Below are 144,179 nucleotides of genomic sequence, written 5' to 3' on the forward strand. Positions count from 1 at the left end.
ATCTCCTTTTATAAGGACTATATGTATAGGTTTATCTCTGTGTGTGTATATATATATATATATTCCTATAAATATGAAGACCACACCATATATAAAATATGCACATACACACAAATATTAATATGTATATATGTATAGGTGTATACATAGATTTATAGATAAAAATGTATATATATACTTATTGCCACAATTTATCCATTCATCCATTGAGGGTCTCTGTTTTATTTTGAAATCCATTCTGCAACTACTGGATTAACCAGGTATACACTATGAGTACCAAAAAAAACCACATATCCAAGGATAAACATTAATGCTTAAATACAAATTAAAACACAGAAAGGGGGGAAAATGCTCTTCTAACCAGTTCATTGTTTGCAAGGCTTTCATAAGCACATACAAGATAGTTTGGGTGATTCACTCTTCCCTCTGCCCCTGTGAATAGAGCATACTTTCCTGGGCTATTGATGTTGAGCTTGGTCATGTGATTTGCTTTGGCCCATGGACTATTAGTGGGCATGATGCAAGAAGGGGCCTTAAGGGTGCTTGTCCACTTTGCCTTGGTTTTCCAGTGACCCTGTGCTATGAGCAGCAGATGCCCAGGGAGCTACAGTCCCTTCAGCCTGGCTTCCCTGAACAAGTATATATGGAACAGATCTAAACCCAAAGTACATTCTGGAACCAAGCCCAGCCCAGCCAACCCATGAAGCAGAGCCGTCCCAAAAAGTGCAGCCTAAATGAGCTGAACTTGTTGCCTTGCTGACTTGTGCGTATGAGAAGAAGTGGTTGTTGTCAGCCAGCCTTGGGGCAGTTTGTTCACCATGTTTCTGGTCTTGCTCTGCTTTGTGCACATTTTTAGTTTGCAATCACATTCACAGAAATGAGTGTCATTGGGGTGTTGCGTGGTAGTGTGCACAGAGCCTGTCTGTTCTGAACAAAGAAATGCTTCTTGGACAGAATGAATTTTGCAGCAAACATGAAAGAGAAATGAATGGGTGCTCAAGTTCTCCTACAAGAGAGAAGCAGAATGAAGAGAGTCCACCTAGAAGATCCTGTCCGTACCACCAGGCTCCCCGGAGATGGATCAACCCTTGTCATTTATCTGAACACCCACCCCCTTGGCCCTGGTCATTCGTTGCTAGCATTTACTAAGTTTTCAGGACACGAATGAATGGCCCTGCGCCTGCAGCCATCTTAATATGATGCTATTTGTATTTGCAGAAACCAAAGGTTTCCTCAATTAGACAGGACAAATCATATTGTTGTAGTTATTAAAGGCAAAAAAAAAAAAAAGTCTGAACACGTGACAGCCACATGCAGTGGCTAGCAGTGCATGCCCTGAGTCGGCCTTGAGACCGAGCCTGGGCTCTGGCACGGCCCCTCTGTGTGCCCTGGGACAGCCTCCTTGGCCTTGCTGGGCCTTAGTTCCTCATCTATAGCCATGAAAGTCTACATCTTACAGGTTTGCTGTGAGAATTAAATACGATAATGCGCAGAAATCACTTAGCATAGTCCCCGCACGTAGTAAACATGAAATGAATGTTAGTTTTCATTACCAGTGAGATGACTGCTTTGATTATTACTGTGTTATGAAAGGAAAATGGGCTTTATAGCCAAAGACATTTGGACGTACAGCTCTTATCCACAAGCCCGACGAAGGAGAAAATATCAGAATCCATGAAGAATATGGAAATGCTGTAAAATGTCACTGGCTGATATTGCACTGTCTTGGGAATCATCATGCCAACGCGAACCTCCCTCGCTCAAGGCCACAGGGAATCCATTTAATCACAGCCAATGCGTACTGAGCTGCCGTGGCAAGGAAGCACTCAAAGTGACAGCGAGGACTCAGACAGCAGCTCCCCAAGGCCAAGTGCAGGCCGGCAGTGAGTGAGGAGAAAGGAGCCAATAAATAAAGGAAATGATTTGCTTAATTTTCTCTTCTGTCCAATTGCCTTTTGTGGAAGGTGTTGGGGAACTCATTTTTAAATTATAAAAAAAATTATAAAGCATTGAGGGATGCTGGGAATAACAATGAAAAATAACGAGCTCTTAACAACAGGCCCGGCAGTGCATTGCTTAATTGAATTCGTGCAAGAATCACAAAACAAATGTGGAATACATAATATTATTGTCCTTATTTTGTATATTAAAGCATGGAGATACTGAGAGAGGCCTTGCTTTGTTCAAGGTTCCACTGTAGGTAGTACGGCTGAGATTTTAACCTGGCAGTTTCTAGAACCCAACCTATGCTTTATGTTATTAAGATGCAAAAAGCAACATCACATTTTAGAAGATGTTTATCACATGGAAATGAGTATTGTGTATATTTTACACTACCTATTCTTTTCTGCTTTTTGAAATAATCACAAAATAGTTTTTTGTTAATTAAACATCTACAACATATTATGCACCTAATTATATATTGTCACAATGATGATATCATTCCTGAAAACAAGATGTTCTATTTCTATTTTTGAGCTATCCTTCAAATGAAGTGTTTTTACACAGGTGAAAAGGGAGAAAAGTTAAATCACTTGTCCAAGGTCACACAGCAAAGGCAGGATTTTAAAAACTGGCTTTTCTGACCTCAATTTATCACAATTACACTTTTTAGCTTGACTTTTTTTTTTTTTTTTGACAGGCAGAGTGGATAGTGAGAGAGAGAGAGACAGAGAGAAAGGTCTTCCTTTTTGCCGTTGGTTCACCCTCCAATGGCCGCTACGGCCGGCGCATCTCACTGATCCAAAGCCAGGAGCCAGGTGCTTCTCCTGGTTTCCCATGTGGGTGCAGGGCCCAAGGACTTGGGCCATCCTCCACTGCCTTCTGGGGCCATAGCAGAGAGCTGGCCTGGAAGAGGGGCAACCAGGATAGAATCCGGCGCCCAGACCAGGACTAGAACCCGGTATGCCGGCGCTGCAAGGCGGAGGATTAGCCTGTTAAGCCACGGCGCCGGCCTAGCTTGACTTCTAAATTTTGAAAACTGATGCCTTAGTAGGCAATTGCATATTTCTAGGAACATCTAGATAGACTTTACACTGCTTCTTTAGTTCAAATTTTGGGAACGCCAATAAATTTGAAAGTCAAAGTTGGAAATCTCAATAAACTTAAAACCCAGAGAAGCAGTTGTCCTTGTACTCATCACTCCTTGATCTCTATAGAAATGAAGCAAAGCCCTAGGGGTGCAACAGACCAAAGAGTAGCTCAGGCACCCCATGGACCAGGAATCAGCACCACAGGAGCTCACACATAGCCCACATCCAGGGCTGCAAAAACATTCTGAGAACCAGAGCACTGACTCCAGGACCACGTATTGCACTGAGCCATTTAAATACCTGTCTTGATGCTACTGTGCCTTCCTATTTGTTAACTTCTTAAAATATATTCTTCAGCATATTGGTCAGTGGTGTGTGGGTGAGCTTACAAAGGACTCCCTGGTGTTGCACACTTATTGCTGGAAAAGCTGGCTTTTGCATATCCTCCTTGTAGGACTTCTCGGAGGGTCCTTTAGGGTGATGGTGCCTTCCCCAGTGTCCTCCCCATCAGAATCCCTCCTTCCTGCAGCCTCTTCCTGGATTAGTATTCGCTCAACTCATGTGGGAAGGCATTATCTTCCTCCAAACAATCTCCAGTGAACAATTCCCCAGCTTGATTCTGCCTCTCTCGGAAGCCAGCCTTATGAATACCACTTGCCTGATGATTTCTGAGAGCTACGGCTCATGCCTGTACCTTGCCTCGGTAGAAAGCAGGGTGTCAAGTGCAATCTAGGGGGCGGGCGTAGCACAAAGCAGAGTTCATCAGCAGTGGTGCGAGGAGCTGGAACTGAGATTCATGAAGGCAGACAGCACAGACGAGGGAGGAAGAAGGGACACGTGGGTCCTGTATGCCCCTAGGAGAGTGGCCATAGTGGAGGAGATCCGCAGGTGCTGCTTGTCCCAGCGTTATTACCACATCACCATGTCCTTTGATGGTTATCGTATCCCGTCACCGGAGCACAGATGTGGCTTGCCTTCTGTGCAGGCTGATGGTATTGCACTTGCTAAACTGTTTTGTTCCCGCCACAAACATTATGTCTCAGGACTGGCAAGAGACGATTTACTTTTCTATTTAATTCCCCACACTTGAGAGAGGCACTGGGGAGGATTCTGGAAAAAGTGCTGCTCCTAAGTTAAAAGCGAAGCGGGGAAGCACCTGCTGTTCCTCGTGCAGACCTCGCCATGTCTGTGTGGAGTGCCTGGGCCTTTGATGGCCACTGGATCCTCCCCATACACGGCACCTATTTCTTAGAGCTCCTCAAATCCATAAGCTTCAGGCCCCATAAAACCTGCATCTGCCTCCTGCTCATCTCCCTGGTCTATGTCATGGAGGCTACAAATCTCTCCTGAACAGCGTTCAAGTCCACACATTACTCCATCTCCCATGTCACCACTGTGGGCCACACTGCTGTCTCCTCTCTCATCACTGTTGCCACAGAGTCCGCCCTGGTGTCCTTTATGCTGTGATGCTTCTAGGTGGTGCACCTTATCACGTCCCTCTTTTCTTCTTGAAAACCTACTGCACTTGGGATAAGACTAAATAAAATGCTGAACTTGACCACAAGGCCCAGAGAATTTGACTATAACTGGTCAGTAGAATTTCATGTCACCTCACTGTTCCATTTCCTCCCTGGGTGGCCAAGTGGCCAGCTTCGGTCATTCTAACAACCCATTAGAGTTCTTCACCCTTCAGAGTTCAGTTTATAAATCCCTTCCTTCTAAGAAGCCTTGCTGACCATCATGCAGATTAATCCTTATCTGATCTGTGCACCTAAGGAGTGTCTGATCACAAAGGTGACCACATACATAATTGTCTCCATGGCTACATTGAAAGCTCCACTGGCCTCTCCCATGTTAGCTGCTGTGTCCCCCAAGATAAGCAGTGTCTTGTAGGAGGTGGACTCTCAGTACGTACTCACAGCATGTGGTTTATCTGCAGAGTTTGGGAAATTAGGTACCCCAAAGCCGAGTTCACCCTTCCCTAGCAACCAGGGCTGCGGCACGGACACCGGCTCTCAACCACTAATTCCAGAGTCGTGCTCACATGGGTTTTGATTCTGACTCTGACTTTTCTTCTGGGCGGCAAAGGAGGAATGATTCCTCCTGCCTAAATCTCAGTTTCTTCATTCGTAAAATGGGAAAAGGCATTATTAATATCTCATAAGGTTGGTTATTTGCTTATTTGACACCTGCTCTGTTTAGGCACAGGCCATTAATAGAGTAATGCTACATGGACATTGCCTCTGCCCTGTGGGCTCTGGTTTTATTCATCTTTGTATCCCCAGCCCTAGCACAATGTCTGCTATATAACAATTGTTTAACATGAGAGTACATAAAAAATTCATAGGAGAGGCGAGCACCATGGCTCACTTGGCTAATCCTCTGCCTGCGGCGCTGGCATCCCATATGGGCGCCAGGTTCTAGTCCTGGCTGCTCCTCTTCCAGTCCAGCTGTCTGCTGTGGCCCGGGAAGGCAGTGGAGGATGGCCCAAGTGCTTGGGCCCTGCACCCGTATGGGAGACCAGGAGGAAGCACCTGGCTCCTGGCTTTGGATCTGTGTAGCTCCGGCCCTAGTGGCCATTTTGGGGGTGAACCAACGAAAGGAAGACCTTTCTCTCTGTCTCTCTCTCTCACTGTCTAACTCTATCTGTCAAAGAAAAAAAAATTCATAGGAGAGCTGGAATTAAAAGACAGGTTTAGTTTAGTGCAAAAAGTTTTTAAAATCCAAGCATACAAGGGGTCTTCAAAAGCTCATGGAAATGCAGATTATGAAAAAGTCATATGTGAATTTCAAAAAATTTTTACAGCAAAGTAGTTACTATTTCCATGAACTCTTTGAAGTACCTATATGTGTTTATTGAATTAACTAGTGCAGTCCTTCAATTCCTCACTGATTCAATGTGCAGAGATGAAAATACCAATGAGTAAAAGAAGAATCATCGCCCGCGGTCAGAGGATTCACTGGGAGGCAGGCGGAACGCAGAGCTCAGTGTGAGGATTGTGTGTCTTAATCCTCATTCAATGTTGTAGTCCTGCTGATTACTACTGAAACATCACTCATTACTTGACAGCAAGGGGACAGTGGCACAAACAGCTGAAGTCACTTGGGCAAGGCCACAGGGCGGACACACAGGCACAAGTGACTTCACGACACTGGTGGTGTCCCAGAGTTGTACCAGACTCCAGCTGAGAATCCAGAGGCCCAGGGAGAGGGGAAATGAGGAGAGAAGTTCTCAACTCAGGAAGAGAAATGTCATCAGAAAAGCAGCAGGGATATCTCTCGCCCTCTGGCTGCTTTCTTCCAGCTGCTTAGTGCTCTATGAAGACTGCACACGCCCGTCCCCCTCCTGTTTTCTTAATCTAAATCGGGTAATAACAGACCTAACCTTGTCAGACTGTAGAGGTTCACTCACCTCTGCAGTCAATGTCATCAGCTGCGGCACACTCTTGAACGCTGCAGAAGTCCGTGTACGTGGATAAGGAACAGCTCCTACAACACAGATGGAGTCTACTGGTCATCACTCACACTGGTTTCACCATAGCCCAATGAAATAACACATGAAAGGTGGACAGAGAAAGAAGCCATGTGTTGGCCGGCACCGTGGCTTAACAGGCTAATCCTCCGCCTTGCAGCGCCAGCACACCGGGTTCTAGTCCTGGTCGGGGAACCGGATTCTATCCTGGTTGCCCCTCTTCCAGGCCAGCTCTCTGCTATGGCCCAGGAAGGCAGTGGAGGATGGCCCAAGTCCTTGGGCCCTGCACCCACATGGGAGACCAGGAGAAGCACCTGGCTCCTGGCTTCGGATCAGCGAGATGCGCTGGCTGCAGCGGTCATTGGAGGGTGAACCAATGGCAAAAAGGAAGACCTTTCTCTCTGTCTCTCTCACTATCCACTCTGCCTGTCCAAAAAAAAAAAGAAGAAGAAGCCATGTGTTGGAGGTATGATGGACAGGAAGTCAGAGATGGGCGTGTGAGACGGAAGAGCAGGCGTGTGACACGGTAAAGCACACAGCCTCCCTGGGAGATGGGGAGCCACACTCACACGTTGGTGTGCATAGGAGCAAGAGCATTCCAGAGATGTTTTGAAGCTTCATTTTTTTTTTTTTTTTTACTTCTCTTGGTCAATGATTTGTGTGACTATCATTGAGAATAATTGTGTTTGTTAAAAACAACTAACTGGGCTGGAGTTTAGGGGATAAAAGTGCCGCCTGCAATGCCCATCCCATATGGGCGCTGGGTCCTGTTCTGGCTGCTCCACTTCTGATCCAGCTCTCTGCTGTGGCCTGGGAAAGCAGTGGAAGGTGGCCCAAGTGTTTGGGCCCCTGCACCTACGTGTGAGACCCAAGAGAGGAAAAAACCAAAAGGCCCTATAGCACTGTAGTTTTTAAGTACAACTTCGAAGGAAAAAAACTTGACAATCAGATTGGCATTCAGTTACCAGGTGGGGCCAAAACCCATCAAAAGACCTGATTTCTAATTCTGCAGCCTGTCTGGCCTGCTTGTGATTAAACAAAAAACCATCCAGAAGGGTGGGTAGATAACTTGTTTTCACAGTAAGCTGTGTGCTATTCTCATGGTAAATTTGGAGATTCCGAAGGAAGGAGGGCGGCCTGTTTGTTCTTGCTAGAGAGAACATTTTTTGGGAGAGCAAGCAAATATTTTACACCCTAGATTCTATTGGGACCACCCTGATTACCTCTTAACCCATCTGATTCCTCATTAACTGGGCTAGGCCCGCCCTGACCATGGCAGGCATTTGAGAACTGAACCAACAGATGAAAGATCTCCACCACCACCCCTCTGTCTCTGTCTCTGCTGCTACCTCTGCCATTCTGCCTCTGGTCCCACCTCTGGTCCCCCTTCCACATGAGTGGAAGTCAAACTTATCTTTTTATTCCATTTTTCTACAAAGTTTTTGAAGTAGCCTTGTTATTGTGGATATTCATTTTAGATACTCCGCAAAAACCCAACAACTAATTTCTGAAAATACACAATGTAGAATCTGTAACCATACTTATCAAATATTTACTCCCCAAATTAAAATGGTCTGATCCATTTTGAACTTTGGATAAAGGTTTTACCCACCCAAAATTTTCTAACACTGTATGTCCTATTCGGACAATTGATTCACGGAGTTACACAGATGTTCCAAATGCTGATACATTCCATCATACAATATTTTCAAAAAGCACATAAGTTAATAGCATCATCAATTTTATAAGGAGACTTTAATTATGTTTTTTAATTTTATTAATATAAAGAAAACAGATTTCATTTATTTCATGCTTCATACTTGTGCACATGAAGATCCAATTTTCCCAGCACTGTTTGTTGAAGAGACTTTCCTTTCTCCAGGGATTGATTTTAGCTCCTTTGTCAGAGATTAGTTGGTTGTAGGTATAAGAATTGATTTCTGGAGTCTCTATTCTGTTTCTTTGATCCATATGTCTATTTTTGTGCCAGTACCAAGCTGTTTTGATTACAACCACCCTGTAGTATGCCTTGATGTATTGTGATGTCTCAGGCAATGTTTTTGCTGTTTAATATTACTTTAATTATACAGGGTTTCTTGTGTTTCCATATGAATTTAAGCTTTGTTTTTTTTCTAGATCGGAGATGAATACCATTAGTATTTTGATTGAGATCCCATTGAATCTATAAATTGTTTTGGATAGTATCAACATTTTGATTAAAATTTTTTTCCAATCCATGAACATGGAAGATTTTTTCATTTTTAGTATCTTCTATTTATTTCTTCAATGTTTTATAATTTTTATTGTTGAGACCTTTCAAGTCCCTGGCTACATTTATTCCAAGGTATTTAAAAATTTTTATAGCTATTGTGAATGGTGCTGATCTTACAAGTTCTTTCTAAAATATGGCATTGTTTGTATATACAGACTATTGATTTTTGTGTGTTGATTTTATATCCTGTAAGTTTACCAAACTCTCTTATAAGTTCCAATAGTTTGTAAGTGAAGTCTTTTGGTTCCCCTATATGTAGGTTCATGTCATCTGCAAACAGGGATAATATGACTTCCTCCTTTCCAATTTGTATCCCTTTGATTTCTTTTTCTTGCCTAACGTTTCTGGCTAAAGCTTCTAAAACTATATCGAATAGCAATGGTGAAAGCAGGCATCCTTGTCTGTTTCTGGATCTTAGTGGAAATGCTTCCAACTTCTCCCCAGTCAATATTACACTGGTTATGGGTTTGTCATAAATTGCCTTGATTGTGTTGAGGAATGTTCCTTCTATATGCAATTTGCTTAAGGTTTTTATCATGAAAGGATGTTCTATTTTATCAAATGTTTTCTCTGCATCTGTTGAGATAGTCATATGGTTTTCATTTTTCAGTTTGTTAATGTGATATATCACATCTATTGATTTGCTTATGTTGAACCATCCCTGCATATCAAGGATAAATCCCACTTGGTCAGGTATCAGTCAGAGGCAGGTGTTTGGCCTAGTGGTTAATACACCAGTCAAGATGCCTCCACATGGTTGTGCCTGGATTCAATCCCCAGCTCTGGCTTCCAATTCCAGCTTTGTGACAATGCAGAGCCTGGGAGGCAGCAATTACAGATGAAGTGGTTTCCTGTCACCCAAGGGGTGGGTGAATTGATTCCCAGCTCCTAGCTCAAGCCCTGGCCTAGCCCCAGCAGTGGCAAGCACTTGGGGAGTGAATCTGCAGTTGGGAGCCCTCTGTCTCTGTCTCTCACAAATAAGAAGCTGTCAAACTCGTGGTGGTTGGTCAAAGTTTTCCTAACTTTTAATTTCACTTGAAAGTTCAAAATTTATCACTGGTAGTAGTCGTTTTCCTTGAGGTGACAGAGGCTCATTTTGTTCACTTTCAAGAAAATTGGTGCTAACTATCCAGGTCAAAATAACCACAGTTCATCTACAAATCCTTTTCTCAAGTAAAAATGATGTGCCATAGAGCAGCAAGTTCAGTTTGCAACTCAAATGATTGTATAGATGCTTTTCTTGAAGACAACCATGATAATTTGGCGTGCAGTAAACTTTCCATTTTCTCATAAAGTTAAAAGGGTCAATTTTGGGTTTTCCTGCTCTGTCAAGAGTATTCTGAAGTGTATCTGGCTGTCCCTCTTTATATTTTTAACCATAAGAATATGAAGGGGAGTCATACAAACTCCTACCACAGTTTGGTACCACTGCCTGATTCATTCAAGTCACCACCACAGCTTTTGCATTATCAGTGCCAAGGTCAACTAAGGCAGGAGGTAAATCATGTCAGAACTGTTATGAAAACACCTTTCACCTTGCAGACACCTCTAAAGGATGTTGAGACCTCCACAGGTGTATAGACTGCATTTTGAGAACTTCTGGATTAGAGAATTTTCAGTATTTATCAATGTTTTCCTTTAGATAAGCTCATGTGATATAGATTGAAACCAAGGGAAGATAAGTTGAAACAAAAATGGTCCTATGCAAACCCCATGATGTACAGCATTCAGGACAGGCTGGAGTGTGCTTGACTTGGGCCACCATGAGGAGGCTAGCTCAGATTCAAGACGTTCCCTAATGTGAGTACACCCCTGATTCTTAGCAAACACGTCCTAAAGGCTCAACTGATGAGAAGAACTGAACTCCTGCTAAAAAATCAAACGTGTAAGCACTACAATATGTTGTGCAGGACAGAGAATATTTCTTTAAAAATAAGTTCAGTGCAAATAAAGACACAGCAAATCCTACCTTACTGTGCTCCTCCTGTTCACTTCCAATCCTTTCATTCTGGGGCACTGACCTCTGGGGTGGAGCCCACGGTAGTAGCTCGCTGGGTCCTATAAGACTTCTTTGTTTCCTTTCAATGATTCAGCTTAGTCTGTTGATCTGTCTCTATGGACCACGGCAGCTCCACTCCCACCGAGCCATGCACTGTGAGTTACAGGAATTGCAAAATTATCTCCCGCATCAAAGTGATAGGTAATTGTATAAGGGTTTTAAGATCATATCATAGGTAATTCATGAAAATTTAATTTCTAAAACATTCATACTTTATCAACATTATGGTTGCTCCAGCTGCTTTCTCATGCTACCACATTAAGTCATTGCAAATGAAGGACGTGGGACATCTCTTCTTCAGTATGAATGGACTTGTTCAATGCTTGCTTCAAATGCCTCATTCTCACTCACTAAAAGAAAAAAAAGAAGCATAAATAAATATCAAATGATTTTAGATGGGAGATGAAATTAAAACTCGTTAGCATTGTAATGCAATACCTGTTTTGCTTCTTGTCCACCATACTTGCCAGATTTTTCTGACTTCTCAAATTGTATGAGGGAGTGGTGAAACAGATGTAGTTTATAGTAAGAACATTCAAAGGCTGGCACTTTGGTATAGCGGGTAAAACCACCACCTGCTGTGCCAGCATCCCATATGGACACTGGTTCAAGTCCCGGCTGCTCCACTTCCAAACCAGCTCTCTGCTATGGCCTAGGAAAGCAGTGGAAGATGGCCCAAGTCCTTGAGCCCCTGAATCCACATGGGAGACCTGGAAGAAGCTCCTGGCTCTTGGCTTCAGATTGGTGCAGCTTCAGTCTTTGTGGCCAATTGGAGAGTGAACCAGCAGATGGAAGACCTCTCTCTCTCTCTCTCTCTCTCTCTCTCTCTCCTCCCTCTGCCTCTCCTTCTCTCTCTTTCAAATAAATAAATCTATAAAAACTTCATTGATCTCACGAGCACATGGAAGTTTCTAATATTTGATCCTGGAATCCCACTCTGAGAAAATATCCCTAAAGAAACTGAAATCCTGGTGAAACTGGAGAGTCTAATTGACAAACAATACTCTGGTTTCTCTTCAAATCATATAAATCTTTCACCTTCTACTAATTGACAAAAGCATGAATGCATTATTGGTACACTTGTGAAGTGGAATATGAAGTCATTAAAATGAAACAGGCAATTTAATAACACAAGACACTCCTCATTAGAATACACCATAAAGTTAAGAAGCAGAATATAAATTGATAAACACAGTATCTATCGTCTTTTTTTTTTTTTTTTGTCTTTTGGTGAGATAAAGACCCTTAAGCTTTATCCTCTTAGCACATTTCAAGTACACAATACAGTAGTGCTAGCTGCAGTCACCATGTCACACATTAGATTTGAGAACTTTCCAGAATTAATTCTTCTTGCATAATTGAAACTTTGCCGCCTTGACCAACATCTGCCACCTAACTCTTCCCTCTTCCCAGCACTTGGAAATCACCAGTCTATGTCCTCTGCTTTCATGAGTTTCACTATTTCAGATTCCACATGTGAGATCATTTGTATTTGTCTGTGGTTGACTTATTTTACTCAGCCTAATGTTCTTCAGGTCCATCCATGTTGTCACAGATGACAGGACTTCATTCTTTTTTAAGGCCAAGTAATAGTCCCTTGTCTGTATACATCACATATATTCTTTATCCATTCATTAGTTGGTAGACATTTAGGTTGTGCCCTTATCTTCATTAGTATGAATATGAGGGTACTTAAAAATGTTTGTGAAAAGCTAGAATTATAAGATAAGATTGGGGATGGCTGGCACAATGGCATAGTGGATTAAGCCACCATCTGCAGCACCAGCATCCCATATGGGTGACTGTTCCAGTTCCAGCTGCTCCACTTCTGACCCAGCACCCTGCGAATGCACCTGGGAAGACAGCAGAGGATGGCCCAAGTGCTTGGGCCCCTGTACCCATGTGGGAGATCAAGAAGCAGCTCCGGGCTTGTGGCTTTGGATTGGCCCAGCTCCAGCCATTGCAGCCATCTGAGGAGTGGACCAGTGGATGGAGGACTCCTCCCTCTCTGCCTCTGCCTCTACCTCTCTGTAACTCTGCCTTTCAAATAAAGAAGTAAATCTTAAAAAAGATAAGATTAGGAGCTGATATCGTGGTACGCTGGGTAAAGCCACTTGTGACACCAGCATCCCCTATCAGAGTGCCAGCTGGAGCCCTGACTGCTGTTTTGGATCCAGCTTCCTGTTAACGCACCTGGTAAAGCAGCAGAGGATGGCCCAAGTGCTTGGGTCTCTGTGCCCAAGTGGGAGACCTGGATGGAGTTCAGGGTTCTTTGGCTCAGCCTGGCCCCACCATGGTGCATAGCATGATACCATGTTGTAAATTAAGGTGGAAAAATTGCACACATATCATAAAAATAGGACCAAAGTTAGCATATTAACCAGAGATAGTAGAAGGTAATGGTTTTAAGAGATGTAGCACTCAGGTTCTCTAGGGAGCTGAACCATTTAGGGAGAGGGGGTTGAGAAAGAGAGATTTTCTTGTTTTTTTTTTAAGATTTTATTTTATTTATTTGAAAGAGTTACAGAGAGAGGTAGAGACAGAGAAAGAGGTCTTCCATATGCAGGTTCATTCCCCAGATGGCCGCATCGGCCAGAGTTGCGCTGATCCGAAGCCAGGAGCCAGGAGCCTCCTCCTGGCTTTAACCTGCTGTGCCACAGCACCGGCCCTGAGAGATTTTCATAAATTGGCTTATGGGATTTGGGCTGGCTGACAACCCAAATCCATGAATCAGGCTACAGGGTTAGAAACTCTGGTAGGCACATGTGTTGTAACTCAGAAGTTACAGCTCTTCTGTAGGAATCCCCACTTTCTGCTTCTATGGCCTTCACCTGTTTCGATGAGGCTCGCAGACATTCTCCAGGTGCATCGACCTGCTTGTTGTGACTTTAGCTAAAATACCTAGGAGGAGCTGCTTGGGAAAGGAAAGGTTTATTTGGGCTCTCAGTTTGAAGTCAGACGACCCCATAAGTATGTGGATGAGGCTGGTTAATGGCGAGAACAGAGGGATGGTTATCTTGTGAGGCAGGAAGCAGAGAGAGAATGCCTGGGCTGAACACAGGTTCAAACGGTCAAACTTCTCTCGAGAACCACCCTTCAAGGACACACCCCCAATGGCTCAAAGACCTTCCACCAGCTGCACATGTCAGATTGCACCACTAGATCAATTTTCCACCCTTAATTAATCGACCATCAACACAAAGGCACTAGAGTTAGAACAACTGTAAGAGTTTGGGAAAGACAAATCCTACTCAAGCCATAATACCAGGGTGATCTCCACTCAAAGCCGTTCACTGTAACCATGTTTCCAAAATACCTTCATAGCAACACCTAGGCTATATTTTACCATCAGTGGATGTTATAGCCCTGTCAGGTTGATAAGCCATCATTACAGGAACTTGTCCTTTTTTGCTGGTTTGCATGTCTCGTATTCCTTTAAAGAACCTCTATTTTATTATCCCACTCCTAAGAGTAATGGCGGGATGGGGCCGATGCTGTGGTGCAGTGGGTAAAGCTGCCACCTGCTGCGCTGTCATCCCATATAGGGGCCGGTTCAAGTCCTGGCTGCTCTACTTCTGATTCAGCTCCCTGCTCATGTGCCTGGGAAGACAGCAGAGGACGGCGCAGGTGTTTGGGCCCCTGCACTCATGTGGGAACCCTGGATGAAGCTGCTGGCTCCTGGCTTCAGATGGGCCCAGCTCTGGCCCTTGCTGCCATTTGGATAGTGAGGCAGAGGATGAAATCTCTTTCTCTTGCCTTTTCTTTTCAAATAAACAAAAATCTTTACAAAAACAGGAAATGCATATGCATAGTAAAAAAAATGAACACATAAAAGAGAAAAGAATGAGTTATCCCAGATGATCTGGAGAAATTTTTTCTCTCTTCATACTATTTTATAAATGCTGTTTTTTTAAAAAAATGATTTATTTATTTATTTGAAAGGCAGATTTACAGAGAGAGAGGGAGGCAGAGAGACAGAGAGAGAGAGATCTTTCTGCTGGTTCATTCCCCAATTGGCTGCAACAGCCAGAGCTGGGTCGATCTGAAGCCAGGAGCCAGGAGCTTCTTCCAGATCTCCCACACAGGTGCAGGGGCCCAAGCACTTGGGCCATCTTCCACTGTTTTCCCAGGCCATAGCAGAGAGCTAGATTGGAAGCACACTAGCTAGGACTCGAACTGGTGCCCATATGGGATGCAGCATTGCAGGTGGTGGCTTTACCTGCTACACCACAGTGCTAGCCCCAGCTTTTATAAACTCATAAGAATGTTCAAGAGTTGTACAACTATGGGGAAGTTGAGGGACAAAAATTCCTGTCATTAAGCAAGAAACAAGCTTCCATATAAGACCCTTAAAAAATTCTATCAGATTCTTTTATCATGGGGTCTCTTTGACTCTTCCATGCCTAACACCTTTCCTATCTGCTGTAGCTGAGGTCAAGCTGCCTCTTCTTTTGCATTATTCTGGTCAGGACTCTTAGCTGTCAACCACAGGGTAATTTCTAACTAATTTGAGCAAAACAGGATTGATTGACTATTTGAAGAACTTTGTGAAAATCTCAAGGAGAGCCAGAGAACGACACTTAAATCATTAGGCAAACAGGAATTAAGTTGTTTGCGGCCTCCACCGGTGGGGCAACGTATTAATGCAAACATCCGGCTGCCACAGTCCACTGCCTACAAAAGCCTGATCCCACCTGGGACAGGTGCCGCGTGCTGCCACTGTGACCCTGGGAGGACAAGGACCTCTCTGTCACCATGCTTGTAACATCCTAGCCTTGCTCCCTTTCTCACCCATATTTGGTAGGGAGAGGCCAAGTGGGGATACTGAGGTGATATGCTTGTGCCCGCAGCAGCAAGTTCTCATGCAGTTTTTGCATCAGATTTTCACAAGATAGGACTCAAGACGTGGAAAAGCGTCAGGACAGGAGAGCGGTTTTCAAAAGGCATTGAACAGCCACAGGTACCTACTGTGCCTGTCACACACGAATTACCCAGATTGACATACACAGTGGACCGCGAAAAAGGGTCTCTGTGTGCTCTCCCATCTGACCTTGGGCATGAATGTGGAAATCAAAAGTCTCTCTGTCCAGGAGGTTTTCTTTTTTTTTTTTCTTTCTTTTTTTTCATTTGACAGGCAGAGTTAGACAGTGAGAGAGAGAGACAGAGAGAAAGGTCTTCCTTCCGCTGGTTCACTCCCCAAATGGCCGCCAAGGCAGGGGCACTGCACCGATCCGAAGCCAGGAGCCAGGTGCTTCTCCTGGTCTCCCATGCGGGTGCAGGGCCCAAGCACTTGGGCCATCCTCCACTGCACTCCCGGGCCACAGCAGAGAGCTGGACTGGAAGAGGAGCAACCGGGACTAGAACCGGGCGCCCATATGGGGTGCCGGCACCGCAGGCGGAGGATTAGTCAAGAGCCACGGCACTGGCCCTAGGGAGGTTTTCTATTACACCTGTTTTATGTCAAAAGTTTCAGGATGGAACACATATCCATGAGTCCCTAAAGGCTTTTTTTTTCCTGGATTTTTTTCCCCTGAGACTTGCTTGTTTTCTCAAAATGCCTCTGCGTTGTATAGTCCTAGATAGTTCTTAGTGTTTTCCCACTTGTTCCATCAGCAAAAATTACATGAAGAAAGGGGAAAACATTTTGTATCCAAAAAGCCTGAATCTGCACTGGAAAACATATGGCTGAGACTGACACTGCTTTGGTGCTATGGAAACTCATTTTTTCTGTACCAAGTGTATTTGCACAGCTGGCATTGTCCAATTCTGAGTGGCATCAAACAGGTTTTCTACATAAGGTGCCTGATCTTAATATTTTTATACATGTTTTACAGCACCTCCACATGCTAAGCAGAACAGCCAATCCTGCTGTTCATACTTAGAGAGCAGGCAAAACATCAACCCCTGCAGCAAAAGCCACCTGTTCAGGAAGATAGCACAAGAGGCCAAAGTTCTCTGTGTAGATTGAGACTTCTCGGCCAGGCTTCTTCCTACCACTCACATAGTTGGAAAAACAATCTATTGAGGTCGAGGTCCTTCCTCCCATGACTCACAGCACAACAAGGCTTCTCATTATTCCAGCAACCCAGATTGTATCTGCAGAACTTCTATCACATGTTCCTGTCCAGTACCCCAGCCTCACAGGTGACAAAACTGCTCTTGGTGCCCTTGGACCCTCAAAATTCCATGCATGGATGAGAAGGAATCATGAGGGAGTCACTTTTATCCCCTGTGAAAAGATACCCAGGGCTGCAATGCTTGATATGAAGTGATTTTTCCCAAGGTCCTACACCTTAGTGACAATAACAACAAAACTGGTTGTCCATGAAAAAGACAAATAAGTTCATTCTCTGTGGAATACTTTTGGCAAAAGCAGAGAAGATTAAGTTGATCTACAGGCATCAGAAAATTCTATTGCATTTGTCTCTCTATTTTGGCAAAGAAAAATAACCCATTGTCACAGGACCTAAGCTATTTCTTGTCCTATCCTGCCCTGCACACAAAGAGGCTATTATCCATTATAAACAGCCCCTTGGTGCCCTCTGCCATCTTGTTCCCAGCTCACAAGTAGAAATGATCCTGAAGCCTTAATTGCTTTTCATAGGTCATCCTCACTGTCATCCAGGGCTCTTTGAGGAAGAAAATACAAAAGACATGTAATGTAATCAGCCATCAGTGCACTCAGTATTTCCTTGTAAGACATTCCTGCCTGCCAAACGGAGAGAAAAAAATTAGAGCAGAAACACATGCAGGTCTGACTTGAAGCAGGTGCTAAGGATTCTTTCCTGAGAAAGAAAGCAAAGAAAATGGATGATCCACTCAAAAGAGAGAGGGGCGTCTGTTCTAATTAGCAATTTCCTTTCCTAGCTGAGCCTGGCATTCATGCCAAGTAAACTCCAAACAAATGCCAAAGCCCTGAGGGAGGAATGGCTACAGCATAGTGTGGGAGCAAGGGGAAGGACACAGCCCTGAGCTAGAGAGGGGTTTGGTCCTGGTGAGTGACTGGAAATAATCATGAGCTTACAGACAGTGTCAGCGAGCGGCTCTCTTGTTCCCTTAACATCGGGCAGAGTCACAGATTTCAGGATATTTGTAAAGCTCTGTTTCATGGGGTTAAATATAAACTGTTAAAGGAGACATCCAAGAGCTGGTCTCCCCTAAGAGGATTCAGAAAATGAATTCTTTATTCTGCATGGGTGTGCTCCCTTCAGTGTGCATTGGAGGTTCTCTCTTCATTGTGCATTGATCATGGCTCAGGCTGGGGGTATCCATAAAACAAGGGAACAGCATCACTGGAGGTGAAGGAATAAGAGAGTAGTTCCCAAGGCAAAATCTCAGGAAAGCTGAAATCTGGCAGTTGTCAGGAAGTTGTGAGGGGGCCCTCAACAAGGATTATTGCTTTTGGAGAGACAGGGACGCTTTTTTAATTTTAGAAAGATCACTCACTTTAAACTTTTTTTGAAAATTTATTTGAAAGGCAGACACACACACATATACACACACACTGAAACACAGACACACAGACAGACAGAGAGATCTTCCATTTGCTGGTATGCTCCCCAAATGCCTGAATAGTCAGGGTTGGAACAAGTCAAAGCAGGGAGCCCAGACCTCAGTCCAGGTCTTCCACATGAGTGTCATGGACCTAACTACTTGAGCTACTATCTGCTGCCTCCTTGGGTATGCATTACCAGGAATTGGGATTGGAAGCAGAGCTGGGACTCAAACCCAGGGACTCCAAAATGGGATGTGGGCATCCCAAGTAGCATCTTGATTGCTGTACCAGATGCATGCCCTCAGGAATGGCACTGGTTGTAAATAGCCAGGGCCTCTTGCCTACTCCTGAACCCTGGCATCAGAGTTGCTCATTCTCTGCCCAAGACCACGGTCTCCACATTTGTACCCAGTGTAGCAGTCCCTGCTGGGTCTCTCTATGAGTATTCAGTTGGTTCTTTTGATCAGTGGGGTTCATCTTCCCAAAGCCTGCCTCCTGTAAGTTCACTGCTTCCGAGGACAACCATCACAGTACCCATTGGCCAGAAGAGCCAACTCTGGCCAAGGTCTGGTCAAATTTTGAAGTTCATGGTGGCAACATATATTGTCAAATTCATAGGCAAATAAAAAAAAAAGGCTTGAGGAACAATTGGAATTCAAGACAAGTTATATCAAGGGAGCGCTGAAGAAGCCATCTGATGTAGCAGCCAGATGGACCTGGGTTCCAATCTTTACCATTCCATTTACCTATGGGAAAACTGGTTCAGCTCTCTAAGCCTCCATTTTGCCCATCTCCAATATAAGGGTAATTGGTGCTGCATAGAATTTATAGGAGGCAACAAGCGCAAAGCATTTCTGCACAATGTTGTTGCTTAATTCATGCTGGCTTTATAAAGAAACAGCTTAGGATTCAAAATGAATGCATACAAATGCACAGTATTCATCTCCTCCTCCATAGAAAGGAGGTGGACGGCTGCATCTCCAGGTGAGTCTCTGAGGAAGAGCACCAGCACTCAGTAGTGGAGTAAGGGGAACCTAACAGAACAGGGAGACCAAGGAAGGCAGCATACAGAAAAGAACAAAGTCAACCGGCAACTGAATCCCTGGCCCCACAGCCCAGGAATGGGGTGTATTGGGTAGGGGGCTGGGAAAGTGGAATTCCCTGTTGCAGGGGAAAGGGAGAGCGGAGAGCTTCAATGGAGCCTCTCTGTACAGACATCTTACAAAGGCAGTCCTCCCCAGAGAGGAAACCATTCAATGCAGATCAGCTGCTCAGTGAGGAGAGGTCTTTGGGGAGGTCACAGCTGCTTTACTTCGGAGAAAGTACTCACATTGCTCCCTCTCCCCAACCCTCAGTGCTCAGGCTGTGGCACCTTGAGAAAGGAGTCACTGTCGGAAGCCATATGATGATAGGAGATGGAAGCACTTGCATATCTTCTTCCCAGGGACCCCAGGGACATTTCTGCAGCTTTGCAAGGAAGACTAAGCCTAACAGGTCCAACTGGGATCAGTAAGAAAGGGTGACCCCAACACCCTAGCCCACCCAGTGCTCTGTACACAGGGGATATGTGGAGCGCAGTGGCAGGGAGATCCAAATTCCAGGACCCTAGAAATAAAGGAAGTGCCCTCTAATACTTGGAGATTATCCTTCCTCCAACTCACTCTGCCCTCACCAGTCACTAGGGGCACTGATAGTTGCTTCTGGGACTAGTACACACTGAGATTCCTGGTCAGGGATCTAGTGGCCCTGTGTATTTTGTACACAGCTGCTGAGAACTATACATGTGCTAGGGACTGTGTACATACTTGGGGCTATGTACCAGGTCCCTTCTCAATGCCAGTGCTGCTCCTGCAGTGTTAGAACCATAGACCAGACTCCAGCACTCCTCAAGGCTCAGGGAAAGTGGCCCATGTTTCTACCCTACCCATGTTAGCACCAGCACTATGCTTGCAACCCCAGCCCCTCCTACAGAAAGCAGCCTGTGGTATACGTGTCCTGCCCCACTCCAAAGCCAAGCCCACTCCCAAGGCTCCATCCTTTCCCTCAGGCACAATGGGGTGGGGGTAGAGGTACCCACACCCACATGGCCCAGCAACTGTGCTGCTCTTGGAGCTTTGAAGTCGAGTAGTGACTGGAGGGTTCTGTGAGTTCAGCCTGCTACTGGCACCAGCCCAGTCTTCCTTCAGCATCTATACCACTCTCTCAGCTCTAGCTCCAGACTTGGGTGGGGCTGGGATCTGTAGCCTACTCATAGCACCAGCTGGGCTTCTAGCAGCACAAGCACAGATGCTGACCCCACCTGTACCACAGAAAATTGGTGGAATACGTGACAGGTATCCAGATAATCCCAATGAGTCCCTAGAGCACACCGGACTCCTGCTATTGCTACGTTTAACTATAGAAAAAGAAGAAGGAGAAGGAGAAGGAGAAGGAGAAGGAGAAGGAGAAGGAGAAGGAGAAGGAGAAGGAGAAGGAGAAGGAGAAGGAGAAGGAGAAGGAGAAGGAGAAGGAGAAGGAGAAGAAGAAGAAGAAGAAGAAGAAGAAGAAGAAGAAGAAGAAGAAGACACTATGGTGTCTAACTGGAACTAAAGCCAGTGACACCCAAAGATGCAGTTTCAGAAACAACCTTTGAACCCATGAAAGCCACCCTTTGAAAGTAACAGAAATAACTTATCCCCTAGATGCACAAAATCAATGCAGGGATACAAGAAATATGAAAAAGTAAGGCAATATGACACCACAAAGGGAACACAGTAACACCTGCATATCAGACAATAAAGAAAAGAAAATTGAAAAAAAATGCTCCATAAATAATTCAGGAAAATAATTACAAGGATACTTATCAGATATAGAAGAGAATACACATCAGCAGTTAAACAAAATTAGAAATCAATGCATGACATGGATGAGAAATTGAGCAAAGAGGTAGAGGTCTTGAACCAAAATTAAAGATTAGAAATGAAGAATCTCTAGTAAGTCAAATAAAAGTATATTTGAAAGCCTCAACAACAGAGTAGATCAAGCCAAAAAAAGAATATCTGAACTTTAAGATGAGTCTTTTGAAATATGTCATTCTTACAAAAAGTTAAGGAGAAAAATCTCTATCATCTCTGAGACACCATGTAACGGACCAATATTTGAGTTCTGGGAGTCCATTAAAGATTGGAAGAGGAGGGGCCTAGAAACCTTATTCACTAAAACCATAGACGAAGATTTTCCCAATCTGGAGAAAGAGATAGTTACCCAGATTCAGGAAACTCATAGGATTCCAAATAAACATGCCCAGAAAACCTGCTGACATATTATAGTCAAACTCAAAATACGGTACAAAGAGGGAATTCTAAAATTTGCTGTAGATAAGTGTGAGGTCTTTTAAAGAAAGCCCTAATAGGTTGATGGCAGAGGTTTCAACAAAAGCCTAATAGGTCAGGAGGAAAATGGAATGATATATTATGAATTCTGAAAGGAAAAGTTGCTAAGACAAAGTATTTTTCCTGGTGAAGCTATTTTTTTTTTTTTGACAGGCAGAGTGACAGTGAGAGAGAGAGAGAGAGAGAGAGAGACAGAGAGAAAGGTCTTCCTTCCATTGGTTCACCCCACAAATGGCCACCACAGCCGGCGCTGAGCCGATCCGAACAGGAGCCAGGTGCTTCCTCCTGGTCTCCCATGAAGGTACAGGCACCCAGGCACTTGGGCCATCCTCCACTGCCTTCCTGGGCCACAGCAGAGAGCTGGACGTGGAAGAGGAGCAACCGAGACAGAACCTGGTGCCCCAACTGGGACTAGAACCCCAGGGTGTTGGTGCTGCAGGTGGAGGATTAGCCTAGTGAGCCATGGCACCGGCCCAACGATATTCTTATCAGACAAAACAGACTTTAAGACAAAAGTGACAAAAACATTCTGTATATCATAATCAAGAGATCAATTCAACAAGAAAACATAATGATTTTAAATGTAGATGCACCTAATGTCCAAGTATCTACCTTTTAAAAATTTTATTTATTTATTTGAGAGGTAGAGTTACCTACAGAAGGAGAAACAGAGAGAAAGGTCTTCCACACCTATTTTTATCAAGTAAACATTTTCAGATCTAAGAGGAGACCTAAGTGCCAATACAATAATATAAGGGAACTTCAACATCCCACTTTCATCAATGCATGGATCATGCAGATAAAAAAAAAACAACAAAGAAATGAGAGTTAAACTATACTATAGAGCAAACGGACTTAATTGTCATTCACAGAAGATTTCATCCAACAATTAAAAAACATACTTTCTTTTCATCAGCACATGGTCTCTCTCCAGGAGAGACCACATACCACAAAGCAAGTCTCAAAACATTTAGAAGAATCAAAATCATATCATGCTTCTTTTCTGATCAAAATGCAGTAGCAGCAGAAACCAAAAACAGAAAAAAAAAAAGAAACTCTAGAAATTATACAAATTCATGGATACTGCCAACATGCTTCTGGATGAACAACGGGTCATTGAAGAAATAAAGAGGGAAATTTAAAAATTCCTTAAAACTAATGAAAATGGAAACACAACATAAGAAAAACTTATAGGATACAGCAAAAGCACTAAGAGGAAACTTTATACAATAAGCACCCATATTAAAAATGAAATAATATCAAATACATAACCTAATAATGCATCCCATGGATCTAGGAAAACAAGAACAAACAAACTCAAAGCTAGTAGAAGGAAAGAAATAACAAAAATCAGAGCAGAAATAAATGAAATAGAAATTAAAAAAATAATATGATAAAAGATTAGAGAAATGAAGAGTTGGTTCTTTGAAAAGGTAAACAAAATTGATAAACCTTTAGCTAGGCTAAGAAAAAATAGAGAAGACTCAAATCAATAAAATAATATGAAAAAGGAGTTATTACAGTTAATACCACAGAAATAGGGTCACTATGAGCACCTATATTACAAAAAACTGGAAAATCTAGCAGAAATGTATAAATTCCTCTATAGATGTAATTACAGAGATTGAATCATAAAGACAGAAAATCTAAGCAGACCAATGACTAATGAGATTGAATTAATAAGTGTCTTCCAACAAAGAAAAGTCCAAGACCAGATGACTTTACTGTTCAATTCTACCAAACATTTAAGGAAGAACTAACATCAATTCTTCCTAAACAAAACCAAAAAGCTGGAAGAGAGGAAATCTTTCCAAACTCATTCTAAAAGGTTAGCATTACCTAGATTTCAACACCAGACAAGGACAACACAAAAAAGAAAATTATAGAACAATATCTCTGAAGACCATGGAAACAAAATTCTTAACAAAATACTAGCAAATTGAACCCAAAAACACATCAGAAGGATCATTCACCCTGACCGAGTGGAATTTATTGTAAGGATAAAGAGATGGTTCAGAATATGCAGATCAATACATATTACACATCACATAAAAAGAATGAAAGATTATTATCTCATTATTATCTCAGTAGGTGCCAAACCATTTCATAAAATACAGTATCTACTTATGATGAAAACCTTGAACAAACTAGGTACTCTGGGAACATATCCACAACATCTTACTAAATGGGGAAAAGCTGAGAGCATTTCTACTAAGATCTGTAACCAGAAAAAGATGGCTACAGTCACTGCTCTGATTCAGCATAATACTGGAAGTTTTAGAGCAAATAGGCAAAAGAAAGAAAGAAAATGCATATAAAGAGGAAAGGAGGAAATCAAATTATCACTGGTTGCAGATGACATGATTACATGGAGCAACCAAACTATTAGAACCAATAAATTAATTCAATGAAGTTACAGGTGCAAAATCAACACAACAGAAATTAATAACATTTTTATACATCAACAATGAACTTGCTGGAAAGAACTTACAAGAGTAATCTTCATAACTGCTACAAAAGATAAAATTATGGGATAAATTAGATCAAGGATGTAAAAGATCTTTATTTTTTAAAAAAAGATTTCTTTTATTTATTTGAAAGAGTTACAGAGAGAGGTAGAGACAAAGAAAGAGGTCTCCCAGCTGCTGGCTCACTCCCCAGATGGTTGCAACAGCTGGAGCTGGGCCAATCCGAAGCCAGGAGCCAGGAGCCAGGAGCTTCTTTTGGGTCTCTCACACAGGTGCAGGGGCCCAAGGACTTGGGCCATCTTCCACTGCTTTCCCAGGCCATAGCAGAGAGCTCGATCGGAAGAAGAGCAGCCAGGACTAGAACCAGTGCCCATATGGGATGCCGGCACTTCAGGCCAGGGCTTTAACCCACTGTGCCACAGATGTCGGCCCCGTAAAAGATCTTTAAAGTAAAAATCACAAAACACTAATGAAAGAAGTTGAAGAAGATCAAACAATGGAAAAACTGGATTGCCATGTGCAAGAAGTTTGAAATAAGATCCCTATTTCTCAAACTTTACAAAAGTCAACTCAAAGTCCATCACTGATCTAAATGTAATATGTGAAACTATTAAGAGAAAACATGTTAAGAAACTGTTAAGGGAAAACACTTCAAGAAATTGGCACATGCTTTTTTGGGTAAGCCCTCCCTGCCAACACACAGACAAAAGCAAAACTAGACAATGGTACTATATCAAACTATGAAATGTCTTCACAGCAAAGGAAACCATCAACAGAGTGAAGAGACAACCAGCAGAATGGAAGATAATATTTGCAAACTATGCATTTGACTAAGAATTAATATCTAGACTATATAAGAAACTCAAGAGAAACCAACAATGAAACAAACAATCCAGCTAAGAAATGGGAGAAGGATCTAAGCGGACACTTTTCTAAAGAAATGCAAGGACCAATTAACACGTGAAAAAATGTTCAGTATCCCTAGCCATCAGGGCAACACCAATAAAAATCACAAAAAAGTATGACGTTACTCCAATTAGAAAGCCTATTGTCAAAAAGAGAAAAGGTTAGAAATGCTGGTGAGGATGTGGAGAAAAGGGAAGCTGTTTATACTGTTGCTGGGAATGCAAATTAATACAAGCATTGTAGTGAGCAGTATGGATATTCCTCAGAAAACTAAAAATAGATGTACTGTTTTACCCAGCTTTCCCACTATGTACCTAAAGGAAATGAAGTCTTCATAGGAAAGATACCTGGCCTCCTTGTTCATTGCAGTACTATTCACAACAGCCAAGATACAGAACAATCCTAGGTTTCCATAGATGAATACATGAATAGAAAATATATAGTATAAGTATGCAATTTAGAATATTATTCAACCATAAAAAAAGAATGAAATCCTGACATTTGCAGGAAAACAGATGGAAGTAGACATAATTATGTTAAGTGAAATAAGCTAGACATAGAAAGACAAGTATGACATGTTTTCTACCATACGTGGATGTTAAATAATATATATGTATATATAGATATTTGATAGACATATATTTGATATAAATATAAAATAGTGATTAATAGAAGCTAGAAATGATGGGGGAATGGAGAGAGACTGGGTAATTGGTATCAAACCACAGCAGCCTCGTCAAGGTATTAGGTTCTGGTGTTCCACAGAACAGTAGGATAGCTATAGTTTTTGATAAAGAAAATGGAAGGGATAATTGCTTGATATGATTGGTATATGCTGTGTAAAGCTGTTAAACTTGTGCTGAAATCCATAAAATATATAAATATTTCTTGTTAATCTAATTTTTAAAAAAGAGACAAAGTTTAGTAATAGATATAAACTTGCTTGTTAAAAAGGAAACAAGGACAATTGATTGGAAGAGAAATCAGTAAATAAGATAGAGGAGTTTATATCAATAACAAATGCATGTGGGTATACTGCTTTACTATTTCAATATAAATTGACTTTTGGTTCTATATAGGTCAGACATCCTGTTGTGTTTGCCTTTGGCTTTTTTAAAATCCAATGTTCAGCCTACAGACTTTTAAAAATATTTATTTATTTGAGAAATAGAGTAATGAGAGAGAGAGAGAGAGAAGGAGAGAGAGAGAGAGAGAGAGAGAGAGATCCTCTGGTTCTCTACCCTAATGGCTACAATGGCTGCAATGGCCATGGCTGACCTAGGCTGAAGACAGGAACCAGAAATTCCATCTGGGCCTCCCATGTGGGTAGCAGGGGTCCAAATACTTGGGCCATCTTCTTACTGCTTCCCTAGGTGCATCAGCAGGCAGCTGGGTCAGAAGCAGAACAGCTGGGACTCCAACCAGCATATAGATACCAGTGTTGCAAGCAGTGGCTTAAAGTACTAAGCCACAATGCCAAGCTGTGGGACTCTTTTAAGTATTAGTATAGTCAGGTCATCTTAGGCTCCTGATCAAAATCCTCTTTTCATGCTTTGAGCCAAAAGGTGTTTATTGAGCACCTACTCTGTGCTAGATGCTATGATGGGTGATGAGAACCCAACCCACAGGATAGCTCTTCCCTTCCTGTCACCTTACTTCGAAGAGTGAGAGACTCAGAGCCTCCTGTGGGAAGGTAATGAAAGGGAAGTGCTATTGTACACCTTGAGAGTCCGGTCACCGTATGGAATATATCATTGGCAGTGCATAATTCAGGAAGAAGGAAGGAAGAATGGGAGAGAGGGCAGGAGGCGTGCAATCCAGAACTAAAGTCAGCAGGGATCAGTGAGGTCTCCATCCCACATCTCATTGACACGGACAGCCATTCAAGTAGAGCTTCCCTCGCCCGCAGGCTGCCACGGGATCAGCACAAGAGCTGCGGGAGGTGCGGAGTTTATCCATCAGCCTTGGTAATGATGGCCTTCCTGGAAACTTTGCCAAAGCCTCCGAGCTTTTGTTTTTGTTTCCTTCGGAGCAGTCATGCTTTATCAGCTTTCTACATAGCGACCTATGGAAATGAGCCAACCACGAACAAATGGCTGCATTTACTTAGCTACAGATAGCCTGGTGAACGCAGTGAGCTAATGGAAAACCAGCACATGCTGGCCCAGGTCAACAGCTGTAACTGTGGCCTGGAAGACACAGGTGCATTTCACAGCCGTCAGGTAGACTGCCATCTGCCCATCACATGCTCAGCGCTGCCTTCAAACAGGACAGAGATACCAGGAATTGGGTGTGTGTGTGTGTGTGTGTGTGTATGTGTTACGGACGTCCCCTTGGCTTCTTTTAGGTCCGCATGGTTGGGGAGCCCTTTAATTTGAGTTACATTGGGAAGGGGTGGATTTCTTTCTTTCTTTCTTTTTTTTTTTTTTATTTGACAGGTAGAGTTATAGATAGTAAGAGAGAGAGAGAGAAAGGTCTTCCTTCCGTTGGTTCACTCCCCAAATGGCCGCTATGGCCGGAGTTATGCCAACCCAAAGCCAGGAACCAGGTGCTTCTTCCTGGTCTCCCACGTGGGTACAGGGACCCAAGCACTTGGGCCATCCTCTACTGCCCTCCCGGACCACAGCAGAGAGCTGGACTGGAAGAGGAGCAACCAGGACTAGAACCCATATGGGATGCCAGCACCTCAGGTGGAGAATTAACCAAGTGAGCCATGGCGCCGGCCCTGGGTGGATTTCTTTCTTTCTTTCTTTTCTTTCTTTCTTTTTTTTTTTTGGCAGGCAGAGTGGACAGTGAGAGAGAGAGACAGAGAGAAAGGTCTTCCTTTTACCGTTGGTTCACCCCACAATGGCCGCTGTGGCCTGTGCACCACGCTGATCAAAGCCAGGAGCCAGGAGCCAGGTGCTTCTCCCGGTCTCCCATGTAGGTGCAGGGCCCAAGCACTTGGGCCATCCTCCACTGCATTCCCGGGCCACAGCAGAGAGCTGGACAGGAAGATGAGCAACCGGGACAGAATCCGGTGCCCCGACCGGGACTAGAACCCGGTGTGCCAGCAGGCAGAGGATTAGCCTTGTGAGCCGCAGTACCGGCCCCTGGGTGGATTTCTAAGACAGCACCTCCAGCTTACTCTTAGTTCTCCTTTGGTGAAAACAGGAGCGACATGGGCCACCTTCTGCAATTTTACTTGCAGATTTCTTTAAATGTACTTTCCTAATTCCATCACATCTACTCTCTCTCAAGTAATAGTCGCACCTCGTAGTTGGAGCTGTCAGGCTGGGCACTTGCAATCCAAACTCTTCACCATATCCCTACCTTGAGGATGGGGAGGGCAGGGAAATAGCAACAGAGCTGTGGCCTCCTAGGCCTACCCTTGACCGGGAATCAGTGCTGCCGTCCCGATGCCTTTCAGTATTCTGTGGAGATAGGTCAAAGGCCGCTGGGGTGTGGAGAGAATCAGGCAGAGCCTGCAGGGGTGTTTGGCAGCTCCATGTTGCTCTTGACCTGTCATTGCCCGTTATCTGCAGTTTGGAGACTTTAGCTGAAATTGCCAGAAAATAAGAACAATTCCATTCAATACCTGTATTATGCATGTTCACTGAGGTTTCGTGTATGCTGTTGTGGATCTCATGCTCACAAATACCAGGCAGTCTCTTTCAGTCGCTGCTTTATCCCCCAAACCTCCAACAAAGATTCTGGTCCTGGTTCTACTGCTGCCTAACATAGTATGATCTGGGGCAAGTCAGCAAGTCAAGTACCTTCCCTGGGTCCATGTTTCCCTGCGTACTATTTATTAGATTATTTATATTCAATAAACCAGGAAAGATATGCAATTCCATGTCAAAAGAGAATGGAGATCATATTTAGCCATTTGGATCCTCTTTCATTTAGTCTGAACTGAAAAATGACACTGCCATTTTGTAAGTCAAAAATAGCTGAATAGTAGAAATCTCACGATTTAACCTAATTTGTTACATAAATTTTACTGAGCACCTACTATGTGCAAAGAATTGTCAGATGTTAGGGATACAATAGTGAGCAAAAAAAAGTCATGAAATCTTGTTTTCATTGATCTCGCATTCTAATTGGAGAAGACAAAGACTAAACAAATCAGCAGATGAAAATATAATTTGTCATGCAGTGAAGAGAGCTTAGAACGAAAATAAAATGGGATAAAGAGAGAAAGAGTCGAAGGGCCCGAGCAGCATACTGAAAATAAGATGGAGTGAAATTCACCTCCTGAGTGTTAAGATTTTAGCCTTCTTTCCCTGCTTGGTTCCCAGGTTTCTGGCAGACTTTTTTTTTTTTAAGATTTATTTATTTATTTGAAAGTCAGAGTTACATGGAGAGGGGAGAGGCAGAGAGAGAGAGAGAGAGAGAGAGAGAGAGAGAGAGAGAGAGGTCTTCCATCCACTGGTTCACTGCCCAATTGGCCACAACGGCTGGAGCTGTGCCAATCCGAAGCCAGGAGCCAGGAGCTTCTTCCAGGTCTCTCACACAGGTACAGGGGCCCAAGGACTTGGGCCATCTTCCACTGCTTTCCCAGGCCATATTAGAGAGCTGAATTGGAAGTTGAGCAGCCGGGTCTCAAACTGGTGCCCATATGGGAAGCTGGCACCTCAGGCCAGGGCATTAACCCGCTGTGCTATAGCGTCAGCCCCTGGCAGTCGTTTTAAGACATCCAAAAGGAGAGTAAGGGATCATCTTCAAAAGAATATGATCACCTCAGAAAGGCAGATCTACAGGTAATAACACTGGGTGTTCACTAACAAAAGCCGCAGTCAGATTACGTTAGAATGAAGCCTGCGACACAACTTCCAAAAGAGTTTGTAAAATGTGCCCTACACTTACAGATAAGAAGGAGCTGAGGATGGCCAGGTATCAGGAAAACTCCTAATCTGAAGGTTAGGTGACACAACCAGCAAGCAAAGACACTTAGAAGAAAAAGACTTCTCACAAGGGAAAAAAAGTATCATCAGAGATAGAAAAAAATTTATACTTAGAAGTGTTTTACAACAAATTTAGGGGCCAGTGCCGTAGCGCACTAGGTTAATCCTCTGCCTATGGCACCGGCATCCCATATGGGCGCTGGGTTCTGTCCCGGTTGCTCCTCTTCCAGTCCAGCTTTCTGCTGTGGCCCGGGAGTGCAGTGGAGGATGGCCCAAGTGCTTGGGCCCTGCACCTGCATGGGAGACCAGGAGGAAGCACCTGGCTCCTGGCTTCAGATTGGCACAGCGCCGGGCGTGGTGGCCATTTCAGGGGTGAACCAACGGAAGAAAGACCTTTCTCTCTGTCTCTTTCTCTCACTGTCTGTAACTTTACCTGTCAAATAAATAAATAAAATCTTTAAAAAAATTTAAAACAAATTTAGAGAATAAGGCAGTTCCAAGAAATAAAGCATATCATGGAAAATCTTTGTAAAAAACTCAATAGGAAGGTTACATGATGACCTTCTGGGGAATAAGTAAAAGATATGAAAATACAGACAAGTAGCAACACTTGAAAAATCAGAATTAGCAGAATATAAATAGGTAAAAAGAAAATAGGTCAACACTCAAATAATTTGAGAAGAGAATATTGGTGACAAAGGAGATTAAATCATCAATTAAATACTCAAGGATTTATAGATAACTGTGAAATTCCAGAAGTTTAACCACAAAGAAAATAACACTTTCAAAAGGGGGGAAAACAGTTTTCACACAACAGCAACATTGAACTTTAGGGGAACAACAGAGAAATATGTTCTGAATACCAACAGAAATTCTTCTCAGCTTAAAACTTCATATCTGGCCAGTTAAGCATGTAGGTAAAATGAAATTGTTTTTAGATGTGCAAGCTTCCCCAAAAAATCACTTCATAAACTATCTCAGAAAAGCAATAGAATAGATTATCAATATAAGGAAGATCAATATAAGGAAGTAAATCAAGAAACAAAACACAGGATCCAGGAAGGAGAGCTTGTGGCAAGGGAAGACAAAACCCCAGGGAGATGGAGCCGGCTCTGCAGCAGGCTCAGAGAACAGCCCATGCCCGTGGGACTGGGGCAGACCCCTGAGAGGAAGAACTGACTGAGCCTGGCATTTGTACACAGGGCAGTGAGTCAGAGAGCAAGTCTACAGAAACTTCAGCAATTCAAAAGAAAAATAAAAAGACCGTTAGTCAAGCCAAGGGAAGAAAAAGAAAGGAAATTAAAATTAAAGAACATGGCATAGTGCAGATGTGAATATAATTACATCTTTAGCCTATAAAAACATTGAAAATATAAATAATATGAAAATATTACCAATGTCTCCAAATCACATTATATGCGGATGTAGCGTACAACAGAGAAGAGAGTATAAAAGCTCACTAGACTTTCAACCTTCTTCTTCTAACGTGGGAAGTCAATATGGGTTCCCTGAATTCAAGAATCAAATATGTGTGTGTGTGTGTGTGCTGAGAGGCGGGCCCTGTGGGTGTGTATGCATGGCCTGAGTAGCCTGAAGAATAGAGACTCAATTTCCAGAGCTGTGGAAGACCACAAGAAAAGCTAATGTATGACTTAGGGTTCCCCAGTAGAACAGAGGCAGGAGAGGTATAGCTGTAGACACTGAAGATGGAGAGATAGGTAAGAGCAGTTGGGTCACAGGACCAGGCTCATGCATTTATGTGGGCCAACAAGCGCCACAATGTTCTGCTTGCAGACAGAAGAACCAAGAGGGGCCAGCGCTGTGGCATAGTGTACCCACCTGAAGTGCCAGCATCCCATATGAGTGCTGATTTGAGACCCAGCGGCTCCACTTCTGATCCAGCTCTGTGCTATGGCCTGGGAAAGCAGTGGAAGATGGCCCAAGTCCTTGGGCCCCTGTACCCTCATGGGAGACCTGGAAGAAGCTCCTGGCTCCTGGCTTCGGATCGGTGCAGATCCAGCCATTGCAGCCAACTGGGGAGTGAACCAGTGGATGAAAGACCTCTCTCTCTCTCTCTCTCTCCTTCTCTCTCTGTGTAACTCTGACTTTCAAATAAATAAATAAATGAAGGAGAAGGAGGGGGAGGGGGAGCAGGGGGAGAGAGAAGAAGAGGAGGGGGCGGAGAGGACAGAGAGGAAGAGGAGGAGGAGGAGGAGGAGGAGGTGGAGGAGAACCAAGAAAGTCAGCAATGTGACAGTCCGAGTCCAAAGGCAGGAGAGAGCAGGAGGCTGGGGAAGGGCACTGGTGTCAGTCTGAGAGCCGGAAGGCCTGAGAGCCAGGATTTCTGATGTCCAAGGGCAGGAGAAGACGGATGTCCCAGCTCCACTAAGGACATCAAACTCTTTCCCCACCACTTTGTTCAAGGAAGCCCCCTACAGATCGGCTAATGCCCACTTATACTGGTGAGGGCAGAACTTTTCTTACTCCAACTACAGATAAAAATGTTAATTCCTTCTGTCGATACCTCATGAACACAGCAAGAAATGATGTTTTGCCATGTGTCTATGCATCCTGACCCTTGTCAAGCTGACACATCAAATGTACCACTGCAGCATTCCGAAAGAGGGAAGATGAGCAATGCAACTGGATCACATAAGTTTAGATGCTTTTGGACATCAAAGTAGAAGTGATTAGCAGACAAATTGTATGCCCAAGTCTAGAATTCAGTCCTAGCTAAGCTCAGGATAAAGCTAGGGTTGGGTTTTTCACTTCCCTACCTCCTCCTTCTAAACCTCTTTCACTTGCTTTTATAGACAGCAATAAACTAAGATTTGGTTTTTGTTTATGCACTTGTTCAAAGTCTTTAAGCACTGACTTTTTATTGGTAGGTATTTGCAAGTTTTGCTTCCCCTTAGTATTGGGAGAAAATGCGTAACCACATCAAGAAAAACCTAAGCACTCCCTACCTAGGCTTTGGCAGAATTAATTCTATCCCGGGAATTGTATTCAAAGGATGTTATAACCTCTGTTGATGGAATACATGAAGCCAAAGCTAAAGCCAGATCTCCTACTGCACTGAACCATGGGTATTAAGTTTCTCAAGTAAAACAATTAAACAAACCCTCAGAACCTTCTAGAAATAGTTTTTGGGTACATTGCTAGTCCATTACATTATGCCCAATTTCTCAGGGCCCCTTATACAAATACACACACACACACACACACCAAAGCAATTAAGGATAAACAAAATGCAATGAATCAGATGAAGCAGCTCCTGCTTGCTTTCTTCAAAGTAACACTAAAGAAGATCGCTGATTTTATCCCCTCATCAGACTTCTTAATTCACACAACTCGGAGCTCTTTGAAAAACACTCCAAAAGACACAACGAAAGCCCTTTCTTTCTAACCAAGAAAACATATATCAACATGATGAAGCCTTGTGTAGAAGGCTCCTCATGAACTTCTTTCTGCGTCCTGCCAGTCTGTGGCCATCACACAATGCTCACTTCATGGGTAATGGCTGCATCAGATGGATTGGGTGAATACAATATCCCACATGTCCGGTTGGTCCTCAAAGAAGTGACTGGCAGGGTGGGGTGCAGACTCACAGGCTAATTCCAGATGTGATGTAATGAAAACACCCACCCAACAGTTGTATTGGTCTCTGAGATAAGAGGCATGTATGTGTTCACTCCACCTTGATCATTTCTGATCCATTTCTTTGGACATTTATTGTTGTGGACATTCAATGCTGCTACCCCCTTCTCTACCCTGGAAGCACTTAACCCAAAATATTTGATCACTTTTATGGCAGTGTAGAGTGAAGCATAAAAGAAAAAGTATGTTGTGTCCACCAATTTCTACTGACCATTTGCAGACCACTTTCTGCCATTTTTTTTGTATACCCAGTACTACCAATGCCACACGTTTCTTTATTTCAAAAATGACTTCAAATATATAATGCAGGTGTGCAGTAGACACAGACATCCATTACCAGGCAAGATAGGTTGCTTATACTATGGTAGCAAACAACCCCAATACTCAACGTCCTAAAGCAATATCTCCCGCTCATACATTTCTCTCAAGTGCCAGCTGAGGGCTCTGTTTAAATGTCCTTGGTCCTCATCCAGGGACCTAGCCTGAGAGAGCAGCCACTATCTCAATCATCTGTTGCTAAGGCTGAGGGTAGAGACAGTACAGTTAAGGAAAAAAAAAAAAAAGAAAGAAATGCACTAGGTTTTCAAATTCCACCTGGAAGGGACATGAATGGCATTGCCATAGCAAGTCACATTGCCAAACCTAACTTCAAAAAGTCCGATGAGTCAGATATATATTATTTTGCATGTAGATCAGTGAATATTAGCAAATAATTACACATTCTCCTATGAATACTCTACTACAGAGCTAAAATGCATCTGCTTTAATATTGAAATCCCTGGTAATAGAAGACATTTCTGTTCATTTTGCCGAGTGTTGTTGAGAAAAGCATCTACATTCTGAGCTCCAAAGTCTCTGAGGCATTGTCTCAACTCCACTCTGTGTGTTTGGTTAATGGCTAATGGTGTCACATTTTGTAGATAAATAAAGGTCATCATCTCATTAAATGAATATGTTTCAGACCACAGGAAAATGTGTGACATGGTTACCAAGGTTATTCACTGATAATGAAGGTCTGAAAATGTTACCAGGGGAAACCAAGAGCCAATTTCAGGCTGGAAGAATCCATTCCAGTCATGATGGTGCAATGGTAATTATGCCATTGTTTTCCAGTCCTCTTCCTCAGTGTATGGATGTCAGGAATCATGCTGTCCCTTTCCACACAAATTCTACATGGCTCGGGGGGCTACCAGAGAGAACATGGGAAAATGAAGTTGTAGTGGAAATAGTGAAAAACCAGGAGGCCAGGAACTATGGCCTTTTAGTACTTGGCAGATCAAGCTGTTTAGTCAGTTGCCAATCAAACCTGTGCTGTATGTCCAGTTTGCTCCAGCACCATCTTCCCTTCTATTCCTGGTCCTTTTTGTAGAGAATTGTATCATTTCTCACCTGGACTTTAGCGCTGGCTTCTTAATTTTCTTCTTGTTTCCAATCTCTCTCCACTACAACTTCCACTGAGCAGTTACAATTATCTTTCTAAAGCCCAGTCGCAATGGCAAAAGTTCTACCTCTGGAAAGGAGCTTACTGCCTCTGTATGGTGTATACGATGAAGTCCAGTCCCCAAGCACACCCTTCCCTCACCAACCTGAGGTCAAACTACTCTTCAGCCTTTTTTTCCAATGCACTGCCTCAGATTTGATGGAGTTTGTAACTGACAAGAATGAAAATACCTCAGCTGCAAACATGCTCTTATCTTAAAGGTAAGGTTAGATCTATTCTTTCTCTGTAAGTTTTTTGTGTTTCTCTGCCTCCAAATGATCTTTGACAGACTCATGATAATGGTTAGGGCTCCTGATAGAAATGAATGACAAAAAAATGTCCCAGAGGAAGAGATTCTTAACATTGCATTCAAAAACAAAGAGTTTATCTCCTAAAAGTTACAGCAGAAGTCATGTCAGAGTGAGGTTAAGGAAAGAGGAGGAAGTCTTGTCTATTTATAATCACAGCAAAATGGTGAAGTACATACAGTAACGCCCAAACATAAGCCTGTCCTTGAAAGCAATACCTCAGTATTGACCCGAGCAACCAGTCAACTTCTATTCTAGTAAACATTCATTTTAAACCAAGTTTGCAAATCATCCCAATGGACTTGACTTGTATAAGAAGACTTTTATATTGAATGATTAGAAAAAAAAAGGAGCTCTTCATTGGTATAAAAAATTTAAAAAGGAGACCAGGAAATGATCACAGCAGGGTATTTTTTTGTGGAATTTTCCTTTTTTTTTCCTCCTCCCTGACCTAATCCCTGCACCAATCCTTGCACGCAGTGCTTCATTTTACTCTCCAGAAATCCCAGCTGTAGGACAAACAATTCTGCATTCTCAGATTCACCTTCCCTGTGCTTTCTGCTCATAACTAACTATACCTAACTTTCCCTGTGGTTACTTTATTACAGCACAGTTCCTCATTTCTCAAGTCCTGCAGGTTCCAGACTAATCTTTTCCTACCCTCTGTAGAGCCTGGGCCTGCTTGGTCTCAGCCTCTGCAAATCCCACTGCTCTCCACCCTCTTGACCATGCTGTAACTTGGCCATCTTCTGCCCACTGCTTGACCCTCCTTTCAGATATTGTCCTGAAACCTCAAACTGCTTCCATTCTCCAAGACATAAACTCTTAGCAAGTGACCTTGCCTATCTCTTACTTGGGGAAAATAAGCCATGAGCCTGGAACACTGTACAACCTGAATTCCCACCACTGACTCCCCAGGTGATTCCTTTCTATTTCCGTCTTTTTCAAAGTGCACATTTCCCCTTATTGAAAGCTGTCCCTCCAACTGAGCTCAGATTCTTCTTCGGAGTCAAGCCCTGAAGAAGCTGTTTCCTCCCCCTGTTTCTCCCCACCCCCTTTTTCTCTCTCTCTCCCCCCTATTTTGCTCACATTTGCCTTCAGCCACGTGCATGCCTCTCTTATCTTAGGCATGAAACAAACAGAAAGCATAATAATCCCATAGTTCATTGCACCCATCATCCTGTTCTTTATTTGGCTTGGTTTTCTTCCCTCCCATTCTTAGACTGAAGAGTGGCTTCTGAGCCTGCTGTCCCACTGTTATTGCTCTTGCCAGGTCACCACTGACCTCTGTGACTCTACATCCAATGAATATATTTGCATTCTCAGCTTATTTAGTGACTCAGCACCTGTCAATTCAGGGGAATAATCCCTTTTCCTAAAATACTCAACCCCTTTGCTGTCTTCTTTCTTAGCAACCCCTTCTCTGTTAACCACTCAATATCTGGACCTTGTGAGAGAGCTCTGAGTGCTTGACTCTTTTGATGCCACCCTCTGTCTGCATCACCCATTGTAGTAGATGCTTAGTGGTCCCTGCAGGTCCCATGAAATCACCTTTGCTAGTTTGTGTGCCTCTCACTGGTTTTCATCTGCTTTTGCTCCCAGTGACTCTTCAGAGGGTTTCCTATGGGGCTTTGGAGCTTGTCCCATTGCATTGCTTGGATGATTCTTAGGAACTTGAGAACTGGTAGGCTGGGGAGTGGCTTCAAGGAGGTGTGGATGCCAGAACAGTCTCATCAGAATTCTAAGGGAGAGATCTAAAGGGCAGGCTTGCTAAAGTGATTCCATCTCATACCTAAGAACCCATCCAGTGATAGAGGGAAAAGGCCAGGCTCAGTTTCCAGATAGACAAGCTTGCTATGCTGGGACAAAGTAGAAATAGACTGCTACTGCACTATACACCCATTATAGGGTCCCAGCTTCAAAGAGCCAACACGCCTGGTCACCCACATTATATGAAAAGAAGATCGGCTTGAAGTAAGGGTGCATGGCCTCCTGCCTAGTTAGAATGGCACATTTGACATTGGACTGGAAGAATAGAAATAAAGAGCTGTGTGGCTGGAACAGGTGCATGGACCTAGCAGCATGGGCATACAGGGATGAGCACATGTCAGTGTCCACTGAGGAAGACACACTACACAGCTGGAGGGCACGGTGACTCAACAGGTCAATGTCAAGCAGCCTTGGTCACAACAGGACTGATGTGCTGGGTCTCTCCAAGGAGCAGGCATTAAGATTCAAAGGAGGCTCTGTGTGAGCCCAGTGACAGGCCTCCTTCCCCCAATGCTGATGCAGTTACACCACTTCTAAGCTGTTAGAAGTAAAGACACCAGGGCCCACCATGCCTCCATCTCTCAAGAAAACAAGTGATTTAGTTGCAAATCATTTCCTTTCTACCTGAAAAGAACAGTGATTTGTTGTGTCCAGGAAGGGCACCTATGCTGGGTATAGACTTCTCTTTATGTCCACAGTGCCTCAGCCAGGACCCACTATCCAAAGACTCACAGGGTACCTGACTTGTTGGCATGGGACCATGGATAGTATTGCTTCAGACCAACTTCATGAAAAAGGGGATCACCCAATGGCTATGTGACCATGGAATCCACTGGCTCTGCTGTCCTGATGGAGACTGGAGCAGGATCTTAAGGTACAGCTTAGGTGCCAGTTGGAGAGGATACCCAATGGCTTGGGATGTGGCAGGAGGATATGGCATATCCTTTATGCCAATGCTGTCATGTGGTGATAAATCCAAGGGTACAATATATGAGTCCAGGAGACAAGGAACAGGATTAGAAAGGGTTCAATCACCTCATTCTCAGTGACCCACTTGTCACTTGGGAAATTTGTGCTTCTGGGCAACCAGCCTTAAGATAGCTTTTAATTATAGTTATGATAAAAAATACCAAATCTACCATGTGACCAATGAATTTCTTATGAGCTATAAATCTGAATATCTAGCAATTTACATTATATTCAAGTTAGAGACCTCACAGGCATCTGAAATCTAATATGTCCAAGGCTGCACTTACCATCCCTCCCTCCCTGCAGCCATCACAAGCAAGTAGTACCACTGTCTGTTCAGGACCTCAACCCTGGAGTTTGCAGCCTTCTTTAAAACTCTCATGCTTTTGTCCACCATGTCCAATGAACTATTGTGTTTTACCAATTCTATTCTAAACAGCACTCCTGATTAGATTAAGATGGCAGAGTAGGGAGGGAACTCTCTAGTCTAGGAGAAGATAGTTTTAACAAAGTGGAGAGAGTGCAGTCTCAGGGAAAAGTTAGGGAGAAAATGGCAGAGGAAACTCCATGCAAATTAGAGGGAAATAGTGGACCTATGTGGAGGGTGTGGACACACATAAATCAGGACCCCAGCAGCCAAGAGCCTCCACATCAGCTTTGGAGAGAGGTGAGACCAGATTGCAGCAGCCCAAGCCACTGGCGATAAAGCTACAGGAAAAGCCTGGAGGGAGTCTGGCTTGGAGCTCTGTGGGGATGGTATACCTGCCAAACTAGAGGAGTAAAAAAAAGTTGGGGGGTGGGGGGAGGCATGTTTCTCCCTGATCAACCTGCAGTGGCGTCCTGCAACAGGTCAATAGAGAGCAGGTGCCATTTTGAACATACATAACAGCTGTGCCAGCTCATGTCCATGTCCATGTCCAGCAACCAGCTGAGTGGAGATGCCTGAGTCTGGTGAGGAGAACTGACAGGAGGCTGGGTGCTCATGACTGTGGGAGGCTTGCATGCCAGGACTGTGAAAACACTGAGACTGCAGGGTTTTGAAAACACTAAGGCTGTGTGGGAAGGCTCAGGGTGTGGCTGGGACTTTGGGCAGTCACCATGGAAGGTGTCACATGATTTTTGCTCCCTGGTTCTCTGGTGAGGAACACTACTGGGGAATCTGCTTACAACAAGGACCGCACAAATCCTTTGTGTGGTCCTTGTGGAAGTGCAGACGAATATTATACCCATTGGGACTAGCACCCAGACACTGGTCTCCTTTGAGGAAAGAAAATGAGCTGAGTCTACACCAAGAACAGAACCACCCCCTCTGATTTAAAGAAATTTAAAAAAAGAGGCAATTTACTATGCCCAACCTGGGTATCACCTCACCTTAACACTCCCTTCACCCTGGAGCACTGAACAGAGCTCCCTGGCCACACTTACCACTTGTCTCTAGGTATTCCCTGAAAGCAGACACTCCACCAATCTACACAGACATAGTCCCAAAGAAAAGCTGCCACAGGAAACAAAAAAGAAAGAAAGAAAAAGAAAAAGAAAACAACAAGTATCTCCACAAATGCCGAATAATAAACACACCAATTCAAGCAAAAAAAAAAAAAAAAAGGATCATAACATGATGCCCTCCAAAATAATACAACACTTCAATACTAGATTGTGAAGATGAAGAGTTTGAAGAAATGCCAGAAATGGAGTTCAAAAAATTAATCATAGGATTACTTAGAAGTATCAGAAGCAAATGCACAAAGTAATGAAATCTGTACATGACATGAAAGAAAATTTCTCCCAGGAAATTGAGATCTTAAAAAGAAAGCAAAATGAAATCTTGGGAATGAAGAATTCAATAGAACAAATTAAAAAATGCAGTGGAAAGCCTTAACAACAGAAGCAGTGAAGCATAAGAAAGAATATCTGACTTAGAAGACAAAACATAGGAAATTACACAGTAAGACAAAAAACAAGCAGAGGAAATTAGAAAAATAAAAAACACTGTTGGGAATCTACAGGATACTATCAAATGAACCAACATATGGGTCCTAGGAATTCTTGAAGACGTGGAGAGGGAGAAAGGATTAGAAGGCCTTTTTAGTGAAATAATAAGGGAAAAATTCCCCAATTTAGAGAAAGGGACATTCAAGTATGAGACACACATAGAACTTCTAATACACATGACCAGAAAAGATCTTCACCACGACACAGTGTAATCAAAGTCTGCACAGTAAAACATAAAGAAAATATTAGAAAATGTGCACAAGCGAAATGCTAGATTACTCTCAGAGGATCTCTAATTAGACTCCCAGCAGACGTCTCATCAGAAACCCTGCAGGCTAGGAGAGAATGGCGAGATATAGCCCAAGTACTAAGAGGAAAAAACTGTCTAAATACTGATGTAGTTTGTGTGATTCAAAAGGCTTCCATAGCCTAGGAAGCTCATGTCAAGAGCCTCGGGTGATCACTGATGTCATACATAATAGTGTTAATTGTTAAATTAACAATAAGTGTCACTGTGCACTAACTTCCCACATAGGACCTCTGTCCTCAAAGAGTTGTGTTACCACTATATCTAAGTGCTCACAAAAGATGTATCATTCTTGGGTGCTCCTTTAAAGTTAATTAAGCTTCAAAAAAAAAAAAAAGAAGTGAAATTAACTTCAAGATGCATTGACTTTGAACAGCCCTTGTCTCAACTGTTGAGGAAGTTTTTTTGCTTTGTTTTGACTTGGTTTTTGGTTTTTTATCTGTGCAAATCATTGAACTCTTTACTTAGCATAGACTTGATCTTCTGTGTATAAAGTTAATTGAAAATGGATCTTAGTGGAAAATGGGATTGGGAGTGGGAGAGGGAGAAGGTGGAGGGGTGGAAGAGAGGGTGGAAGGGTGAGTATGGTGGGAAGAATCACTATATTCCTAAAGTTGTAATTAGGAAATGCATGAAGTCTGTATTCCTTAAATAAAAGGTTTCTTTGGGAGAAAAAATTTAAAAAAAGCACTCCTGTTTTACAGTAGGAGGCCTATTGTCACTTCTGTATACTCCTATTACCACCTCCCAAGTTCAAATTCCATCATTTCTCAGCTGGGCCAATTGTAATAGTCGCCATGGTGTCCTCTAAAATGGCCCCCAGTGGTCCCCCCCTCTGTCTGGTATTAACACTGTTGGATAATCTCTCCTTATAAACAGAACACAGCAAAAATGACAGATGTCTCTTCTAAGATGGATAACAAAAGGTCTCTGGTCTTTCTCTTGGTCTCACTCTCTCACACTGTTTTGCCAGAACTGGGGCCAGGGAGGGACAGGAATGAGGGGAAGTCTCCAGCAACAGCCAGCAATGACCTGAAGTCCTCCTTCCAACAGCCCACAAGGACCCAAATCCTGCCAGAAACCATACCAGTGAGCATGCATGTGGGGCCTCCTGCCACTGAACCTCAGACGTGGTAGCAGCTCTGGCTGACACTTTGCAGCCTCCTGCGGCTGAGCCAGTGGCACCAGCGGAGTGGACGCCTGTCCCTCACACACTGCGAGATCATGTTTGCCGTATGTAAGCTGCTAGCTTTGAGGGTGCTTCATCACACAGAAGTCACTCTGAGTACAGCCTTCTCGCTGGTCTCCATCTGCACACCATTCTCACCTTCCCCTCCAACCTCCTCACAGAAGCGAGCACAGTCTACTTGTACACCTTTCCCCTTAACCTGCTCTAACCGCACATGTCTGCACCCAGGTTTGGGGTGGCTGTCATTTGCTTTCAATGTGCTGTGTTCCTTCATCCCTTGCACCTGCTGTTTCCCCTACCTGGAATGTGCATCCCCTTCCTCTCCATCTGGCTCATGGCTACACTTTTGAGCTCTCCCCTAAGATGTCACCAGCCCTTGTAGGCCTTGCTGATCCAGTGATCCCACTCTCCCAAAACACATCACAGTCACATGACATGGGACACCTGTCATTACTTGTTTTTCTCACTTCCTGCAAAGCTGTGAACTCCCTGAGGATAAGGATCAGAGCTCTCTTGTTCACATCTTTATCACCAGGGCTATCACTGTGTCTGGCACATGAGAAGAGTTTTATAAATATTTCATGAAGAAAAAGAAGAATTGGATGCAATGAATGACAAAAACAGCCCTTTATACTGCATTATGGAATATGACCGATTATCCCAAGTCACGTAAAGGAAGCACACCAAGGGGCACCCAGTGTTTCATGTGCACATGTAGGAGATTGGTTGTTCACAAGAAAGCCTTTCCAACCTAGGACATAACAACTGTGTGAACTACACGAGAGTTCACATTCAAGTTTGTTCAGTGTTCTTTCTCCCAAGTATTTATTGAGTGCTGATTTGTGATAAGGAATTTCTCAGGCCCCGAACACTGAGGTTAGCAATGAGGTTTTTGTCCTAAACAGCAGTGGGCTATGGTACTGCTGAGAGGGATGGGAAAACCAGGGAAAGACAGGCTAATGACTAAACACCTTTAGTCAATTAAAAGCATTATAAAAACACATATTGTTGGTTTAGAATTGTTCTTATTATTTCTATTTTTGGACCAACATCATTATTTACAAAAAGGTAAAGAAATTAAGGTTAAAGTCCTAGAGGCAATGCCATATCCAAGGAACAGCGAGCTGGCGGTGGCTCCTCAGCTACACAACCTTGAGCAAATTCCTTTCTTCCTCTTGGCCTCACATCACTCATTTATAAAATAAGGTCTAAAGGTCGTTTTAGGTCTCTTCTGGCTTCCAAGTTCTGTTTTCAAGAGCATTCCCTGAGTGCAGGAATCCAGACAGATCCTACATTCAATTTCCATGAGTTTGGAAGGTTGTGAAAAGAATGACTGAGCAGTCGCAAATGCAGAGAACCTATGACCTACCAATGCCACTCCTAGGTATTTATCCAAGAGAAACGAAAAACATATGTGCAAAGAAAAACCTGCATATAGAGTAGCTTTATTCATGATCACCACAAACCGGAACAAAGTCAAATGCCCTTCAGTTGGCAACTGGATAAACAGACTGTGTCATAGGCACATAATGGGATACTTACCAGCCACGTGAGAATATCAGCAACAAATTATCAGTACATGCAACGACAGGAAGGAGTCTCAATTGCATGATGCTAAGTGAAGGAATCCAAATTCCCAAGGTTACATAAGGCATAGTCCCATTTCTATAGTGTTCCAGAAAGAAAAGCCGTGGGGACAGTGGACAGCTCAGTGGTTTCAGGGGGTTGACTACAAGGGTGTCGCGTAAAGAAACACCTTGAGACAATGCCTGTCACGGTCTTACACAGCTCCATTCATTTGTCAAAATTCACGATGTTTGCCAAAAGGAATGATTTGTGTTCTATTCGCAATTTTTTTAATTATGGAAAGCATAATCATAGCATGCACAGGCACTGAGATGGGAACAGCAAATGAAATGGCAAACAGACGGCACTCATAAAGGACCCCAATGCTAAGACGAAAGGCCTGGATCAGCCCAGAATCAGCAGCAATTCCACTAACTCCACAACCCCTATTCCTGCCAGATTCACATCAGTAAATCAATAGATTTGCCCAGGAAATCACCCAGTGCATTTATTAAGCAAGCATATGTTGAGGACCCTGTGGGTTAGGAAGCTCTTTTGTGGAGAGAAAAATGAGTGTGAATCTGAGGTCACTGAAGCTCGCTGAAGCCATTAGGGCCAGGGAGATTTGGAAAGACTTACTGTTAGCTACCATCCCCCACGGCAATGGCAGACTGATTACATCTAAAAGGGAGATCGCAAAATTCTGAACTGGAAAAGAAAGCAATTTGCAAAGCACAAATTGAATTTCACTCCCCTCTCTCCCTGCTCATGCACATGACACAGGGAGCCAGCATCAACGCACTCACAGGGAGGCGGGCCCTCAACCAAGCCTTGTGTGTCGAAATGCTGACCCCTTGTGTCTATCAGATGTGAAATCTGCGCTCCTTCTCTTGATCTGGTTTCTCAGCTTTAGTGGTGGAAGTGATCATCAAAGCACCGACACAGACACGTTTCAAACGCAATTCTGCCTGGAAAACTGAGCTTGGCACCGAGACTACGAATCAGACCTGTTTCCACTCACCTCTGCCTCCCCAAATCCACCTTCTAGGTATTAGTCACTTGCTCCGTTTTTCCCACAAAGAAACACAATCATTAGAAGCAAATTAAGGGGCCAGCGCCGTGGCTCAATAGGCTAATCCTCCGCCTAGCAGCGCCGGCACACCGGGTTCTAGTCCCGGTCGGGGCACCCGATTCTGTCCCGGTTGCCCCTCTTCCAGGCCAGCTCTCTGCTGTGGCCAGGGAGTGCAGTGGAGGATGACCCAAGTGCTTGGGTGCTTGGGCCCTGCACCCCATGGGAGACCAGGAGAAGCACCTGGCTCCTGCCATCAGATCAGCGCAGTGCGCCGGACGCAGCGTGCCAGCCGCAGCGACCATTGGAGGGTGAACTAACGGCAAAGGAAGACCTTTCTCTCTGTCTCTCTCTCTCTCACTGTCCACTCTGCCTGTCAAAAATTAAAAAAAAAAAAAAAAGAAGCAAATTAAGCCAGCAGATCACCACAAACCCTAGTGAAAATAAATCAGGACACAGAAGGAAAATAAGGGATGTGTAATTCCTTGCTAGGCCCCAGTCCAGTTAGAATTGTTAACTCAGTCTGCGACCCCATCCTCATTAACTCAAATCTGAATTCTTCGGTTAGCCTATGAGCTACTCCTTGTTTTCATGGTTAAGTTAATCCATGAATTCACTTCTCACATCACTTGATTTGGTATCTTGTTTGGCCTCACAGAGCTAATGAGATAACACTCAAAAAACACAACTGTTAGCTCATGAGAAAAAACTCATGGGGTAAATTGCTAAATGTTGTGTTTGTTCACTCGGTTGCCTGATGTGTTTAAGTATTGCCAATATATCTGGTCAGAAGAGAGTACTCATAGAACAAGTGTTTAGGGCCGGCGCTGTGGCGCAGTGGGTTAATGCCCTGGCTTGAAGCGCCGGCATCCCATATGGGCACCGGTTTGAGACCCAGCTGCTCCTCTTCTGATCCAGCTTCTGGCCTGGGAAAGCAGTAGAAGATGGCCCAGGTTCTTGGGCCCCTGCACCCACACGGGAGACCCAGAAGAAGCTCCTGGCTTTGGATCAGTGCAGCTCTGGCAGTTGCAGCCATCTGGGGAGTGAACCAGTAGATGGAAGACCTCTCTCTCTGTCTCTACCTCTCTCTGTAACTCTGTCTTTCAAATAAATAAAAATAAATCTTTTTTTTTTTTAAAAGAACAAGTGTTTGGCACAACAGTTAAGACAGTGCTTTGTTCACCTGCGTCCCTTACTGAAAGACCTGGGTTTGAGTGCTGGCTCTGCTCCTGACGCCAGCTTCCTGCTAATGTGCACCCTGGAAGCAACAGGTCATAGCTCAACTGGTTGGGGCCCAGCCACCCATGAAGAAGATCTGGACTCCTGGTTCCAGCCTAGCCCTATCCAGGCTTTTGCAGACATCTGGGGAGGGTGAACCAGTGAATGGGAGATCTCTGTCTGTCTCTCAGTCTCTTTGTCCTTCAAAAATAAATAAAATGTAATCAATTTAATTGAAACCACCCTTGCATCCAATGAAAAATGCAAACATGCTTAAAAATTGAATTTTTTTTTTTAAAGAGAACAGTCTTGTATTCCTTCTCACTTCAATACCTGCTGCCTGCCCTATGCACTAACTCACCCCACAAAGTGTCATGGTGACTCTTGGCTGCTTGAGAAATTGCCCTACTGGTCTTTCACATTGTCCTCTGGCCTGTGTTCCCCACCTGAGATGTGAACTTGCCCTATAGCTGTCACCCTGACCAAAGCAGGACCACAAGGGTAGACGGTAGGAGTCCCAACCTAAGTCTCTGTGTTATCAATTCATTCAGTGAACATGTATTGAGCATTGGTTTATCCAGGTGTTTGGGTGCATAAACAAAGATTCCTGGCTTTATGGAGCTCACAGCTGGGAGTGACTGATAATAAACTTGGAGCAAATTAGAAGTTATATGGTACAGGGGCTGACATTGTGGTGTAGTGGGTAAAGATGCCACCTGCAATGATGGCATTCTATATGGACACAGATTCAAGTCCCATATGCTCAATTTCCAATCCCCCTTGCTAATGGCCTGAAGGAACATGGCCCCTGCCACTCATGTGGAAGACCTAGATGAAGCTCCTGGCTCCTGGCTTTGGCCTGGTCCAGCTCTGGCCACTGTGACCACCATCTGGTAAGTGAAAGAGCAGATGGAAGAGCTCTCTTTCTCTGTCTCTCCCTCTCTCTGTAACACTGACTTTCAAATAAATAGATCTTTTTAAAAAAAGAAGTTATATGGTACAATGCTCATATGTATGCATTTCAAAATTCTTTGCACTAAAATAAATTTGTCATTTAATTCCACTTTCCCACGCTTTTTGAAGTTCCTTTGTAGGATAAGATAGAGTAAAACAACAGGAAGAGTTTCAATTTTAAATGCAGTGTTTGATCAGATCTAAGGCATCAATATTTATAAATCATGTCATTATTCTTTAGACAACTAAGAAAAATATTGCTGATTAAATTGTGCTACACTGCCTAAGATGATGGTCTGGTAGCTCTGAGGGATTTTTTTTTTTTTTTTAAGATTTATTTATTTGAGAGGCAGAGCTACAGATAGGGATAGGGATAGGGATAGGGATAGGGATAGGGATAGGGATAGGGATAGGGAGAGGGGCCGGCGCTGTGGTGCAGCGGGTTAACGCCTTGGCCTGAAGCACCAGCATCCCTTCATGGGTGCCGGTTCTAGTCCCGGCTGCTCCACTTCCAATCCAGCTCTCTGCTATGATGGCCCAAGTCCTTGGGCCTCTGCATTCGCTTGGGATACCCGGAAGAAACTCCTGGCTCCTGGCTTCGGATAGGTGCTGTTGCAGCCAATTGGGGAGTGAACCAGCGGATGGAAGGTCTCTCTCTCTCTCTCTCTCTCTCTCTGCCTCTACTCTCTATGTAACTCTGACTTTCAAATAAATAAATAAATCTTTAAAAAAAAGAGAGAGAGAGATAAGAGAGATGAGAGAGAGAGAGAGAGAGAGAGAGAGAGAGAGAGAAAGGGGTCTTCCTTCTGCTGGTTCCCCTATCTCAATGGCCGCAACAGCTGGAGCTGCGTTGACCGGAAGCCAGGAGCTTCTGAGTCCCCCGCGTGGGTGCAAGGACCCATGCACTTGGACCCTCTTCCTGCTTTCCTAGGCCATTAGCAGAGAGCTGGATCAGAAAAGGAGCAGCCAGGACACAAACCAGCACCCAGATGGGATGCCAGTGCTGCAGGCAGGGGCTTAACCTACTATGCCACAGTGCCAGCTGGGATGTTGCATGTACTCGCAGGGATGGGAGTTCTTCTGCTTACAACTACTGTTCAGCAAGTGTGTCTCCCAGCAGCAAATGGATCTCAGCCACAGCTGTTCCTAGGTGGCTGCCTTGCATACGCCCGGGAAAGCATTTGGCTGTTTTTTATTAATTCTGTTTTTACATAAATATTTTTGATAAACATTGGTTTATGATACGATTCACCTTTTTTGTTTTTAATTATCTTTATATACAGAAAATCAACTTAGTATATACTAAGTAAAGATTTCAACAGTTAGCACCCACACAGACACACAGAGTATAAAGAACTATTTGAAGACTATTTTTACCATTAATTCTCATAGTGGCTGTTGTTTTTTAAAGGAAATGTAGGTGACTGGTGTTACATGTTAAGCTATCACTTGTCACACGGGCATCCCATACTGGAGCGCTGGGTTGAGTCTCAGCTGCTCCACTTCCAATCCAGCTTCCTGTGAATGCACCTAGGAAGGCAGCATTGATGGTCCAAGTGCTTAGGCCCCTGCCACCTACATGGGAGACCTGGATGGAGTCCCTGGCTCCTCGCCACCATTTAGGGAGTAAACCAGTGGATAGAAGATCACTTTCTCTATCTTTCCATCTCCCTTTGCCACTCTGTCTTTCAAATAAATAATCTTATTTTTTCTTAAAAAAAGGAAATGTGGCAAAGGAATAAAAAAGTCTGTTCTGTATCAACATCATTATTTTGAAACCGAGTGATGTTTTAACACACCCCCACCACCTACAAGAAAAAGTACAAAGGATCTAATTTGAGACTACAGGATAGAATTTTATTTTTTTAAAAAAGATTCATTTATTTATTTAAAAGGCAGTGTTGCAGAGACAGAAGGAGAGAGAGAGAGAGAGAGAGAGAGAGAGAGAGAGAGAGAGAGAGAAACGATCTTCTCTCCACTTGTTCACTCTGCAAAAGGCTGCAATGGCCAGGCCTGGGCTGGGCTGAAGTCAGGAACCAGGAGCTGCATTTGAATGTCCCATGTGGATGGCAGGGGCCCAATAACTTGGGCCATAATGTATTGCTTCCCAGGCACCGTAGAGGGAGCTGGGTCAGAAATGGAGCAGTGGTATTTGAATTGGCATTCACATGGGATGCCAGCATTGCAGGCAGTGGCTTAACCCCACCGTGCCACAATGCCAGCTCCTGGGATAGAACATTAAAGTGATACATTTAGCATCATTTTGTTTTTACAAATCAGTACTTTTGCCATGGATGATTAAAGAATTTATTTTGGTCAGGTGCTAGCATTGACATCCATTTGGGGAGTTGTAGTCGCGAGCTGAGGTGTTCCAACTGCTCACTTGTGGGTTCCCTGAAAGAATTTTGTTAAATCTATGCATGCCTTATTTTTAAGTGGTGTGAAAATTTTTCGTTGTCATTTCAATAAGTACAAACAATGTATGGGTATATTATAAGCGTGGCTATTTTCAAATCAAACTGTTAGGACTCCTTTTCAAAATGTGGAATTATAACCATTCTAGCAACAAAATACTTGCTTCAACGCCAAATGGAAGCCCCGTTGCCCTCTTCCCACGCCTTTCTTCACACACAATAACTTTTTGTCCCAATGCTCAATCACAGCCTCATAACTTTAAAGACATTTTAAATGGCAATGAAATCAACTCATGCGGGACTAAGAATGTGCATAACTCAGTGAAGCAATGATAATTGGAACAACCACGTCTGGGCTCCTGCACGCTGAGGGCATTTGCAATATGATCAACAGTGACTCAGCCAGGTCCTGTTTTCATGGATGTGAAGATGTGGGAAATACACAGTTCGGAATGAAGAGGGCATGGTTGAAGGACCTCAGTGAGCACAAAATGTATGGACAGAATGAAGAAGATCCCATCCACTCTGGCAAGGAAGGGAAAGAGACAAAGACAGAGAGAATTCCATCTAACCTTGATAGCATGCTTCCAAAAGTCCATGGAAAAGCCAAATGAAGAGATAAGTTTGGGGCAAGTGTTTGGCTCAGCAGCTGAAGCCATGGCTTGGGTTAATTGGACCCCACATCAGAGTCCTTGGTTCAACTCCTGGCTACTCTGCTTCAGGTCCAACTTCCTGCTCATGCTCACGTAGGGAGGCAGTAGGTGATGGATCAATACTTGGGTCCCTGCCACCCACCTTAGAGACCAGATGGAGTTCCAGGCTCCTGCCTTCAGCCTGGTCCAGCTCTGGCTATTGCTGGCATTTGGGGGGTTGAACCAACAGATGAAAGATTCTCTCTCTCTCTCTCTGTGTCTTTTGAGTAAAATGGAAAAAAAGATAAATTTATTTTGGTGCAAAACTTTTTGAAATCCATGCATTGTCTTTTCATAATATGCATTTTCCATGACCTCTATTGAAGACCCTACAAAAGCATGAATTCCAATATATTTTTGCATCAAAATAATCTTTGAACTCCATGTTCATAAGATTTTTTTAAAAAGATTTATTTATTTATTTGAAAGGCAGAGTTACAGAGAGGCAGAGAGAAATAGAGAAAAAGGTCTTCCATCCTCTGGTTCACTCCCCAAATGGCTGCAACGGCTGGTGCTTTGCCAATCTGAATCCAGGAGCCAGAGCTTCTTCCAGGTCTCCCACATGGGTGCAGGGGCACAAGGACTTGGCTTTCCCAGGCCACAGCAGAGAGCTGGATCAGAAGTGGAGCAGCTGGGACTGGAACTGGCGCCTGTATGGGATGCTGGCACTGCAGGTGACAGCTTTACCCACTATACCACAGCGCTGGGCCACAAAAGCTTTTTGAAGTGCCCTTGTATTTATGGGAGTAGCTGCCTTTCCACTTTAGCCTGGCCCTTGTGGAGCCTCCCCACAGAGCTGAAACATGAGCCTGACATAAAGGCAGGCAGGCGGTCGAGGCTGGGCTGAGTTTCCATGATTGGCGGATCAGCACCTCTGTCTCACTGGGGCACTTATTCGAAATACAGATTCTCAGGCGCCAACCCCGACCCACTGAATCAGAGAATTTGGGTGAATCCAGCACTCAGTGTTTAATAAGCCCTCTGGACCATTTCGGTGCATGGTAAAGTTTGAGAGCCATTGCCTTAGGAGAGTCCTGGCCACAGACGACAGCAGCAGCAATGAAGTGATTCTGCCGGTTTCCCTTTGCTGCCCTGGCTGTTTGTGAAGTCGTGCCTAAATCTGCAGCTTCTTCGCGGGGGTCCCCAGAGGAAGCAAGGAAGGAGGCCTATGCTGGTGCCTGAGCCAGAGGTCAGGAGCACACTGCTTGAGGCCAGCGTGGTGGCCGGGCAGCAGTAGCCGCTGGACCCCAGAGGAGGGCACAGCCTGGGAAACAGACGGGGTGGTCTCACTGGAGGGCACTGGCACTCCCCGGGGGATCAAACAAGCAGATCGGAGTCGGCTTCAGGGAGACCTTGCTCCCTTGGGTGAAGACAATTTGGGGTTGGAAGAAGGCGGTCCTGCTACTAAGTCATTTTGTGAGAAAGCTCTTCCAGTCCCCATGTCCCCAGATGTCTCGTTTATACCTACAGAAAGTCGCCATTTAGTGTGTTTAATGCATCGTTCATACTTAACAAAAAGCTGAAAGAGAGATGAAGCGAAACTTCAGGCTCAGGGCCGTGATAGGCTCAAGTTTCTAGCCAGCAGTCGATAACATTTTCTGGTTTTCACCATTATTTCTTCTCGTGGTTGCCATCTCTTCTAGCAGGAGATCCTGGTTTTCCACTTGAAGTCATCATCTAAAGGTCCCTTTCAAGAAAGCTCGCTTAAGTGACAGATGCACCGTGTGAAAGAAAAGCATTCAGAAAGCTATAGCAGGGGTGCTCTGAGGATATGGTGTGCAAATGGGATTCACTATATTTAAGGCAGACCGTGGGCTGTTACCCTGGCACTCACACTAATGAGATTTCACATCCAAAGACAAAATTGTTATTTTTAATTCAGCCATCAGGCTGACTTTCAGAACACACATACATGGTACCTTAAGTCCTATTCAATCATTATAAGCACTAACTTTAAAAAACCAAAACAGCAAAGCAAAGAAAGAGGAAGGAGAGAGGAGAGAGAGAGAGAGAGAGAGAGAGAGAGAGAGAGAGAGAAATATGAGCGAGAACACAGGGCAAAGGAGAAAGTCATTAGGACTTTTAGGACAAAAACTTGAATTAAATTTATGGCAAATGATCTTTTCAAATAACAAAATGACCAGGATGACACAACTCTTTTTTTCCATTACCAGTAGCAATTAAAATGCAACTAATTTTCACTGAGCATTGTGACTTGTATATGCTATGCCCAAATTATCCTTTTGCATATAATCTTACAAATATTTGGATTTAAAAGTATAATTTTATTAGTCCTAGGGCAAGAATTCTTCTATTAAACTATTACTGTTAATTTTCCTTCTATTTTTTAAAAAAGATTTGTTTACTTTTTTGAAAGAGTTTACTTTTTTGAAAGAAATGGCTAGAGGAAGACTCACAAACACAGAGAGAGAGAGAATCTTCCATCTACTGGTTTACTCCCCAAAATGGCTGCATCAGCCAGGGTTAGGTCAGGACAAACCCAGGAGCCTGGAACTCCATCTGGATCTCCCAAGTGACTAGCAGGGACCCAAATACTTGAACCATCCTCCATTGCTTTTCCTGGCACATTAGCAGGGAGCTGGATCAGAAGTGGGGTGACCAAGACTTGAATCAGCATCCATATGGGATGCCAGCATTGCAGGTGGTGGCTTAACCTGCTGTGTCATGGCACCAGCCTCAATTTTTCTTTATCATTTCAAATACATCTATCTCAAGTATATTCACCAAGGCTCCCCTGGGCATAGATAGCAATGGTAGATTTTGGATATAAATGATGGGACTATTCAGTTAATTTCCAGCATCACTCATCTAGTCATGAACATCATCAGTCCAATATATTGATTGATGGCTGTGGCTTAAGTTCATTTGAACATGGTTACAGCATATACCTCATAGAACTTGGAGCAAATCTTCCAGGCTTATTGGTTTTGTTCACTGGCATGAAAGACATGACAATTTCTTGTAAACCCAAGTAAGTGATGACAAAAGGAGAGAGGAATGTCAGCTGGGGCATGAAACCCATGGCTCTCAAGACAACCAAAGTGGCTTTGGCTGGATTCCTCCCCATTGGCCACTTCTCCCCCTGGGAGCCCACGGTCACAGCGTGAATGTCACCAGACGTCAGAGTCTATTAGGAGCCATCAAGCTGACTCAATCCTTCCTAACAAGCCACAGTTCCTGAGATTCAGAGCCAGGATCATTGAGTTACTCACTCATTAAAAATTAACAGAAATAAAAATTGAACAGAACAAAGATGAAAAACATGTTACCCCTGAAGGCGGGGGCTCAGGGGAGTGAGGGCTGCTGCTTTTAGCATCCAGCTCCTTCTACAAAAGGACCTGAGCTGATGGAACTATTTGCCAGAGGCTCCCGGAGATAAAGGTAGACTCCAGCAGAAAATGTTCCTGATCCTGGGAAGACAGCACCACAAATTAGATAATACTGTGTCCATGTTTAATTGTTGCCATTATGTGTTGCAAAATATAACCTTGAGGCAAACAGCAAAGACACAGCTTGGCTGCATTTGCTTCTTTCTCTTAAGACTGCATAAAAAAATCCTGCCCCATCATCTTTTTCTGTTTCATAACCGACCATACCATCTTTCTGTGATGATGCCCAGTTTACGTGTTCTGTTTATTTTTGTTCTGTTTGAAAGGCAAAGAGACAGAACGAGACACAGAGACAGAGAGATCTCCCATCCATTTTGGTTCATGTCCAAATGCTCCCAAGAGGCAGGTCTTGGCCAGGCTGAAGTCAGGAGCCTAGAACTCAATCTGGGTCTCCCAAGTGGGTGTCAGGGACCCAGGTACTTGAGCCAGCATTGCTGCCTTCCAGGGTGCCCATTCGCAGGAAGCTGGAATGGGAACCAGGACTCAAACCCAGGTACTCCTGTATGGGATGCAGGTGTCCCAAAGTGGTATCTACAGCCCTGTGCCAACTGCCTGTCCTGCTTTCTGGCTTAAAAATGAGGATGACATTCCACAGATCCTGCGGCACGTTGTCCCTTTCCACCCACTGCCTGTCTCCCTGAATCCACCAGGAACCTGGGGGTGGGGGACTGCCAGAGGGTCACCCCCTGGGAGATGGCCACCCTCAATTCACTGTGTTCTCCGCAGTGGTGGGCCCAAAGGGTTTCATCTTCTGGGTTGCATCTTCAAGTCGAACAGAAGAGCTGCTGTCGTGCCCAGGAGCCCCCTTCCCCCCAGCTCCCCTCCAAGGACAGGCCAGGGTTGGGTCTGCCTGCATTACGCAAGGGTAACCCAAGTGTTTGCCTGCAGGCTGTGACTTCAAGTTCTGTGTTAAGTGCCCTTGACACTCACCCTTGGAGGCCCTTGCCCGGAAATGGCTGTGTCTGCTCAAGCAAATCCAGGTCTCTCTCTCCCCTCTGTGGGTTGGTTCTCCCCAGTTTCCTGTGGGGTCTTAGCTTTAGCACTGAATTCCCCTACTTATTCATGTCTCAGTGAGATGGGCAATGTTATGCCCCATAATTAGGGAATCATGGTACCCTGAACTTACAAAAGGCCCTTCCTCCAGGAAGCTGACAACATTGCAGGAGGGCTGGTTGCTTCCCTTCATGAACCCCCAGGGAGGAATGTTTGGCCAGCCACAGTGCTCTCACATCTGGGTTCTATTTTGTAGATAACAAGGCACTAAGAGGTTTAAGTCATTTCCCTGGGGTCCTAGGTTACTGTGTTAGCAAAAGCCTCTGACTGCTGCTCCAGCCCAGGCCACTCCAAAGTACAGAGTTGAAGCACCTGGCAGTGGTAATCCAACAGGAGCCAATGCCTTTAACCAACACTATGAAAGCTGGAGGCCTGGCTCTCTCTATTTTAGCAAGTATCAGGAAAGAAAGATGTTTGATTACTTTCCTCTTCAAATAGCAGCTTTTTTTTTTCCAAAGTCAAGGGCAGGTGCTGTTCCTGTTAATGCAGTTTAGCAATGGCCACTGACACTCTGAACAACCCCCATTGCCCCAACACACAGAGCCCAACCAACCACTCCAAAAACAGAATCACACCTGGATCAAGACAGAAACATGAGAGGTGGCCTTGCCAAGGTCCAAAGGTCTGAGCGGGAACACAGGGAGCCAAGTCCAAGCACAGACAAGCAGGCAGAAGGCCTGCTAGGCACAGGATGTTCTGCTACACTCCCAACAGCCTGGCCTCCCCGCGGGCGGGAAAGAACAGCAAGACCAGCCACCAAATCCCACCCCACATAGGAAAGATTCAATCTCTTCAGGCTGTATCTCAGAGCTGTTGTGCTGGGGGTAGTACTGACGCGATCCAGACACATTTCTCCTTATCTTGAATATACTTGTGGGGCCCTGGGAGCACACCCAGTGAAATCTGTAAGTTGCCTTAATACAATAAATAAAGTTGGCAAGGGACGAAGGGGATAATAAATGAAGCAAAACTGGAAGAAAGCAGATGTCTAACAGCCTGAAGTGCCACCCAGCACAAGGTCATAAATCAAAAACCTACATACATAGCAGCAGCAGAGCCTCACCTCCACAACATCGGAAACTGCAGCTGGAATGTGCAAATGAGTCTGAGACATGAGAGAGAATGGAAACCAGATCCTTTTTCTCTCCCTGTTCTTTCTTTTCCTGGAGTTTCAGCCTAAGACTTCAATGCTGGGAGTTTCTTTGTTTTCAGTTTATTTACTTATTTGAGAGCCAGGTAGGCAGAGAAAGAGAGCTCTCCTCCCTTGGGTCACTTCCCAAATGCCCACAGTGGCTGCAGCTGGGAACTCAACACAGGCCTCCCGCGAGGGGAGCAGGAACACGATTACTAGATCCATCACCTGCTGCTGCTTAGGGTCTGCATTAGCCAGAAGCCAGAGTCAGAAGCTAGAGCTGGGACAGTCTGATATCAATGCAGGCATCTTAACTGCTAGGCTAAATGACCACTCCCACTGAGAATTCCTCAATGATTGTGCTCCAACAACTATGGTGCCCTAACTTGCAGGTTAAAAACATGACTGCTGTCAGTGAAGTCTATTCACTCTTTTCATTTCTGAATTACCTCCTAGCTATGCCTCCAGCAAGGAATTCTAAGTAGGCTAAATATGTGTGTGTGTGTGTGTGTATTAAAGTTTCCTTAGCAAGGGGAGCACAAGAAGGAAAATTTCACATAATGATGTCTTGCATGTATTCAAAATGTTTTGTACACTCTCTTTAGGTGAACTTCTCTGATAATATCCAGAGGACTTTGTAAAGAAACAGAGAGCAAAATGAGAGAGAGAGAGAGAGAGTATGATGGATTACCAACCGAAAGCATGTCCAAAGGTATCTAGATCTTAACAGAGAAAGGTTCAAACTATCCAGGTGGTTGTTTTCCCAGCATTGAACTTGGCTGTGCCTTTCCTTTAAGGAGGCAGATGATAAAAAAGGTCACTCAGGTAACCCCAGAGAGTGAGCTTGTTAAGCCCACAGCACAGAGATGCAGCTCTCTGACTCTCAGCAGGTGAACCAGTGCCCCAAGCCCTCAGAGCAGGGATGGAGTCCCAGGAAGACAGACATCTGGTCTCTCAGCCTCTGTGCCCCAGGTTCTGTGGCATCTTTCCTCCCACAACAATTGGCATCCCAACGATTCTTCCCTTTCTCATACCAGGGACTTCTCAGTAAGACAATAAAGTCTACAAGATATAATTTTACTTATTATCAGTCAGTGTTACACAGACATGCAAAGATCACTATGCGAATGTCTTTCTTTTCCTTCTCTCAGTTAAACATCGGAGAGGGAAAATCTAGATACACAGTGTTTCCATCAAGGTTTCATGGCAAATGCAAGTGTGTGTGTATAGGGAAGAGCACGGTTCACTTCTGTTCTCGCACCAGACAGAGCAGACCCTTGGGAACCCCAGCGTTCAGTTTTACTTTGGCTTTTAGCTCAGTTCCATTTTCAGATTCTCATGCTCCCAGGATTAAATTCATCCCTTTAAACTGCAACCCCAAATGTCTTCCTGGAGTTTTTCTTCCCAAATACGTTTTATGTAACTTCATAAAGATCAAAAGTAAACTCAGGACTTGTGCACAACAGCTCTTAACCCAGTGTCTTGCCCTCATCCTTAGTGTATAATAAATGTGGACTAAGTTCACGAAATTCTTTCCACTTTTACTTCCCAAGTATACTGTCTTATGACTCAGTGTGACGGTGGGGTCTTCCACTTCTTATCTAACAGGCAAGAGATCCAAGTTCTCAGGCGTTAACCAGCATGTGGGGCAAACAGCACAACCGCAGAAGCGTGTGCTCCAATCACCTCCCAGAAGCTGCGCATTGGGTGCGTTCCTCCCCACAGAGGCCTCTAGAGGGCAGTGCGCTCCTCATAACAGGCCAGTTCTCCTGGCTTTAGCGGAACTGCCCAGAATGAAAAACCTGAACACGTTGGACACCCTTATTAGCCAACTTAGATCCAACAGTACACAAAAGCCCCAGGCCCAGCACCCTTTTGGCTGCCCTGGGGCAGAAAGCGACTGAAACGGGACCTGTTGTGGACCTATCCTTGTGTTCCCTCCTGCCTCAAGCACACAGGCACAACTATTTCATCCAAACTGAACTCGAAATGTCCTGGGTGTCACCGACCTGCAGTCAGAACATATTAGCATTAGCGGAAGACGCAGCGGAGTAGGGAGAGAGGAGAGAATGTGGGTTGAGTTGCTGGAGTGCAAATGAGGGGCACAGGGACAGAGCCAAGGCCAAAGGCAAGAGACAGTCAGAGTGGAAACAGGTGGTAGAACCTCCCCCAAGGAGGCTCAGAGGGGTTGGGGTCGGGCCTGCCTTGTGTTTCCCGGGCTCCATGTAGGCAGCACTGCGGGGAGCCAAACACAGCACAGTGAGTCTGGAGGCTTTTGTGTCAGGACAGGGGTGGGGCCAGAAGTGGAGCATTGGATGGATTTGGAAGCACAGAGGACAAGGGTCCACCAGGATCCAGTGATGAGCAAGAGAGAAAGTCAAGGCTGACCTTTCCCAACTTTGGTTGCCAGGAAAGGAGCAGGCAACCTCCTATCAAACGCAGAGCTCAAGGTTGGAGGGAGGGAGGTGCTACGGGCGGTTTTTGAGGAATCGCATCTGAACTAGCTGTTCTCCAGGGAGGAGGCCTAGCAGGTGCAGGAGTGGGTGAGTCTGAAGTCTGGAGACAAAGATTGCCTGGAGATCACCCTGAGAGTCGTTAGCACCCAGGTGGAAGACGGGATCCTGAGTGTGTATCAGTTCTCCCAAAAAAGCATCAGTAATGAAAAAAGCAGTGGGCTGCAGACACCCCAGCTGGGTGTCACCCCAGCTGTAACGGGGTCTAGGGGAGAGGAGACAACAGTTGAGAAGGAACAGAAACATGACGCCAGGGCCCGTGCACTGGGTTAAGCTGCCTCCTGTGGTCCCCGCATCCCATATGAGTGCTAGTTCAAGTCCTGCTGCTTCACTTCCAGGCCAGCTCCCTGCTACTGCACCTGGGAAAGCAGCACAAGATGGCCCACGTGCTTGGGCCCCTGCACCCATGTAGGAGTCCTGGATGGAGTTCCAGGATCCTAGCATTGGCCTGGCCCAGTTCCAGACATTGCAGACATTCGGGGAACAAACCAGTAGATAAGATAGAAGATTCTCTCTCTCTCTCTCTCTCTCTCTCTCTCTCTCTCTCTCTCTCTCTTTCTCTCTCGCCTTCTCTCTCCTTCTCTCTCTCTGCAACTCTGTTTCAAGTAAATAAATAAATCTTGAAAAAAAGAAATGAGGTCAATCAAGGGCTATCGCTATAGGGGCAGTGGTGCACATAACCAACTTGGCCACATCTTGGAAATACACAGCAAAACATTTAACCATGAGCTGTGCCATTTCTTGTGCCTGTGTGTTGTATGGAAAATTCACCTCACTTTCCTTGACAACGGAGGTATCACGTTTGCTCCCAGTGACAGGTGTATGCAATGGGTGCTGACTGGGGATGTGAGATTCATGGATGTGAGATTCAGCACAATTCTAAAGGACAGGCTCTTTATACCCCTGAGACCACAGGACGGTGGTGCAGCAGTCCTCATCTAGAGGCTCAGCTGTACCCCTTCTCATGTCGCTGATGCATGAGAATACATAAAAAATCAGAGAGGCTAGGACTGTGCCTGAAGCCACACAGCTTACCAGAGCTTCAGCCCATTCGCTGTTGTGCTGCCTGAGTTAAAACAGCCACCCTTCCAGGCAGCCCACCGGGGATCACATGGCTGCTGCACATGCCCTGCCCCTCCACATGGGGGCTGCCTGGAGTTCAGGTCTCCCCGGAAAAGCCTGGCCCAGTCCAGCTCCCCACCCCCAGCTGGCTCTGGCAACAGGATGAACGCATCTCAGCTTTGGAGTTGAACCCTGGCCCACCTGACACCAGGAGGCTGCTCGTGCCAGAACTGGGCAGATGCTGGTCTCAGCATCACCGGGCAGGAGGTGGGGAGAGCAGAATCCAAGAACTGAGAAGGTTCTGGTTCCTTTCCATCCCTTCACTTGCACAGAGGGAAACTGAGGCCTCCCAGCAGGTCCTGGCCTTGCCCAGCCCCAGGGAGCATCCTTGTGTGCAGTGCAAGGCAGCTCATCCTGCTGTTTCTCCTTCCAGAACACACAGCTCCTCATCTGGGCAGAAAACAGCTCAAGGCCTCTGTATCAAACGCCACCAGAACACACAGTGCAGGTCACTCTATCATAGGCACACACTGAATCCTGGGAGTGCAGACAGGCAGAGGCGCCGGGGCTCCTGGCCCTGCTTCCCCAGGCCACTGCCTTAGGCTGAGAAGGGGGGAGGGTGAAGCAAAACATGCATGGAGCTAATGGGATATCGATGGAATCAGGGAATGTCAAGGAGAGAAGCTATAAACAGGCTAGGGCTTCCCCCTACAGAACCGGCATCCTGAGCCCCAGGTCCTTCGGGAGAGAAAGCAAACAAGGACGCGACAGAAGCTGAAATCAGTAAGCTGACCTGGAGCCCGAGGGACAGATGGTGCCTCAGCCAGGACACCAAGCTATGAGGGCCAGGAGGAAAGAGGGCTGGGCAGAAGCAGGACGGGCAGCTCAGACACCTGTGCAGCCAACTCAAGCTTCCATGGGGGAGGCCGTGGGGACAGCGAGGAGCCAGCTGCTCAGGAGTCGAAACGCTGTCCCCAGCTTGCAGTGTGGGTCAGCCAGTTTTCTTCATTGTCCTCTCCTTGATTCAGTGACAGGCCCAACCTGTCACGTGGCATCCCTCGATGTCCACGCTGTTGCTCTGTCCCCAAGCCTGGATCCATGCCTCCATTTTCTGGGGTGTCCCCAGCAGGAGAGCTCCCCGGAGGGCGTGCATCCTCTATGAGAAATGCTGTGTGAGGTACACAGTCATTTTTTATAGTACTAGTTACATCTTTATCACCTCCCTCTACTTATAATAAGCAATTCTAGCTGTCTGGTTTTGATTTTGAAAATTTACTCCTGTTAAAAAATAGTAAGTCTGAGTCAATTTAGAGAACGCTCTGCTGGCAAGATTAATGAGGGTGTTACACAGCAGCCATCAATCTGGGAAGCTGCGCCCAGAATACTTGCAAACAAACAGCAGAGTCAGCTGCAGAGCCAGCTCTATCTCCCCGTGAGTGTGAAGCAAAAATACAAGGTTAAATGCAGTGTTACACTGCATGGCGTGAATTCTCCTACCTTGTCTGGGTGCCCAAGAGGGTTGTTTGTGTTTGATTTGCTGGGGGATGGGAGGGTGCTTTTGTAGCACAGCAGGTTACGCCACGGCTTGGGACACCTGCATCCCATATGGGAGCACCGAGTCAGGGCTCAGCTGCGCTGCTGGCCAGCTCCCTGCTAATCCGCCTGGGAAAGCAGCAAAAGACGCTGCAAGTGCACGGGCCCTGCTACCCACGTGGGTGACCCCAGACCTAGTCGTTGCGGGCATCTGGGGAGTGGATCAGTGCTCGGAAGATCTCCCTCTCTGTGTGTGTATATGCAATTTTTTTTTTTGTATGTATACTGGATTTCAACAAAATGTTTTAAAACATTATTCTTGGGAAAAATAATCAAGTAACTCTTGCTTTTACATTAGAATAATATTTTAGGCATGCAAGTGTGAATCTGTTATCTTATGAATGCAAAATATTCAGAAATTACTACTGGGCTGATACGGCAAATGTAACTGAAGTTCTATATTGGCTATAAAGATAATCACAATAAATTGAATTAAATAAGTAAAAAAAAAAAAAAGGATCTCCCTCTCTCTGTCCCTTTGTCTTTCAGATAATTTTTTTTAAAAAAGAACTTTCCAGAAGGACATATTTTATTTTCCCACTTTTCAGCTGGGGGACTCAGGTCTGCTTTTCCCACTCATGTGCACGGCCTGGGATTAGAGGAGCCATGCAGGCTCCTGGCTAACAAAAGCCTCTCATAAACAGACCAAGTGTCAGGAGTGACAGCTCCAACTGCTGCCAGTGCCCCTCTGACCACACATCACACCAGCTGGGGCCCGAGAACCATCACAGGGCCATCTTCCTCTTCATCTGCCCATCCTGATAGGCAGAGAAGGCCAAACCAGTTAAACAAGGCATTAGTCCATGGTAATCCCTGTAGTGAAAAGCCTTCCAAATCAGTGACATTTCTGACTATGAACCCACCAGGCAGGGACAGATACTTGGTTCAGTGCCAGGGTCCAGTGGAGATTCAATAAATATTTGATGTTGTCGATGAACTAGTTTCCTTAAACTCTGACCTTTGATTCAATAGGCTTCTTGCAGAAAACGAGTAGGACCAAGAAGAGGTAGGCTTGTTCTGGGCACGGGAGCGTGTAGAAACAAGGGCTACAGCTGCCTGCGGTAAAGCCTGAGTCGATCGATCGAATGGGAACTCGTGAGGGGTCTGGTATTTTGTTTAAAGGAACTGAAATTTTATTTATGTGCATTGACCAGTTCACGCATGCTGTGGGTGTACTCTGTCCTGTGTCGCTGGCTGCATAGTTTAGCAGTGGGGGACCCCCCATAACTGCCCCTCTGTCAGCTGCTCCTGCATCCCTCACTGCGATTTTGTGGGGTTTGGCCTGGTGGGAGGAGGATGAGAATGAGGTCTGTAACCTGACACTCAAGGAAAGACAGCACTGGAGGTGGAGTCAGTGGGGCTGGGTTTAAGTCCAGCTTCAGTTTACTTTGGAAGGCTTTCGGATCTGGGGCCAATCACTCCATCTTCCTGGTCCTCAGCCTCTCCATGCACACAAACTAAGGTGGTGGCACCCTGAGTCCTGCTTCCTTTCCCTGGAGTCATAGCCGCTGGGAGGGCTCCCGCCAACTCCCCAAACTGCATACAAATGTAAGGAACAGATAATGTCACTTTCCCGGGTCTGCTGTTTTGACACCAGGATAGATGTCATCTCATTTGCCTTGGCTGCAGTTGCACAGGAGATCCCTGCAGGAACTATCAAGGGAAGCTTAAGGGCAAGGAAGCCACGGGCAGGTCACCAGAGACTTCTGAAAAGCACAATTTTGCTTGCCCTGGAAAGAAACACAGCAAACGCCCTGAGCCCTACCTGGAAAGGCAACAAGACAGGGCCATTGACATTCTCCACATGGCACATCAGTCCATACAGTTAAGCCCCCAGTGGCATCCTCCTGTGTCTCTCGGGTAAGTCAGAGTGACAAACCTGCAGTCAAGTCACCCCATGCCCTCGTTGCTGCAGAAACAGGGGAAACTGAGGCAGCACCCCCCTTTTGCCCATGACTTCAAGCCCAGCTGACTCTCACCAGACAAAAGATAGAAGTTGTCTTGGGCTGAGCCATATAAAACTGCTTTGTATAAGAAAGGTGATCAAGTATCAGCAGTTTTGTGTGGTTCAACACAGGATACGCAGTGCCCCAAAGCAGGACGTTCTAACCACCTTTGGCAGCGCTGCTGTGTTCCTGATTCATTGTCCTTTGGCAGAAGTAACCAAGATTCTGGAGCAAAAGACAAGGGGTGGACGGGTAAATCATCGTGAAATCAAGCTGGCCCATCCTTAATGATTAAAATAATGTCTTCAAGTGACAAAAATGTCTGCATTCCAAGACACCTTTTAAGCCCATCCAGAAAATAAAGTCATGTTTCTTACAGAATTCAGTTTAACAAATCTCTGTCCAGAGCCTCATTTGCTAAAACCCAGGGAAGGTTGCAAGGTTTTTTGAGATAATGTCTTAGGAGGGGAGAAATCCTTCAATAGCTGGGGAACAGCTAAGACCACAGGAATTATTCCCTAACAAAGAAGTCATTTGGGTCATCAGCCAGTTAGATTTTTTTTTTTAAAAATTAATTAATAATTTGAAAGAAGAGTGACAGATAGAGAGGGAGAGACATCTTCCTTTTACTGATTCCCTCTCCAAATGGCTGCAACAGCCAGGTCTGGGTCAGGCCAAAGCCAGAAGCCAAGAACTCCACCCTAATCCCCTACTTGTGTGGCGAACAGCAGAGGCCTGGATCAGAAGTGGAGTAGCCAGGACTCGAACTGGTACTCTGATACAGAATGCTGGCTTCGCAAGCGTTATCTTAACCCACTGCACCTCAACAGTGGCCCCTGAAATTGTCCGATCTTGACAGCTGCGTGAGGAGCAGACAGCGGCAGGGGCATGACGTAGAGGCTCTGAGTCACTGGGTTAGTGTTACTGGACACTGGGCCTCCCCACGAAAGCGGCAAGACGGTAAAGCCAGGCTCCGGCTTTGGTATTGCTGGCTGCAGCTCTCCAGGGCATGGAACCTGCATCTCGGGGACTTACCAGTAAAATCTGCAGTCTCTGTTGACAGGAGCAGGGCTCTTGGCAGTTGACATTCCAAGCGAGGCCCATTTGTTTGTTCAGCTTTTTCCTGAAGGATCTAGAAGGGAACTGCTTCAGTTTCATAGCAGTTGAAGTCCCCTGTAAGAGAAAGCTTTGTGATTGAGCTAAAACATTAAAACAAGTAATTTTTGCTGACTTTTTAAAGTTTAGCAATTTAAAAATAATACACAGATTGCCATATTCTTTTCTGAGCGTTTCTCCTCCTACGGCAATAACGATGCTGGTCGCATACCCGCACACAGATGTGTAGGCTCAGGGAGGAGCCACTGTCTCCATGGAACCTCAGTTATTATCAACAAATCTGAAAGTAACAGCTATAATAGTATCATAGTTGATGGTAGACAGAGTAATAATAGACTTGTAATAATAACAGTAAGTCTAGCTAAAATTCTGTACCAAAAAAAGAAGTGATTCTCACCATATGTGTTAGAAAAAAAAAAAGAATTCATAAAACTTTTTAAGTTGCCAAATAGGCATTTGGCCTAGCAGTTGAATAAACGCTGATAAAGACATCCACGTTCATACCAGAGTATCTGCTTTCCATTCCAGCCTCCTGCAAATGCAGACTGGTGGGCAGTGCTGATAGCTCAGGTAGGTGTGTCCCTGCCACCCACCTGGGAGACCTGCACTGAGCTCCGGGCTCCTTGCTTCAGCCTGGCCCAGCGCTGGCCATAATGGGCGTATCATGAGTGAATCAGCAGGTGGGAGTCCTGTCTGTCTCTTAACCTCGCAAATAAATAGTTGCCAAATAACAGAGAGACAGGGCAGCTGTAGTTCCAAAGTGGATAATGTGAACGTTAAATAGCACCGCCGATGAGAAAGGGGATGTTCGGCAGAAGCTGGAGGAGTCTAGACAGTGTTGAGGAGGTGGAGCTTTAATTGATAGCTTCTTTTGTTTCATTTTTCCTGGATGAGCAAGGGCGGGTAGGGCTGCCAAGCGGACAGCCAGGATAAAGAAAGCAGGAAAGGGCACGTTTGGGTTCGGGAGTTTGTGAGTACTGAACCCTGCGGCTGGAAACGAAGGGTCAGATGCCTTTTGGGAGAGCTGAGACCTGGCTCAAGTCTTAAGCCAGAGGGTCAGAAATGCTGTTGCAGGTCATTGCAGTGAGTTAGTGAGAAGTAGTGATGATTTGGTAACTTTTTGTTCTGTTAAAATACTTGGCATGGACTCTGCCTTGATTCTGTAGCCATGAAACAAAAGGGTGCACATCTACCCGGAAGGCAGAGCTGATGGCAAAGGGAGACTCCACTTGAAAGCACATATTCCCCAGAAGAGGGAGGGGGGAGGGGGAGGGGAGGGGGCAGAGAGAGGGAGAGAGGGAAGGAAAGAAGGGAGGGAGGGAGGCAGGGAGGGAGGGAAGAAAACATCTCTGTGAAGACAAATCAGAAGCCAACACCATGCAGAGAATGGAAATACTCCTCTAGGCTCCTGGGAACTTCCCTGTGGTCTCAGAGCTCAGTAAATTGGATTGATGGATGCGTGGAGTTTTTGACATTTTTTTCAGAAGGGCAGTTAGAAGGAGCAACCAGAGTCACATGAATAAACCTTTAATAGTCCGAGGAAAGCCCAGCAGCAAGAGAATGCAAGAGAAAAAGAATAAACTCAGTTGGCAATTGTAACTGAGGCCACTTATTTCCTCACTTTTTAAACAATTTGTAATTAAAAAAAATATGATTGAAAGGCAGAGAGAGAGAGGTGCCAATCTTCCGTGCTGGTACTCCCCAAATGCCCACAATAGCCAGGGCTGGGCCAAACCAAAGCCAGGAGCTGTGAACTTCATCTGGGTCTTCCACATGGTGGCCAGGACCCAGCTACGTGATCCATCACCTGCTGCCTTCCGGAGTACATGTGAGTAGGAAGGTGGGATTGCGGGCAGAGCCTACACTCAAGCCTTGGCCCTGTGATATGGAAGGTAGACATCCCAAGTGGCATCCTAATTGCTGCGCTAGACACCTGCCCCCAACTCCTCATTTCTGAACCAGTTGAGCATCTATTAGAGACGTGGGCTCAGGGGGATCATTGGATGGAGAAGGCAGGATGACAGCAGAACAATGTCTGTATAATAACCAAGATCTGTATAGTATTGTATGTGTTGCAAAGCACTTTCAAAGAGGTGATGCGATTCAAAGCCCTCAAGAACAGGTGAGATCAACAGGACGAGTCTTGTCTTCATTTTAGTAATGTGAAGTGCTCAGTGCCTGAGTGACTGCCCTGAATTATCCCCAGAGGAAGCTGTTGAACAAATTTCTAACATTTAGTCCAATAGTTTTTCAACCACAAAATATTTTCCTCTCCTTTCAAAATACAACACAATGAAAAGATCCCTATAAAGAAAAGCTTCTCATTTATTTTGTGCTAATTCAAGATGTTCCTAAACTGCATTTATGATTTTAAAAAATACATTTACAGATCACTGTCCCACTGAGTTTAGACCAGAGTATGGAAGACACTCTACTTTTTCTTGAAGAGAGAGAATTAGTGTCCTATGGCATCTTTTGCATATAAGGAATTAGCATCTCTCCTGTGTATAGAATGGCACCAGTTGGCTACCATTTTTGGAGAACTGAGACAACAGTTACTCAAACAATTTTCTGTGCAATAAAAGTAATGCTACTAACAACTATAACTTACTGAGAAATTGCTAGGTTCCAAGGAGCATAGTAAGTCCTTGACACACATACAAATTCACTCCTCAAAACAAATTTGAGAGAATGGTGTTATTATCATAATCATTTTATAGATGACAAATTTGAGACTCAGAAAAGTCAATTAACCTTGTCCAAAGTCACACACGGAATAAGGAACAGAAGTACAATTTAAACTGACATCAGATTTGCTCCCAAACCATCCCTTCACCCAATAAGTACATTGTTCCACAACTCTCAACCATTTTTATTGCTGTGTGAGTTGACTGTTCCTCTTCCATACCACCCTCACCTGTTTTAGATAAAGAGTAGTGATCAGACTCATAAAAATAATGGTCAGGGGGAAAAAATGGCTCTGGACATCTGAAAGAGCATAAAATCTAAACCACAGAAGTATGGAACTTGAAGGAATCTTAAGACATCATGGATTTCGCCATGGAGTTAACAGTCACCGGGAACCTACTGTGTGCCAGATGTTGAAGATGAGAAACAGGTGAATCATACTCACCCCCTTTGAGGAGCTCACCTGCTTAAAGGAAATGAAGGCGCGAAGGAGGACAGACAATGCCACCAACAAGTGTGACGATGAGGTGTGCAGAAAACAGAGAATGAATGATCGACTCAGGAGTCCCAGCAAGGCTTTCCAGAAAGGATGCCTGAGCCAGGTCTTAGAGCATGAGTAGGGGTTTCACAGATGGAACTATGCTGAGTGACACCAAGCTGAGAGGCAAGCATTCAGAGGCGTGGGATGCAAAGTCACACGGAGGGTTTGGAGACTTGGGGATTGTTCAGCAAGGCTGAAGCGCCGGATGAGAGAAAGGGCAGGGGAGATAAGGGGCTAGTGAGGCTGGTTATGGGGGGTTTCGTGAGCCATTCAGTGGGAGATGAGGTCCCAGAGAAGGCAGAAAAGAGCTGGTGGCTTTGACTGGGAAAGAGGATGAGGAAGTGGGCTGAAGCAGCACTGGATGAAATGGGACAAAGAGGAAAGGGAACAAGGGAACCAGAGCATCAGAACCACACAGCAGATCAGTGGACAGCATCTACTGTCAGAGAGGAGGAGGAGCCACAGGGTGATCTCTTCCTGTTTGGGTTGGGGGAGTGAAGGAGCAAGTGAGGTGCTAAGATACGGAGCTCAGCTGGGAAGAGTTTGAGACAGTCGTGTCTGCAGAACACCTCTGAGGAATGTTCTGTGGGCACTCGGGCACACGGACAGACTCAACCATGTTCATCGGCAGATCGGGGCATTGTACCACCAGCCAAATCAGAAATCTGGCCATTGGTGGCAGCCAGGTGAATTTAAAAAATGTATTTTATTTATTTGCAAGGCACAGTGACAGAGTATAGGAAAGACACACACACACACACACAGAGAGAGAGAGAGAGAGAGAGAGAGAGAGATCTTTCATCTGATGGTTCACTCCCCATACAATGGCTGGGGCTGGATCAGGTTGAAGTCATGAGCCTGGAACTCCATCTCCCATGTGGGTGGCATGGGCCCACATGTTTGAGCCATCATCTGCTGCCTTCCAAGGCTCATTAGCCAGGAGTTGGATTGGCAGCTGAGCAGCCAGAACCAGTGCTCCAATCTGGGATGCTGGCATTGCAGGCAGAGGCTCACCTGCCAGTCCCCAGGTGACCATTTTTTCTCACTGTGAAAGATGCTGGCATTTTGGATTTATGTTGCTCCTTTCTTTATAACAAATTGGAGTTGATTTTCCCCAAATGGTGAATAAACACACAGAGCAATTCTGTAGCCTCCACTCTGTCCCTTTTCAGAACAGAGTTTCCAGACTTCTGCTCTAGTTTCCTACCAGTCAACCATCTCTGATACAAACATGCAAAGGACTGTAGGAAGCATCTTGTAGTCATGTCACTTCATGAAAGGTAAGTGAGCATGCAGGGAAAAAAAAAAAACACAAATTCTCAAATACCACATTAGGAAGCTATCTTTGCATATGAAACCTTGCCTTAACATTTTGTGTTTAAATGTTTAATTGGTTCTCAAGGTCTTCAAGTGCATGTTTATAGAAAAAAACCTTGAAGAATGAAAATACATTCATGGGGTTGGCACTGTGTCACAGTGGGTTAAAGCTGCTGCCTGCAGTGCCAGCATCCCATATGGGAGTCGGTTAGAGTCCCAGCTGCTCCACTTCTGATCCAGCTCTCTGCTATGTCCTGGGAAAGCAGTAGAAGATGGCCCAAGTCCTTGGGCCCTGCACACACATGCGAGACCCAGAAGAAGCTCTTGGCTCCTGGCTCCTGGCTTTGGATCAGCTCAGCTCTGGCCATTGTGGACATTTGGGGAATGAACCAGCAGGTGGAAAACCTCTCTCTCTTTCTCTCTGGCTCTACCTCTCTCTGTAACTCATTCAAATAAATAAAATAAATCTTTTCTAAAAATGCATTCACTTATGCCTTGAATGGCAAAGGAAGGAGCATGAGTAGATGACATGAAGGGGAAACTTCTTCTATTTTAAAGATTAAAGCATGGGGCCAGCGCTATGGTGCAGTGGGTTAACGCCCTGGCCTGAAGCGCTGGCATCCCATATGGGCACTGGTTCAAGTCCCGGCTGCTCCACTTCTGATCCAGCTCTCTTCTATGGCCTGGGAAAGCAGCAGAAGATGGCCCAAGTCCTTGGGCCCCTGCACCCATGTGGGAGACCCAGAAGAAGCTCCTGACTCCTGGCTTTGGATCGGCACAGTTCTGGCTGTTGCGGCCAATTGGGGAGTGAACCAGCAGATGGAAGATCTCTCTCTGTGTCTGCCTCTCCTCTCTCTGTAACTCTTTCAAATAAATAAATAAATCTTTTTGTAAAAAAAGATTAAAGCATGAAGGTAGCATGGACAGGAACTTGTAAGTCTGCAGCGTATCTGGGTAAGCAGGAAAGGCTCAGCGAGAACTGATTAAGGGCATTCCACTTGCAATTCGGATAAAGTCCAGGTCCAGGTTCGCTAAGTTCCTAGTGATATTAGCCTGAGTGATGGAAACACGAAGTTAGCATAGCAAGACCAGAGGAGTCTCTTGTGACCATTAGACTGATTTCCTCAGTGAGTCAGACTTAGAATGTCAGAGAGATCAATTTATGTGATTACAATTAATAAGGTAATTAAGAAATAGAGACAGCTCAAGAGGATATTGTCTGATAATTAATAACCAGCTGGAAAGCGGGAGAGACCTAGGAAACAGGGAATTACAGAAAGATCAGCTTGGAGACTTTCCATCGATAAGGTATGGGCTGCTATTCCTTAAGGCAGGGTTAGGGCCTGAAAGCCATGTGCTCAAAAGTAAAACCCAAATTAAACAGGGTTTGTGGAATGCTGTGTGCTGTACATTTTAGGGAGCCCAAAGAAAGGGGGTCAGAAATAGTCAGGGAGAGGAGAAGGGAAGAGAACTGGTGGCCTGCAGTGAGGATCCTGGCTCCACTTCCATCTCTGTTTGAGCTGAGTTGCATGAACTGGATCCAGGCACTTTACTGATTGGCCTTAGCGTCCCCATCTGTAAAATTGGTTGATTGAACTCCAGGGCCTGTGTGGTTCCTTGCAGCTGGGCAATTTCTTTTTTTCAAATACAGTGCTTTCTGCCGGCACCGCGACTCAATAGGCTAATCCTCCACCTTGCGGTGCCGGCACACCGGGTTCTAGTCCCAGTCAGGGTGCCAGATTCTGTCCCGGTTGCCCCTCTTCCAGGCCAGCTCTCTGCTGTGGCCCAGGAGTGCAGTGGAGGATGGCCCAAGTGCTTGGGCCCTGCACCCCATGGGAGACCAGGAGAAGCAGCTGGCTCCTGGCTTCAGATCAGCGCGGTGTGCCAGCTACGGCGGCCATTGGAGGGTGAACCAATGGCAAAGGAAGACCTTTCTCTCTGTCTCTCTCTCTCACTATCCATTCTGCCTGTCAAAACAAACAAACAAACAAAACAAATACAGTGCTTTCACAAGGACAAGCCCACAAAGCTAAAAATGAACACGGGGAGTGGTCTTCATCACCTGCCCAGGAGTTGAAACCCTAGATTTTAAGGAAAAGCAGACAAAAACTAAAAAGAAACTGTAAAAGGGATCATACTATTTCCTGAAATCATGTGCCTGAAAATAAAATGGGAAATGAAGTGAGGGACTGTGGTTTGTTTTTTGTTGAGGCTCCTGGTACCTATAAAAAGATCATTCACTGCTACAAGGGGTCCAGCTACAACTATGGAAAAAAATCCTTTGTTATTTAAAAAAAATGAAAACATAAAACAGTCACCTCTGAGTTGAGTCTCTTCCTTGGCACTGTTCTCTGCAAAACACAGCTTGCAAACCCCTGGCGCTTACTAAACTACAAAGTGTTGATGCTCATCAGACACTCGTTGGTGCCTGAAACTCAGAGAGACACCAAATGCAGAGGGGCTTCAACAAGTCCATGGGCAAATGGAAGTAAGTGATACATTTCTTTTGGTGCAAAAAAAAATTAAATCCATGCATACAAGGGATGTTCAAAAAGTTTGTGGGAAATGTGCATTATGTAAAAACTATGCATGGACTTCAAATATTTTGCACCAGAATAGACTTTTCCTAATTCACTTTTTTTCCATAAGTTTTTGAGGCCCCTTGTATTTTAGAGATACAGAGGGAGGCAAGTGAGAAAAAAAGCAGGCAGCTGCCTTCCAGGGCCTTAGTTTACTGCTTACTTCTTGCAAATGCTCCAAAAAAATTTGGGGGTACTCTATTTGGACTGAAGAATTGGAGCCTGAGACCAAAAATCAAGATCAAGTAAGAAGGGGATTGCAATCCTTAAACACTGGGCGCACACCTGGAACAACAGAGAAACAGGAAGTGGGAAGGGTAGTGGAAAAACAGATTGAGGGTCGCATTCCACCAGGGGAGCACAAAGCCAGGGGACCATGGCTTCTAACACCATCAGTGCCAGAGCAGAGCTAGGACAAAGTCCACATTCTACAGCATTGGTGACTTTTGGCGGGGAGAGAGGAGCTGTTGATGTAGCAAGAGGGTTTTTAGAACTAGGATGTAAAGATATGAGAAGCAGCAGCAGCAAACCAGCTGGTGAGAAACAGAAAAAGAGTTCAACAGAGGAGCCTGAGTGAATTCCTTCTGGCTGTGTCCTCAAAGCACAGCCCCTGCCCCTCATTCTGGGGGCCCAAGGCTGCTGCACATCTGGGGAGATCTGGGATGGCCTGGGCTGTCTGATACTGGACCCTCTTTGAGGGGTTCATTTGGGTGTCCTCTCTCCCAGTGTGTGCAAGTCCAAGGCACCCGTAAAACTGACTAAGAAGGAATAGCAGGGCCAGTTTTCAAAAGGCAAACAAGTTACCCAGTGAGAAGCAGCTTGCAAAGCAGGTGCAAATAGACAAGTGCTTGAGCCCTGGCCACAGGAGATGGAAAGCAGCCTGAGAAGAGGGAGGGGAGGCTGATGGTTGGTGTCCCTGCAAACACGCACCGGAGCTTTTGGCCAAGGCTGTCTCTCCTCACCTTCCTGCACGGCTCACCTGTGCATTCTTGGGACCGACCAGAAGCTTCCCAAAATGTGCCTGAGAGACCACTGTTCCCAACCCTGAGACCCCACTTGCTTCTTGTTTCCCAGGTAAAGCATTGGCGGTACACCTGGAGCAGCAATGTAAGTTCCAAGAGGAGACCACCAAATAAAATAGGGCACAGAGCTCCCCTCGGGCCCCCTGCTATGGAGCCTGCGCCTTAAAGAGAGTCTCTTCTCTCAGAACTCCAAGCAGCGGACAGATTATCTTGGCAGTTGGTGGTTTGAAGGATTGCAGTTTGTGATGAATTATTTAAAATCTGTGAGTTCAGCATAAGGCATCTGGAGAGGTAATCATTAAATAAAGCGTTCGTTGGGTTTTGTTTTTGTTTTAACAAGCCTGTTTATTTGGAGAAGGGAGATAGCATCATTGTGACAGTTCACAGAAATGATTGCAATGGGCCCGAAGTCACCTAGAATGTAGGTTAATACAGTCACCAAGACAACTGTGTGTTGTGCCTCAACCTCTTTTTACAGCTCAAGGGTTTGTGGCAGTGGAAGGAGTCAGAGCTAGGGATCTGAATCCAGGGTCTAGTTCAAGGTCTGCTACTAGCCAGCTACATGGCCTTGGGCAATTCTCTTCCTTGGAACTCAATTTTCCCATCTGTAAATTGAGGATACTGGTGCCTTGTAAAATGCCTTTCAGGGTCAATTAGTGTTCCAGTAACCTTGGGCTGAGATTGTAGGAGTCCCAGCCTGGGCAGGGATTTCAAGACAATCCCAGGGCCCAGGTCATCTTTGCTGATTATTCATGAGTGTGGCACTTGGAGTGTAACAGGGGACAAGTGCTCCTATGTCAGAACACACAACACTGCTTTGTCAGCTTGCAGTCTCCTGGGCAGTGTTTATCTGCTGCAGAGCACTGCCCAGCCCTGCCCAGGAGACATTGGTCAACATCTGCAATGGCTGGAGTCATGGGGTTGGGGGCATGTGGGGTTGAGGGGTAGAGCAATGTGGCACCCGGTGGGTAGAGGCCAGGGCTGCTGCTGCACATCCTACGGTGCACAAGACAGCTCCACACAATGATCTGGCCCCAAAGGCCACTGGTGCTTTAGAAATGTAATGGCCAGGCAGGAAGCTGAGTGATAAGCCAGGCAGGTGGCCTGGCGAGGCTGTGGCCATGTAGGATGAGCACCTACTGCCACGTCCCCCAGCCTTCAAGAGAAATTGTCCAAAGGAAATACAGCCACTTGAGCTATGGTGCAATTCTATAAGATTTGTTTAACTGCAGTCATGCGGGGGGAGGGAGGAGGAGCGGGGGTCAGGGCAGGAGCCTGCCCAGTTGCACAACGGGGAGAACTATGCAGTGAGGGATGGAGATCAGCCAGTGAAATGCCTTTTTCTTTCTTGATCTTGAACTTGGCCTATATTCTGGTATTAGTTTGTCTTAATGCGAATTTGATGTTCTTTCCCTTTAATCTGCTTGAATTCGGAAGCCTCAAGTGGGCTCAGAGGCAGCAGAGCAAGCATCAACCCCAGCCTGGCCACACCCTCAGGGAGCTACCCGTGGCCTCATCTCCTTGAATGCTGTGACTTTCTTGGGAGGAGCCATAATTGCTGAACTTTCTGGCTCCACCAGGGCATGGAACCTGGATAGAGAAGAAGGGTACTGGCCCCTCTCCATACCAACTGGGCTCCTCCTTGTGGTCATAAATTACAAACCACCATGCTGTTGGAAACTTCACCTGCCCATGAGTCACCAGTACGGCACTTTGAGCATAAAAGGTTAGCCTTCTCCAAGCCTCAGACATCTGACTGACGCAACAGATACTTTTTATTTTTTTTTAAAAAAGGACTTACTTATTTAGTTGAAAGGCAGAGTGACACACAGAGAAGGACAGAGATAGACAGACAGACAGACAGACAAATCTCCCATCCCAGGGACCATGAACTCTATCTGGATCTCCACATGGGTGGCAGGAACTCAAATACTTGGGCCATCATCTATCACCTCCCAGGCACGTGAACAGGAAGCTGGCTCAGAAGTGTGGCGTGTCCAGGACATGAACTAGACATTCTGCTATGGGATGCAGATATCCCAAGAGGTGGCTTTACCTTCTGCACTACAGTGCCCACCCTAAACATCAGATACTTGCAGACTTTGGAGCAATTGGCATTGATTTTCCCAAGTTATTTATACTGATGCAATGAATGATTGCTTTTTTGACCACCTAATATCAACTGGAAAGTTCTGGAACTCCAAAGTGCTGGCTGTTTAGCAATAACATTGCAAGGAAGTTAATACAGTGTGGGTCTAGAGTACTTTAAGCTCTTCTCACATGATGCACGGGACACCCCTGTGAAGTCGGTAGGAGTATTCTTACGCACTTTTGTAGATCGTATAGCTAATCTACATAGCAACCAACTGGGCTGTGGTATCTGTATGGTACAGATGCTGGAGCCAGGGTCCCTAGGTTCCAATCTTGGCATTGTTTCTTCTCAGTTCTTCAAGCTTGAACAAATTATTTTATTTCTCTCTGTGCCAGTCTCATCATCTGCAAAATGAGAAGAATAGTAACTGCTTCACGGGGCTGCCCTGAGAATTAAATGAGTGACGATATTTGCAAATTGCCTGGCACAAGGTCTGCACTGCAGTGCTTGCTACTAACAGGATCACTTTTCCAGATAAGGAGACCAAAGGACTGAGTAATCCAGGCAGCCTGATTACAGGGCACAGCCTCTGAATCATCGTACCGTCGTCTGGTGAAGAAAGCATTGAGTGGCATGTCAGTCACCTGTCATGCAAGAGGGAGATGGAGAATTTGAAATCTAAGTGTCTTGATTCTAGATACAGTGTCCTACCAACCAATCAGGTGGCCTTGGGTACCATAGCATGTCTGAGGAAGCAAGCAATGGAGATCAAAAGAGGGATGCAACACAGCAACTGGTCGTATCTTTGAACTTAACCATGAATGTCTTTCTGAAATGCTGAGGTACATGAAAAGGGTTGGTCCTTTGAAACCAACAGAAGTAGGAAAGACAGAGTCAATTCAATCCAAAACACAGTTCCTGAAAGCATTGAGGTATCTTTGATGTGTGTGTAGCCCTCATTCCCTATAGAAAGCCACGTTCAGCCAACCCTATTGAGTTGAGCTTGAAGTCAAAATAATTGCCCACTCTTGCTCTGGAGAGTTCAAATACACAGCAATTTGCTCCGTGTCCAGAAATTGATCACTTCATCATCCAAACAGCCAGCCAGGGGAGCAGTCGCTCCGGCAGGAAGGTTAACAGGCAAGAAAATGAATCAGCATCTTATGGATACAAATATGTTTTTGCTGCTCTGACTACAAATTGCTGTGATTTTTTTTTTAAAGTTCAGATGCCTAGATATTTTAACTGCTAAAAATGTCAAGCCACTGAGCTATTGCTGTAATAACTGACCACGCTACGATAGCATTTTATGGCTGATTTTCTCTTGTTATGTGGTCAGCATTATGGATTCTGAATAAATTTGAGATCTCCTTTCTAGCATGCGGCATTATTGGCTCCAAAGGAAGGCTTAGCTTTGTAGGCTGTGAATGTATCTGAACGGTAATACCAGGGTACAAATATTACCAACCATTTATATGTGCACTTTGTTTCCTAATAAGATACTTATGAGGTTCTCCAAGGGGCCCACCTCAGCTCACCCAGGAATTCACTCAGCCTATTAAGTTAATACAAGTCAGGGCTTCTCGGAGGCTCCTTTCAATGGGCTGTGATGGTTTTTAGAAGTGGCTTGTTTAAAAGCTTTGTACTTCATTGGAAGAAGTAATTATCATAATCATCATACATATTCATTAGATAAAATTATTTTTCAAACATACACAGAATAGGCTAGGTTTTCATTCTGAAACAGAGGGATGCCTTTCTAATGCAGGTGTGTCTTGTTTTACATAAGCCAGTGGTTTATCAAAAGTGTTGAATGAGTGAGAAAGGGTTACCTGGCAGTGGCCAAGCTGGGCGAGGCTTTCCTTGGTTGGGTGTATGCTATCTAACAAGTCTCTATTATTCAGGATCCTTGCTGACTCAACCTTGGGTACCAGGAACACAACTAGATAATCTTTTGAGATCACCCAGGTTTGAGTACTTCTCAACCAATAATATCAACCCAGAGATCTTGGGTATAATATTTCAGAAAACAAAAGAGCCTATTTGAGAAGAAGCAAAGCAAAACTAGAAACAGATTTACCTGACAATTAAGCCAGATAAATATCAGTAATTACAGCACATTCAACCCAGGTGTGGTCTCATTTACTCCCTCTCAGTAGAGTGTTTCAGCCCTGGGTGGCTTGGGTCAAAGTTTCAGAGCCCTATTGCATCATCCCCTTTGGGATTCCCAACTGCACTGCCCATGGGGGGTTGTCAGATTCCCATCGCATTCTCTCAGCATCACCCTGCGGTACAGAAAGCTTCTTTGTTCGAGCAGGTGCAGCTGTTGGTGGTGTTTGTAGTCCTGACTTGTGCTCCCCACTGCACACTAACAGTTTTGCTGTGTGCTCCCCTGGTGACTTCCTCTGCATCTACTCCAGGTCTGCACATTGTCTTGTGGCTGACCCGCCTCATAGGTCAGGTGTCAGGCATATCTTCCCATCATGCGCAGCTGGGCTACAGACCATCTTGCCCCAGGGGAATTTGAGACAAGAGAAGTTCTGAGACAATGAAACGGCTGGAGTCCTAGCTATCTTCAGCTGGGGAAGCCCAGCTTTGAATTCAGTTACTACAGCATTCTGGGTAAGATCTCATTCCGGCTTTGAGCTCAATTACTACAGTGTTCTAGGTAAAATCTCATTCTGAGCACAATTTCCTTGGCAGATCAACAAGAGAATTGAGAAGTCTGAACACTCAAAAGGTCAAAACCGCTTTTTTGGCCGGCGCCATGGCTCACTAGGCTAATCCTCCACCTGCGGCGTCAGCACTCTGGGTTCTAGTCCCGGTTGGGGTGCCGGTTCTGTCCTGGTTGCTCCTCTTACAGTCCAGCTCTCTGTTGTGGCCTGGGAAGGCAGTGGAGGATGGCCCAAGTGCTTGGGCCCTGCACCTGCATGGGAGACCAGGAGGAAGCTCCTGGCTCCTGGCTTCGGATCGGCGCAGCGCTGGCTGTAGTGGCCATTGGGGGGTGAACCAACAGAAGGAAGACCTTTCTCTCTGTCTCTGTCTCTCTGCTTGTAAAAAAAAAAACACCACTTTTTTCTTAAATCATTAAGATCAGGAAAATTACTCTTTATATTCCCTGCCTTGGTTTTCCATAACTATGCATGGATTTCAATTGTTTTTGCAGCAAAATAAGCATCTTTTAAAATTTCATTTTCCATAAACTTTTTGAAGAACTCTCCTATTTCTGTGATACAAAACTGTCCCAAACCTGGCAGCTTAAAAAAACAATATTTTTATTCTATCTCCATGGATCAGAATTGCAGACAAGGCTCAGCTGGGTGGTTCTTTTGCTCCATGTGGTATTGAGGAAGTTCACTTGGCAGATCGGATGAGTTCACAACAGTTTCACTACTGTGTTGTTCAGCTGGATCTATGCCCTCAAGTGCCTGTCCAGAGCCCCTCGATAACGGCAGTCTTGGATCTCTTATAGGGAGGGTTGGGTCCCCTAAAGAGTGCTCCAAGAGACAAGAAGTGGGAATGGTGAGGCTCTTCAGACCTGGGCTCAGAACCTGGCACAGTGTTTGTTTGCTAATAGTCTATTGATCAAAGCCACTATGGAGCACACCCATGTTCAAAGGGAAGCTGCCTACCTGTCCTCTCAGTGGGAAGAGCACCAAATACTCCGTGACCATCTTTACTCTGCCACTGTTAGAGACCTGTGAACAGTGGTATCCTGACCCCGTGGTCAGGGACTTCGTGGCTTTACGTCTTTGTGATCTCAGTTCCCTTTCTAGCCTTGCCCTCTACCCTGGCTAAGGTGAGTGGATTCCAGCCGGGGAGGGCAGGATAATAGCTTCTTCATGTCCATTGCATATTTTTAAGCTGACTCCCAAGAGCGCTGTCTGTATCCCAGTTAGTCCCTCTGCTGTGCCTGGTGAAGAAATTCCATTTTGGCTATGGATGTCAGATAAAATACAGTTAAATTTGAATTTTGTATAAACAACAAACTTTGTTTTAGAGTGAGTATGTCTCATATTTCTTGAACATACTCATACTAAACAAACTTAATATTGTGCTAGCTTGGCTAAAGCCATTGTTTACATATCATAGTCCAACCATACCAGTAAGAGTCACAGAGTTGTGGGTTTTGTTTTTTTTTTTTTTTTTTTTTTTGGGCAGGCAGAGTGGACAGTGAGAGAGAGAGAGACAGAGAGAGAAGTCTTCCTTTTCTGTTGGTTCACCCTCCAATGACCACTGCGGCTGGCGCGCTGCAGCTGGCGCGCTGTGCCCATCAGAAGCCAGCAGCCAGGTGCAGGAGCCTGGTCTCCCATGCGGGTACAGGGCCCAAGCACTTGGGTCATCCTCCACTGCACTCCTGGGCCACAACAGAGAGCTGGACTGGAAGAGGAGCAACTGGGACAGAATCCAGCACCCCGACCAGGACTAGAACCCGGGGTGCTGGTGCCACACGCGGAGGATTAGCCTATTGAACCGCAGCGCCGGCCACAGAGTTGTTTTAATGCTTTGACCTTTCTTTCCTCTTCTATGAGGTTTATAACTACAGAACCCAGCTCTATCTGAGATCAACCAAATCTTATGATCACCACTTTGCCAGAACTATGCAAGGGAAGAACTTCACAAAGTTCATGGAAAATGGAATTAAAAGTATGAGCTTATTTTGCTACCAAAATAACTTTGAAATCAGTGCACATACACATACATATTTTCCATTTGCTGTGAAAAACATTTTTTGTACCAGAACAATGTTTGCAGCAAAACAAAAGTTTCCATTTCTCTGTGAACAGTTTGATGCATTCTTGTATATGAATGACTTTGACTAAACAAACATTTCTGTTTCACAAATGCTTCTATCATTCTCTTCTAAGTTGAGGAAAATTTCTGTATTTAAATACACTATCGTGCAAATCCAGAGAGTCAGTCAAAACTACTGATTGAGTGTGCACTCTGTGTTACATCCCAAATGCTCAGCCTGTGGTTCTGGCCTGGTAGGAGTCCCCCGTCCAAGGAGGATGCAAGATGCCCACAGATCATCACCAGGCAGGGCGAGGAGACTTCAAATGCAGTGAGAGCAGAGTTCAGGGGCCGAGGGCATTTGGCATCACTGTAGGTGACATTTGATCTGATCTTGCAGGACAAGTAAGAGTTTCCCAGGCAGAAAAGGAGGACAAGGCATTCTCAGCGGGAAGAAAAGCAAACAAATAAACGTGTGCAAAGAACAGAGGCGTGAATTCCACGGCCATGTTGTGTAGCGGAGAAGGTTCTGGTCTAATCACAGCTGGAGAAGAGGCGCCGGAGCCCCACCTGCTACCACACTCTTAGCACAGCTACAGAGAGAGGACAGGGAGTGCCTCCATGTAAGGCAAAAGTTAGTAACAGCAAGAGAAAGAGTGACAGACACCAGTGATCCACAGGCCCAAGGAGTCATCAAAGTGACAGCATGCAGAGAGACTCCCAGCTCCGCCAAGCAGGAAAAGATCCCATGGAAGCTGCAGCTCCAGCGGCTTTATTCCCCTCTCCTTGTGGCAAGAGCCAGTTTTCTGTGCGAAGCTGGCTTGGAGGACTGCAGGAAACAGTTGGCTACTCTTCAGTCTTAGAGAGGATGAGCAGAAATATTTCCCTGGTAGGCAGTTCCCTCACGTACTGAGAAAAGTGGGCAAAGGCCGTACAGGGTGGGCATTTGACCTAGCAGGTAAGATGCCAGTTGAGATATTCCACCTGGCAAAGTGCCTGCGTTCCAGCTCCTGACTCCAGCTTCCTGCTCATGCACATCTTAGGCTCAAGCCCTTGCCACTCACGTGGAGACACCGATTGAGGGTGTGGCTCCTGGCTCCAACCTCAGCCCAGTCCCAGCCCTTGTGGGCATTTAGAAAGTGAACCAGCAGTAGAAGCTCTTTCTCTCTGACTCTCAAGTAAACTAAAACAAAAATTCTGTGACAGGAAAGTCCCAAGCTGGTAATAAATCACCTTCCATTGCCCGCTGAAGCCATGTAGCTTGGGTACTGTACACCCCAGCCCAGTGGTCACAAGACAACACGGTGAAGATCAAGGGTCCAATGCAACAAAACATCAGAAAATGTCTCCTGGAGATGACTGCTTTTATACACTGAACTCTTCTGAACTCTTTTTTTTTTTTTTTGACAGGCAGAGTGGATAATGAGAGAGAGAGACAGAGAGAAAGGTCTTCCTTTTTGCCGTTGGTTCACCCTGCAATGGCCGCTGCGGCTGGCTCATCGCGCTGATCCAAAGCCAGGAGCCAGGTGCTTCTCCTGGTCTCCCATGCGGGTGCAGGGCCCAAGGACTTGGGCCATCCTCCACTGCCTTTCCAGGCCACAGCAGAGAGCTGGCCTGGAAGAGGGGCAAGCAGGATAGAATCCGGCGCCCCAACTGGGACTAGAACCCGGTGTGCTGGCGCCGCAAGGCGGAGGGTTAGCCTGTTAAGCCTCGGGGCCGGCCTATATACTGAACTCTTAATATTTGAAAGACATAATGAAATACTATAGCACACCTACTAAGTGGCCCAATTATTAAAGAAATTTGACAATGGTAAGTGCTAAAGAGGACACAACACAGGTCCTATTGATGGGGGCAATTCTACCTTGGCAAAAGTTGAGCAGTTTCTTATAAACTTATATATCCTGCTAATGAGCCTGGGAAAGCAGTGGAAGATGGTCCAAGAACCTGGGCCCCTGCTTCCCACAAGGAATACCTGAATGAAGTTCCTGGCTCCTGGCTTTGCCCTGACCCACACCTGGCCATCATGGCCATTTGGGGTGTGAGCCAGTGGATAGATGTCTTTTTCTCTGTCTCTCCCCCTCTCTCTGTAACTCTGCCTTTCAAATACATAAATACATATATACACAAAATGTATAAATATATATTATATGTAAGTTTGAATACATATTCATATTATATAAATATAAATAATATATATTTAAGCCTATATCAATACAAAAACCTGAATACCAATGGTTACTACGACTTTAAATGTACAAAGCTGGAAATGAATTAAAATTTATAAACTGGTGAATTGATAAATTGTTTTATACATGCAGCAAAGGAGGGAATTACAGATACACACAACAGGATGGATGGATTTCAAAAGCATTATACTAAGAGAAAGAAGCCAGACTCCAAGGAATACATGCTGAATGGTTCAATTTGTGTATTTGGAAAAGAAGAAAAGACCGTAGGACTGGCACTGTGGTGCAGTGCATTAAGCTGCTGCCTGCCATGCTGGCACCCCATGTCAGAGACCCATCTCCAACCCAGCTCCCTGTTAATGCACCTGGGAAAGCAGCAGAAGATGGCCCAATTACTTGGGCCCTTGTGACCCACCTTGGAATTCTGGGCCCCTGGATTCCACCTGGATCAGCCCTGGCTGTTGTGGCTGTTTGGGGAATGAAGCAGTGAATGGAAGACTCCCCTCCCTCTCTATCACTTTGTTTTTCAAATAGATAAATTTATCTTAAAAAATCAATAGAGAGAGGAATCAGGTCAGTGGTTGCCAGGGACTGGCGGTGAAGGAAGGGAGTTAATTAGAAACAGTATAAGGAAATAGTCTATAGCTTGCTTTTGGTATAATTTGTGAAAATCGTATAACTTTGTTCAAATTTATCAAACTCTATAATTTGCAAAGTGTATAAATTATACTTCAATAAAGACAATAACTTGCATATGTACAAGAGAAAAAATTTAAGTTGAAGGAGGCATTATCTTGAATTTTCATTTGAATATTGACTTTGCTATTTTCAGCTCAAGGCTTTTGTAGACCATAGGGTATATCATGGAAGTCAGATCCAGTAGCTGACTTGAATGTCTACCAGCTTATTGAGAGGGTTAAACCCTAATGACTATGATGCCCATCATACGTAATGAACCAATGCCTCTTTTCTGCAGCTAAAGAGACCCCCTCTTACGCACCATCTTTGAAAGAACTGAAAAAATAGCCACTTATATCATATTCTGTTGCTAAGGTTTACATGAGGAACTCCCATTGAATCTACAGCTGACACAGATCAAGGTAAGCGAGAAAGAGACCACTGGGGCACATTAGCGCAACATGACCAAGTCAGCTATGTTCTGGAGCGCTTTGTCACTTCACAAAGTCATTCCAAACACCGCTGAGAGAAAGCGTGGGCAGATTTCTTTGGCTAGTTTCTGTCTGCACCTGCCCTTTGCTTTGTTACTGAGAACATCAACAAGGGTGGCCTCAAACCACAAAACCAGTAAGAATTCATCAGGACAGCCAGCCTTTGCCCTCGAAAACGGGTTTTTGCCCTTTCTTGTTTCAACAGCCCTGGTGTTGGGAAGGAAAATTCCCGATGCGTTCCCTAAAAAGACAAGGCAGGGGTGCTTTATGAGTCACCAGCTGGAGTCAATAAAATGCTTGGCAAAGGGAAGGGGGCAATAGTCCAGTAGGTCTTGAGAAAGACAGCAGAGTAACCCCGAGACCCACTTCTCACAGAGACATCCCAGGCAATGCAGGTCCCAAGTGGACAACCAAGCACGTGTTGGGTTTGAAGACCAGGAGAGGAGAGGACCCTTAAAGCCCATGCAACACTGAAATCACAAAGCCCAACTGAAGTTGGGCAATTCTTTGATCAAAACACATGCTACGAATGTATGTGCCAGTGAATTGCTGGCGACAAAAACAGTTTCCTATGAGGTCTTGTTCCCAGTGCTTCTTGTAGCAGTGCTTTTTTGAAATGAGCATGGCCCAACAAAGCAGAGTAATGTGAAGCAGGGACCAGAATCACGCTCAGATGGGGGCTAGGGAGTTGGGGCAGGCATGAAATGCAAGTCTACTAAACAAAAGTTCTTGCAGGCCGCGGCTAAGTGCCTTTATTAAAAGTTTAGTCTGACTGGCGCCGCGGCTCACTAGGCTAATCCTCTGCCTGCAGCGCCGGCACTCTGGGTTCTAGTCCCGGTTGGGGTGCCAGTTCTGTCCTGGTTGCTCCTCTTCCAGTCCAGCTCTCTGTTGTGGCCCGGGAGTGCAGTGGAGGATGTCTCAAGTGCTTGGGATCTGCACCCGCGTGGGAGACCAGGGGGAAGCACCCGGCTCCTGGCTTCAGACCAGTGCAGTGCGCCAGCCATAGTGGCCATTTTGGGGGTGAACCAACGGAAGGAAGACCTTTCACTCTGTCTCTCTCTCTCACTGTCTAACTCTGCCTGTCCAAAAAAAAAAAAAAAAAAAAGGTTTAGTCTTTCCCAATGCCTTCTTTCTTGGTGCCTTGTCGACTTTTGATCTCAGTGAATCAATTAACAAATTAATAAGTTTTTCCAGAAATAGAGAATTCCTCTGTTCTGCCTTCAATTTTTAACACACACACACATACACACCTAGCACAGGATCCAGAGAGCTTTCCATTTTTCATAAATCTTTTTCCTGATTCAAACTGTTTAAAGTAGCTAATATCTGAACACCTTATTCATATGTGAGGGGGCTTAAAATATTTGTGGAAAAATGGCATGAAAAAGCATGTCTATTTTTGGTTCAAAGAAAATTTGAAATCTGTGTATAAATTTTTCATAACACACATTTTTCATGAACATTTTGAAGACCCATTTGTATGCATGGATTTCAAAATTTTTTGATCCAACATTAATTAATCTTTTCATTTCATTTTCCACCCATACTTTGAAGTGCCCTCATATTTGGCTTTATAACTATTATTTTAGTTTTTAATTTATTAGGAAGGCAGAGAGACCAAGACAGAAACAGACAGACAGAAAGATATCTTTCATCCACTGGTTCATTCCCCAAGTGCCTGCAACAGCCAGAGCTAGAACAAATCCAATCCAGGGGTCTACAACTCAATCCTGGTCTCCCACTGCATGGCAGGGACCCAAGTACTTGTGCCCCTACCTGCTGCCTCTCAGGCTGTGCAGTAGCAGGGAGCTGGAGTCGCAGCAGAGCTGGGACTTAAACCTAAGCACTCTGATACAGGATGAAGGCATCCCAAGCGCTGCCTGAACCACTGTGCCAAACACCCACCCCTGCTATTTATTTTAGCTCCAATTTAAAAGTTTCTGCACATTTTCTTACAGACTGAACCCTCCCATCATTCAGTCCCCACTCAGTGGTTTCCAGAAGGCTGTGTATTTACCAGGTGTGCTGTGGACTTTTCCTGAGACACTGGAAAATGACATTAATATTCCCAAATTACAGAATGAATAATAATAGCTGAATTTAAGCATTTTGCTTACAGTAACTTCTGCATACTTCCCAGCAATCCTCAGAAGGAGTTACAATTCCTTTACTATGAGAAATAAAGTCACACATCCTTCCTGCATGCACAACTCTGACCCTGCCACCAGTGACACTTAGCTAGTAGCAAACAGTGATTGCCAAAGGACAACTGAAAGCAAAGACTTATTTACTGGGTTCTCAGCAAGGGGGATTTGTATCACCCAGGTATGAGGCAGTCTTAGCGAGCAGCAACTGAAAGGACTAGATAGACTAAACGAGGAGAAAGGCAGTATTCAGAGACCAGGTTTCTAGATCAATCCGTCCCTCCTTTACACAGGGTGACTTTCAGCTTTTATGTCAAGGACACAGGGAAGCCTGTTTCCCAAACACATCCAGGATGGGTTGTGGAGGGTTCTTTTGGGCCTGTGTCATTAGCAGCAGGTGCACGCATGTGCTTAGCATTGAGTAAGATTTCTATTTGGCCTCAAGCAGTCCCACATGCTGGTCAGTTTTTGTGTTGGGCTGCAACTGGAATTTGGCTGGGTAATATGGGTACAAAGCCCTGTTCTCTGAGTGTAGAGGCACACTCACCATGGAAGGGATCCTTGGCCACAAGCTTTGGGAGTTTCTGCTTTGTTTACAAGCATACTATTTGGATGCTACTCTGCATGCAATGTCTTCAAGACCCACAAGTGGGGAAGAGCTTCCTTGATTCTAGTAAGATTGAAAAATTGGAAATTAGTGCTGGTGCCGTGGCTCACTAGGTTAATCCTCCGCCTGAAGCTTTCACATCCCATATGGGCGCCAGGTTCTAATCCCAGTTGCTCCTCTTCCAGTCCAGCTCTCTGCCGTGGCCCAGGAAGGCCACAAGTCCTTGGACGGCTGCACCCACATGGGAGACCAGGAGGAGGTACCTGGCTCCTGGCTTCGGATCATCACAGCGCCAGCCATAGCTTTGGGGGGTGAACCAACAGAAGGAAGACCTTTCTCTCTGTCTCTGTCTCTCACTGTCTATCTGTCAAATAAAAAAAGGAAAAAAGAAAACTTGGAAGTCAGCATGGCTATATCAGAGAAAACAGAATAAAACAAAACCAAAAAGAGCTGTCATGGCTCTTCTGTCACCAGCAAAGGCCACATTTTTCATTTCCATTCACTTAAGGCATCATCCTGCTTGGTTTCTAGCAGGACGTGGAGATAGTGTGAGAAGTCTGTTGCTGAGTGATGTCGCTGCTACAAAATCCCAAGCCCCAGTGTTCCAAATCTGACTTCTGGGTTGGCATGAGGGCCACAATGGCATCATTGCTGTCCTCCTCTCACCCCCAGCACAAGGCCACAGCAACAGCAAAACCACCAGACTGAGCACAAGGGCATCTGACTGGCTGTGGAGGAAAACCTTGCTCAGAGGAGAAATAGGAATTTGTTGAGTAAGTGATTTCCTTCCCTACCCCCAAATTTTCCACTCAGATGATTATTTTGTACAAAGTAGCTATTCACAAAACTCATTCTGAATTTCCCCTTCCAAAACAAATACTCCTGGGAAGCATATGCACCCAGTCATATACTAATTCCTTGTTCTAGAACTTTCCAGCTGATCCTGACCCTGGTTCAAATGTGGCATGTCAGTGAATAAAGGGCTTATTGGAAAAGAAAGCTGCCTTAATCCATAAAACAAAACTAACTTCTACCTTGTGCATTAAAATCTTTCAAAGAGAATGTAAATGATTGTTCACACTGAAAATATTCTTGAATTCACAACTCTGGTGCTTTTAGAACTGACACAAGAGAACATGAAAATAATTCAGAATGACTCAAACCCAATTAATTACCTGGCACTGTCTAATGTAGCAGAGCAACAGAAAAGCATCGGTTAAGACCTCAGAGGGTGGTTGGCAAGCATGACGAAATCAGAAGTTGGGCCACTTCCTAGGGTTCCTGCCTCAAACAACCAGTCCACAACGTAAAATGAGGAACAGGTAGGCAAGACACATTTTCCTCCAAACGGACACTATTACATTAGTTCTGCTGAAACAAACGCAGATGAACGGACATCAGCAGAGAGTTACTTCAACCAGCCACCAAGAGTCAGAGTTTATTCAAATATCTCTGTTCAGTTTTAGTCCCAGGTTTCCCAGCTTGCCTGGCAATATCTATTTTCAACTACACAATTAGTGTAGATTCATTCTTCAGGTTGTTTTGCAAGAAATAAAATTAATGAAGACCTAGAGAATTTATCCCATAGACAGAGGAGGATGCTTCAATAGAAATTAAATTGCAAATATTTATAAAATAACAATAATCTTAAAGAATATCTTAGAAATTCAATACACAAAAGCAGAAGACTTACATGAAGAAGCAATCAAATGAGAATAGGTTTATTTAGAAAAGATACCAGGAAGAAAGATTTTTTTTTTTTTATTAAACTTTTATTTAATGAATATAAATTTCCAAAGTATAGCTTATGGGTTACAATGGCTTCCCCCCTCCCATAACTTCCCTCCCGCCCGCAACCCTCCCCCCTCCCGCTCCCTTTCCCCTTCCATTCGTGTAAAGATTCATTTTCAATTCTTTTTGTACACAGAAGATCAGTTTAGTATATATTAGGTAAAGATTTCAACATTTTGCCCATATAGCAACATCAAGTGAAAAAACTACCATTGGATTACTAATTATAGCATAAAATAGCAATGTACAGCACATTAAAGACAGAGATCCTACATAATTTTTTTTTTTCAAAATAATTAATTTTCTATGCCTTTTCCATTTTAACACCAGGTTGTTTGTTTTTTTTTTTTTTTTCATTTCCAATTCTCTTTATACACAGAAGATCACTTCAGTATATAATTAGCAAAGACCTCATCAGTCTGCGCCCACACAGAAACGCACAGTATAAAAATACTGTTTCAGTACCAGTCGTAGCATCACTTGGCTTTAGACGACACATTGGGGACAGATCCCGCATGGGGTGTAAGTACACAGTGACTCCTGTTGCTGACTTAACAATTTGACACTCCTGTTCATGGCGTCAGTAATCTCCCTGGGCTCTAGTCATGAGTTGCAAGGGCTATGGAAGCCTTTAGGGTTCGCTGACTTTGATCTTATTCCGATAGGGTCATAGTCAAAGTGGATGTTCTCTCCTCCCTTCGGAGAAGGGTACCTCCTTCTTTGATGGCCCCGTTCTTTCCACTGGGATCTCACTCACAGAGATCATTCACTTAGGTCTTTTTTTTTTTTTTCCCATGGTATCTTGGCTTTCCATGCCTGCTATACTCTCATGGGCTCTTCAGCCAGATCTGAATGCCCTGAGGGCTGATTCTGAGGCCGGAGTGTTGTTTAGGACATCTGCCATCCTATGAGTCTGCTGTGTATCCCACTTCCCATGTTGGATCTTTCCCTCCCTTTTTGATTCTATCAGTATTAGCAGATACCTATCTTGTTTGTGTGATCTCTTTGACTCCCAGACCTATCAGAGCTATCAATTGTGAGCTGAAGAAAGATGGTTTTATAATACATTTTAGAAAGAGTATGGAGAGCAATCTTCGGAGAGAAGAGTGGAAACTACCAGCAAGGGCAACAATATGATATTGTTTCCGGTCAGAAGCCTATGATGTAAAGAAGTAAGAGTTAACCAAACCTGAAAATGTAGTAAACCCTGTTGAAGAAAATGTAGCAGGAAATGTAGAGTCTGCAGTCCAATTAGAGTTTTGCATTTGAGTCAGTTTTCTACCTGAAACAGCATGAATATAGCTCCTCTTAAGTAGGAGGAAATAGTATAGAAAATACTTGTGTAAAACTATTTTTTCTAATTGCAAAAGTAGCAACTGATAATGGTAGAAATTTAAAAATATCATAAGGAAGAGATTTTAAATCTTCCCTAGTACCACTATTGACACATAACCACTGTTTTTATACTTAGGGTCTTTCAATCATTTTACTGTGTGTGTGTGCGTGTGTGTGTGTGTTTCCGTGTGCATCCATAAGGTGCTTTATTGTATAGCAGATGGGGTATGTTGCTGCAATACAGTTTTGTGTATGGTTTTTGGCTTTTAATGTTGGAAATTTAGCATTCTGTTTTCTGTTCCTTTCTTATAGAACTTTTTTTTCTGTTGTTCTTATCTCGTGGATACTTAATTTTTTTCAATCTTCACTATGTTTGGCAAGTAGGAGCAATCGCAAATAAAAGCCCGTTATGTTGTGCAAAGGAAATAATTTCTAGCCAAACAAAATCTCTCAGCCTCATATTAGCATAGTTTGGTTTCCTAGACAAAAATATTCAGAGATGAATAAGTTATAAGGATTTGACTCACCCTGATTCTGTCAGGCAATAAGGTCCAATCCCTCACTAGTTGTTCCAAGTTTTTTCTTGGCTTTTAGAGTGTGTTCCTGTTTTCAGTGGGGAAGCCAGGTGTTTGTCCTCAGATTACTAAGGAGACACTTTTCTTTCCCATTGTCAATGTCATTATCAACTCCCAATTATGAACTAAATGGCATAAAGTTCCCATTGAGTCCATTGGCTCAAAATATTGCATTATGCTACTCTTTCAGAGCCCCCTAAGTAGTGTGACATGGGCCAAGGTCAAGCATGTCCCCTTCCCAAATCAGCTTATCCTTCTCAGCCACAAAAGCAGTCCTTTGTTCTCACTACCTCTCCATGGGGGTCACTGAGTTCAAAAGAGAGATTTTTTTAAAAAGCATTATTCTGTTAAATACAGCTCTTTAAGATGACAGTTCTTTTTCTTCGCCAGGAGGGGAAAGTTATACCTTATTGTGCATTTGCATCTCTGGTTGGAAATTTCTGTCTAGTTTGCTTGCTTCGGTGTTCTCCATAGTAACACACCCAGGGCAGCATCTTTTCCCATTGCAGTGAGTGTTCCACAAATAACCCTAACGTTGGGGAATGTTGCCCTATCAACCAATGGGGATCTCCTCTGGAGACACTCACGTGCCCAGCAGTCCTGGCAAGGAGACACAAATAGACAACTGTGGCATGCCTTGCTTTCCCTCTGTTTTTGAAAACCTACAAAGATGTCACAGGGAAGAGACATTTCGCTGCTGGATGGAAACAAGCTCCAGGCATGAGAGCATCTACCCTGGCAATCGCACACAACTGTTTTCCTTCCTCTACTGTGTACAGTACCGTCAATCTTCCAAAGCCTGGTGGCTAACATGGTCAAGGAAAAGCTGGCAGTCTTGGCTAATGACTTAGTTTTTTTGAGATGACAAAAATGAGTCTAAACATATTGCTTAGGTTTGGCCATTTGAAATATGGACAGGATAAAATATTTTCAGAACCTACATAAACACTTGTAGATTATTCTCTTACAATCAGGAAGGGGAAATTTCCAGAGACTGGCTGTTTCCTTGTCTGCGTGGCAACATATGTTCCTTCTATGCAGATAGGAAACAACAAATAAATTTCCCAGGCGTTACAATAAGAACTGGTTCTTCCAAACCCATGCTTGTCAAAGCAAAGCAGTCATTTACACACTGTGCTACAGGGTTCAGAGAACTCCGGGAGAAAACCTAAAATGATCTCTGAGGTGAGCTATGCTGAGGACGCATAGAGCGAAACTTAAGAGTGAGAACAAGAGGATAGTTTTCTCCTCCATGTTACCTTCCAACCACATGACATGAAGAGGGTGAGTGCACAAAGGAGGGAGACACAGGGATGAAGTACACACAAAGGCAGTGGGAAGGACTCAACCGAAGTCAATGTGTGGAGACATAGCAAGAATTCTGCAACTTTCTTTTTTGGCATTGCAACTCATTGAACATTGCACAGAGCAACACATGCAGTGAGACATGAGCTGACACAGTAAAATGAATATTTTAATGCAGTAAAAATAATCTGACATTTATTTAAATTGCATAAATTGTGCATCAATGTATGATGATGCAGCCTGTGCTTAAGCAAGACACATGCTCTAAGTGCTATTTTAGCATAGCCAAATTAAGGGCTCCTAGTGTCTTCAGAAAGAAGAAGAAAAAACTGGAAGCCCTGAAAATCATTGAATCTACAACACAAAGGAATCTAGTGAGCCAGATCTGCTCCCCTCTAGAAAATGGGACTCCATGGTCTAAACATTCAAAAGCCAAGAGCCATGGATTCTTATCCCAGGATCCCCTTCCTTCAGGGCCACCATGATACATACCTCTGGGGGGGCAGCATAATTCATATCATAGACCATGAGAATAGAGGCCACAGGATTGGACCACATGCAGAGATGTCTTCTGACCAGAGAAAAACATCAGGAAGGGTTGACTACTGTTAACTCTCCCATGTCCCACCCATACTTCACATTTTCATCCAAGCATTTATTCAACAACCACCTGTGAAGAACTGCATCAGTTTGTAGTGTCAGAAAACCCAACTCAAACTGGCTCCACCAAAGAAGGATTGGTTCACATCGGAGTCTGGCAGTACCCAGGCTTGGAGCAAAGACCTAGGGTCATCAACTCCTGCCTGCCTTTATGCCACAACTCCACTTCCTCTCTGTCCACTCTATTCTCTAATAGTACTTCATAAAAGACACATCTCCCAGTTAGTAATTATCCTCTTCTCTTACCTTTACTGTTGGTTCCAGACTCAATACAATCACCTTGAGAGAACATTAACCTATTAGTCAATAGTAGGAATGGAAGTGGCCATATCCTTCAATGAAGCTCAGGCGATTCACCCAAATTGTTGGGTGGGCCTTGGACACCTACATTTTTTACAGTCCTCTAGGTGATCCATATGCGTGAGACCACTGGCATGCACAGACAACAAATTGTTCTCAGAGCTGGCTCATTTACATGGTTGAAATGCTTAAAGTTATTGATAGGTATGATTATATTAAAATACAGATAACCTATACCATTATAAAGCATTTGATTGGGGGGATCCTAAGAATGGATGTTATAAATTTTCCAAAATACCACAGAGTCCCTAAGCTTTCTATCAACGTCACTCCAAATGCCTGCTCACCATTTTAGTTAACGTCTATGATTTTAGAACAAAACTAGGTTAAATCTTGAAGCCTCTTTTTGAATTGTCACAAGTGTTTGGGGATAATATTTCTGAGATATTAACGTGTGTTTCTTTTTTCCTCCCAGATTTTCCCTCTCTCATTCCTCTCATTCAAACAGAGAGGCTGCCTACAGAGAGAGGAGAAGCAAGATAGCAAGCAGAAAAGTCTAGGTCTTTCTGGAATTCATTATCAAATGCCCAAGAACCTAAATATCTGGGGTGGGGACAAAATATTTGGAAGAAACAGGAAAGGATGATTCTACATCTCCCTTCGTCACACCTTCTTTCCCTGCCCCCTTCCCCCAAACACACATGAGGGTTAGGTCCCCTAGTTGGTGAAACATCAGACACTTCAGAAGGTTCTACAGGGAGGACCGTATAGGGCTATGACTCCTGAAGAGAAGGCTGCACGGTAGTAGAACCCACTTGGGAGTCGCAGATTGAGTTTCTGGCTCCTGGTTTTGGCCCTGCCAAGTTCCAGCTGTTCCAAGCAGTTGGGAAGTGAACTAGCTGATAGGAGGCCTCCCTCTCCCTCTCCCCTTCTCCCTCTCCCTTTTCCTCTCCCTCTTCTAATCTCTCCCACTCCCCCTCCTTCCCCTATGCCCTCTTGCTCTGCCTTTCAAATAAATAAACTTTTTTTTTTTTTTCAAAAAAAAGCAGAACACAGATAGCCAAGTCTCCCACCATGCTCCCTTCCCCCAAAGTGTGGCACAGAGATTGGAAAAATGTTCCTGAGCTCCACCCACCTCCACCAAGATCAGCATAGAGTCCAAGCGGGAGCTGAAGGAACTAAGTGAGCGCTGTGCATGCAAACAGGAGAGACTAAGACTCTCTGCTACTCAACATGTGCCAGTGTTTCTGCTGGGACAAGATGGACTTGGGAAAGATGGACTGTCATTTGGAGTCTGCAGAACCAGCCATTCCATTCCCCAAAGATAATCTGTACACACTTCAGAGTGACGGGGCAAAGTAGAGGATTGCTGACACATCCTTTGCATCCGTTCATCCAAATTTTTAGATGCTTGTGCAGTAGTGATGAGTGGTTACAGAACAAATTATTTCAAAACTTACTGGCTTAAAATTATAGCAATTATGTATCATCTCCCACATGTCTGTGGGTCAAGAATTTGGGAGCAGCTGAGTTGTGTGATTTTTGGCTCCTGAGTAAAGACGCCACTTGAGACTAATGTCACCTAAGGCTTCACTGAGTCAAGAAGATCTCTGTCCAAGATATTCGTGCACGTGGTGAGCAAGTGCACCCTGGCTGTAGGCAGGAGGCCTCTGCTACTCTCCATGCTGCTACTGGAGGGTCCTCACAGGATGCACACCCGGAAGGAGAGAGTCAAGAAAAGCCCCAGCAGAAACCATAGTCCTTTCATGGCTTTGCTTCAGATGCTGTCCACTGTCACTTCCCCTCAAGATCCTGCTGGTTCCACAGGTCAAGCCTAGGGATGAGGGGAGAAGATTACACAAGACCAGGAATGCTGGGAAGATGAAGTTCACCAGGCACCGTCCCAGAGGCTGGCGGTCACACAGGGCACTTTGTAAAATCTCCAGTGGAGAATAAAGATGCGTGTGCCACATGAGAAAGGAAACATTCTAATTGTGTCATCTCTCAATCATCTCAGATAGAAAAGAGGAAAGGACTTCAACGTGTAGGTTAATTCTGTGAGCTTTACTCTGCATGAACTTCTTTGTGTCCCTTTCCCAACGACAAGACACAAAAACAATAGAGAAAGCTACATCTTCACTGCTTGGAGGAAAGAAAGAGAAACGAAACACCCTTGCAGAAACTGGTGTCATAGCATCATGTGTTTATTTAATTTTATTTTGAATTGAGGATAAAAGGCATTGCTATAAAAATCCTTCTGATTGTCTCTTAAATCCTAAACTTTTCATTCATTATCCTTTGAAAACAGGCAACTTAGGACTTGGAAAGGAGGGCGGATAATTAGAATTTCAACTCTGTAGCGTGTGCTCCTTCTCCTCAGCACAGCACCTTCAGTAATAATGCTGTCTCCTTTTTTGAACACCAAACAAATGCAAAAACTTTGAAGAAAAATTTACATATTTGCATAATTATAAATATTATAATTTGCATCATAGACAGCTGCACAACATAGAAGAAAAATAATTAGCCATCTTTTTAGTTCTAAAAAGCACCACAGTACTCTAAAATTAAAAAAAGAAAAAACTCACATAAGCTCCAAAATGACCCCATGCAGCACAGCAGTAGGAGTCAGATGGAACGCGACACTCAAAATGAAAAATTCCTCACCACACGGTGGGCTCTGTTGTCCAAGTTTTTGACTGTGAAACAGTATGCAAGCTCAAAGGAGGCCTGTTCCTTAACCAGCTCACTTAAAAAGAAAACTCCAGAACCCTACATTTTATAATGTATTCCTCATCTACTGTATTTCCCATTCTCATTCAGTTGCAAATTCAGAAGGAAAACGTTGAAACCTTTGAATATTTATGTTGGTTAGCAAAGCTTTCTTTACTGATGCTTTAAATAGAGAAATTGAGGCACAAGAATTCACTTCTTGGGGTGGGTGTTTGGTGCAGGGATTAAGACATTCCTTGGGACTCTTGCATCTCATATCAGACTGCTTGGGATGGAGTTACACGTCCACTTCAGATCCAGCTTCCAGCCAATGCACACCCTGGGAGGCAGCTCAAGCACTTGGGTCCCTGTCACCCTCATGGGATTGAGTTTGAGGCTCCTGTCTTTGGCTTGTCCCAGCCTGGGACTGTTGAGGCCATTTGGTGAGTAACCCTATGAATGAAAGATCTCTCTCTCCCTCTCTCTTTCTACTTTTCATAGAAAATGAAAGTAAACAAATAATAATGATAACGATAAAGAATCCAGCTTTTCTTTGGTCACACAATGCAATCAGCCAAAGAATTTTTCCTCGCATCTTCACATAACAGTGCTTTACTTGTTCTTACAGGGTCATCACAGGCCCAAAGTTCCCCAGGCTTTTGGAAAATAAGATAGCTCATTCCAAAACAAGAAAAAAAAAATCTTTTCAGATTATGAAATTATATAGAAGTTGCTATTTTAGCATGTTGGTTTTGGAGTTAATATTAAACTGGTCAGATTCTATGATTATGCTTTTATCACTGCATTCTTTGCTGCTATGTCAATGATCAGAAATTTCTGAAATGGGATTTTGCAACCGAAGAAAGGGGGATGGGTGCAGGAGACAGTGTTTATATATATATATATATATATATATATATATATATATATATATATGTGTGTGTGTGTGTGTGTGTATGTATATATATATATATATATATATATATATATATTTATAGTGGTTAGAATTCAGTTCTCAGCTGAGTTCTTTACAGGATGTTTTCAGGATGTTTTCTCTCATTGGTGAGAAAACAAAAATAATTATGGGGCCGGCGCTGTGGCGCAATGGGTTAAAGCCCCAGCCTGTAGTGCCAGCATCCCATATTGGCGCCAGTTCGTGTCCCGGCTGCTCCTCTTTCAATCCCACTCTCTCCTATGGCCTGGGAAAGTGGTAGAAGATGGCCCAACACTTTGGGCCCCTGTACCCATGTGGGGGACCTGGAGGAAGCTCCTGGCTCCTGGCTTCAGATCAGATCGCTCAGCTCTGGCCCGTGTGGTCATTTGGGGAGTGAACCAGCAGAATGGAAGACCTCTCACTCTCTCTCTCTCTCTCGCTCTCGCTCTACCTCCCTCTGTAACTCCTCTTTCAAATAAATAAAAAAATAAAAAAATAATTATACAATTAAGATGAAATTTTGTGCTTAATAGCACTTTTTACTATCCAAATGAAGGTAGGGGGACAGAAGAGAAAAAAAGAAAAACCAAAATCTCGTTGCATGTTTTCTGGTAATTTTCTTCCGAGGACTCGTTTGGAAAGACGATTTATAGCATTCGTTCAAGGACCACTCCACGGTTCTCTTGGAGTTCAGATTCGCCAGGCAGTCCAAAAGCCAAAATTCTGCCCACCAAATAGGAAGAAGACTGAAATTCCATCTGAAGCCCCAAGCAGCTTTTTCAAAAGTGGAATGCTTAAAAGCAAAGCATGTTTATGTTTCATTCTAGTCTCTTTTCACTTAGCATTTCGAAAAACGCCAGAAGCAGAATTAGTACTCAAAAAATCCCACTATAAAAAAAAAGGTTTTCTGTTTCTAGGGTTACGGAAAATTCTGACGTTCTCTTTGCATGCCAGCTTGCATCTGTTTCAAAGACAACAGATATGACTGCTCTTCAAACAAAAAACATGCAAATTCCTCAGTTATTGGAATTTTTTTATCTCCCAGAAATGTGCTGTTACCTCTACAAATGTGATCTTATTTCATTAGCTATGTCTGGACTTTCAAGAAAATCTAGAACAGAAGTAGATAAAGTTTCAATTTCCTTCCTGAAAGTACTTTCTGCTTCTATTCAACAGAGAAATACAGCAGAGTTGAGAACTGCTGGGGACTCGCTAACACCCCAGGGCAGCATGGTGGGGGCTGGCCAGGGGACACTTAATGGCTTTTTCCCAACAATTTTCTTTATGGGTTCATTTTCACACTGATCTCTCACCTTGGAAAAACACAGGTCTGAAAGGTCACTTGAATGAGAAATTATCCTCCCTATAACGTAGACTAGAAATTGAGAGCTTTCGATATTGTCTTGGAAATGACACTTCATAAATACTGCTCACAAAGGCCGATGTCAAGCCAGAATGAGCTGGAAAAATGTTTTTTGTTTTGTTTTGTTTTGATTACGGAGTAGGGGGGTCATGAGAAGCTCTGTTCAAGACTTGGGAGGAAAAGGGCAGGGGGCCTGCAAGAATTCCTCTCAAGCACGCCAGCAAATTGTGGAGCATCGTCCCATTCATCAGATCAAAAAAGGCACTTGTCACCAGCTCAGGTGCACAAACACACGGCCTGTTGGGGAACAGAGAGCAAAAGTAGAGAAAACAAGAAGGGGGAAATGGGATGGCCTATTAGACTACAGCCTCCAGGGAAATAAAAATGTTGGATTTTAATTAGAGCACTCACACACAAATATAAAAAAAATCTACTTTTTAATAAAAGTGTTTGGTTTTTTAAAAACTAGGACTTGAGAAAGAGATCATGTTTCAGCCAATATTTTACCTAATTATACATCACTATTTGAATATTTGTATCATCTACAACTTTACTTTCTTCTAACAAATTGCAAAGGCAAGGCTTTAGATCATGTTAGTTAAAAAAAAAAAAGGGTGGATTGAAGATAGGGAAGTGAGAATAGTGTTATTTTAAGAAATGGCCTCATGCTGAGACTATTAAATTGGATTTCACGTTTTGTGGTCTCGGTATTATCTTAATCTCTAGACTCTTTAGCAGTTTTTCTTAAAACATGAAATAGACTTGGGTCTTCAGACACATTAAAAATTGTCAGAGAAATCAACGTGCTGGGGGACGGTAGGGGCAGGGGATGTCCCTGGCATTGGGAACCACCACTGTGAGCTAAGAAACTGGCTACTGGTGCAAAGCATGATGTTTTCAAACCTCAACACAGTGCCTATGTTGCCCCTCCATTGAGGAGCTCATCCTTTTTTACACGTTCCACATGGTCTTTGAGCGTTTGGTCTTTGAGTTCTGGGAGCAAGTGAAGGAAGACTCACTCTTCTGGAGGAGTTGTTCTCAGCACCTCCTGTTTTCAGAGCAAGGAATGTGTTGTCTCTATTGAACAAGCTTGCGAAATATTTCTGTACATCAGTTACGTTGTGGGAACTAGAGGCTGGCTAAGACACCTTAGAATGGTAAGCAATGAACTGTTAGTACCGAATGTTAACATAGCAAAGACAACTTTAAAATGGCCCGGCTTAATGGGATGAGTATCTAAATTAATTTGGGTTCCATTACATTGGCTTTGTGGAATTGACAGTCTAACACCCCAGAGCAACTTGCATCTTAGCTGGCCTCTCAGTGGGAGTGGGTACTTCTCAGCCTCTTAGGTGAGACCCCTCTGAGTCTAGGCGAAAATAATCAAAACTGCAAGCAGCTTCACCCAGCCTTACTTTGTAATTCAATTGTGTGCACCCCAGTGGGAGCATGGAGAGATTTGTTATTCTCTCTATTCAGGGACGTGCCTTCCAGTTAGGGGCACATTCATAAATGTTTGAGAAGTGCGTTTTTAATATTAATCAAGAAATTACATGAAATGAACTGAGCATAACCACCATGGAAGATTAATATTTAATACGCAGAGCTTGTAAAGATAGCCTGAGTCCATCTCCGTCAGGCCTCAGAACAAAATAAAGCTCTGAGAAACCACATAAAAAGATTCCTCCCATTGCCCAGCCTACGGTGAAAACAAAACAAAAAAAAACTTCAAAGATTTAGAAAGAGGAATAGTAGACTTGGGATTCAGAGGTTCTCAAATCCTAGGTATTTCTGATGCTGACTTAAGTCCTGCTCTATTTGAAAGGGGTGGGTCCTTCCTGCTGCTCTGAGGACTTGGAAAAGGTGGGTAGGTGGTACCTGTTTGAGAAGGCTAGTCTTGTAATGAGCGATAAGGAGAATCCCCTTGTTTCAAAGCATCAAATATCCCCCCCCCTCTAATGCCACAGACCTGTGACTTTTATACTATTTATCAATCAAGCCTAAAGGTAAAATCCTAAATCCATACAGTTCATTATAGTTTATAAAGCCTTTTGAGTAATACGATCTCCCTTAGCTATTTATTTTTCTTCAAAGTTTTCCATATTTTTTTTCTTATCAACACCGGACACACATTTATCGGTTTCTCCCTCCTCCTTCCCCTACTGTTGACATGTAAATTCCATCAAAGCAGGGACTTTAATCTGTCGCTCCTCCCTTTATCCCCAGCACCTGGACCAGTGCTGCATGCAGAGTACACAATAGGTATTTGTTAAATGAATAAATGAGGTCAATCAATGGATCAGTGTGAATTCATGTGAAACTTGGATCCCACAGGACAAAGGAAGATGGATAGTTCTCACCCTCTTTCCCTATGAGAAAATGAAACCTCAAAACACCAACTCATCTATGATAGCAGAAAACTGCGGTTAAAGCCATTAAGAAATGTAGGCAGAGCCACTGGCCCATAGGTAGCCAAAGATTTACTGTCATGAAAAATGTCCATTTTCACTTTCCAAGAAGATTCAGGCAAGAGAAAAATGAGTAAGTTCATGTCCTTCTCTAAAAAGACAGCTCTCAGCCTTTTCACTTTCAGCACTTTTTTTTTCTTTTTTTTTTTTTTTTAATTTATTTGGCAGGTAGAGTTATAGACAATGAGAGAGAGAAAGAGACAGAGAGAAAGGTCTTCCTTCTGTTGGTTCACTCCCCAAATGAACGCTACGGCCGGCGCTGTGCAGATCCGAAGCCAGGAGCCAGGTGCTTCTCCTGGTCTCCCGTGGGGTGCAGGGCCCAAGCACTTGGGCCATCCTCCACTGCCTTCCCGAGCCACAGCAGAGAGCTGGACTGGAAGAGGAGCAACCAGGACTAGAACCCGGTGCCCATATGGGATGCCAGCACCACAGGTGGAGGATTAACCAAGTGAGCCACTGCGCCAGCCCCTCACTTTCATCACTTTTCCATATTATGTTGCCCAGGGAAGGTGCCTGTTGTCTTATCAACCTTATCGTGTTTATGATCTTTCTGCTGGTATTTTCTCTTCTACCCTATGTAATTAGAATGACCTCCAGATACCATTTATTGGGTCCTTTTTACACAATGCTGGGCATTTTCTATTTGGCCACTCACCATAAGGAATCTGGAGAATGACCAGGCTCCAAAGCCAGGCTCTTTCTACTGTGTCACGCTGGCTCCACGGCAGTCCACAGACCAGAGCCCGCTGTCACCACTGACAAGGAAAGCCAGTGGGAGTAACTGTCCTGATTTGCTGCAGGGCTCTTGTGGTCTAGGAGTTCCACATAGGCAACTGGAGACCTGATTACTCGTGTGTTGGCATCCCTAGGATTGGAACAAGAAAGAGTTACGACTCAACCAATGGTTATCCTGAGAGGACTCGTCCCTGGTAGCTATGAGAAGATGAACTTGATCTTTCCTCCCTTCTCCAGACACAACAAAACATTTTTGTAAGGCTACTGTGCTTGCTTTCATTTCCACCCCTGCTCCTTCTTTCCTTTTCTGAGTGGAACATGAGCTTTCGTGAGTCAGTAGTGAGCTCTTGCTGAAGGTGACTCTCACAGCTCTTCTGGCCCTGCCAGGAGCCAAAGCTCATGCTGCCTCTCAGCTAATGCCCACGAGCATCCCGCCTCCATCATGGGCCAGTGGCTGGGGCCCAGCAGCCTCTTCTAAACCAGTGCTGGAGAGGAGGGAGTTTGGCCCGACAGTTAAGAGGCCACTTGGGATGCCTTCATCCCACATGGCAGTGTTTGGGTTTAAGCCTAAGCTCCTTTCCCAACTCCAGCTTCCTGCTAATGGGAGGAAGCAGGAGAATGCACAAGTACTTGGGTCCCTTCCACCTGCAGGGGAGATCCAGATTCTGGGCTCCCGACACAATAACTGTCCCATCCCCAGTTGTTGCAGGTATCTGGGGAGTGAACCAGCTGATGGAAGATCTATTTCTCTGCCTTTGAAATAAATATGTTAATTAAATCACAGCTGAAGAGAAGGGGGGTGGGCCTCAGACAGGTGCTTTCACTGAGAATGCTAACCATGAAAATAAATCCTTTCTGAACCTGACCTTCAGTCATAACAGTTTGTGAAGTCATTTGAGAAAGAAACCAAGTTAAATAAACACAGCTTCAGTGGTGGATTTATGACACTTTACAAACAAGACACACTTGCTTGGTATAATGCCAAGTGCTGGCCTGTACCAGGCCTCTGCGTGTATACAAACAAATGGGAGCCTCCCCAGTGTCCTCAGGCATGCTGGGCTCAGACTTTCTCTTCCAGTTGTTAAGTAGTGCATGGTGTGCTGGAGAAGACAGAAAGGATGCTAAGAATATTCATCAGTTAACATGAACCACAGGGTTCAATCAGCAGAATAAGTTCTGCTGACAAATACCAGGGTGGTAGAAAGGGCAGGAAGATTGCACCCCTCTTGTGAGTGACTCGTGGCCAGACCCTCTTGTGAGTGCCCAAGGCCCGGAAGATGGCCATGAGTTCCTACATCTCCATACACCTGAGGTATCTGAAAAATCCTAGTCCCATATGTACCTTGACAAAAGGCAAAGAACAAGCTTATATTTGCATCTTTATGAAGTCCCTCATTCTCTAATTTTAACAAATATTGTTTAAGAAAGACCAAATAGCCCTCAATCAATGTCAGTTTTAGTTGCCCATGGAGGCCAATCTGATGAAATCCATGTTAAAGTACAAAATGGAGCCCAGTCTCCATTTCCCTAGATGTTTTGATTCAATTACTCGACAATCAGACTCTGAAATGAGTTTTTTTTTAAATTTGGACTCTTGGGCGATTCTACAGTGGAACCAAGGTTGTAAAGCACTAACTTGATAAAAAAATTAGCATTTAACAAAAAGAGCAAGCTTACTAATTATTTCTGAGATTATGATAACTTCACAATGATGAGTGTTGGATTTCAGTATTACTCATTAATAGGTGACTATTAAACATGCTTTAAATATGATTTGTGGTTAGGATATGGTGATTGTGAATACCACCTACAATAGTCCTACAATACCCTCCTAGTACTATATCAATGGCAGCTGAGGCTTGGATAAGGTTTCCAAAGACAGCACCCAGGGATACCTCAAGGGGTTAAGTTATGTACTCCAACTCTAAAGAGTTGTTGCCTAATGTAACATTCATTTCTCATTGAAAAGTGGGGGCCTACCTAATATTTTCACTCTGTGGGGGAACTGAATTGCACATCTCAGTTGATAAAGGATGAATTCAAATGTTCTGATGCTAAAGCTGGAGACAGAAGTTCTGGCTGACATCTGTTCTTCATAACCACCCAGCATCCCTTCCTTCTTTGTCTGATATTAGACATGCTTTCCCTACATTGCTTTTCTCCTAGAGGAACCCATCTCATGCAGTCTGAATGTGGCTCTCACAACCACTACAGGGGCAAACACACCTCACCAGTGATGGTGACTGGTTCCACAGGGAGCATGTGACTTGAGCTGAACCTTACAGAGTGCTCCAGGGAGTTTCCTATCAGACCTATCTGAAAAGATGCTCTCTTCCCACGGAGGTCACACAGCTCATAGGAGGTCTAGTGGGCTGTGTGGCAGAGATTAATTGTTCTCCAATATCTGTTCTGTTCTTTTTGCACAATAAAGGATTAGCCAGGAAAATAGTCTTACAATGGGACCAGCATTGTGGCACAGTAGGTAAAGCCCTGGCCTGAAGCACAGGCATCCCATATGAGCACCGGTTCTAGTCCCGGCTGCTCCACTTCCAATCCAGCTCTCTGCTATGGCCTGGGATAGCAGTAGAAGATGGCCCAAGTGCTTGGGCCCTTGCACCCACATGGGAGACCCGGAAGAGGCTCCTGGCTCCTGGCTTTGGATCAGCACAGCTCTGGCCGTTGCGGTCACCTGGGGAGTGAACCAGCAGAAGGAAGACTTTTCTCTCTGTCTCTACCTCTCTCTGTAACTCTGTCTTTCAAATAAATAAAATAAATCTTTAAAAAAATTCATAAAATTTAAAAAAGAAAATAGTCTTACAAAATATATAGAACAAAAGCTACATTTTTCAGCTTTCCTTGCAGCTGAGTGGTACAAAATGACAATGAAAGTGGCAATCGTACAAATGAAAATATAGGGTTGAGAGCTTTCATAGATCTTCTTTCTTACATTTAATTTTTGAGATTTACTTATTTTAAAGGCAGAGAAGACAAGAGCACCCATCCACTCAATCAATTCCCAAATATCTCCAATGTTGGGTGAGGCCACAGCTAAGAACCAGGAACTCAATCCAGCTCTCCTACATGAGTAGCGGGAACCCAACTACTTGAGCCATTACTGCCATTTCCCACGGAATGCATTAGCAAAAAGCTGGGGTTGGGAGATGGATCTGGGCATCAAACCCAAGTAATTCAATGTGGGACTCAGGTGTCTTAACCACTAGGCTTACCACCTGCCCCTAGGGATCATTTTTAAGACAGTTGCTTTGTGTTCTTCATCATTACTTCCCCCTGCTGGTATCCTGCTGCCTGGAACAAAGATGTCAGGGCTGGAGCCCCATTTTGGACCATAAGCAATATCCTCACATAAGCGATGGTACTGCGGAGAGCTATAAGGATTAAATGGCTGATGATTGCATGGGATGAGATTGTCTTACCAGCTCTGAATTGTTTACAAACAGATGCACACATGAGAAAGAAATCAACTGTCTTGTTTAAGCCATTGGAAATATTTTCTGGCTCTTGTAGCAGTAACTAACTGCTAAGGAATCTTGATTAGACCAGGCTTCCTTAAACAGCATGTCCATCACACAAACAGAGACTGCTCAGGCAGGAGGGAAACACAGGGCAGAGAGAAAATGAATTTTGTTGATAATATACAAGTCATGAGATCTAGTCCTGCTTGAAGCCATATTACCTTTGGATTTTTCCATTAAATAGGCCAACGTATTTATTATTTTGTTAAAGACATTTTACACGGAATTTCTGTCACTTGCAACAACAACAAAAATCCAGATGGATCTAGCAGTCATGAGGAAGTATGCTTTCGATAATGGGCAGGACATTATACAGTCCCATTACAGGCTCTGGAGTTGGGAGTCAGTACCAGTTTATCTTGAGGTTTCCATGTTCTCAAGAGACAGAGATATCTAAACAGACACCTGCATTACATGAGCATCCACATTGCTCCTCTACAATGGGCATGCTGTTTTTTATTATTATTAATGCTCTACGGGGCTCTGGTGACTTAGGAGACTTCAGAAGACATTCCTCTGGAAAATGGTAAATTGGGAAAATTCAATTAGTTTAAAAGGATAGAAGAGACTGAAGGGATTTTAAAAGATGGGACTGGATGCCAGAGACCCACTAGAAGTAGGAAATGATATGAAATGATGGGGGCTTAGTGGAGGTGTGACTACACAGGATGGTACAAATCTTAAAATCATTTCAATCTGCAGCTTGAGCATATTTTCTGTCCTATTGGCATGTTATGCTAATAATGTGCAACTCGTGGATCATTTGGATATATACTATCTCATTTGACATGGAACAATAATTCTTTGGAGTAGACCAAATGCATAACTGGTTTTGCCATTCTACAGAAATGGAAACTGAGGCTCCGTATAGTGATGAGCCTCACCTGGTCATGCAGATGTCAGAGCAGAAGCCAGAACCCATGTATTTTTCAGAATTCTCAATTATTTATTTGAGAGGCAGAAACACAGGTAGATGGGGGAATTCCCAGCCACTGGTTCACTTTCAAAATGCCTGCAATGCCTGGAGTTGGGCTAGGCTGAAGCCAGGAGCCGGGAACTCAATCTGGATCTCCTAAAGGAGTGGCAGGAGTCCAAGATTTGAGACATCACTGTTGCCTCCCAAGATCCGCATTAGCAGGAAGCTGGAGTCAAGAGCCAGAGCCAGGAATTCTGATGTGGGATGTGGGTATCCTAACTTACGTCTTAACTCCTGGGCTAAACCCCTGCCCCAGAATCTGACTTTTCTGATTAGTAATGCAGTCTGGATGCCCTGGCTGTGCCTGTACACAGAGAATTATCTATGAACAAAGACTTCTTTTCAGCATCTCCATTCATTTTTCTCTGTGAATTCCGTTTCCTTGTTCGTCATTTCATTGTTCTTTTGTTACTCATGGCCTCTCCTGAGCAGTAACGTGAGCTAACAGACAGACCTCCATCCTCAGATGAATCATCTTCCCCATGCAATGGTGAAATCGGGGAATGGGGGCCCAGCGCACAGCAACAGAAAGCCCACAGCTGTGAACCCCACAGAGTGGCTGGATGATAATGGAAAATGTTTCCTCTGCTCAGTGCCTCCAGGTGGAAGAGATCACTCTCACACGTTACGGTACCAGTAGCCCTGATGATTTTAATAATTTACCATTTCAAGTAGCCATGGAGAGAGAAGGGAAATTGCTTTTAGACAGTGTCTTATTCAAGCACACGGAAATGGGTTCTAAACCACAGAAAACAAATAAACACGCCTCTACCTGGAACTTCATTAGTGTTTGCTTGTTGTCTGGCACTAACAGAGGTGCTTTAAGACAATGAGGCAGTGTGAGTCCGGAGCCTCTGACTGCTGCTGGGGCTGTCAGAGCTTGGGAAGAAGATGTAGACCACATCTGGAGCTCCTGAGCTTGGAGGAACTCTGAAGTGCTGGCCATGAAACCATGGGCTGAATGTCTTTCCATACAGCAAAACAAAATGCTAAATCCTTAATGGTCAGCTCAACTTTCACAATTTTCAAAGCAGCATAGTTTATGAGTATTCAAAATATAATACAAGCATACCATGCACAGCCGTGGTAAATGGCAACCACTATAACACTGGCACTTTGATTGCACACTGAGATCTTATACAGAACTACCCATCTTCTTTTCTTATCATGTCCATTGATGTATCTTTAAACTTTTCCTTGTGAATTTAAAATATTGTTTGGAATTTTGTGGGATCCTGTTAAATTCCTTAGGGCCATGGTCAAGCATAGCTGAATGGTTATCCTTTGCCATAATGTTGTTTTTGGGCATGGAAAGGAGCAGCTTTGTAATAAAGGAAAACTGGCAAGGGGAGTTCTTCTTGCAGCGCAGTCCTGGTTTGGCACAAAATGCGAGGCACTGGGGATGCAAACATCTCATCTTCAGACAGATCCTTACCTGGCAAATATGCAAGAGGATGCCTTTTCCTGGCAGCACCCAGCAATCTGCAGCAGCACCACGGTGGGTCTCAGATCCTCCGACTGACCCTCGACCAAATGGGAGGGCTCCAAAGTAAAGTGGTGTGACCTGGCACAGCCAGGGTCCTGGAGCAGAGCGTGTGATTTCTTCCATCCCGATGGAGATCCTCATTTGGCCAGATGTCCACTTGAGGGACAAAGTATTTCCAGGTCTTTGGCAGCAAAAGAAATGCCCTCTTTTCAACTTTTTCTAACTCAAAGAAGCAGAATGCTGACCAGAAAATAAAACTATCACCTATTCTTTTGCTAGCCCATCAATAGCTGCAAATATTTTAGTCTTTATAGAACAACAGCATTGACAGTGGCTCCTTATAAGAATAGAATATACTTTTCCCCCCTGAGCTATGGTAAAGAATATGAGATAGTAGGTGAGAAATGTATATAAGATGGTACTTCAAAATGTTCATGGAAAATGAGATTGAAAGATAAATTTATTTTGGTACAAAAATGTTTTGAAATCCATAGGTTTTTTTCATAATATATCTTTTCCATGAACTTTTTGATGACTTTATATAATACATCTGTGAATTTATGTACATACACATGTGTCTAGGCATGTGTTTGGTATGAGATGTGATGAATTATGTAAACAGATACACATGTGCATGATGTGTCACCAGCATACATGTGTGGTGTACTGCACAGGAAGAGATGTAAATCTAAACACTCATTTTGTTTTTATGGGCCGTCTGCTACTGTCCTTTTTAGCCAGAGGACATTTTCCTGTGCTTCTCAGCAGAAACACAGGCTATCCTAGGCTTCTTCTGAGCACACTCGGGACATAGAAATCCTACAGTCACTTAAGTTGTAAAATACACTTTTTAATGATTTATTTACTTATTTTAAAGGCAGAGTTGCAAAGAGAGGGACAAGGAGAGGGAGAGACAGAGAGGAGAAAGGGAGAAAGGGAGAGAAGGAGAGAGAGGGAGGGGGGAGAAGAGGAAAGAGAGAGAGAGGGAGATCTTCCAGCTGCTAGTTCACTCCCCAAATGACTAGAGCTGCCCCAGATTGAAGTCAGGAGCCTAGAACTCCATCCCTGTATTCCAAGGATTTGGGCCATCTTATGCTGCTTTCCCATGCACATTAGCAGGGAACTGGATCACCAGTAGAGCTGCCAGAACGTGAACTGATGTTCATATGGGATGCCAGTGTCGCAGGCTGCATGTCAACCCAATGTACCACAATGACAACCCCTTAAAGTATGATCTTGATTCAGAAATTTGAAATTCCAACTTATGTATGATTATGCGGGAGGAGTGAAGGTATTCTCCACCCAGCCCCATCCTGTTCACCGGGCTGAGGCACCCATCTCAGAGGTCTGCTCTGATGACACCCAGAGAGTTCCCTCAGAATTGCCCTTGGCCGACATCTTACCTGGGAGGAGTCTTGACATCCCTCTCCGTCCTAGACACATCAATGGCTGAATGCAAAGACACACGGCACAGCCTGTGAGCCCAGGGGGAGCAGCTCCGCTGTGCCACTTCCATCACCGGCTCTTCCCCATGGAGGCGGCTGAGGCTGGGCCCACTGGGGGTCACCCCCCTGCTTACTTCCTCCTCCTCATCCACGATGCACTCCTCAAAAATCGGCCCAGACCCCATTTTCAGACTCTCTTCAGACAACCTAAGACAAAACAAAACAGACAGGAAAAAAAATCATTATTTTCATTCAAAGTTAGGATCTCCCACCTTTCGTCAAGGTAGAGCAATCTACAAGGTCTCCAGCCTTCAGAGAAGGGGGAATGATTGACATCTTACATCACCTGCCCACTCCCACCCCACTCACAGCCAATGGGCTGCTGTTGTCAGATCATGTTTCTGAAACTATTGAGATGAACATACGGCTTTTGCTTTTTAAGACTAGAGATAGATTGGAATCCACTGAGATCCCTTATTGTTCTGGTGGGAAAAACCAGCCATTATTTCACCTCGATACTTTCTATCCTTGAGGTTGTATTTTCAGCATATGCTCATGTCCTCTCTTCATACATGGTGATGTTATCTAGAACATTAGTTTTGGATGGCTAGTTTCTGACCCCATCCCATAACCCACTTGTGGCCCTTGAGATTTTTTTTTTTTTTACAAAGTAAACAGAAAGGGCCAGTGCGTTCTGATGCAGCAGGTTAAGCCACCACCTATGAGATCAACATCCCATTTCAGAGCGCCAGTTCAAGTTCTAGACACTACAATTCTGATCCAGCTCCCTGCTAATGTGGCTGAAAGAGCAGCAGAAGATGGCCCAAGGACATGGGCCCCTGCACCCACGTGGGAGACCTGGATGGAATTCCAGGCTCCCGACCTCAGCCTAGCTCAGTTCTGGCTCTTAGAGGCATTTGGGGAGTGAACTAGTGTAAGGAAGATCTCTTTGTGATTCTACTCCTCTTTCTGTCACTCTGGCTTTCAAATAAATCTTTAAAATTTGAGTAAACATTAAAACATTTATTTAATTATTCTTATTTTTCATATCTTTGGCTGTACCTAATAGATTTATTTTTCCTCTTATTGAAGTACTTTCTGCATGAATGTTTTCAAAGTAGTTCTTCATATAGCAACTTGGTAAGACTGTAAGCATCTGTATTGGACCCTCCTTGTTCCAGATCTTTGGGTGTCCTATGGGTGGCAGAGACTCAGAAGTACACGTGAGGGCTGGCCTCCTGACCTTGGAGCTTCCACATGGAGGCAAAGTACCTTCCAGTTGATCTCTCGCACCCACAGATCCTGAGCCAAGAAGTGCACCCAAACCCTCTGACTGTGGGGATCTCCTTGCCTGGGAGAAAGATCCTAGGAGAGGTTTCTTGAAGCCTGGCTACCTTCATTCTCGGTGTTCCAGATTGTTAACACAGACTCATTTCCTTCCTAGGGTCTTGCAGGTGTCTCCTGGCCACCTCCCCTAGCACCTCCCACAGGCAGGAAGACCCCAGACTCCTGGATACACCGAGCCATTTCTTCCCAATACTTTGTGACTGCCCCTCCACTCTAGGGTTGAGGGCTGATTGATGTTCTGTAGCTCAGGAACTCTTCTACTTAGGAATGAGATGGCAGTCTCCCCTCTGGCAGAGAATAGGCTAAAAATAATCAGAGAAATAGGAAGACTTCAATTGAAGACAGGATACATGCAAATGTAATTCGCAGGGAAAGAGACCTGAGTACCCAACAGGCATAAGAAAAGACAGACAGATTCACTGGCGATTAAATTAAACCAAGGAGAAATCATTATATACCAATGGAATTGCAGGAGGAAACAATGAGAAGCTGATATGATCAATCACTAGAGAGAATGTGAGGAAAGGGAATTTCTATGCTCTTTGTGGAGGACAAATCACAACTTACCATGGAGAGAAATGAAAATGTGCATAGTGTATTAATTACACCTCTAAGTGTACCCTTTAGGACTAGAGAAATTTGTGTACCTCTGACCAAGGAGAACCGTACAAAGATATTCTTTATTGTGCTGTTTTGAAGTACAGGAAAATGGAAAATGACCAAAATATGCATAAATAAGGACAGGATGAATAAACTGGTTTATGTATACAATAGAGTGCTATGCAGCTGCTGCAAGGAATCATATCTACATGAACAATTCTCAGAAACATGTGACTGAAGACACAGGGCCAATCTGAAGCTGCAAAGCGGTACACATAATTTCATCCATGTAAAATCGAAGGCACAAAATAATACTATGTGTGTTCATGGACATAGGCATACAGAGCAAAAAGTATGAAAACCTTCCTGAAAATGCTACACCAAATTCAGGATGGGGAAGAAATGGTTAAGGATGGTATCAGATGTATTCATAACACTTCCTTACAACTTCCAAGACATGATGTGAAACCAATCTAGAGAAGGCTAACCTTTGCTGAATCTAGGGAGTTAAGTATGTATCTGTCACATTTATCTTCTGAAGTTTAAAATGTCTAGCAACGGTAGTGTAGCGGGTTACACATCTGCCAGCCTTGTTTCTGATTTCCACTAAAGACCATCGTGTGCTCTAGGGCGAGCCCCTTAACATGCGTCAATCGCACTTCCTTTATTTGTAAATGGAACGCAGTGACATTTTACCTAAACTGCTTCAGTGATTGGAAGATGACCAAATGAAATAATCTCTATAAAAAGCCACCTTGAAAACAAGGAAGAGCCAAACCATTCTAAACAAGTACTGCTCTTTGCATGTTGATGGGTAGTCATAATATAATAATGCCAGTTCAGGGGACCCTTATCAACATATTGTATTTATTTACTATGGGTTCTTTATTATTAGGAAAATTGGGTCTCATTGCCCCCCCTCCAGTCTATCCATTAAATAAGGACTTGAAAGAGTTAAAGCACAAAGATCTCCCAGCAGCTACCAGGAGAAAAATCACATAGCATGCAAACTTAGCAAAGGAGAACACGGGCACAGGAGCATAGCGTATGCTTCTATTTAGAGCTCTAAACTTTTTATTTTAAATAATAGCCTTGGAAAATAATGTCAAGTGATGGGAGAACAAAAGGAGCTTTCAGCTTACGCACTCTTCTCAGTTGTACTCTTCATAATAAATGAACTCTCCTCGAAAACATTTGTTAGATAGAAGCAATTAAGGCGGAGGCTCTATCCTCTCGCCACTAATTAATTACAGCAAATGAGTCTGTAATGTGCATCATAACAACTTAATAAGCTGGGCCAAACTCTTTTAGATTCTGCCATGCTAGTGTTTCATCATTGCTGAGCTATCTCAATTAGGTAAGTAATATCTGGACATAAATAGCTCTTGAATTACCTGTGTCCTTCCAAAGAAATTCTGTCTTGAGCGGATGTGCTATCTCCATGCAAAGGGGAAAAAAGAGAGGAAGAGGGGAGGAAGCAGGCAGGGCAAACGCGACAGCTCACACAAACGCTCTTCCGCCCTCATTTAATGTCCAGCCCTGCCGCAACACCTGTCGCCAGCCAACCCGAGGCCGTTCCAATGGCTCAGTCACATTTTTCAGTATTTGGTGGATCTGAGTCTTAGAGAAGGTCTGACTGCATCAACCTTTCTTTTTGGATGGCACGGGTTGTTATCCATTCTCATCTCAAATGTCTAACCGAACCTGGATCAAAGAGTGACCAACACCAACTCCTTAGCAATGCCTCTGCTTTTCCTGAAACTTTTAAAGGCAATTAGTGACTCACTGAGTCAATGAACAGACTTTGTACAACTGGGGGTTAAGTTCAATTATGCTTCACTGTCCATGAAAGAACCCAGGGCCCCAAACCGGCTGTGAATTAGCTCAGACACAATTACCAGAAGCGTTGAGGCCCTTGTTTCTTTAAAACAATCAAAGGTCAATGTGTATTCCAGGTAATAGCATCTGCTACCCCTTCAAGGTGTTAACTGACCAATCTTCAGTGGAGATGACCCTCATCTCCCCTCCCCCCAGGGCATCCCTTTAGAGGGTTGAATCAGGCTTTCCCAGATCAGCAGAAGAAAGCAGGTCAGGGGAGAGAGATGTGGGGCATCAGGAGGACTGGCAGGTGGTCGGTGCTGCCCACCCTTTCCCCAGCTGATTACTGCCATCTAGTTTCCCCAGAACAGGGCACAGAACAGAAGACAGTGTGGCCATGTGCCAACGTTTCTGGAACAAGAGCTGTGCAGGGGCAGAGGGGGAAACAGAGCAGTTTGACAGATGAAAAGAAATATTATAGGCCAAGATTAGGGACGAGGAAAATAACTGTTAGCTCCCTTCCCTGCTTATCACTGCAGCACCCCACACCCCTCCAAGGTAATGGATGAAAATGGGTACACACATACACTCTTCCCTCCCTCCCTCCCTCCCTTTTTCCTTCCTCCCTCCCCCATCCTTCCCTTCCTTCTTCCTTCCTCCCTCTCTCCCGCCTTCTTCCTTCCTTCCTTCCTTCCCTCCTTCCTTCCTTCCTTTTTTCTTTCTCCATTTCTCTCTCTCCTTCCTTCCTTTCTCTCTTTCCTCCTCCTCTTTCTTCTTCTTCTTGCATTTTTAGCTTATATTTTTTATGTCTATTACAAAGTACATGTTACATTTTAATCTGTGACTCTGCTGGGATAAGAAGTAAATATACACATAACTTTCAGGAGAGATGATTTTGGTACATTTTTGGACAGGATCAAGACTGTAAAATTGGGGCTCTAATCCATTTTTTTCTCCAAAAGCTTCCATCCGATCTCCTCTTTCCTATACAGGATCTATTTTATTTTTCAGCAAGTTCTGGCTAAGATGTCAAATGCTTAGAATTTCAGGAGTGCCTTCATGTATCTTTAAAGAGTGACTCTAGGGGCCAGCACTGTGGCGCAACAGGTTAAAGCTCCAACTTGCAGCGCCAGCATCCCATATGGACGCTGGTTTGAGTCCTGGCTGCTCTTCTTCTGATCCATCTCTCTGCTATGGCCTGAGAAATCAGTAGAAGATGGCCCAAGTCCTTGGGCCCCTGCACTCACATGGGAGACCCGGAAGAAGCTCCTGGCTCCTGGCTTTGGGTCAGCCCAGCTCTGGCCCTTGCAGTCATTTGGGGAGTGAACCAGTAGAATGGAAGACCTCTCTCTCTCTCTCTCTCTCTCTCTCTCTCTCTCTGTAACTCTGTCTTTCAAATAAAGAAAATAATTCTTAAAAAAAAAGTGACTCCAAATCCAAGCCTTCAAAACTCCTAGGAATGACGAGCACAGGGATGTGAGGTGTAGACAGTCAAGCTTCAGTGCCCTGCAAATAAATTATGAGCCATGCACTGCTCAGGCCCACTCAGCAGGCCCTGGCACAAGAACAGCACGTGAAGCGACATCTCCCGTGTTCTCTCTTGACCAGCAAGGTAGAGAATTCAGAAGAATCCCAGCTTTGAGAAAACCTTCTCCCAAAGTAGAACTGTCTACAGAAACATACTCTGTGTGGACAAACATCTAAGCAAGCAACATGGAATGCTTTGGAATCCGTTTAAGTCCTCTTGATGTCCCATGGGATAAGAAGATACCATCAGCAAGAATGACCCAGCATTTTTCTTCAATAAGGAGAGCCAACACTTCTCACACACCTTTGTCACTCACTAATGGCCATACATCCACTGTGTAATTGCTTAGAATGGAAAATTGAGATCATCCAACCTCGTTACTATATTTCCATGACTCTCACTGTTTTTTTTTTTTTTTAATAGTTTTATTTTGAAAGGTAGAGTTACATAGAGGCAGAGGCAGAGAGAGAGAGAAAGGTCTTCCATCCATTGGTTTATTCCCAAGATGGCCACAACAGCCAGAGCTGTGCTGATTTGAAGCCAGGGGCCAGGAGCTTCTTCTGGGTCTCCCATGTGGGTGCAGGGGCCCAAGGACTTGAGCCATCTTCTATTGCTTTCTCAGACCAGCAGAGAGCTAATTGGAAGTGGAGCAGCTGGATTCAAACCAGCACCCATATGGGATGCCGGCACCGCAGGTGGTGGCTTTACCCGATACACCACAGCACCAGCCCCAACTCCCACTGTTCTCTAGATTACTTTGTTGGTTTTTCCCCCACAGAGGTCACATTGTCCATGTGGCCTTGAGCAAAGCCCTCAGTGTGCCCATCTCTTGGTTAGGCTGCTCACTTTATCCAGCTCAACTAACTGTGGGAACCTTCTCTGAAGTTCTCTTACTGCACTTCACAGCTTGGCAGTCTTGAATTCTAATAACAGAAAAGGCCTCTAACCCAATAGCTAACTTGACTGAAATCAAGTTTGTCAATGTCATACCAACTCCAGAATGGTATTCTCACTTTGGAAACCAATTCCATCAAGACAGGTTCTTCCCTGTGCCTGTTCTTCTCTGAGCACTAAGACTGCCTTTCAAGCAAGCTTCAGCTAGTGTAGGAAAGATTTTATGTCATCTCAAGATTTATATCTTATTCAAATTTTAAAAGGAGAGCCAAAAATTTTCCTTGATCTGTTCACATTTATTATATACTACATCATTTGATTTTAATGAAATCCTGCTCTTTGGGAAAAAAACTACCAGGAAACTGAATGATTTGAGAATGTGGTTGTATTAGGTTAGCCTATAAGAAGAGAATTTGATTACTCAGTGATATTCCACCAACAATAAAGAAAAATCATCAAATAAAAAAGTAGGATATGAATTTTTTCTCTGCATTGTTAGAATAACCATGTTTTTTAAAAAAAAGTCAGAAAAATTATTTGTTTATGTTTATTAAACATGATTGGTTCTCAACTTCATTAGGTACCCAAAAAATGCAAACTAAAACCACAGTGTGACACCATATGGTGGTGGTACATTTTATGTGTCAACTTGACTGGGCTAAGGACCTAGAATCACTCCTGGGTGTGTCTGTGAGGATGTTTCTGGCAGAGATTAGCATTGGAGACTGGCTACAGAACATCTGCCCTCACTAACGCAGGTGGCATCACCCAGCCCACCCAGCCTGAGTAGAACAAGAGAAAGGAGGAATCGATCCTCCTCTTGAGCTGGGATGTCCGTTTTCTGCTGGACTTCAGACCTGAGAACTCCAAGTCCTCTCAGGCCTTCAGACTGTAGGACCCACACCAGTGGGCGTTGGTCTCCGCCTGAATTCCATCACCGGCTTTCCCAGATCTCCACTTTGTAGATGACAACTGGTGAGGCTTATCAGTTTGCCTAGCTGCGTGAGCCAGTTCTATTGGTTCTGTTTCTATGGAGAACCCCAACTAGCACCCTGCTGGAATACCTCAAATGAAAAAGCCGGAAAAGGCCGAGTGGAGGCCCCAGAGCTCTCAGAGAACTGTGTACAACTCCTCTGACAATCTGTGTGGCAGGATCTTTCCAAATTGAATGTGACGTAACAACTCCATTTTTAGGTATAATTCTCAAGAGGAACTCATGCATGCATTCACCAGAATGTTTGTAGCAGCAATTTTAGTAAGCTCAAATGGAAAACTACCCAAACATCCATCAGTAATTGAAAGGATAAACACGAGGATGCTTCAAAACAAACTCATAGAAAATAGAATTTAAAAATAAGTTTATAAGAATTTTTTGAAATCAATGTCTACCTGAAGTCTTCAGAAAAGTTCATGGAAAGCAAATATTACTGAAAATTTTTGATTGGATTTCAAATTTTCTGCACCAAAATAAACTTACCTTTTCATCCCATGTTCCGTGAACTGTTTAAAGTACCCTCATATATTGAGGTATATCCACAAAATAAAATACAGTAATGAAGACAAGCAATTTACAACTAAATGCAACAACGTGAGTGAATCTCCCGAGCACAACATCAATTTAAAGAAGCCAAGTACACAGCTATACATGTGCATGACTCCACTTATCTAAAGTACCCCCAGAAGTTCTATTTAAATTATGAAGGTAGGAAGAGGCAGTCAAGTTCCCAGAGGATATGAATATTTGCCCTCCATGCTTTCCCCATCTCCCTTGGAAGACCCCACCTCAAGCACCACACACATGATAAAACTAACACAGGGGCAGCCTAGTGTTTAAGATGCTAATTACGGCTGGCGCCGCGGCTCAATAGGCTAATCCTCCGCTTTGCGGCGCTGGCACACCGGGTTCTAGTCCCGGCTGGGGCGCTGGATTCTGTCCCGGTTGCCCCTCTTCCAGGCCAGCTCTCTGCTGTGGCCAGGGAGTGCAGTGGAGGATGGCCCAAGTCCTTGGGCCCTGCACCCGCATGGGAGACCAGGAGAAGCACCTGGCTCCTGGCTTCGGATCAGCGAGATGCGCCGGCCGCGGTGGCCATTGGAGGGTGAACCAACGGAAAAGGAAGACCTTTCTCTCTGTCTCTATCTCTCACTACCCACTCTGCCTGTCAAGAAAAAAAAAAAAAAAAGATGCCAATTACAACTCCCACATCCCCTATCACAGCACCTGGGTCTGACTTCCGGCTCTTGCTCCTGACTCTACTCCCTGCTAATGCAAACCTTGGGAGGAAGGGCTCAAGCATCTGGATCCTTTCCCCCCATATGAATTCCCAGCTCCAGACTTCAGCCTGGCCCAGCCCCAGCTGCTATGAGCTGGGAGCGAACCAGTGGACGGAAATGCTCTCTGTGTCTCTGTCTCCATCTTTCTATCCCTCTGCCTCTCAAATAAATAAATAAAAATTTTAAAAGGCAGTTTTCAAAGGAATGCTGGTGCCGGCACCAAGGACGAATAGGCTTGAAGCCATGGAAATATACTTGGTGCTGCTTCCAAAAGAGAAGGACATTGTGCTGTTCCCACAAACACAGACCGTCCTGTGACCCTGACTATCAAGGAAGGGCTATTTTCTTGTTAAATTTCCCCATTCAAAGCTCCTTTGAAGCACAGGAAATACTCTTAGGCCCTGGTGGTACACTGGAACTTGTTAGGTGTGAGGTGTGTGTGTGTGTGGGGGGGGGATGAGTTGCCAAGGGACAAGTTAAAGAGCAGGTGTGGACTTAAGTCAGCTTACACCATAGCTATTGTAAGTATGGACTTCACACATCATCCTCACGAGAAAAGGTGCAGGTGGATATTTCTCTAAGATGGCTTCCAATTTGCCTAAACTGTGCCCAAAGAGACCACAGCAAGACTAAGAAGATATAAACAGAGGACACTGCTGTAATGGAGTACAATTTACAACAAAGATAACTCAACACATGTTTAATGATGTGTACGAGAGCTGACTGTGCTGGGTAATAAATGGTGAATGGTACCCATCAACAGTTAGATGAAGTTTTCTCTTGGTTGATCAACAAAGCTTTTAAAAGTTCTTTTCCTCTCTCCCCTCCCCTTCTTTGATTCCCTATTCTACAACTTTTTCCATAGCAAGGAAGCTTTTTTTCTTTTCTTTGTGCCCCTGTGTCCAGTACAAAAGGTTCTTAACAAATTAGGCTTAATGGAAGAAATGGCAATATTGATAATGCTGCCTAAAGCTCCCTCTCTCATCAGCATCTCTTGTATTTCACACACCCCCAGTGGCTGGTCCACCTCTGTGGGGTCCTTGCCACATATCTTCTGCCTTCCTCACCTTCGGGTTCCCTGAGCCACTTGTCCAACAATAATATCCACCCCCTCACCACCGAAAAACCCACCTATTGAGAGCCCTGGGTTCACAAGGTCTGGAAGTGGCAAAGGGCTGGGATCCAGGTCGACAGCAAAACAGCAAAGGCTATAATTCACAGGCTGGCCTGCACATTAGAAGCATTTAGGGGACTTCAAAAACATACTAATGGCCAAAGTTCACTCTTAGGAATTGGAGCGCAGCTTGCCTGGAGTGGATCCCTGGCAGCTATATTTTAGAACATACACCAGTTAATTCTAATGCAGCCAGGGCTGAGATCCACTGCCTAGAGGAATGCATATTCATCAGGTGTAGCAGAGAGGCAGGACTCAGATGGGATAACATGGGAGAAAGGGCTATAAATATGGACTTTCAGCATTTTAGGCAAAAAGGAGGGCCGTGAGGGTGGAGAGAGGAGCCCAGCAAGACGACCTATCCTTGGCCAGGGCTTGGGCTCTCATGGAAAGGAGCTGGCAGCTCCCGCACCTACCCTTTCTCAGTCCTGAGCAGCGGCTAACAGGGAGCTTCTGGTGGTTCAGGGAATGAAAGCTCGATCCTAATCTGATGGAAGAAGGCAATAGCACAGGCAGAGCACATGATTCTGAGCATATAAAAAGGTGAGGGGTCACGACGAAGGCAATCTGTCTTCACCGGGACAGTGGCTGCACGGTCTTCTTCTAGCCGTACCCACGCCTCCACATCACTCTCCTGTCCACTCAGAGTTGCTTCTGCCTGGACCACTACATCTCCTCTCCTCACCTACAATGACATTTGACACAATTGTTTGGATAGTTCTTAGTACCATTGTTATGATGAATTTCAGCTTCCAACTCTTTACCATGAAGATTACTTCCCACAAGAAAACTTCAAATGCAGACTTTAGGGTCAAAGAAACCTAAGTTTGTAGGCTGATTTGAATATTTCTTAGTCACAAGACCTTGGACAACTGAGTCTCTGAGCTCAATTTATCTCTGAAATGGAAATCATATTATCTACCTTGGGAGATTTCAGGAGGATTAAACAAGATCATAAAACTGTTGGATGCGGTACACCTGATTGTCAGAAGGTGAACAACAAATACTAGAGTAGTTTTCTTCCTTTCTGTATGAGACTTATCTTTCAGACTCACACTATCTAATATGGTAGCCACTAGCCATATGTAGCGACTTAGATTACATTTAAAATATGTAAAATTAGAAATGCAGTTCCTTAGTTTCACTATCTGCACTTCAAGCGCTCAATAACCACCTACAGCTTGTGCCTACCTGATTGGACAGCACAGATGATACATTTCCATCCCTGCAGAAGATTCTAGTCAGCAGTTCTGTTCCACTACCAGAGCCTGCTTAAATGCACTGACAACGAAGATGAGGAGTTTTCTCGGAACTCAGTGGCCAAGCAGAGATTGGCCAAGGTGCAGGGCTGAAGACTTTGATTAGAGTACTCCATGTTTAACATACATACTTCTTCTTCATGTCCACTTTCAGGAAGAAAAGGATAAAAAATGAAGATGCTAAAAATAGGACTGGCTTACTCAGCATGTTTGCTGGCACTGGGCAGGTTCTATTAGTCTTTAGCTCTGTGTAAGCAAATAAAGCCATCCAAGGTTGTCAGGCAAAGGCATATGTATTGGCCATGAGTTTTATTTATTGTTCACCCACAGCTTCCAGACACCAACTTGGTCAACTTTGAATTCGTTCACCTGGCAACCCAGCTACGTTAAGCAACATGGCAGAGAGCCTCTCGAGAGCCTCCACCCCATCATCCCAGACTTTGAACTTGCCTTTTATCGTAAGTGCTATGCCTAGGCCAGCCTGCCAACAATTGTCATTGGAGGCCTAAAGTCTCCAGGTCACTAGTTCAGGTCCTGGCTTGTGTAAGCAGGAAAAACAAGAGCATGAAGGGCCACTAGGTGTGGTTGTATGATCTACACACTGCACAACTCCGTGAGGCATTGTTACAAGCTTACCATCATCGATTCATATATTTGTTCTGACCATTTCCCGGAAAACAGCAATAACGATCTTAACAAAGAAACAGCTTTTTTCTGGGCCCTGCACCCGCACGGGAGACCAGGAGAAGCACCTGGCTCCTGGCTTCGGATCAGCGCGATGCGCCGGCCGCAGCGGCCATTGGAGGGTGAACCAACGGCAAAAAGGAAGACCTTTCTCTCTGTCTCTCTCACTATCCACTCTGCTTGTCCAAAAAAAAAAAAAAAAGAAACAGCTTTTTTCTAACTTTTACCAAGGTAATTTATACATTGGCTACAGGGATGGCTGAGTAGTTTTCTTTGAAACTAGGGAGAAGAAATAGACAAAGATGTTGAAATCCTTAATCTAGGGGGAATTCAGCACTGGGCCCAAGAATGTTCTGGATATCCACAGTCGTCTTTATTCCAACACCTGCTGAAGACATTCTGCCCAATGACTCACTAGACTGGAGTAGCTTTACCCTCTGGACTTAGAGGTTTTCACTGGAACTGACCAGGTTCCAACACCAACACAGTGGTTCCTGAGCCTGGCTCTCCACTTACCTAGAGGGAGTGTTTTTGTTTTGTTTTGTTTTGTTTTAATTTTCTTAAAGAAACCTCATTCTGAACCTTACCTCAAATCGATACATCAGAATCTCCATGCATGGGGCTCAGGCACCAGTATTGTACACAAGGATTAATGTGGGGCCGGCGCCGTGGATCACTTGGTTGATCCTCGGCCTGTGGCACCGGCATCCCGTATGGGCGCCAGTTCTGGTCCCGGTTGCTCCACTTCCAGTCCAGCTCTCTGCTGTGGCCCAGGAAGGCAGTGGAGGACGGCCCAAGTGCTTAGGCCTCTGCACCTGCATGGGAGACCAGGAGGAAGCACCCGGCTCCTGGCTTCAGACTGGCGTATTTCCAGCCGCAGCGGCCATTTGGGGGGTGAACCAACAGAAGGAAGACCTTTCTCTCTGTCTCTCTGTCTCTCTCATTGTCTAACTCTATCTGTCAAGTAAATTTTTAAAAAGTGATTAATGTGCAGCAGGGTGTGGAATATCTCCCCTAGCATGTGGGAACAATGGGAAGGCTGGAAAGAAGTGGACACCAACATCCCACGCCTGCGGCCAATAGTCAAAGTGGGAGAAGACTTCCTAAATGTACTCATGCAGGTCTTTCAGTATTAAGACCAAAGCTGAAGTGAAAATGGGAAGTTTGTTTACAGCAACAGGGTCTGGTATTCACAATTGCAGAGTATATCTTTAGTGCTCAATTTAAGTTTAGAATTGCAGTACACATATAAGGAAATAACCTCAGACTTTACTGAAAAAACTGTTCTGAAATGATCACATTGAGCTTTAAAATGTAGAACTGGGGAGGGAAATGACAGAGAGGGGTAAAGAGGAAGCCAGTCCATTTAAGAATGAAAATGGGTCCTCCACCCAGTCCTGTGGGTAGCACAGCATCCCACAGCCGACCTGGCAGGTAAGGAATGGAACTCACTGATCTCAAGGTTGTCATGACTGCAAGGGAGCCTGACACCATCCTTCAAAATGGTTCCTTGCTTATGTAGAAGACCTCAAAATCACCTACTAAAGAAACCAAATGTGGCTTCCTCTTGCTTAGGGTAAGAATTGCTTAGTCATGTTAGCCAGCGGAGGAGCACTCTGAGTCATGGTTTATGGTCAATCCACATCCAGGGTTAATTGAGCAAGTCCCTGGGGTTTAATCTGCCTGGCTCATCTTCCCTGTGTTATCTCCAACGTGAGTCAGTGCTCTGCTGTCTTGTTGGCCACCACCATTGAGTGAGAAGTGTTCAGAATTCCCAGAAAGGCAAATACTCTAAACTGTTCTTGGTACAAGAGCCAATCTCATGCTGTACTTTCAATGCACGTAGTACATCCAAAAATACACATCCATTTTGAGGTATCTATGCTGAGTACTGAAGACAGATCCTGAAAAGTTCCAGAAGGGAAACGAGTGTTTCCCCTCCCCCCTTTTTAATAATCCATATCCTTTACAGCTTTCAAAGGCCAGTTCACCTCGCCTGTCCTCCATTAACATTTCCCAGCTCAAATCGTCTCTTCCCAAAGGGATTTCTATCACCCGCCTCTCTCATTTAGTGCTTATCCATATATTTTATTATGACACCTCTCGTAGTTGTTTAGCTCATCATATGAGTGTCTTTTTCACCTGGTGTAGTCTTCAAATGTGCATTGAGTGCATAGTGGACACGTCTACACTTTGTGGCATTCACTGAATAGCAGGTGAATTCATTTTAAAACAGTCCACATTCGTGAACCAATTTTATTCCAAATCCATTATATCCCATGTCATTTGAGGGACACATTGAAAAGTCCAGATAGAAAGTGTCCTGGTTTTGCACAACTGTAGCACCCAAATGGCACGACTCTGTGTTCCTTCACTGTGTCATGTGCCAGAAACTCCAGTGGAGACACGTGCTTCCAAGGAAGCTTTGTACAGGGTGAGGAAGAACGCTGCCACCTGAGCTCTAATGTATCATTGGTTGGAAAAACATCCCAATATCAAACATGTAAAAAACTCCATATCTTACAACTGATGAAACGTGGAGAGCAAATATGATCTTTCAACATGAAGACAATATGTAATAAAAGTTAGAACCTCCTACATAAAGATATTAAAGATTATCATAGATCAGAAAAAAAATTATCTGCAGGGGAGGCATGCCTTAGATCTGCCTTTGACACACCGGGGCCAGACACGACCTGTAATCACACTAGGGCCTGATGATGGTCTATGATGCATCAAGTCTCTGCTTGTATAATCCTAGGAGCTGAACCATCTAAAATGAACAGAAGTCATGGCACCATAGCCTTTGCTGCCAGAGTCTTGGAAGTTGCAAAACGAGGTTCTAAAAGAATACAGTAATACATTCTTCCTGTTTAAAAGGAAAATGAAGGTGCTAGCGTTGTGGTGCGGTAGGTAAAGTTGCCCCTGTGGTCACGTCCCAGCTGCTCCACTTCTGATCCAGCTACTTGCTAATGCTCTGGAAAAGCAGTGGAAAATGGCCTAAGTGCTTGGGCCACTCATGTGAGAGACACAGATGAAGCTCTTGGCTCCTGGGTTTGGCCTGGCCTAGCACTAACCCATTGCAGCCACCTGGGGAGTGAACCAGCAGATGGAAGATCTCTGTCTGTCTGTCTGTCTCTCTCTCTCTCTTTCTCTCTCTTTTGTCTGTAACTTTGCCTTTCAAATGAATAAATAAATCTTTATGAAAAATTTGAAAAAGTTTAAGAGAGAGAGAGGGAGAGAGATCTTCCATCTGCTTGTTCACTCCCCAAATGGCCATAACAAGCAGGACTGGGCCAGGTCAAAGCCAGGAGCCAGAAACTTCTTTGGGGTTTCCCACATGGCTGGCAGGGACCCAGAGACTTGGACCATCTTCTGCTGCCTTTCCCCAGGCACATTAGCAGGGAGCTGGATCAGAAGTAGAGCAGCCGGAACTGGAACCTGTGCCCACGTGGGATGCTGGCATGGTGCCACAGCACCAGTCCCAACAAGTAAATCTTTAACAAACAAAAAAGGAGGATGAAGTTGGTAGAAGGCTGCCCAGAATGGGTCCTGCTGCTGCTGCATTTACAAGGTGGTCTTCGGAGCCAGCTGTCAGTGACTAAAGCCCACCCTCTCAGGCCCACGCTCTACCAGGGGTTACAAATTCCTTTGTGCAACTTAATATGGAACTTAGCACATGCACTTCGTGTTCTGTTTAGTTATGGGTGGCAGGGAGTGGACCTCGTGTGCTGCTGTGTTTCCCTGGATGCCACACCCGATGACTGATATGCAGCAAGTAAGTCCCCAGAGAATGGTGAAGAACTGACCAAGGGAAAAGTGCTGTTACTACTTGCTCTTGGGGCTGGCAGATACCCAGTGAACTAAGGAGGAACAACATGTGAGATGTTTGCTTTGCACAAAGTTAACCAAAAGAAATGAGAGCCAGTGGGATTCTTAGGAGAAGAATCATGAAAGTCATCATCCCCTGTTCACTGTCCATGTCTGGCTACGAATGAAAAGCAATCCTCAACAATGTTTTTATTTATGTGTTTATGATGAGAGGGAGGAAGGGAGGGAAAGAGAAGAAAGAGAAGTCTTCCATCTGCTGTTCACTCCCTAAATGCCTGCAATGGCCAGGGCTGGGCAGGGCCAAGATCAGGAGCTGGGAGGCCAGGCCAGGTGTCCCATGAGTGTGGCAGGAACCTAGTTAACTTGACCCATAATCTGCAGCTTCCCAGGGTCTGCCTTAGCAGGAAACTAGAGTCAGGAGCCAGAGCTGGAAATTGAACCCAGGTACTCTGATGTGGCACGTAGGTGCCCTATTCTGTATCTTAACCACTGTGCCAAATGCCTGTCCTCCCCCAAATAATCTTTTTAGCAACTAGTGTCAACACCAAAAATACATTCAGCAATCTTGTCTTTTATCCTTTCCACCTAAAGATATTCCGATATTTTTTAACTATGAAGTAGACTGAAACAGATATATATTTAAACACTTGAGGCAGGAATTTTTTAAAGCCTAGATGTGTGTGTAGCCCTGTTAATTTTCCTGCATATAATTTACCACACCTTTAATCAGAATCTAACAGAGCTGTAGTGATCGTTCTACACAGGCACACTGGCAACACTGAACAAATTTAAGATGACTGTCGTGAAGTACATTAAAATAAGAAAACAATTTTTTTCTCTCCCTCTAGAATATGCTTCTTCATCAAAACCTACATCTGGGCTCAGGGAAAACCTGTCTGGAAGCAATGAAGAGTCACTCAGCAGCTACAAATGTGATGCTGTGGCTGCTGGTACCTTACCCCTCCCTACCTGACAATGAGGCACGGTGTCTTCAGGGCAGCCCGTGCTTGGAATCAACAAGGGGCACACACAACAACCTCCTGCAGAGCTGTGCCAGGCCTTCTAGGTGGGAAAGAGACCACATAACTGCCCAAGTCATCTATTATACAACCAACACAGTGTGGTTTCTGTAGGGGAACACCATAGGACATTTAGAACAAAAATAAGGTCAAATAAGATAACAAGGAAATGTACGAGGATATATAAATTTATATGTATGTATACAAGCACACACACACATATATATTGGTGTGTATATATATACACACACACCTATATATATATATATATATATATATAAAGAAATTCACAGAAAAATGAACTAAAAGATAATACAAAACTTCCATGAACCTTTGACGCTCTTTGGGTGTGATTAAAATTTGCTAGTCACCCATGCTGTTTTTCAAAAATGAAGCAGCTACTCTTTTTTTTTTTTTTTTTTTTTTTTGACAGGCAGAGTGGATAGTGAGAGAGAGAGACAGAGAGAAAGGTAGAAAGGTCTTCCTTTGCCGTTGGTTCACCCTCCAATGGCCGCCGCGGTTGGCACACCACGCTGATCCAAAGGCAGGAGCCAGGTGCTTCTCCTGGTCTCCCATGGGGTGCAGGGCCCAAGCACTTGGGCCATCCTCCACTGCACTCCCGGGCCATAGCAGAGAGCTGGCCTTGAAGAGGGGCAACTGGGACAGAATCTGGCGCCCCGACCGGGACTAGAACCCAGTGTGCTGGCGCCGCTAGGTGGAGGATTAGCCTGTTGAGCCACGGCGCCGGCCCGAAGCAGCTACTCTTATGGCTGTGCAGTATTGTATGAAGCTGGCAGAACCAGCACCATAGGAACTGCTCAAATAACTGATGGCTGCTTGAGCCTCGGGATGTTGCATCTTGTTCGTGTTTGTACCTCCGCTGCCTAACATGGGACTCAGTACCTAATGGGTATTTAGTACTGCTTGCTGAGTGAATGTATTACATGAAACTGGATGCCATCTACATTAAACAGTGCTAAACTACCTGTCACAGCCTCCATCCAAGGAAAGCAGCACTAAATATTAGTGGGTTGGATCATTTCATATGGCTACCCTGGTGACAGCTGATTGGTCCATGAACTCCTGCTAATGCCACAGGATCAGACACAAGGAAAGTGTTTGCTGTAGGGCTCCATCCATGGCTTAAGGTGGATCCCAAGGAATGCCCCATTATGGATGGTGGCCAATGGACTCCCTTGGATGCTCTCTCAGGAAACACGAGAACAAGAGGGACACTGTTCCTGCTGGCCAATCAGGCAGTAGATGCGCTGTCAGAAGCCCAGGGCCCAGAGGGGCGGATTGCAGCTGTGAGCATAGGAGCAGCCCTGTCTCCACAGGCTAGTTCTCCTCGCCAGGTTCTGAGAAAGAGACTTCTGCGAGACGAGAACAGAATCTGCTTGATCACAAAGTCTGGGAATGCAGCATGCCCTGTCCCAGCTGGCTTAGTCACCACGCACATCTGCACGTTTCAGTCTCTCAGACCTTTTCCGCAAAACAAAAGTTTAACCCCAATTAGCGGCAGTGTCCTGATGTCTATCTCACCGCACATGCATGGATTGCAAAGCATAGCCTGGGACTCCAGGTTTGAGACACGGAGACCTGGAGCAGCCTGGATGTACCTCTTTCTTCACAGCTCAGATAAGTCTACCTAAAGCATTGTCTTCCTTACGGTCTTATAAATATTATCCTTAGGAAATGAGCTTCCAGTTTGAGAGAAGGAAGCCACAGGTTCAAAATTCGATCAGCCCCTTTTCTATAAAGCAGTTCCACATATTGTAACGCGAGTCAAAGCTTTGGGTTCCAACATTTTTAAGACTGTATGACTTCATTCAGGAATCCTAAAAACAAGTGTAGTCATCATCTATGAAAAATGCAGCTTTCACAGAGTTCCAGAGTTCCAGAGAGAGAGAGAGAGAGAGAGGCCTTTGGACTGATGTATTTTCATTAGCGCCTCACCAATAACTATGTAAATAATCTTGGAGCAGGCAAACACACATGCTGAGCATACTCAACTCCATCTCAACGCTGCTAGACCAGGAACAGAACTCTGAGTAACTTGTCAAATAAATAAGAGATCTCTGCCTCTTCTTGTCACTTGTCTTCTCTTCCTAAGTTTAATAAATAAAATGGATGGTGTGGGGACACGTTTTAGGTCAGCTGTTCCAATTGTAACATTCCTTCACTTCAATATCGGTTACCACAACATTCCAAACTTTGAAGCAAAAGCCTTTTCCTGCGTTCATTTTGACACATATCATAAAACAACATCGATAAAGTTTAGCCCAACAGCCATGGCTGGAGTCCTTCCTGATGCATGCCTGCTTTTACTTTGTTTTTGTTTTTTTGTCTCCCTTTTTCCCTCCCTCCAACCCCCATTGTGCCCCAGAGTATGACTCATGAAGCTGATGGTAGGAAAAGAAGTTCTTTTTGTCTTTTAATCATTTGATACTTGCAACATAAGCTACAAGGAAATGCAAGTTGAAATCCATCTAAAACGTCTCATTAGGATCAAGAATAACTGCAAAGACTTAGCAATAAACAAATATGAAGGATCTTCAAAAAGTTCATGGGAAGTGCATGTTATTGGGGCCGGCGCTGTGGTGTAGCGGGTAAAGCCGCTGCCTGCAGTGCTGGCATCCCATATGGGTGCTGGTTTGAGTCCTGGCTGCTCCACTTCCCATTCAGCTCTCTGCTAGGGCCTGGGAAAGCAGTGAAAAATGGCCCAAGTCTTTGGGCCCCTGCACCTGCATGGGAAGACCTGGAGGATGCTCCTGGCTCCTGGCTTCACATCGGCACAGCTCTGGCCGTTGTGGTCATATGGGGAGTGAACCAGCAGATGGAAGACAGACCTCTCTCTCTGCCTCTCCTTCTCTGTGTAACTCTAGTTTTTAAATAAATGAATAAATCTTTAAAAAATAATAAAGTGCATGTTATTAAAAAAAACTATGCATGGAATTCAAGGCTTTTTTACCAAAATAAATTTATTTTTAAATTCAATCTTTCATGAGATTTTTAATAAAATCTATTTATTTATTTGAAAGGCAGAGTTACAGAGAGAGACAGACAGACACATCTTACATCTGCTGGTTTACTCCCCAAATGGCCACAATGACCAAGGCTGGGCCAGGCTGAAGCCAGTAACCTGGAACTCCATATGGGTCTCCCATATGAATGGCAAGGGCCCAAGTGCTTGGCCCATCTTCTACTACTCTCCCAGGTGCATTGGCAGGGAGCTGGATCAGGAATAGAGCAGCTGGAACTTGAACTGGTGCTCATATGGCATACCAGCATTGCAGGAGGTAGCTTAACCCTCTGCGCCACAACACCAGTCCCACATTTTTCCATGAAATTTTTGAAGCACCTTCATATGCCTAATAAAGGAGAGAAAAGGTGAGAATGGATTCCAATATTTATAGGAATATAAAGTCCCAGCTGTGGCACAGATAAAAATGAGTGATTTAGAGAGAAGCAGAAAACAAAACAAAATAAAAACTCCAACAATTTCCACCTGCTCCCAAAATAAAATATTACTGATATCAGAGACTTTTTGTAATCATACATCTATCCATGCCTACTTTTGTAACTAATATAATAACCCTGGGCAAAATTTCAGCCACTGTCCCATAAGTAAAACTCAAAGCAAATTTTGTGAAAATGTACATACAATGGCCAGCTTTCACTCTCTCAAGCTGTGCAATAAGTGATCCTTGGACACAAAAGCTGTATTTAAGTGCGGACATGGAGGTAGGGATCGAAGAGAAAGGAGAATGGCCCAGGGAGATGCACACTGCGATCCTCTGTTAGCATCAGTGAGGAGGCAGAAGTCACAGCTGGCAGGAAGAAAGAAAATCGGAGAGTAGGTAGAGAATCTAGTTTCCATTCCCACTCTTCGTGAGCTGCTTTCCTCTTTAGCTTAAGCCCTTTTGTGTTTCTGTTTGTACTTTATTTCTGAAATGACAGACATACAACGTCACTGAAATAACATCGCTAAGACACACGCAGAGAGCAGAGGCTGCACGGCAGATTGTGTGCTCTGGAGAAGGGGACAAAGTGGGTCAGCAGATGGCGATTTCTGGAGAGAAACCGGAAGAGTGTGAGGACTTGCACACACTGTTCCCAAGGTTTGTCTCTACCCCTAAGTCAGTGCAGAGCTGTGTCCTTACAATATATCAACACCCAAATGAGGGTTGGGAGTCATGTTGAAAAGGGAATTGGCGTTTACAGCAACACCTGACCGGTCTCAGCGTATCCTATCCTGCCCACCCCACTGCACCCCGCCCCCAGGAATGCCTGTAAGGTGCTGGAAGAGAAGTGAATTCTCTCCTTGGAAGTGGCTGCCCATTGCCTAACCTCTCCTACAAAATGCTGGAGGCGATGCAAATGACTTTGAAAACCTAAAATAGATAGCATTTTACGTTTTGCAGCATTCCTTTGAAATGAAACATACTCTGCTATACCTCTTGATTTTAGATTTTAGATATTCAAATGATTACATTCCAGCTACCTTCAATGGGGATAAATACAACTTCTTTTCTTTTAAGAAAAACCGTAACTTCCAAGGCAATTATTTATTTCTCTTTTTTTATTATCTTGCTTTTCTAAAAGTTTATTTAAGTTTATATAAGTTTCATGTATTTCATATATACAGATTTAGGAACATAGTGATACTTCCCATCCTACCTTTCCTCCCTCTCTCCCATGCTCCAACCCTTCTTCCTCCTCCTCCCTCTCCCATCCCCACTCTTTATTTTTACAAAGATCTACTTTCAGTTTACTTAAGGATCTTAAAGTTTGCCCTAAATTAAGAAAAAGTGTTCAACAAATAGCATGAAGAAAAAAACACTGTTCCTCAACAGTAGAGACAAGGGCTGTGAACAAGCATCAAATCTCAAAATTTCCATTTCACTCCAATACATTGCATTTTAGGTACTCTATTAGTTACCTCAGATCAAGGAAATCATATGTCATCTGTCTTTTTGGGACTGGCTTATTTCACTACGTTTAATGGTTTCCAGTTGCATCCATTTTGTTGCAAAATACAAGACTTGAATAACAGTAATAGAAATAATGATAGTAATATTTAGCTTATGTTCTAGGCATTGCACCAAGTGCTTTACACATATTATCTTTTTTAAGTTCCACACCAAGAGACAGGAACTATTTTATCATTCCCATTTTACAGATAAAAAGGAAGGTCAGAGAGGCTAATGAATTTCCAAAGGTCACACAACTAGTAGGAACCCAAACTAGGATGTGAATTCTGCTCTCTTTGTACCCATTGCCCATGTATCTTATACAGAAAAACTTGAAAAATATAATAGGCATCATTATCTGCCCATAAGACTATAGACATTGCAAGATAACTGCATAAATGTTGAGGTTAATGCACATGTGTATATATATATATAATATATATATATATAATGTAATGACTATGAAGATGTACTCCAGCTAGCAAAAGATCTGAGTAATATTTGGGTATTTTGTTACTCAACTCCCTATATAGTAGCCCCAAAATACCTTTCAAAATATAGGCTTCAAATGAGCTGCTATCCCATTTATGGTCTTAGGGTCTCTATGTTACTTCTGCTGTACAGGCGTAACTCTAATGGTAAAGGGACAAAGGTGGAAGTCCAAGCAGAACTCTGAGGACTCGATCCTAATGACATGCCTACATATCTCGGTTTCACAAATGACCTACTCCAAGATAGGTGTCAGATAAGCATTTATTATACTTGCTTTTAGGAAGCTGAATTCAAAGCTAGGACCAAATAAGTTGTGATCAAATAGCTGGACAAATAGTTGTCCAAGCTCAGTGAGTCTTCACTGTACTTTTCCACATTGACCAGAATTTCCATACATACTGATTTGGAAAATGTGAATGACAGTCTATATCATTCACTCTTGAATAACAATTAGCTGCATCTATTTTGTGCCAAAGATGCATTTTCCAAATCAGTCCCCAAAAGACAAATATGTTTTCTCTTATATGTAGCAGTTAATATAGAATTCAAGAAAAAAAAAATGTATACGAATGAAGCAGACATCTTGTGACTTGATAATGTTTTAGCCCTTATTTATACTCCTGTGGAGCTATGGTCTTTCTACTTTTTACTTGTTGAATATTATGGTTAATGGCGCATTAAGTCTGTGATTAGAGAGTGAACTGAAATTATGCTTTTGCAAAAATTAAAGGAAAAAAAGAAAGGAAGGAAGGAGGGGGATTTAGGGAAGGAGAGTGGGAGGTATGATTATCTTCTTAGAATTGTACCTATGAATTATAAGAAAACTCTTCTATTTATATTAATAAACATTAAAAGAACTAGTTTAATTGCTTTGCTTTCCAACAGAAATGGAAGTTTTATGCAACTCTCAGCCCTGGCTGCTCACTAGAATCATCTGCAGATATTTCAAGAGTTCCAACGGCTGTCCCCCACTCCCAGGGCTTCTGTGGTTCTAGGGTAGCCCATTGAACGAGCTCTCCACATGTCTCTGGCATGTGCCAATTCGATAACCACAGGTCCACATTCCCTCTGATGCCTGTCGAGAGAAACAAGTACAAACCATTTCCTGAACATGTCCATCTTTTCTGTGTTTTCAGCCCTAGTTAGATTGAAGTCCTTTGGAGAAGACTATGCTAAGAGAGATAGCAGCCACCACAAAATGTATTTTGACACGAGAAAGGAAAATTATATATGGAAAGAAAGTTTAACAATAAAGAAGAAAAGCAAAAAGTCTTTATTTTTAATTAGAATGAAAATAATTATCTGACCTCTTTAGAACACAGGAGACAAGATATTTTCTTAAGTAATCCTTTAAATACGACTTGATGCTTTTAAGTACACACTTCCTAATAGCCCCTGTGTCTTTAACAAGTCCATAACATCTGGCAAATGATAGGAGTTGAAACTCAACTGGCAGATTCCAGCCATTCTGCTGCCGCTAGCATTTTACACTACAAAGCATGTTCAACAGCAAACACTGTCATTTTTTAAAAAATAATTTAGTTTTAACTGACACATAATAATTGTACATATTTATGGGGTTCAGTGTGCCACTTCAATACGTGTGTACAATGTGTAATGATGAGATTAATGTTGCTGGCATATTCATCACCTCAAACATTCATCATTTCTTTGTGTTGTGAACATTCAAAAATCCTCCCTCTAATCACCATTTCTTTGCCTCCCATCTTATCAACAGTTTAGACCTACAAGGCATGAATCAACCCAGATGAACAATCTGTAGCTTTGGAATCTAGGTCAGAACATGGCCACTAAATGACATTAAAATACAGACATCAAACTTCATCCAATGTTCTAATAAAATTTCATCTATAAATATCTCATCACACTGAAATGTGAAACTTAGCAAGAATTCACATTTAACTCTCTCTACCTTTAATTTTCTGTGCAATCCAGATAAGTCGCTTAGCCCCCGTGAATCTCTACACCCACTCTAACTCCCTAGAGATTTTTTTATAAATGACTATGCATTTGAAAACAATATGGGCTGGCGCCGTGGCTCAACAGGCTAATCCTCTGCCTTGCGGCGCCGGCACACCGGGATCTAGTCCCCACCGGGGCACCAGATTCTGTCCCGGTTGCCCCTCTTCCAGGCCAGCTCTCTGCTGTGGCCCAGGAGTGCAGTGGAGGATGGCCCAAGTGCTTGGGCCCTGCACCCCATGGGAGACCAGGAGAAGCACCTGGCTCCTGGCTTCGGATCAGCACGATGCGCCGGCCGCAGTGCACTGGCCGCGGCGGCCATTGGAGGGTGAACCAATGGCAAAAAAAAAAAAAGGAAGACCTTTCTCTCTGTCTCTCTCTCTCACTATCCACTCTGCCTGTCAAAAAAAAGAAAAGAAAAGAAAAGAAAGAAAACAATATGAAGGTAAGTTATCAGTAGTCGATCAAAAACTTTATGAGGGCAGGAACTGTTTCTTGTAGATTTTTATGAATTAAGAGATTACACCAAGCTTATAGTATGTACTAAATGGATGGGTAATATTAATTAATGATAGCAATTGGAACTCACAGAAAACACAGCGTAAAGATGATAAGGTAGAACCAAAATTGCATTCTTTCACTATTTTTCTTTCCATCGCCAAAATTACTATTGCATTTAGGAAATCAGTAACCATATTTTGGAACGTACTTTTGATGCTTCTTTCTTTGAGCTGATGGAAAAAAATTGTTAACGAAAAGTGACTGCTAAAATTCTGCCAGACTTAAGTACGAATATGGAGAAACCAGACACAACTTGCATTCACCTACCTAGTCCTAGATGGTGGTCTTACACATCATCCTTCCCTATTTCAGAAAGTCGGGCATTTGGGAAAGTCCGTTGATAGGAGTTTATAGGATTTCAGCTCTAACAAAAACATGAAGATGGAGCAATTGTAACACAAAGGAATACTCCTTACGTTGGCCCTGTAAGTGAGATCTGTTTTTTGCATGCTCAATGCTGAGACCACCCTTCTTCTAAAGACCCCAAAGATTCAACCACTGCAGGCTCTTCTCTGGGGATTTTGGGAACGAATCAGTCGCTCATCACATGACCCATACACATGGCACTTAGGCAAGCTGTAGGCCCATGGTTGTTTCTCCCACTGACTTCTGACTGTGAATCACACTTGAGAGAGAGAACTAAGTCTGGGCTCCCCATGGCCAGAATACAGAGATCGTTAGATGTCAGCGATGGACCAATTACTCACCTGATCTGATCTTCTTTCACTATACAAATTTCCAGGACTCTGCAGAGTATGCACACTCATTCTTTGGTTTTACTTACATTTGTTCCTAAGAGTATTACTGTGATATTTTTGAGAGGTGTCAAGAGTGGCAGCAGGGAATGAGGGCGGGGGGAGGGGCGTCCTAGCCTTCCAGTGAAATCTTGGATCCCTTGGGTCAAAACAGTGAAGTGGTCAGACATACTTTCTAAGTGCCATCCATCCCAGCAATTTAGTCTCTTAAACCATCAATGGTGCTGATACACATATCATAAAGAACTTCATTCACTGTCTTCTACATTCCCAAAATTCTAGAACTATGCCACTTATTCTAAGATATTTTACTAAGTCACATCCTTTTGAAGAAATTAGCCCGGTTTGAGGCTCTGTATGGACCTACTACGCTCATTCATCCATTATAGGGCACAACAGAAAATGGCCCAGGGAAAAAGTAGGTCTTCAAAATGCCCACAGTTGGGAGCACTTGGTGGCCATTAAGATGATTGTTCTGAGCTGAAATAGGTTGGATCCAAAACAGGTTTGTCTAGGAAAGGGTTATGCTGTGCTTTTTCATATATTTTAGTTATTTGAGATCATTTCCCATAAGCTGAATTTCCAAAGAAAGATGTAGTCCTAGCCTACCCCTGGGGTTGTCCCATATCCAGACTATTACTGAACTAGGAAGGCCAAGATTGCCGCTGCTTGCTTGCCTCTTGCACATTAAATTCTGCTTTTATGCAGAGTAGCAATAAAACCTTGCTTAGGAACTACACTTCCTTGCCTCCCTGATGGCAGGGTTGAGTCTGTGATGCAAAATAGAAGCTAAGCACGTGTCCAGAGAGCTGTGGAAAGGAGAGGTGGGGCAGACAGCCTCAGGAGGCTGCCTTCCCTTGTTTTCTGCCATGATCATTTTCCCTGCCTGAAATGGGAACCCAATGGCTACAGTGGTTGCCTGCAGAACCTCAGGATGGGACTCACACCTTCAGGATGGCAAAGAAGCCAGGAAGGTCCTGTGTCCCTGATGAATTTGCTGAGTTTCCACACTGGCTCTAGCTTACCTGCTACAAAATGTTTTTCTTGGGAGAGCAAAATAAGCCTCTCTTTTTAAACCATCTACTGTGCGGTCTCCTGTTTCTTGCAGGTAAACACAGTGACTGACTGAAATAATTTCAGTTATGCAGTTTTACCAATCCCAAACGCAAGAGTGTTTGAAATCGTGTCATTTGAGAAAGGCTGAAGGAACTGGGGTTTCACATTTGGCAGGCGAAGGGAGTGGTGATTTCTAAACAATAGCTACACTCAAATGTGTAGTAGGAGCTACAGAAGAGAACAAAACAAGAGGAGCAGCTTTCAATCTAACCCAAGTTGTATATCTACTAATGAGAACCGGTTCTGAACGGACAGGTCACCATCACAGGAGGGGTGCAAGGAGAGGAGGCATGTCTACACCATGGGAATATGGTACAGGGGTTTAAAACACTGAATGGGGGAATGGAGAAGAGGGGTTGACTTAAGTTTCCATGCACAACCTCAGGTTATAAATCTGCATTCCTAATGCCTCAACTCCAATTCTTTTTAACACAACAAATATTGATTTAGTGCCTATCAAGTGGATTTTATTGCTTTGCTTTGTTTACTGTATTTAATCTAGCCGACTTTTACGTCATGCAGAGGTCTCTTTCAAAGACAAGTGACTTCTCAGTTTTGGAAGAGTGTCTTCAGTTTGACAGCATATACAGAAGTGACGGGCTCATTTGCAGCTGGGACAACCTACACGATTGTCACAGACATTTGTTGCATCCTTACCCTGTGTCAGGCACTAAATTGTGTGCTTTGAATGGTCTATCATTTTGCAACAGTCCCACGGAGAAGGAGCATTAGTACTTCCTTCTTGAGGGGAGAAAAATAAGACACGGAAATATTAAATGGTTCTTCAAGATCTCATAATGAAGGCTGATGCCAGAATTGGAATTCAGCAAACAGACTCCAAAACCTCTCAATGAACATGCTATGTTCTCCATGGGGCACATTCACCAAAAGATCACAATAAAAATAAAATTACAAATCAATTAAAAGTCCTATAAAATCAAATGATAAATAATACAGGCAGATGTCCTCTGTGTTTTGAGTATTTCTTTATACCAGTATTTTCTTCTCTTATGTTCAATGTGATTTTGCCCTCATCTCTAAATACTACCCCAAGGAAAACAAATCTAGAATAAGACAAGTTGAGATGCCATATGGTAGCTGTGATCCAAAGATCAATATCTGCTCCCTCGATAAATTGGTGAAGGGTCATAAGGCTATGCCATTTCTCTCCACAAATAGTCACAACTACCTTTTTAAGACAGAGAACTGCCAATGGGGGTCTGAATCTTTTCCTACCTCTAAACGAGAGGAAGCATGTCTATGGTTAAATATTTAAAAAAAAAAAAAAAAGCAACTCTTTGGCAAAGCATCCAAACCTTTCTCCTAGACCTTCCTTACACAGGATACAAATGTGTAAAAGTCAGCACATTATAATTATTGCATTATCACTTATCATCTATGGTCTTCTTGGGATTTAAAATGTGTCCTTTGACAACAGCAATAATTGCTTAATACTTTTTATAAAGTGACTGAAATGACAACAGGCAAATGAAACATCAATTACCAAGCACCTTCTTATTTTAACCATTTCTAATCTGGTTTCAGCTGGAGTCATTTGGAGCATGATTCCCGACTGCCTCTTGTTCTTGTCTGCTCTCTTTCTGTCTCGCATTCCGATTAGAAATGATCAACTCAGGCTCAGAACTTTGAAATCCCTGCCCTCCAACATGCCCAAATATGTGACACATGTTTCATCTCCCTTGGCACAAAAGCCTGGTGCGTTCTGCACTTCTCATCATAGATACCAGCCCTTTGAGCTCAGCCTGCTGACTAGAGACACCGAAAGCCCTATGGTCAATGGAGCGTTAGCTTGTTCACCTCTGCTTTCGTTGTCAAGCCAATGGGGAAGAATGATGTACTACTGGAGTTTTAATGATCTGTGATTATTTTAAAATGTACTGCTTATGAGAGAAATGGTTGTCTTTTCATTTGATTATTGTTTATAGCCCTTGCCTGTTTTCCAATTGAACTAGTACCTTTTTACTCCCCCCCCCTTTTAGTGGAGCATGAAATCTGACTATAACATAAATATAATTTATAATGTAAATTAAAAATGGTATCTCAAAAATTTTAAAAGGAAGGAGAGAAGAGAGAGGGAAGTATCATCATAGTCTTAGAATTGTATCTATGAACTACCTTGAATCTGCTCTTTTGTGTTAATATCACATTAGCATGAGAATTAGGTTGCAGTAATTATCAGGCATTTGCTGTGACACTGAGAATCTAATATATTAATAAATTCCTTAAAAATAAGTTTACAATGAAAGAAATAAAAGTGCTTCCCTCTGTGCACCCTCGGCCAATGGGCAGGAAGTGGTGCAGGTGAGACACACTTCCAGAGTCTTCAAGGAATAAGGGCAAAACGAAGAAGTGTGTGCACTCCCCCCCACACACACAAACATACACATGGACTTCCAGAGATGATAAAAGCCAGGTCATGAATGCTTGCTGACAGCTGTCATTTTTGGCAGGTGTTTATAATGTTAATGGACAGGAGGGAGCCAGTCTCAGGGACCTCAAAGGTATACAGATCTGTAACTTGCATGGCGGTACATGTAAGCAATGGTGCTGCCTGTTCCATCTAGTGGCTCTTGTGGACTGAGCCTCCAAGCCAGGGACATCCTCCCTCTTGTACTCAAGCCTGGCCCCTCTGCAATCCCCAGCGCCTTCCCTGGGAGGGCAGTCAGGAGGTGGTGGCTTTCTTCTGGGCTTGGGTGCTGATTCGTGTTTTCCACTGGGCAACCCTGCAAAGGTTCTTTGCTCTGATCCTCAGCACACAGAAAGGTCGCCTTCTTAGCTCCCAAGCAGTCAGAGGTTTGTACGGTTGTGACAGGTGCCAAGCGATTTCTGGGGAAGCAATCAGATGACAGGAAGGAGGAGACAGTCCTCTCCCTGCTGTAGTGCCCAAGGCAGCACTGCTGACAGCCCTGGGGGGAAGCAGAAACCCGCGTTGTGATGTGTGCGTGCTCCCCATGCTGGCGGCCCGGTGCTGCTCCTCTCCAGTTACAGCCGCTACCCGTGAGTCTGCGGACGCAGCGGGCAAGCCCTGGCTCCACGTTCTGTGCGACAGATGTCAGCTCCTCTGTTGGGAGTGACCACGCCAGCCGGCAAGAGCACACACGAGGAAACAAGTAAACCAAGTCAGCCAGGCAGCTGCAATGCACACCCTGACATCCAGACCCTGAAGCTGGAACAGTGACTCCCAGACCTGTGCCTCGAATCTGCTCCCCGGCATGAAGACCTAGTTCTGAGCAGCTTGGTTATTTGCTTCTGCAACTCACGAAGCTTAGATATAGAATACACTGACAGAGGTGTAGACAACCGAGCCCAAGCAAGAGACAGGGCTGACTGCACCACACAGGCAAATCAAAACCATCAACACTATCTGCCAAATGAAAAAATAAAAATCTTCTAGCTGTTTGCTAACTTCTTTAATACACTGCAGCACACAGTAAAATACCACCTGTTTGTAATGAGAAAAATGCAAATTTCAGTAAATACCATGTTTATGAAAATAATAGGTTTTTTGTGTTTTTTTTTGACAGGCAGAGTGGATAGTGAGAGAGAGAGACAGAGAGAAAGGTCTTCCTTTTTGCCGTTGGTTCACCCTCCAATGGCTGCTGCGGCCGGCGCATCGTGCTGATCCGAAGCCAGGAGCCAGGTGCTTCTCCTGGTCTCCCATGCGGTGCAGGGCCCAAGCACTTGGGCCATCCTCCACTGCCTTCCTGGGCCACAGCAGAGAGCTGGACTGGAAGAGGAGCAACCGGGACTAGAACCCAGTGTGCCGGCGCTGCAGGTGGAGGATTAGCCTAGTGAGCCGCGGCACCGGCCATAGTTTTAACTTTTTTAAAAAAATGTTTTAACCCTTCAAAAAACATTACATTGTCATTTTGAAGAACCTTTACTAGCTGGCGCCGCAGCTCAATAGGCTAATCCTCCACCTGTGGCGCCGGCACACCAGGTTCTAGTCCTGGCCAGGGCGCCAGATTCTGTCCCGGTTGCCCCTCTTCCAGTCCAGCTCTCTGCTGTGGCCCGGGAGTGCAATGGAAGATGGCCCAGGTCCTTGGGCCCTGCACCCACATGGGAGACCAGGAGAAGCACCTGGCTCCTGGGTTTGGATCGGCGCGATGAGCCAGCCGCAGTGGCCCTTGGAGGATGAACCAATAGCAAACGAAGACCTTTCTCTCTATCTCTCTTTCTCTCACTGTCCACTCTGCCTGCCAAAAAACAAACAAAAAAACACCTTTACTAATGTTTGAAATTATTAGACTTCAATATTTAAGATATATGGGGAAGATGTGTGCATGCTCCCCATGCTGGCGGCCCGGTGCTGCCAAAAATGGAAAAATAAAACAAAATGTATGAAATTCAGATTCTGGTGAGTAAAGCTGAAGGTACCAAAAAGCCTGCCCCAAACTTCTTACTCTCGGAGAACACACTGGGGCCAGTTCTCACGCTCTGCTAGCCAGCAGCTGTGCCAGCAGAGTGAGAAAGGAGGACCGCTCCTGCTTCCCAAACGACTTGGAAAAGTAGCTGAGCATCCCAGCTGAGATGCACACAGGTTTCAGGGCCACTGCTGTGGCCCAGCTGGTTAAGCAAGCCACCAATGCAATGCCAGCATCCCCTACAAAAGCATTAGTTCAAGTCCTTGCTGCTCCGTCTCTGACCCAGCTCCCTGCGAATGCACCTGGGAAAGCAGCAGAAGATGGTCCAAACACTTGGGCCCCTGCACCCACGTGGGAGACCTGGCTAGAGTTCTGGACTCCTGGCTTTGGCCAGGCCCAGCCTCAGCCATTGCAGCCCCTTGAGGAGTGAACTAGCAGATGGAAGATTGTCCCTTCTCCTGTTTCTCCCTCTCCCTTTGTTGCTCTCTCAAACAAATGAAATACATTTTTTTTTTTTAAAGGAAGGCACATTTCCAGGACCTGCCCTTAAATACACCTGTTCACAATATTTGACTGGGGCCCTAGAGTTTGCAATTCTGAAACCACCGGTTTGGGACGCTAAGGACCAGGGGAGTCTCATGAGTCCCTGGGCTGATCAGCTCAGCCACCTTGACCTTGAGGGCTCTCACCTGCCCACCCAGTGCAAGGGCAGTAGGTGCTGCATTGGAGATCCATTTCCATCCAGCCTGGGCTCGTTGCTGTGAACACAAAGCCCAGTGCTCCCACCCGAGACCAGTGGATCTCACAGTCAGCCTTCAGAGAGACAAGAAAGAGTGAGACTTGTCACGGCTTGTTCTTCTACCAGGGAACTCAACTCTGCCTACTGGCACCGCCAACAGAAAGTGGTAGAAAAGAATTACAAAGGAGACTGGATATATCACCACATCAAAACCAGTTATGAGAAAAGCAAAGTTGTTGGGTAATTTTTAAAGGTTCTTCAAGGGATGGACTCTTATGGTCAGAAGGTTCCCACTCTCCCCACTTCCTAATCTCCTGCCTGTCTGCTTAACAGTGCTAACAACTCGCGTTGCTGTACGGCTTACCCTGCTTTGTTCTGCTCACGTATTCAGCTTTTTATGTTCTCTGACTGTGTTTCCATCAACAGGTTCATTTTCCGTGAGAGTGTACATACAGTTTTCCTGATTAAGTGTTTTCCACATACAATCTCGTACAGATCAGGTCTTGAGGATAAAATGATTCATGAGTGATAAATATGAAATTTCAGGGCTTTTCTGCACGGTCGAACCAAAGCCTGGTTGTTTTTTGGAGACTTGAGCTGCCAGAGTGTCTACTCATTACCTTTATGGCTTTTTCCATTACATGAAAAACAAACAATGATATCTCTGAGCACACAGAAAATTTCTTCTGCACAAACTGAGTAAACTCTGCTGACCGTGGGGCAACTTGTTTAACCTCTTCCCTTCTATCTCGGAACAGGGATGGATGGTGTGAAACTGAGGGGCAAAGGGAGAGGTAGGAGGTACAGTTGCCTTCGTGTTCCTGCAAGAGCCCTATTACGAGTGCTAGAAAAAGTAAAGCTGAAATGGTTGCCAGCCTTGCCAATGGCTCTTCTAAGTGTTTTTGCACAATCATTGCATTGCAGCCCCTTGCAGGCCAGGACTGCTCATCTCTGGCCCTACACAGGTATGTGCTAAGGGCAGGTTTGGTATATATGGGACTCTATCCTGTTTCTGCTTACAAAATGACACCCTTTACATTCTTGTTGCAAAGCAAGACCCTTATTAAGTGAACTAAAGTTCCCTAACACCTAGAGAGATACCTATACACACCACAGGCTGAATGAATAAAAGATGTGTAGGATGAGTTGGGTCAGGGGAACAAGAAGGAAGACTTTTCTGTAGTCTACTAAAGTACACTGGGAGTAGATAACATGAGATAACTAAAATGAGGAAGAGTCATTATCATTGTCTTTGATTAGTAGACAGATTTTAAGTTTAAATTAAAAATCTCCCAGACCTCTATTCTTCTGTATACTATTTCGCTATTCCTGCTTCTTAAAACATATCCCTTAAGGCCACACTCGTAGTACTGGCTTTGTAGTGGGCAGCCCTAAGTTAGAATTCCAGTTAGCTCCCAACTTAGGAATAAGCCTCTAACATTCAGCTTTGCCATCTTCCAAACAGGTTTAATATTATTTTCAGAATTTGCTATGAAGATTAGAAATAATATCTGTGAGTCTGCAAATACAATGTCTGGCACATACTACTTTGGTGGTATTAATTATCAGGTTTTTTTAAGAATAAATGATTGGCGGGCTGGCACTGTGGTGTAGCAGGTTAATGGGCACCGATTTGAGTCCTGGCTGTTCCACTTGTGATCCATCTCCCTGCTAATGTGCTTGGGAAGCAGTGAAAGATAACCCAAGTACTTGGGCTCCAGCATCCATGTGGGAGACCCGGAAGAAGCTCCTGGCTCCTGGGTTGGGATCAGCCCAGCTCCAACTGTTGTGGCCATCTGGGGAGTGAACGGGCAGATGGAAGATCTCTCTATCTATATATCTATATATCTATATATCTGCCTTTCAAACAAATAAAATCTTTTTTATAGGGGCCTGCACTGTGGCGAAGCGGGTTAACACTCTGGCCTGAAGAACCAGCATCCCATATGGGCACCGTTCAAGACCTGGCTGCTCCACTTCCTGTCCAGCTCTGCTATGGCCTGGGAAAGCAGCAGAAGATGGCCCAAGTCCTTGGGCCCCTGCACCTGCGTGGGAGACCTGGAGGAAGCTCCTGGCTCCTGGCTTCAGATCGGCGCAGCTCTGGCCATTGCGGCCATCTGAGGAGTGAACCAGTGGATGGAAAAACTCTCTCTCTCTCTGCCTCTCCTTCTCTGTGTAACTCTGACTTTCAAGTAAAATAAATTAATCTTAAAAAAATCTTTTTTATAAAAAAGAAGAAAGAAATTAAAATAATAAATGCTACCATGAGCATAGCTATTGTTTCCATAATGTTTCATGCTCCAACCTTTTCTGTCAGATAATCCTATTATGGGTCTACTATTTTGCCTGATGTAAATTCCAGAATGATAGAGCACCAGAGTCAGAAGGAATAAGGAAGCACAGTTCAAAGGAAAATAGAAACAGTTTTAAATCTTTTGGAATATTACTTAATTGCCATTTTGGAGCTTTACTGAGAGCTCCTCTTTATCCATCAAGATTCTTGGATTGCAAGAAACAGAAAGTTGAGTCATGTGTTGAACATTTGTATTGGAAGGATAAAGGGTAGCTTTCTTAGAGCAGGAAGAGATGCTTTTTAATAGATCTTTGGGAAGACAGAAACTAGGTGCTCTGGAGAATCAAGAAGGAGGACATAAGAGAGTCTCAGTAGTGTGGCCAGAACACTCCAACCCTAACCACTTTCCAATCTTATGTCACTGCTTAAGCGTAATAGAAGCCCCACCCACCCATTAAGCACTGCTAACATGTGCCAGTCATATTTCTAAAATGCTTCACATGTATTAACTCATTTAATCACGGCATGTTATACTATGCAGGTAATTCTAAGGAAGAAGTCCAAGTGTTGGTATAGCTTGAGTCATGTGCCCATGCACCATTGGCCCTAACAAGACAAGATGGAGAAGCAGACACTTAGCAGCCAAGATGTACACATTCTTGGGGCCGGTGCTGTCGTGTAGTGGGTAAAGCTGCTGCCTACAGTGCTGGCATCCCATATGGGTGCCGGTTCGAGTCCTAGCTGCTCCACTTCCAATCCAGCTCTCTACTGTGGCCTGGGAAAGCAGTAGAAGATAGCCCAAGTCCTTGGGCCCCTGCACCCACATGGGAGACCTGGAAGAAGCTCCTGGCTTTGGATCAGCTCAACTCTGGCTGTTGCGGCCAGTTGGGGGAATGAACCAGTGATGGAAGACCTCTCTCTCTTTCTCTGTCTCTCCTCTTTCTGTGTAACTCTTTCAAATAAATACATAAATCTTAAAAAAAAGAAAAAAAGAAAAAAAGATGTACACATTCCACACTGGAGTGTCTATGTCTGGAATCCTGACTCTGGCTCCTGATTCCAGCTTCTCAGTAATGCAGACCCAGGAAGACTGGTGATGGCTCAAGTAATTTGGTTCCTGCTACCCATGTGGGAGACCTGGATTGAGTTCCCAGTTACTGAATGGCCCCAGCCCAGTCTGGTCTGTTGTGGGTACTGGGAGTGAACCAGCAGCCAGGAGTACATACTCTCTATTTCTCTTCTTTTCTGTTTTTCTGCCTCAAATTTAAAAAAAAGAAAAAATTGACAGGGCTGACGCTGTGGTGCAGTGGGTTAAAGCCCTGGCCTGAAGCACCAGCATCCCATATGGGTGCTCGTTCGAGACCTGGCTGCTCCACTTCTGATCCAGCTCTCTGCTATGGCCTGGGAAAGCAGTAGAAGATGGACCAAGTCCTTGGACCCCTGTGCCTGTGTGGGAAACCTGGAAGAAGCTTTTGGCTCCTGGCTTTGGATTGGTGCAGCTCTCGCCGTTGCAGCCAATTGGGGAGTGAACCATTGGATGGAAGACCTCTCTTTCTCTCTCTCTCTCTGACTCTCCTCTCTCTGTCTAACTCTGATTTTCAAATAAATAAATAAATCTTTTAAAAAATACTAAAAAATTGACAAGATGGAATAGTGAAAAGTTAGGGTAATTTTACCAAAAGCAGGGTTAAAAGAGGCTGGGCAGACAAAATCCACTAAAATTGATAAAACCCATATGTTTGGCTCTGAAGGATGAATATCTCTATTTCTAATTAGCAAAATATTTTCTGTTAGTGACATGCACCAACTAGCATTTAGAAAGCTCAGAAAGAAAATGCCTGTTTTCTAGAAACCAAAGTTAGATTTTGTCTTCTACTCTATATGTAGATAAGAATAGAGTAATACTTACATATGTGATCATACATTGATGTCAGCTGTTAATAAAGTGAAAAAAAATCCTATGGTTACAATTACAAAAACGCTGGAAAGAAAAAACTAAATTCAGTCAAGTTGAACTTTCTGGACTCCAGTGAGCATAGAACCCAAAGAAGTCATTCCAACTACATTATTCCAGGATTAGTGAGATAAATATCCTCCACATCTTTTGTAAGCCCCTGATAAAAATAATTCTTTCATTGCTTTGTTCAAATAAACAAGACTTTCTTTGCCAAAGATAAAATGACATTTCATTATCCCAAGTAATTCCATTTTCAAAAAATAGTTCTGATGTATCCTCTGGAAAAAGAAAAAAAATGTTGCTGCTGCCAATAACCCATCATACAAAGGGCTTCACACAGTTCATGGATGGAAAAAAAATGCACATCTTCTATGAATTTTTTGAAGACCCCTGGTATTATTATAATGTGAGGTCCTTGAGGCCCTTTTCCATTGTGCCTATTGCAATGACATAAGGGATGTAAGCAAAAAAAATTTATAAACTAAGGAATAAATATTTAAACTTACTTCACGAATAGCCTTAACTTTTTTCCAATGAGAATCTCATTATCATATTGCTACATGCTGTATCTACAAAAGAAACTTGCTGAGTCTAAAAGATGTGATCAATCGTATGCAAGAACAATAGAAAATCACACAAAACAATTAGCATTCCCCAAGTTCAAAGTGATGCTCACTCTTCATTCAGTCATTAGTCATTCTTTGAATGTCTATCATGGTCAAATCAACAGGCTAATATTAAAAGAACTGGAAATGTGAATCCAAGCGCAAATGCTTCACCTCCCTTCTTCTCTGATTTCCACTGAAATGCTGAAAGAATTACAATAAACAAGAGAAAATCGCTTTCAAATTCAGAAGCTAGGGAGACACCGTTCACAAAGCAGAATCTTAGAGGAGCTTCAGCTACCAATAAATTAGATCATATGATATGCAAACAACAGGGCCAGTGTTGTGCCACAATGGGTTGAGCAGAAGCCACCTGTGACATCGGCATCCCATATGAGTGCCAGTATGAGTGTTGGCTGCTCTGGTTCCAATCCAGCTCCCGGCTGATATGCCAAGGAATGTAGCTGGCAGACCATAGCCAGAGTACTTGGGTCCCTGCTACCCACTTGGGAGACCCTGACAGATTCCAGGCCTCTGGCTATGGCTTGACCCATCCCCACCCACTGTGGCCATTTGGGAAGTAAACCAGCAGATGGAAGATCTTTCTCCCTCACCCCCTTCCTCCTCTTTTCTCTGTAAATCTGCCTTCCAAATAAATAAATTTTATTTTTTTCCTCTTTAAAGCAAATAATACCAGTCATATGAAATAACTTTCAAATTCTCTGGTACATAATGTCTTACTTGGAGGAGTAAGATCTGATGGCTGGAGGCTCTGAGACAGCAGAACATGAACACACCCCTTTGATTTCAGTTTTGCTGAGGCTAATCACTGGCATTTGAAGATGGTGTTTCTTGAAGTCCTTGAATTTGGACAGAGTCTGCTCCATACAGTAAGATTGCAAGGGGGGCCGGCGCCGTGGCTCAACAGGCTAACCCTCTGCCTTGCGGCGCCAGCACACAGGGTTCTAGTCCCGGTTGGGGCGCTGGATTCTGTCCCGGTTGCTCCTCTTCCAGGCCAGCTCTCTGCTATGGCCCGGGAAGGCAGTGGAGGATGGCCCAAGTCCTTGGGCCCTGCACCTGCATGGGAGACCTGGAGAAGCACCTGGCTCCTGCCTTCGGATCAACAAGATGTGCCGGCCGCAGCGGCCATTGGAGGGTGAACCAACAGCAAAAAGGAAGACCTTTCTCTATGTCTCTCTCTCTCTCACTATCCACTCTGCCTGTCAAAAAAAAAAAAAAAAGATTGCAAGGGGGAGGGAAGGAAGCTGGGGACAACTACGGTTTGCAGAAAACATAAGGCAAGCAGGCTGAGAGATAGGCAGCAAAGAAATCTGGACCCAGCCACTTGACACCTGCACAGAAGCTTCACCAAATACGGAGAGGAACAGCACATAGTCAACATTCCTCCACCGTTGTATCTACGTATCCACCTTTCTCCATCCCTGCAGGCCGTGGGAGACAGATCTGTGAACCGATGAAGACCAGGATGCCGGGAGTCAAGCTGAACAGCAGAGAGCTGAAGGCTACCCTACCCACGTTGAGGGTGAACACCAAATATGAGTAGCCCACTCTTCATTCAAAAAGGATAAGCAGGGAGGAAAGGAGTTGTAAAAATATTCTGTGGCCTAATAAATCAATAACAACACGCAAGATTTTAAAAAGGGCAAAAGTTAAATTACCTTAGAGTTTAATGTTTGAAATATGTGCTTCATGTTCCCAATAACTTCTGAAAGCAAGTACTATAAAATTGAAATGAGCTTACATTACAAATTAGATATGAACTTTCTTGGGAAAGAGACAGCAGGAAGGAAATAAGGAGGTAAGGGA

At 44.3% G+C, this 144,179-nt stretch overlaps 1 long non-coding RNA gene across 1 annotated transcript; it reads right to left on the bottom strand.

Annotated features, from left to right (window-relative positions):
- Positions 1 to 10,751: 10,751 nt before the first annotated feature.
- Positions 10,752 to 63,422, bottom strand: LOC133774567 (uncharacterized). Its single transcript, XR_009868089.1, has 3 exons — positions 63,291 to 63,422; positions 11,048 to 11,185; positions 10,752 to 10,928 (listed from the first exon to the last, which is right to left on the bottom strand). It is a non-coding gene; the product is annotated as an uncharacterized LOC133774567 (long non-coding RNA).
- Positions 63,423 to 144,179: the final 80,757 nt, after the last annotated feature.

Source organism: Lepus europaeus, chromosome 15 (assembly GCF_033115175.1).
Source record: "Lepus europaeus isolate LE1 chromosome 15, mLepTim1.pri, whole genome shotgun sequence".
NCBI lineage: Eukaryota > Metazoa > Chordata > Mammalia > Lagomorpha > Leporidae > Lepus > Lepus europaeus.